We start from the raw sequence: 144,179 nt of genomic DNA, 5'->3' as shown, positions 1-144,179 counted from the left end.
TTGGAGCTGCTTTTGCTCCTAAGTAACAGCACCGTAATTGCATCTAAACCGGATCTCACACTTAGGACGGGACATTTAGACTAATATCAAGGTACTTCTATTCCCTATATGATAAACCCTGTTACGCTTGACAGGGGCTCACGTGCATATATATTTATATATGTATATATATATATATACCTAATATACATACCTACTATGTGTATTTTTGTCTCAGCCAACCTAGCTCTTGACAGAGGTACTAGAACCAGATTTACCCTGTCTCTGACAACCACCCATTGGACCTTAGGCCTTATTTCCCCAATCTTGGTAAATACATTCTTTTCGTTTTTCTACATATATGTCTACACCACTATATTCGGTCATTCCCCACAGACTATCTCTAGTCCATGTACCCTTTAACCGAACAATACAGCATTCCTGTGTTTTACTGTGAGTGTATGCTATAATAATAACGACATTTATACCTTCTTCCATATTTGTCTGCCACCCATGTATAGGGAAATACGACGCCTTCTTTAACCTTGAACTCAGTAGAATATCTTTATATCACATGACGGAATACAAAACAACCATTAAGGGTACGTTTATCCATCTCTTACCTCCTGTATCGTACCATTTCTAGTCTCTTTTTAGATTTATTCCCAATCCTCAGCGTACCATACCTTGTTCTACATTAGATTGCAGAACCTGTCAAATCTGTACTTGCTCGCTTATTGTCCACAGACATCTGACATGTTTTCTTCTTAAATGCTATAATGTATGTGATTCATACAGCATACTTTGTATATATTGTATATTTGAACATTGTATATATTTTGTATTTATACATTATTTTTTCTATCTTGTTACAGCACGCACTTTGTGATCAAGGCCACTGAGTGGCCGAAACGTTAAAATACTATTGCCCTGTTGTTTTCGTCTCTCATCTTGAATAAATCCTCACGTTAGCAAAAATCAACATGATGAGTGCGGTGATTTGACTTTTTTCTCTAGTACTAAGGGGGCTTTTGGCTCCGTTCACTAGCACCATCGAACTCCACCCTAGTCGAGTGCTAGCTCTTCGTCTCTTCCATTATACAGTATGGAGCATCATGTGTGGCTATTATACAGTACTAGATGGTAGCCCGATTCTAACGCATCGGGTATTCTAGAATATGTATGTAGTTTATTTATGAAGATTTTAGAATAATACATTGAATACACAGGATTCGGCCGGCCGGGCGCGACCAATTAGCGAAGCGTGGTTCAAATCCTGTGCCAATTCGCGGCCGGACTGCGTTTGTCGCTGATTGTTTGCGGCCGGCCACGTAGTATATAGCACAGCCACGTAGTATATTGCACAGCCACGCAGTGTATTGCACAGCCCACGTAGTATATTGCCCAGCCCACGTAGTATATTGCACAGCCACGTAGTATATTGCACAGCCACGTAGTATATTGCCCAGCCCACATAGTATATTGCCCAGCCCACGTAGTATATTGCCCAGCCCATGTAGTATATAGCACAGCCCATGTAGTATATTGCACAGCTCACGTAGTATATTGCACAGCCCACGTAGTGTATTGCACAGCCCATGTAGTATATTGCACAGCCCACATAGTTTGTTGCACAGCCACGTAGGATATAGCACAGCCACGTAGTATATTGCACAGCCACATAGTATATTGCCCAGCCCACGTAGTATATTGCACAGCCCACGTAGTATATTGCACAGCCCACGTAGTTTGTTGCACAGCCACGCAGTATATAGCACAGCCACGTAGTATATTGCACAGCCACGTAGTATATTGCACAGCCACGCAGTATATTGCACAGCCCACGTAGTATATAGCACAGCCCACATAATATATAGCAATGTGGGCATCATATCCCTGTTAAAAAAAATAATTAAAATAAAAAATAGTTCTATACTCACCCTCCGACGTCCCCCCCGGATTCAAGCGAGGCCTTTACTGATGCTCCTCGTGAGGCTCCGGTCCCAAGAGTGCATTGCGGTCTCGCGAGATGATGATGTAGTGGTCTCACGAGACCGCTACGTCATCATCTTGCAAGACTGCAATGCATGGACCGGTCACCGGAGCATCGCAAGGAGCGGGAAAGGCCTGTTCCTGATCCGGGGGGCCGACAGATGGTGAGTATATAACTATTTTTTATTTTTTTTATTATTTTTAACATTAGATCTTTTTACTATTGATGCTGCATTGGCGTTACACCGCAGCATAACGTGGTCCGTTAACACTGTCATTAACCTTGTGTGAGCGCTGACTGGAGGGGAGTATGGAGTGGGCACTGACTGCGGGGAGTAAGGAGCGGCCATTTTGCCGCCGGACTGTGCCCGTCGCTGATTGGTCATGGCTGTTTTGCTGCGACCAATCAGTGACTTGGGATTTCCGTGACAGACAGACAGAAGGACAGACAGAAAGACGGAAGAGACCCTTAGACAATTATATAGTAGATGGAGCACCATGTGAGGCCATTATACAGTATGGAGCATTATGTGGGCACATTATAGTTTGGAGCATCATGTGTGGCCATTAAACAGTATGGAGCACCATGTGAGGCCATTATAGAGTATGGAGCATTATGTGGGCACATTATACAGTTTTGACCACACTATGTGGGGCCATTATACAGTATCCTTTATATATTTACATTATGCCATTCGGCTATATGCTTTTTACTTCTCTTACATAACATATTATACTGTATTATTCCACTATAATTCCAAAAGTTAATCGCTTTATTTGATAAGTAAAAACTTCCTCAGTTGTAGACTTTTTTAAAACTATTATCAAGGTTGGCACGTGACTTTCTTCAAGCTTTTAACTTTGGACTTCTATGTATTTGAGTTTGACATCCCTGGCTTAAAGGGTTATTTTCATCATGATAAAGGGCTATGTTTGCAAAGAGGTATGTATATAAAATAAACAACTTTGCAATTTTACTTTTGATTTAAAATCCTCTCCATTCGCAAGAACAGTCCTCCACTGCAATCGGTGGCTAGTATATTAGGCTTGGAGTGCAGCGCGTACAAGCGCTTTGCTATAGACTGTATAGCGCGCTAATGTACAAGTTGTTTTTCTAATCTAAAAGACCTCAGTATTCAGGTTAAATTGCCGTGTTGGCACTTTGCAATAAATAAGTGGGTTTTGGATTGCAGTTTGGGCACTCGGTCTCTAAAAGGTTCTCCATCACTATTCTAGGGGATGACTGAAAAAAACATCCAGAAGCTCTCCTGCCCCCATAATTGTTTCACATATTGGCTCATCTGATCACCATAGTTAGGTTTAGAGCTGCTATAAATGGGTATTCTGATTCATTGAAGAACTTATCTCAGGTATTACACCTGCGGGGAGTTGGGGGACATTGTTTATTTCCATGTCCTGGTCCATATATGCTGCTATTAGGATACAATATATACTTTGAGCTCTATGTTTCAGTAAACTTTAAATCGGCTGCACATTGATATAAACCAATACTTATCCGAATCAGATCACAGAGCTATCCAGTGTTTGTTCTATTTGTTCCCATATGGTGATAATGGAATACCCCTTTAAGATCTATCCATAGAGCATCCATAGAGCAGACAGTGCATTATGCTGATGTCTTAGCTTTGCTCTGCTATAAGGTCCAGGTTACTATCAGACTCACAAACCACCTGGGTATTGTGCAGTAGATAAACTAGTGGTTATCATCACCCATACACATTTTCTATGCATTGTCTATTTATTTCCTCAGGTTGTCCTGACATCAGTCCCCAGCCGAAACATCTACATGGCTGTAAAGATGATCAAGAAAAGGGAGGTCAATGAAAACATGCTTATGAGAGAGCGGCGGATACTCCTGGTGGCCGAGACTGCCCATTCTTATGTCACCTCTATGCCGCACGCCAGTCTCAGAAGCGCGCTTATTTCATCACGGAGTATCTGTCCGGCAGCAGCCTGCAGGCTTTGATTGAGATGTGCGGCTACTTGAACATCGACAATGTAAGGTGAGGAAGAGGAAAATATACCAAAAAGTGAGAAGGGGGGTGGAAATAAAAGCAAAGATTGTTATGTAACGAAAAAAAGGGCTGACAGGGAATGTAGCCCAGGTGGGAAGTAGGTGCCAGTGATGGTGTTGATATTATACTCTGTTCTCTCTATCAGATTCTACACAGCAGAGATTGTATGTGGCCTCCAGTTCCTCCATGGACACAACATCGTCCACCGGTAAGCAGAACTTTCCTCCTTCTTTCTGTCCCCTTTACATACTAGAAATATTGCCCCCAACTATCCTGGCCTCCTGTCTGCCTATTCTATCGGATCTTGCTGTGACCCATTTTCTATCTGCTGTATCACTTAGATAGATATATTTCTTACTCTGTTGTTGTCACGCCCTATCGATGGATCTATCGGGTGGACCCACTGGACCGCAAATACAACGGTTGCTGATACCAGGAAGGGAGAGCCAGACTAGGAAAGCAGGTTCAAAACGATTTATTGTACAGAAATAGACATATACTAGGGAAGACACCCCAAAGGAAGGCCACAGGACCAAAACACCAGGGTGCCTCTAAGGAGTCCAAGGCTTGGAGTGACCCCTATACAGGGATTTCCCCTTGACCACCAATAGAGGGTCCGATGAGGCAGACATCTGTGTTAAACCGACCTAGGAGGTTGGAAGAAATGAAGAGACAAAAACAGGGCAGAATGTGGAACTTGGAAGCAGGAAGAAGACTGCAGGGAACCGCACTGGATCCGGGACTAAGGATGCTGAGAAGACCAGGCTCGAACCTAGGGAAAAAGGTACACAGAGTAAGGCTACGTTCACATTTGCGGTCAGCGCCGCAGCGTCGGGCGCCGCAGCGTCGCCGCATGCGTCATGCGCCCCTATATTTAACATGGGGGCGCATGGACATGCGTTGTGCTGCGTTTTGCGCCGCATGGCCGCAAGCGTTGGACGCAAGAAACGCTTCAAGTTGCATTTTTTTTGCGTCCAACTTTCGGCCAAAAAGGACGCATGCGGCGCAAAACGCAGCGTTTTAGCGTGCGTTTTGCCGCGTTTTTGTTTGCGTTGTGCGCTGCGGCGCCGACGCTGCGGCGCACAACGCAAATGTGAACGTAGCCTAAGACAGGGAAATTGGCCTGGAAAGACAAGCAAGACCAGACCTGGAGAAGCAACTTCAGGATAATAGAAGTTGCCCAGGCGGCATCCCGGAGTGACTGAGATCCTTTTATCCCTCCAGCATCCAGGTGATAGGCCGGGAGGAGGGGCGGTGAGTAGGGTCGGGCTGGCCCTTTAAGAAGCCAGAGAGCTCGCCTGCCCGCCCCCTATGCACTCCCTAGGAGAGGGAGAGGAAGGAGGAAGTGCAGCAGACAAGGGAGCAAGGACCCGGGCAGCATGTCTGCAGGGACGGACCCCGGAGCGCCGGCGGACGACCGGAGCGTGACCCTGCTGGCTCAGGACAGGACCGGAGGAGGTAAGAACAGGCAGGGAAGAGAACGTAGGCACCCCGGACCGCGAGGTGGTGACAGTTGTCTTATTTTATTGCAGAGATATTAAGCCGGAAAACATCATGTTGGATGCAGATGGCCACATCCGTATAATCGATCTGGGACTCGCCCAAGATGGCGTCACCTCCTCCAATAACATCTCTGGAGTGACGGGCACTTTCCATTTCATGGCCCCTGAGGTGCTTCGCAAAAAAGGGTATGGCACAGCAGTGGATTGATGGAGCCTGGGGATTGTGGTGTCCGAGATGGCAACAGGACGCTCCCCATTTTACACCGGCTCAGTCAGCAAAATGGCTTACAGAGCTATTACCAAAGGAAAGCCTGAAATTCCATCTTGGCTTGATACTGACGTGAAACATCTTATCAAGAAGCTGCTGTGCAAAAATCCTCAGCATCGATTGGGTGTGTGCGGGAACATTAGAGAGCATCCATTCTTTACCACCATCGGCTGGGAGGATCTGGGAAAAAGGGGAACACGGCCGCCATTCATACCTTTCAGGCCAGTTCTGGAGAACCATCCTTTGCAGTGGCCGGAGGAAAAGAAAGCCCTTCTCCCCATGGCCAGATTTAGTTACGTGTCACCAAGCTGGGCCCGGTAAGATCATCAATCTCTAAGTATAAATCCCATTAAATGTTCTCACCTTGTGGCCATCATCTTTATCTTCTCCCACTGTTTCTGCCAATGACTATGTCTCTATTATTCTTAGGTGGATGAGAATATCTGGGCTGTGAAAGAATCCACTATCATCTGGTGAGTGGCCGCTGTACACACAGGATACTGATCATTATATTTGCACAATATGTCTGATGTTACATAGAGGAATGTTTCATTATAATGACCATTCCTCTAAGATAAGATCTAGGAGATAGAAGTTGTTGAAATGTCTTCCTCTTATGTCTTGCAGGATGAACCCGTGCCAACTGCCCAGAACGTTTTGCCTCCTGACCCGTACCTCATGTCTCTGCTGTTGTTTGTCACCTCAGCTGCCCTAAAACATCATCTCTCTCCGTAACATCTTCATGCCAGACCACTGCCATCGTGTCGCTGTACCAGGCCCTTGACTTGGCATCTTCCAATCCTGGGCTGACGTTTGACATCACTCCAGCCCCAAGATCTTCTGCGCCCCTGGGAGTGGCCTGTGCTTATTGTCCATCTGGTGAGTTCAGGAACAATAGTCTAATATAGGCTATTATCCCTGAACTCACCTCAGCACAGGCCAGGTAAGTATTTCACCCATCACATCCACATCACTCACACTACGAGATAGGCACACACACATAGACACTTAGGCTACTTTCACACACAGCCTATTTGCTGCGTATTTTTACGCGCGCGTATTTTGCTGCTGCTTTACCTGCGTTTTTTTACGCAGGCAAAAAACGCAGCTGCTTTCACACACTGCGTTTTTTGCTGCGTTTTTTGCAGCTGCGTTTTTTTCAGCATTGTGTACTGAAACTAAAGTTTGTTTGAAAAAAAAAAAAAAGGGGGAAAAAAAAAAAAAAGGGGGAAAAAAAAAAGAGTCATTGAGGTCATTTCCTGTCTTTATGACTCAGAATACAATACACACTGGAGTTAACATCATGTCGATTCTGCCAGCTGCAATGGCCTTGAGCCAAAGACGCCTCAGCAAGCGGAACAGACATCAGCTGGGGATCATTATGATTGCTGAAGTCCTTCGCCGCAGACTGGTAGGTACCATGGATGTGACTACTAGCTGTTTCCGTGCGGTGTGTCTCGTCTCTGTCTCCCCCAGTGCATGTTTGGAAAGTATTCACCTCAGTTGTTTAATCACTATAAAGCGCCCGTCACACGGCACAATATCGCTGGTGACATCGCTAATAACTCCAGATGTTTTCATCGCTCATGTGACGTATGAGCGACGTTGGCCCGTGTGACAGGGCGCAGCAACCAGCGATTTGTTTTCTTGTTCGCTGATCGCTGGTTGATGATCATGAGCATTTCACTGGCAATAATTGAGTGTGGCAAAGTGTGCATCGCTGCGTGTGACAGGAGCTCAGCGATGTATTTTGTGCGATCTGCCATTCTGGAGATAGGGCTCGCTAGATCGCCCACAGCATCGCTGCTGCGTCGCATAGGAGTCCCTATGAGCGATATTGATAGGTGTGACGGGAAGCAAGCGATAATTTTACATCGCTCTATCGACTTCCCGTCAGCCTCTTCGCGCACAATATCGCAAGCAATATCGTGACGTGTGATGCCCGCTTATTAAGGTATAATTTTTTTTTAGGCACGTAAACAGCCAAAAAGGATTTGGGTGCATCCCATTCTGGAAGAACGTGACGAGAAGGGAACTTTTCAAAACCTATATCAGGACTTAAGAACGTAAGTTTGTACCCTGTTGGCCCCTAAAAATGTTTGGTCGGAAACATGCACCTTTTCTTCCAAAGCATGTTTTATTGCAACCTACTATCTTCCCCTTGCATCCCCCAATAGGGTATCCCTATAATCTCCTTCTTTGTAAGGGAACCTATAATATTATTTTTCCGGTACTCCACATTGTTTGCTGTACGTTATTCCTGACACTCCTGTGAGTTCTTCTACCATAGATATAGAGTGCCTTCTATTCAGCAGTTCCCCTCGTAGTATATCTGATTTCTAGGGGGTGTCCTCTATTCATGGCAAGTGGGTGTTATGTAATGTGTATTGTTTTTTTTTTTTTTTGTTTTCCATTATCAATGTACAAAATCAAAATAGATATGTACTTATCTACATCATTTTTGATCCAAAAATGTTTCCTACAGCTTTCCAGACCGATTCCAGCGGTTCACACGAATGAACATTCAGGATTTCGATCGCCTGCTGAATATAGTTTGTGAAGACTTGACTTTCCAGGATACGAGGATGCGGCAAGCGATCTCTGCGGAACAACGGCTGCTCATCACCTTGCGGTAAGTATAGTCATTAACGTAGAGTCGAACCTCAATCTGCGAGTTCCTCGCAGACCGAGTTTCTTGAAAGACGAGTTTACTATCTGGCCAAAATCTGCTTCGATCAGCAAGCAGACTTCGGTCAGCGAGCAAATCTCGCCTCCCAATGTGCCCGCCATCAGCGCTGATGGCGCGGCAGTATATGCCGCTCCTTCAGCTGCTGAGTGCGCCCCGGCAACAGAGCTGCTGAGCGCGGCTGGATATACCGCGCACGTCAGCTGCTGAGCGTGCCCGGGCGCTGACTGAAGATCTACTCACCTGTCTTCAGTCTCCCCCGGGTCCAGCGATGTCTTATCCGGAGCGCAGCGCTGAGTATAATAATCACATCGTACGGCTAGGACCAGTGGTGATGTCAGAGGACATGTGACTTGTCAGATGACCGATCACATGTCCCCTGACATCACCACAGGTCCTGGCCGTACGATGTGCTTATTAAACTCACCTCTGCGCTCCTGAGAAGACATCGCTGGACCCGTGGGAGACTGAAGACAGGTGAGATGCCCTTATACTCACCCCGCTGCGCTCTGCTGGATGAAGACAGGTGAGTATGAGCATCTGGGGGCAGGCATGTTGCAGAGCCGGCTGTGTCCCTGCCCCCAGATGAGGTGTAGAACCGATCGTCTGCGTTTCAATGATTTCTTATGGAAATCATTGACTGTCCTGGAACGGATTATGCTCGTAGACCGAGGTGCAACTATATTCATGTTCCTACAACTGCCATATTAGATCACTTTTTATAAAACCAGGCTTGAAGCACATGATGGCAGTGACATAGGTTTATTTTTTTAAAACTGTTGTGTGTAGCTGGTCAGCAGTGTCATGTTTTAGATAGAAAGGAAGATGTAGGTAGCTTCAATTAGAAAGGTAGCCCTTTTTTTTTTTTTTTTTTTTTTTTTTTTTTTTTTAAATTACAGGATGTGTTGGTATTTTTTGTATGACTTTTGGGTTTCAGATTCTAAATTGTGTTTAGAAATTTGTTTACTATATAGTGTCCTTTTTCTTTTTTAGATTTCTGGCCACAGGAGAGAGCTACACATCACTGCACTTTCAATTCCGGGTTGGTATATCCACCATCTCCGGAATTGTGAGGAGCACATGTGACGTGCTTTGGAAAAAATTGCAGCCCATCGTGATGCCTTCCCCAACCGAGGAGACTTGGCTACAGGTTGCAGCAGGCTTTCAAGCTGTAGCCAATTTCCCAAACTGTGTGGGAGCACTGGATGGCAAACATGTAAGGGTGCAGAAGCCACCAGGATCTGGATCAGTGTACTTCAATTATAAAAAGTACTGTTCCGTGGTCCTCATGGCAGTGGCTGATGCACATTACAAGTTTGTCTCCATTGATGTTGGTGCACCAGGCAGTTGTGGGGATTCGGGGGTATTTGGAAGATCAGAGCTTGGTCAGCAAATTTTTCAAAATCACGGAACGCTCCCAGCCCCACAACCTCTGCCGGGTTCCACAGATCCAGTACCCTTCGTGTTGGTATCGGATGAGGCTTTTCCTCTGAAGCCAAACCTGCTGCGCCCATACCCACGGAGGGGACTGAATACCCAGCAGAGCATATTTAACTATCGGCTGAGCCGGGCACGTAGATATGTGGAGTGCGCCTTCGGAATCCTGAGTAGTCAGTGGAGGGTGTTACACACAACTATCCAGTTGGAGGAGGAAACAGTTGGCAGTGTAATTAGAGCCTGCTGTGTTCTTCACAACTTTATGAGAGAACATGCATCCGAACCTGTAGATGAAACACAGCAGGCAGACCTTACTCCTTTCTTCTACATGTCAGCTGGTCGTCCATGCAACTCAGGTGTTAGTGTGAGGGAAACCTTCGCTAACTATTTTCAGAGTCCCGAAGGTGCCGTGCCCTGGCAATACTTCTGTGTTGGTGTTGAGCAGCTGGACCCGCAGAGAGCCCAAGGAGAAAGTCCCACACCAACTTCATAGGAATTCAAGTCCCAGCAGCGATGAACATGTTGGCGCCATTTTTTGCCATGGTCGACAAATCAAAGAAGCAGACTACATCATAGTTAAAAGTTCAAATATTTATTTGTAGTAACTGTCAAAATTGAAAAACTTTTCTAATAAAATTTAGAATAGAATGATTTGTTGTTTTTTTTTGTTATTAACAAAATTCCACACGGAAACACTGTAAACATCCCCAAAATGGGATTATAAACCTGTGGATGTCCAAGTCCACTCATTAATTGCCGCCAGGAGGGCATGCTTCCAGCTTTCATTAGTATTGCGCAAGGCCCTTTCCTCGTCACCACTGACGGTGAGTCATTCGGCACTTGCGCAACACTAATCAGAGCTGGAAACATGCCCTCTTGGCGGAAACTGAGGAGTGGACTTGGACATCATGGCGTTTTAAACATGAAAAGCAACATTATGCCTACTGGTCCTCATATAGGCTTTGTGAATATGAGTAGTAGCTCCAGTCTGGATAACATCCCCAAAATGGGATTATAAACCTGTGGATGTCCAAGTCCACTCATTAATTGCCGCCAGGAGGGCATGCTTCCAGCTTTCATTAGTATTGCGCAAGGCCCTTTCCTCGTCACCACTGACGGTGAGTCATTCGGCACTTGCGCAACACTAATCAGAGCTGGAAACATGCCCTCTTGGCGGAAACTGAGGAGTGGACTTGGACATCATGGCGTTTTAAACATGAAAAGCAACATTATGCCTACTGGTCCTCATATAGGCTTTGTGAATATGAGTAGTAGCTCCAGTCTGGATGGTGTTCTTCAGACTGGGCTACTACTCTGGATGTTGGTGCACCTGCAGCAGCACTTGGAGCAGATGGCAGAGGTTTATTGAATGCTGCTGCAGGTGCAAGAGGAGTCGGCGTCGGTGGATGCCAGATGGGGTTTAGTGAACAAACCATTTCTTCAAAGGTTGGATTTATATGCGGATACTTCTTAAAACATGTCACCGCCATTGAAAGATACGTCATGCAGGAGTCCTGGACCTCGGGGGACATAGTACGCATTCTGGAAGCTAGAGTGGTTCCATATGCTGAGAATTGATCCTCTTCAGGTTGGCGATCAATTAGAGAAATTGCCCTTGCCAAGGCAGCCGTCTCCTCATCCTCCTTTGAAGAGCCTCTTTTCCTCTTCCTCTGTGTTGAGGCTGGAGGTGGAGGTGGTGTTGGTGGCGGTGGTGGCGATGCCAATGAACTAGTCTCGGAGAGGGGCAGATCATCATTTTGGGTAGAAGGGTCAGGCCTTGGCTCATTTGGAAGAGAGCTGGTAGCAGGCTGTGAAGCATGTTCATACACTGGAGTTGTTGCTGTGGCCGGGATTTCGGTCATCGGCTGGACATTGCCTATAGTTCTGTAAAGAGAAACATCAAAACAATAGTTTTAATACATTTTATTTTCTATTCAAAATTAAAGACGTTACTGATACTTACGGTCGGTAATGTAGACTGCCGTTTAAAAATTGGAGTTCCTGTTCAAAACGCCCTTGAGAAGCAGGTGCCGCAGAGCCACTTGGTGCTTCTGACCGTGACCGTGTAAATCTGTCCCTCACCGACCTCCAGCGGGTTTTCAAGGCTGAAACTAAAAAGTGAAAAATTGAACCTATTAATATACTATTCAACTACATACAGACAAGAAATTCAAAAATACTCCTCCAAAATGGAAAATATTTACCAATTTCTTTTTGCCGCTCCTTTGTGTATGACTCGTACAGGGGATAGAGGGTGACACAGACCTTGTGCCAGGAAGCAGTTTTTGTATATTTGTTGGAAAACTCCCGGCACCCCTTATCCCAAAGACATGGGAAGTTTTGAACCTAAAAAAGGTAAAACATTAACTACTATTAGTTATACACACAAAATTTGACAAACCTGATAGAGGCAGAAAAAGTAACACAGGCTGCTGAGGAATGACAACCCCAACTGCTTGTTATTACCTTCACACGCATACGGGACACACACGCACAGGGGACACACACGCACAGGGGACAGAAAATCCAGTGAAGAGCGTTTTTTTTAATAAATATTTTGCTAGGTTTAAAAACTAAATTGGAAATAAATAGGGATTCTACGCTTACGCCTTTTTATTACAAAAAAAACACCCAAAAAAAACAAACAAATGGGCCTTCCCTGCAAGACTGCGGATTCCCCGCTTTCACTGTGTAATGAATACGAAAAAAAAAAATATTCAGAAAAGGGGGTATCCATGCAGGAGGTGGATTCCCTTCTTTCACAATTCACTGAATTTTTTTTTTTTTTTTTAAAGAACGGGGGTTTCCATGCAGGATGGGGTATTCCCCGCTTTCACAATTTTATAAAATTATTTTAATATATTTTACGTATTTAAGTGCCACGTGCCACGTATTTAAGTGCCACGTATTTAAGTGCCACGTATGTAAGTGCCACGTGCCACGTATGTAAGTGCCACATGCCACGTATGTAAGTGCCACGTATTTAAGTGCCACGTGCCACGTATTTAAGTGCCACGTATGTAAGTGCCACGTGCCACGTATGTAAGTGCCACGTATGTAAGTGCCACGTATGTAAGTGCCACGTATGTAAGTGCCACGTGCCACGTATGTAAGTGCCACGTATGTAAGTGCCACGTGCCACGTATATAAGTGCCACGTATGTAAGTGCCACGTGCCACGTATTTAAGGACAATGGCTCCTGCAGTGCATCACTGAGGTTACTATAGTTCACTGGTCTCACTTTATGGCAAAAAGCTGCGTGGGAACTTTCTCATACAGCATGCCATAAAGTGAAACTAGGGACTATTTTCTCACAGGGGCATAGGAATACATTGTGGGGAATACATTGTGGAAGGATACCTTCCTCCCCTCATTGTCTTCCTGGTGCCCCTGGAGAGTGGTTGCATCAGCAGATGCTCCTGTTCTCCACGGGAGATCGTCGTGGGACACTCGTTTTAATTGGATTTCTGCGGATCAGGGAGTATATTGGTTGTTTATTATTTTAATATTTTTTATGACACTGGCTTCGGGGATCAAAGTGACAAGTGATGGTGAGTATGTAATGTATGTTATATGTACTGTATGTCTGTATGTATGTATGCGCATGTCGTCGCATGGCGCCGCATGGCGCATGTCGTCGTACGCCGTCGCATGGCGCATGCAGTCGCATGCAGTCGCATGGCGCATGCCGTTGCGTGGCGCATGTCGTCGCATGGCGCATGTCGTCGCATGGCGCATGCCGTTGCGTGGCGCATGTCGGCGCATGTCGGCGCATGGCGCATGTCGTCGCATGGCGCATGTCGTCGTACGCCGTCGCATGGCGCATGCAGTCGCATGGCGCATGCCGTTGCGTGGCGTACGCCGTCGCATGGCGCATGCAGTCGCATGGCGCATGCCGTTGCGTGGCGCATGCCGTCACATGGCGCATGCCGTTGCGTGGCGCATGTCGGCGCATGGCGCATGTCGTCGCATGGCGCATGTCGTCGTACGCCGTCGCATGGCGCATGCAGTCGCGTGGCGCATGCAGTCGCGTGGCGCATGTCGGCGCATGTTCTGTATGTGTGTATGTACTGTATATGTGTGTTTTTTTTTGTTTTTTTTTGTTTTTTTACATTCAACACATTAGCCGGATGATGGGACTACTACTGTCCCATCATTGGCTACTGTGTCACTGACTGTCACTGTAGCAGGCAGAGCCCGATGGGACTTGTAGTCCCATCGGACAATGCCTGCACACAGAGACACACACACACACACCAAAGACCACCCCACCCCCCGCAGCAGACCCAGCACATACCCATACATACACACGGGGGGCGGGGGCGGGGGGGACACGGCACACACACAGGGCGCACACGGCACACACACAGTGGGGGGACACACGGGGGATACTTACCGTCTCGATCAGCAGCCCCACGTTTATGGTCATTCTGTTGAATGACTCCATGCTGCTTCACTGGGGGGGCGGGGGCTTCCCTCTTCCTGTCCGACGTCACGTCCGGTCCTGGGTGTCAACCCCTCCGTACAAAGACGCCGACACCCAGGACAAAGGCGCTGTGTGTGCACGTTAATATGGGGCCCTATGGGGATACGCAGACACGCCGCTGCGTAAAGAATTGACATGTCAATTCTTTTTACGCCGGCGTGTTTGCAGACAAAAGCGCCGCGTTTTTTTGCGGTGTGTCTGAACGGCAAAGTGAATTTCTCATTCACTTTGCCGGCAGACGAAAATGACATTGCGCATTTTTGAAAAGCGCCCGCAAAATAGCGCTCAAAAATGCGCTATGTGTGAAAGTAGCCTTAGCATGTAGATAGAGATTCTGGCTTTTGATCCTGGGATTTAATCTGATCGCCATATTTGGGGTCAGGAAGGAATTTTTCCCCTTGAGGATAATTGACCCGTTCCTCATAGGGGGTTTTCGCCTTCCTCTGGATCTACACGGCCTTAAATAGGTTTAGAAATATATCAATAAGTAAGATTCACACATAAGTAGTGCAAAAAAAATGTAAAAAAAAAAATTCAAAATAGTTTATTTTAAGCAAAACAAGAACATATATAACAATTAAAATATATATTTTTTTAAATCTCACTTTCACTACTTACAGGTTAGGTACAAGCCTTTGATCCTGGGATTCATCACGATCGCCATATTTGGGGTCAGGAAGGAATTTTTCCCCCCGTCACGAGAATAATTGGCACATTTCTCACGTGGGGTTTTCGCCTTCCTCTGGATCAACATGGCCTATAAATAGGTTTTGTAAAAAAAATTAAGTAGGTTAAGTATGAGAAAAAATATAAAAAAAATAATATTTTTTGGTTTAAAAAAAATAAAAAATAGTTAACATAAGTATAAATTAGTCCAAAAATAAAAAATAATTAAATATTTAATTAAAAAAATGTAATTTATGGATCACTCATTAGCTTGGAGTCCTTGATCCTGGGATTCATCCCGATCACAATATTTGGGATCAGGAAGGAATTTTTCACCTTCCTCTGGATCAACACGACCTTAAATAGATTTAATCTGATAGTTGTATAAGTAATTCACCTATTAATGATGTATTATAAATACTTTAAAAAAATAAAATATAGGCAGGTTTTCAGATAATTTATAGCTGACACACACATAATATACAGTAGATTAGTACAAAACTAAGAAAAAGATAAATAGTTTAATCCATTTTGAGAGGTGATTTCAATTCTACAGGTTTGGTATCAGCCCCTGATCCTGGGATTTATTCTGACCGCCATGTTTTATTTGGGGTCAGGAAGGAATTTTCCCCCCTGATATGAGGAGAATTGGCCTGTTCCTCACAGGGGGTTTTCGCCTTCCTCTGGATCAACACGGCCCATAAATAGGATTATTCTGAGAGATGAATGATTTACATATATATATATATATATATATATATATATATATATATATATATATATATATATATATATATATATATTAGTAAAATATATAATAACCCCCATCTATAAATGAAATCTCTTATACCCCCTACATCGGTGTTCTTGTCTTTATGTCATTGGATGTCCATGTAGTGAATGTGGGTTTAGCTGCTGAGTCTTATTCTCCAGCACTATGTACCTTGATGGGGTCGTCCAGTCCCACGGTTTCTCCATGTGGGTCAGAGGTAAAGCTCCAATATACTCTGAGAAAAGGCCAAATCGATCCGTTCTGCACAACCCTCCTGCTCTGTGTATAGAGAGATGCAGCTGTAACCGTGCTCCCCCCGCACTTACTGACATCGTACTGCTAAGCTGCTGTCAGTCAGTGTGTGAGGGTGTGGACTGTCTTATCCCGTTCCTACCCTGCAGACAACCGCCATATGCATATGTGTAATGTGAACAGTGTTATGCGTTTTATGCATTTAATCTGTACAATCACTATGTAATATGTTATGGTAATGGGTAGAATAGCGGGGCAAATGTGGAAACCTCATTATAGTGTATAAAGATAAGTCTTTTATAGATAAAAGGAAGCAAGGATTATTTGTCATATACTGCAGAGATAGGAAATAGATAAGGAATAGTTGATGTTAGGCACATGCCCACAGATGGGAGGGAAGTAGTGGTTATAAAAGGAGAGGTACTTCCTGGTTATGTTGGTTAGGAATAGTGTAAGTAAATCATAACAAAACACAAACACCGTGCTACAACCACTGTGAACAGACACTGATAAAGGGATAATCTTCCTGCTATGGTGCCTACACTGATACCTTCCTAGTCCTAGCTGCTGGGGTTGGTACCCTAGGGGGAGCATTGTGGCGCCCCCGCTCAACGATGGCTTACCCTAGGGTCCCTAGATATACCCTACAAAATAAATGGACCCCTCTACCCAAGATGCAAACTGAAAGATCCCCTGATAGCTAGAAAAAGATCACACCTATAACTAAGGAAAAACTGATCCCCCAATCATATTAAAAACAATGGAGAACATGTATCTTGGCAGAAGACGGCAATGCATATAGATTTTACACAATACTCGACTATGTTCATATGTACATGTAATGATACAGCACCAGTACATAAACTTCTGTGCCTCCAATTTTATCAGCACCTAGATATCATCAAGATGTGTACCAAAATTGCTTTCATGCTCCCAGGTAGCTGTCACAGATTAAACAGTGCTGGTCTGTATTTATATATACACAACACTGATATATAGACTTCTATGCCCCCAATTTTATCAGCACCTAGACATCATCAAGATGTATGCAAAAAAAAAATGCTGTTTTTATGACATGCTCCTCAATCGCTGTGATAAATTATCAGATACAATTTCACAAAAGCAAGGTAGGTACTCATCGTAAAAACATATGCCGTCTGCCTTCCATACTCCGCCTCAACGCTGGCTCATCAGGAGGCCTGATTTCATAACATGTGTCTCGATAGAGTGTGATATGTTTGCATTATATCCACTAACCTTGGTTTAAAAAGGCCCGCTCCGTTCTATGTGATACAGCCCCACTTCCTGTTAATTAGCAGGAAGAGCGCCTTACCAAATGCACCATGGGTGTAGGATATGTTTTGCGCATGTTCCACATGGAGCGCACCTCTATCCTCTGCGTTCCACTGAGATGCGGCTCGTATCTCATTAGCCATTAACTGCGCCTGCGCCAAAAGGAACGCAACTAGATCTTCCTTCTTTTTGCCCCGGAAGTGCGCTTCTGAATGAAAGTTACACTGGGCATGTTCCCCATGGAGTGGAACCAGCCCAGGAACAAGTTTGCATACGATGGCAAATACTACCACCAGCTCAAGGGCACTGCGATGGGGAGTCCCTGTGCCCCATCGTATGCAAACTTGTTCCTGGGCTGGCGGGAGGAAACCATTGTGTTTGGGGAGGGACAGAAGTGGTGTCATGAATCTGTGGCCATTTGGTATAGATTCATAGATGATATCTTTGTTATTTGGACAGGTGCAGAGGATGAGTTTAAATTGTTTATAGAGGAATTGAATGTCAACGATGTTGGTTTGGGATTTACCTCAGAGATCCACAAGGAAGAAATAGCATTCCTGGATGTTAAAATTAAAAAGGAACAATATGGGGGTTTAACAACCAGCATATATCGTAAACCTACCAGTACAAACAGTCTTCTGAACTGGAATAGCCATCACCCGACCCCTCTAAAAAGGGGGAACCCCAAGGGCGAGTTCCTAAGACTGAGAAGGAACTGTTCGGATACAAGGACCTTCCACAGTCAGGCTGGAAATATGTACAACGGATATGTAATCCGAACCTCGCACCTCCGTCTCCAAGACTTCTCTCGTGCTGCGCCAGCTCTCTGGAATGCACTTCCCCAGATGATCGGACTGATACCTAGCCTCGACCTTTTCAGGCGCGCTTTGAAAACCCATCTCTTCAAACAAGCCTACCACATCAACTACTCAGTAAACTAACTTTGCCCTGTTCCCTCCTTCCAAATATTATTCTGAATCTGCACCCTACTATTCATCTGTCTCCACACCCTCCATACACATGATAACTGCACTTGATACTTGACTATTGCACTTAAACACATGGGCTGATGACCGGATCATGCAGCTTTATATGAAAATCCGTATTTATTATAATTGCCATATCTGAAATAACAAGCACTTTTCACCTATTGTGTCCCCCCCATTTCCTTGTAGATTGTAAGCTTGCGAGCAGGGACCTCACTCCTAATGTCACTGTTTAAATTGTCTTAACTCGTACCGAATTTATTGTTTGTACATGTCCCCGCTTAATTGTAAAGTGCTGCGGAATATGTTGGCGCTATATAAATAAAAATTATTATTATTATTATTACAACAGATTTAGAGAGAAGGGCTATCCCGGATATGTCATAGACACAGCATATCAATTTGCAATGAATGAGGATAGACAAAATCTGTTGCACAAACAGGAGGTTCTAAGTGAAACCAAAAATGAGGTCGTTGGAATTATAGGGACGTTTGATAATCAACATCATAAGGTCAGAGAGATAATTAATAGACACTGGGACATCCTTAAAATGGACCCTGAATTAAGGGAAATTGTAGGTTCACTGTTATGAACTGGTGGTTTAGGAGCAACATGGGATGAGCTCTGGAGGAGGTGGTACCTGTACTAACCGCAGTTCCTGAGCTTATCACAACACTAGAAGTAGCCGTGGGATGTTCCTGTCACTCCCTAGACACCTCGTCACAGCCGGAGGACTAACTACCCCTAAAGATGGAAACAGGAAAGCTATCTTGCCCCAGAGAAAATCCCCAAAGGAAAGGCAGCCCCCCACAAATATTGACTGTAAGTGGAAAGGGAAATGACATACGCAGAATGAAATCAGAATGTAGCAAAGGAGGCCAGTCTAGCTAGATAGATAGAACAGGACAGAATACTGTGCGGTCAGTATAAAAAACACTAGAAAAATCCACCACAGAGTTTACAAAAATCTCCACACCTGACTAAAGGTGTGGAGGGTAAATCTGCTTCCCAGAGCTTCCAGCTTAACTGAACAAATCCATATTGACAAGCTGGACAAGAAAAAACATAGAAAGAGCTGAACGATTAAGTCCACAATATGTGGACAGCAAAAGAACAAGCAAGGACTTATCTTTGCTGAACTGGTCAGAATATCAGGGAAATCCAAGCAGAGATGTGAATCCAACCAGGAACCATTGACAACTGGCCCAGGCTGAAGGATAGAGCCAGGATAAATAGCCGAGCCAGAAAGACAATCAGTGGAAGCAGCTGCTGACTGCTAAATCCAAGGAGCAGCAATTCCACTCAAAACCACCGGAGGGAGCCCAAGAGCAGAACTCACAAAAGTGCCACTTACAACCACCGGAGGGAGCCCAAGAGCGGAATTCACAACAGTACCCCCCCCTTGAGGAGGGGTCACCGAACCCTCACCAGAGCCCCCAGGCTGATCAGGGCGAGCCAAGTGAAAGGCACGAACCAAATCGGCGGCATGGACATCGGAGGCAACAACCCATGAATTATCCTCCTGGCCATAACCCTTCCACTTGACAAGATACTGAAGCCTCCGCCTCGAAAAACAAGAATCCAAAATTTTCTCCACCACATATTCCAACTCCCCCTCAACCAACACCGGGGCAGGAGGATCAACCGAGGGAACAACGGGCACCACATATCTCCGCAACAAAGATCTATGGAAAACATTATGGATGGCAAAAGAGGCTGGAAGGGCCAAACGAAAAGACACCGGATTGATAATCTCAGAAATCTTATAAGGACCAATAAACCGAGGCTTGAACTTAGGGGAAGAAACCTTCATAGGAACATGACGAGAAGATAACCAGACTAAATCCCCCACCCGAAGCCGGGGACCAACACACCGACGGCGGTTAGCAAAACGTTGAGCCTTTTCCTGAGACAACGTCAAATTGTCTACCACATGAGTCCAAATCTGCTGTAACCTGTCCACCACAGAATCCACACCAGGACAATCAGAAGGCTCAACCTGCCCCGAAGAAAAACGAGGATGAAAACCAAAATTACAAAAGAAAGGCGAAACCAAAGTAGCCGAACTAGCCCGATTATTAAAGGGCAAACTCGGCCAACGGCAAGAAAGCCACCCAATCATCCTGATCAACAGACACAAAGCATCTCAAATAGGTTTCCAAGGTCTGATTAGTTCGCTCAGTTTGGCCATTTGTCTGAGGATGGAACGCCGAAGAAAAAGACAAATCAATGCCCATCCTAGCACAAAAGGCCCGCCAAAACCTAGAAACAAACTGGGAACCTCTGTCAGACACAATATTCTCCGGAATGCCATGCAAACGAACCACATGCTGAAAAAACAATGGAACCAAATCAGAGGAGGAAGGCAATTTAGGCAAAGGTACCAAATGGACCATTTTAGAGAACCGGTCACAAACCACCCAGATAACCGACATCTTCTGGGAAACAGGAAGATCCGAAATAAAATCCATGGAAATATACGTCCAGGGCCTCTCAGGGACCGGCAAAGGCAAAAGCAACCCACTAGCGCGGGAACAGCAAGGCTTGGCCCGGGCACAAGTCCCACAGGACTGCACAAAAGAACGCACATCCCGCGACAAGGAAGGCCACCAAAAGGACCTAGCAACCAAATCTCTGGTACCAAAAATCCCAGGATGACCAGCCAACACTGAAGAATGAACCTCAGAAATTACCTTACTAATCCATCTATCAGGAACAAACAGCTTCCCCACTGGACAGCGGTCAGGTTTATCAGCCTGAAATTCCTGAAGCACCCGCCACAAATCAGGGGAGATGGCAGAAAGAATCACCCCTTCCTTAAGAATGCCAACCGGCTCAAGGACTCCAGGAGAATCAGGCAAAAAACTCCTAGAAAGGGCATCAGCCTTAACATTCTTAGATCCCGGAAGATACGAGACCACAAAATCAAAACGGGAGAAAAACAGGGACCATCGAGCCTGTCTAGAGTTCAGCCGCTTGGCCGACTCGAGGTAAATCAGATTCTTATGATCGGTCAAGACCACAACACGGTGCTTGGCTCCCTCAAGCCAATGTCGCCACTCCTCAAATGCCCACTTCATAGCCAACATGTTGTGAAATTGGATTTTGGGCTCCCCCGGTGGCCACTGGTGGAATTGAACTTGTGTGCATCATCCCCTCTGTTCACCTGTTGTTGTGAATTTGCTTTTTGCTCCCTCTAGTGGTTACTAGTTTTTTGACTCTGGTTTTTCTGTCATTCCTTTTATCCGCACCTGGGTCGTTAGTTAGGGGTGTTGCTATTTAAGCTCCCTGGACCTTCAGTTCAATGCCTGGCAACGTAGTTATCAGAGCTAGTCTGCTGTGCTCTTGTCTACTGATCCTGGTTCCAGTTATATCAGCTAAGTCTGCCTTTTGCTTTTTGCTATTTGTTTTGGTTTTGTATTTTTGTCCAGCTTGTTCCAAAACTATATCCTGACCTTTGCTGGAAGCTCTAGGGGGGCTGGTGTTCTCCCCCCGGACCGTTAGACGGTTCGGGGGTTCTTGAATTTCCAGTGTGGATTTTGATAGGGTTTTTGTTGACCATATAAGTTACCTTTCTTTATTCTGCTATCAGTAAGCGGGCCTCTCTGTGCTAAACCTGGTTCATTTCTGTGTTTGTCATTTCCTCTTACCTCACCGTCATTATTTGTGGGGGGCTTCTATCCAGCTTTGGGGTCCCCTTCTCTGGAGGCAAGAAAGGTCTTTGTTTTCCTCTACTAGGGGTAGCTAGATTCTCCGGCTGGCGCGTGTCATCTAGAATCAACGTAGGAATGATCCCCGGCTACTTCTAGTGTTGGCGTTAGGAGTAGATATATGGTCAACCCAGTTACCACTGCCCTATGAGCTGGATTTTTGTATTCTGCAGACTTCCACGTTCCTCTGAGACCCTCGCCATTGGGGTCATAACAGTTTGCCAGGCCCGTATTAAATGTTTAATGCATTGCAGAAGAGGGATTATAAGAAAGAAGATTCTGAGTTTTTTTTTTTTTTTCTTCTTCCCCTTTACCTCAGAGTGGCTATGCTTGCTGCAGACATGAATGTCCAGACCTTGATTACAAGTGTGGACCAGCTGGCTACTCGTGTGCAGGGCATACAAGACTATGTTATCAGAAATCCTAGGTCAGAACCTAAAATACCGATTCCTGAACTGTTTTCCGGAGACAGGTTTAAGTTTAGGAATTTCGTGAATAATTGTAAATTGTTTTTGTCCCTGAGACCCTGTTCATCTGGAGATTCTGCTCAGCAAGTAAAAATTGTTATTTCGTTCTTACGGGGCGACCCTCAGGATTGGGCTTTTTCGCTGGCGCCAGGAGATCCGGCATTGGCTGATCTTGATGCGTTTTTTCTGGCGCTCGGATTACTTTATGAGGAATCCAATCTTGAGATTCAGGCAGAAAAGGCCTTGCTAGCTATGTCTCAGGGGCAGGACGAGGCTGAAGTGTATTGCCAAAAATTTCGGAAATGGTCCGTGCTGACACATTGGAACGAGTGTGCACTGGCCGCTAATTTTAGAAATGGCCTTTCTGAAGCCATTAAGAATGTTATGGTGGGTTTTCCCATTCCCACAGGTCTGAATGATACTATGGCACTGGCTATTCAAATTGACCGGCGGTTGCGGGAGCGCAAAACCGCAAATTCCCTCATGGTGTTGTCTGAACAGACACCTGATTTAATGCAATGTGATAGAATCCTGACTAGAAATGAGCGGAAAATTCATAGACGCCGGAATGGCTTGTGCTACTACTGTGGTGATTCTACACATGTTATCTCAGCATGCTCTAAACGTATAGCTAAGGTTGTTAGTCCTGTCACCGTTGGTAATTTGCAACCTAAATTTATTCTGTCTGTAACTTTGATTTGCTCACTGTCATCTTATCCTGTCATGGCGTTTGTAGATTCAGGTGCTGCCCTGAGTCTCATGGATCTCTCATTTGCTAAGCGCTGTGGTTTTACTCTTGAACCATTAGAAAATCCTATTCCTCTTAGGGGTATTGATGCTACACCATTGGCTGCAAATAAACCGCAGTATTGGACACAGGTTACCATGTGCATGACTCCTGAACACCGCGAGGTGATACGTTTCCTGGTTTTACATAAAATGCATGATTTGGTTGTTTTAGGGCTGCCATGGTTACAGACCCATAATCCAGTCCTGGACTGGAAGGCTATGTCAGTCTCAAGTTGGGGCTGTCGTGGTATTCATGGGGATTCCCTGCCTGTGTCTATTGCTTCTTCTACGCCTTCGGAAGTTCCGGAGTATTTGTCTGATTATCAGGATGTCTTCAGTGAGTCTGAGTCCAGTGCACTGCCTCCTCATAGGGACTGTGACTGTGCTATAGATTTGATCCCAGGCAGTAAATTTCCTAAGGGAAGACTGTTTAATCTGTCGGTACCTGAACATACCGCTATGCGTTCATATATCAAGGAGTCTCTGGAGAAAGGACATATTCGTCCGTCTTCTTCCCCTCTTGGTGCGGGATTCTTTTTTGTGGCAAAAAAGGACGGATCTTTGAGACCTTGTATTGATTATCGGCTTTTAAATAAGATCACTGTCAAATTTCAGTATCCTTTACCGCTGTTGTCTGACTTGTTTGCCCGGATTAAGGGTGCCAAGTGGTTCACCAAGATAGACCTTCGTGGTGCGTACAACCTTGTGCGCATTAAGCAAGGTGATGAATGGAAAACCGCATTCAATACGCCCGAAGGTCATTTTGAGTACTTGGTGATGCCTTTTGGTCTCTCCAATGCGCCTTCAGTTTTTCAGTCCTTTATGCATGACATTTTCCGGAAGTATCTGGATAAATTTTTGATTGTTTATCTGGATGATATTTTGGTTTTTTCTGATAATTGGGATTCGCATGTGGAGCAGGTCAGGTTGGTCTTTAAAATTTTGCGTGAAAATTCTTTGTTTGTCAAGGGCTCAAAGTGTCTCTTTGGTGTACAGAAGGTTCCCTTTTTGGGGTTCATTTTTTCCCCTTCTGCTGTGGAGATGGACCCAGTCAAGGTCCGAGCTATTCTTGATTGGACTCAGCCCTCGTCAGTTAAGAGTCTTCAGAAGTTCTTGGGCTTCGCTAACTTCTACCGTCGTTTTATCGCTAATTTTTCTAGCATTGTGAAACCTTTGACGGATATGACCAAGAAGGGCTCCGATGTAGCTAACTGGGCTCCTGCTGCCGTGGAGGCTTTCCAGGAGTTGAAACGCCGGTTTACTTCGGCGCCTGTTTTGTGCCAGCCTGACGTCTCACTTCCCTTTCAGGTTGAGGTGGATGCTTCGGAGATTGGGGCAGGGGCCGTTTTGTCGCAGAGAGGCCCTGGTTGCTCTGTTATGAAACCTTGTGCCTTTTTCTCTAGGAAGTTTTCGCCTGCCGAGCGAAATTATGATGTGGGCAATCGGGAGTTGTTGGCCATGAAATGGGCATTTGAGGAGTGGCGTCATTGGCTCGAGGGTGCTAAGCATCGTGTGGTGGTCTTGACTGATCACAAAAATCTGATGTATCTCGAGTCTGCTAAACGCCTTAATCCGAGACAGGCCCGCTGGTCATTGTTTTTCTCCCGCTTTGATTTTGTTGTCTCATATTTACCTGGTTCAAAGAATGTGAAGGCCGATGCTCTTTCTAGGAGCTTTGTGCCTGATGCTCCTGGAGTCGCTGATCCTGTTGGTATTCTTAAAGATGGAGTTATCTTGTCAGCTATTTCTCCGGATCTGCGACGTGTGTTGCAGAGATTTCAGGCTGATAGGCCTGAGTCTTGTCCACCTGACAGACTGTTTGTCCCGGATAAGTGGACCAGCAGAGTCATTTCCGAGGTTCATTCCTCGGTGTTGGCAGGTCACCCGGGAATTTTTGGCACCAGAGATCTGGTGGCCAGGTCCTTTTGGTGGCCTTCCTTGTCAAGGGATGTGCGGTCATTTGTGCAGTCCTGTGGGACTTGTGCTCGAGCTAAGCCTTGCTGTTCTCGTGCCAGCGGTTTGCTCTTGCCCTTGCCTGTCCCGAAGAGACCTTGGACACATATCTCCATGGATTTCATTTCTGATCTTCCGCTATCTCAGGGCATGTCCGTTATCTGGGTGATATGTGATCGCTTCTCCAAGATGGTCCATTTGGTTCCTTTGCCTAAGCTGCCTTCCTCTTCCGATCTGGTTCCTGTGTTTTTCCAGAACGTGGTTCGTTTGCACGGCATCCCTGAGAATATTGTGTCTGACAGAGGATCCCAGTTCGTTTCCAGGTTCTGGCGATCCTTTTGTAGTAGGATGGGCATTGATTTGTCGTTTTCGTCTGCTTTCCATCCTCAGACTAATGGACAGACGGAGCGAACCAATCAGACTTTGGAGGCTTATTTGAGGTGTTTTGTCTCTGCTGATCAGGACGATTGGGTGACATTCTTGCCGTTGGCTGAGTTTGCCCTTAATAATCGGGCTAGTTCCGCCACCTTGGTTTCACCTTTTTTCTGCAACTCTGGTTTCCATCCTCGCTTTTCTTCGGGTCATGTGGAGCCTTCTGACTGTCCTGGGGTGGATTCTGTGGTGGATAGGTTGCAGCAGATCTGGAATCATGTGGTGGACAACTTGAAGTTGTCACAGGAGAAGGCTCAGCGCTTTGCCAACCGCCGCCGCGGTGTGGGTCCCCGACTACGCGTTGGGGATTTGGTATGGCTTTCTTCCCGCTTTGTTCCTATGAAGGTCTCCTCTCCCAAATTTAAACCTCGTTTTATTGGGCCTTACAAGATATTGGAAATCCTTAATCCTGTATCTTTTCGTCTGGATCTTCCTGTGTCGTTTGCTATTCACAATGTATTTCATAGGTCCTTGTTGCGGCGGTACATTGTGCCTGTAGTTCCTTCTGCTGAGCCTCCTGCTCCGGTGTTGGTTGAGGGCGAGTTGGAGTACGTGGTGGAGAAGATCTTGGATTCTCGCCTCTCCAGGCGGAGGCTTCAGTACCTGGTCAAGTGGAAGGGCTATGGTCAGGAGGATAATTCCTGGGTGGTCGCCTCTGATGTTCATGCGGCCGATTTAGTTCGTGCCTTTCATGCCGCTCATCCTGATCGCCCTGGTGGTCGTGGTGAGGGTTCGGTGACCCCTCACTAAGGGGGGGGGTACTGTTGTGAATTTGCTTTTTGCTCCCTCTAGTGGTTACTAGTTTTTTGACTCTGGTTTTTCTGTCATTCCTTTTATCCGCACCTGGGTCGTTAGTTAGGGGTGTTGCTATTTAAGCTCCCTGGACCTTCAGTTCAATGCCTGGCAACGTAGTTATCAGAGCTAGTCTGCTGTGCTCTTGTCTACTGATCCTGGTTCCAGTTATATCAGCTAAGTCTGCCTTTTGCTTTTTGCTATTTGTTTTGGTTTTGTATTTTTGTCCAGCTTGTTCCAAAACTATATCCTGACCTTTGCTGGAAGCTCTAGGGGGGCTGGTGTTCTCCCCCCGGACCGTTAGACGGTTCGGGGGTTCTTGAATTTCCAGTGTGGATTTTGATAGGGTTTTTGTTGACCATATAAGTTACCTTTCTTTATTCTGCTATCAGTAAGCGGGCCTCTCTGTGCTAAACCTGGTTCATTTCTGTGTTTGTCATTTCCTCTTACCTCACCGTCATTATTTGTGGGGGGCTTCTATCCAGCTTTGGGGTCCCCTTCTCTGGAGGCAAGAAAGGTCTTTGTTTTCCTCTACTAGGGGTAGCTAGATTCTCCGGCTGGCGCGTGTCATCTAGAATCAACGTAGGAATGATCCCCGGCTACTTCTAGTGTTGGCGTTAGGAGTAGATATATGGTCAACCCAGTTACCACTGCCCTATGAGCTGGATTTTTGTATTCTGCAGACTTCCACGTTCCTCTGAGACCCTCGCCATTGGGGTCATAACACCTGTTCCCATCAGGATGTGGGAGTCGCTATTTAACCTTGCTCCTCTGTCACTTCCATGCCGGTCAACATTGTAATCAGAAGCCTTTCTGTGCATGTTCCTGCTACCAGACAACTTCCAGCTAAGTCGGACTTTTGTCCTTGTTTGTTTTTTGCATTTTGTTCCAGTTCACAGCTGCAGTTTCGTTTCTGTGTCTGGAAAGCTCTTGTGATCTGAAATTGCCACTCTGATGTTATGAGTTAATACTAGAGTCTTAAAGTAATTTCAGGATGGTGTATTGATAGGGTTTTCAGCTGACCATGAAAGTACCCTTTCTGTCTTCCTGCTATCTAGTAAGCGGACCTCGATTTTGCTAAACCTATTTTCATACTACGTTTGTCATTTTCATCTTAAATCACCGCCAATATATGTGGGGGCCTCTGTCTGCCTTTCGGGGAAATTTCTCTAGAGGTGAGCCAGGACTATATTTTCCTCTGCCAGGATTAGTTAGTCCTCCGGCCGGCGCTGGGCGTCTAGGGATAAAACGCAGGCTACGCTACCCGGCTACTGTTAGTTGTGCGGCAGGTTTAGTTCATGGTCAGTTTAAGTTTCCATCCTTCCAAGAGCTAGTTCCTATGTATGCTGGGCTATGTTCTCTTGCCATTGAGAACCATAACAGTTTGACCGGCCCACAAAGGGTTAAATTAATTGGCAGAGAAAGGAGAGAAAAAAGAAGTCTGCTGAAAATTTTTTTTTTTTTTTTTCCTTCAGTTCTGAGTGTGCTTTCAATTGAATCACTTGCAAGTCTGCCTATATTGCAGCCTTCCTCTCTTTCTCTCCTTCTAATCCTGGAATGGCTCTGTGTTCACCTGTTTAAAATGGATATTCAGAGTTTAGCTGCAGGTTTGAATAATCTCACCACGAAAGTTCAAAATTTACAAGATTTTGTTGTTCATGTTCCTATATCTGAACCTAGAATTCCTTTGCCTGAATTTTTCTCGGGGAATAGATCTTGCTTTCAAAATTTCAAAAATAATTGCAAGTTGTTTTTGTCCCTGAAATCTCGCTCTGCTGGAGATCCTGCTCAGCAGGTCAGGATTGTGATTTCCTTGCTCCGGGGCGACCCTCAAGATTGGGCTTTTGCATTGGCTCCAGGGGATCCTGCGTTGCTCAATGTGGATGCGTTTTTTCTGGCCTTGGGGTTGCTTTATGAGGAACCTCATTTAGAGCTTCAGGCGGAAAAAGCCTTGATGTCCCTATCTCAGGGGCAAGATGAAGTTGAAATATACTGCCAAAAATTCCGTAAATGGTCTGTGCTTACTCAGTGGAATGAGTGCGCCCTGGCGGCGAATTTCAGAGAGGGTCTCTCTGATGCCGTTAAGGATGTTATGGTGGGGTTCCCTGTGCCTGCGGGTCTGAATGAGTCCATGACAATGGCTATCCAGATCGATAGACTTCTGCGGGAGCGCAAACCTGTGCACCATTTGGCGGTGTCTACTGAGAAGACGCCAGAGAATATGCAATGTGATAGAATTCTGTCCAGAAGCGAACGGCAGAATTTTAGACGAAAAAATGGGTTGTGCTTTTATTGTGGTGATTCAACTCATGTTATATCAGCATGCTCTAAGCGTACTAAGAAGCTTGATAAGTCAGTTTCAATTGGCACTTTTCAGTCTAAGTTTATTCTATCTGTGACCCTGATTTGTTCTTTATCATCTATTACCGCGGATGCCTATGTCGACTCTGGCGCCGCTTTGAGTCTTATGGATTGGTCCTTTGCCAAACGCTGTGGGTATGATTTAGAGCCTCTTGAAACTCCTATACCTCTGAAGGGGATTGACTCCACCCCATTGGCTAGTAATAAACCACAATACTGGACACAAGTAACTATGCGAATTAATCCGGATCATCAGGAGATTATTCGCTTTCTTGTGCTGTATAATCTACATGATGTGTTGGTGCTTGGATTGCCATGGCTGCAATCTCATAACCCAGTCCTCGACTGGAACGCTATGTCTGTGTTAAGCTGGGGATGTAAGGGGATGCATGGGGACGTACCTTTGGTTTCCATTTCGTCATCTATTCCCTCTGAGATTCCTGAATTCTTGTCTGACTATCGTGACGTTTTTGAAGAACCTAAGCTTGGTTCATTACCTCCGCACCGGGAGTGCGATTGTGCCATAGATTTGATTCCGGGTAGTAAATACCCTAAGGGTCGTTTATTTAATCTGTCTGTGCCTGAACATGCTGCTATGCGAGAATATATAAAGGAGTCCTTGGAAAAGGGACATATTCGTCCTTCGTCATCTCCCTTAGGAGCCGGTTTTTTCTTTGTGTCTAAGAAAGATGGCTCTTTGAGGCCGTGTATTGATTATCGGCTTTTGAATAAAATCACGGTTAAATATCAATATCCGTTGCCACTGCTGACTGATTTGTTTGCTCGCATAAAGGGGGCCAAGTGGTTCTCTAAGATAGATCTCCGTGGGGCGTATAATTTGGTGCGAATTAAGCAGGGGGATGAGTGGAAAACCGCATTTAATACGCCCGAGGGCCACTTTGAGTATTTGGTGATGCCTTTTGGCCTTTCAAATGCCCCTTCAGTCTTTCAGTCCTTTATGCATGACATTTTCCGTGATTATTTGGATAAATTTATGATCGTGTATCTGGATGATATTCTGATTTTTTCGGATGACTGGGACTCTCATGTCCAGCAGGTCAGGAGGGTTTTTCAGGTTTTGCGGTCTAATTCCTTGTGTGTGAAGGGTTCTAAGTGCGTTTTTGGGGTTCAAAAGATTTCCTTCTTGGGATACATTTTTTCCCCCTCTTCCATCGAGATGGATCCTGTCAAGGTTCGGGCTATTTGTGATTGGACGCAACCCTCTTCTCTTAAGAGTCTTCAGAAATTTTTGGGCTTTGCTAACTTTTATCGTCGATTTATTGCTGGTTTTTCTGATGTTGTTAAACCATTGACTGATTTGACTAAGAAGGGTGCTGATGTTGCTGATTGGTCCCCTGCTGCTGTGGAGGCCTTTCGGGAGCTTAAGCGCCGCTTTTCTTCCGCCCCTGTGTTGCGTCAGCCTGATGTTGCTCTTCCTTTTCAGGTTGAGGTCGACGCTTCTGAAATCGGAGCTGGGGCGGTTTTGTCGCAAAGAAGTTCCGACTGCTCCGTGATGAAACCTTGTGCTTTTTTTTCTCGTAAATTTTCGCCCGCCGAGCGGAATTATGATATTGGGAATCGGGAGCTTTTGGCCATGAAGTGGGCTTTTGAGGAGTGGCGTCATTGGCTTGAGGGGGCTAGACATCAGGTGGTGGTATTGACCGACCACAAAAATTTAATTTATCTTGAGTCCGCCAGACGCCTGAATCCTAGACAGGCGCGCTGGTCGTTGTTTTTCTCTCGGTTTAATTTTGTGGTGTCATACCTACCGGGTTCTAAGAATGTTAAGGCGGATGCCCTTTCTAGGAGTTTTGAGCCTGACTCCCCTGGTAATTCTGAACCTACAGGTATCCTTAAGGATGGAGTGATATTGTCTGCCGTTTCTCCAGACCTGCGGCGGGCCTTGCAGGATTTTCAGGCGGATAGACCCGATCGTTGCCCACCTGGTAGACTGTTTGTTCCTGATGATTGGACCAGTAAAGTCATTTCTGAGGTTCATTCTTCTGCGTTGGCAGGTCATCCTGGAATCTTTGGTACCAGGGATTTGGTGGCAAGGTCCTTCTGGTGGCCTTCCCTGTCACGAGATGTACGAGGCTTTGTGCAGTCTTGTGACGTTTGTGCTCGGGCCAAGCCTTGTTGTTCTCGGGCTAGTGGATTGTTGTTGCCCTTGCCTATCCCGAAGAGGCCTTGGACGCACATCTCGATGGATTTTATTTCGGATCTTCCTGTTTCTCAGAAGATGTCTGTCATCTGGGTGGTGTGTGACCGTTTCTCTAAGATGGTCCATTTGGTTCCCCTGTCTAAGTTGCCTTCTTCTTCCGAGTTGGTTCCTCTGTTTTTTCAAAATGTGGTTCGTTTGCATGGTATTCCGGAGAATATCGTTTCTGACAGAGGAACCCAATTCGTGTCTAGATTTTGGCGGGCATTCTGTGCTAGGATGGGCATAGATTTGTCTTTCTCGTCTGCTTTCCATCCTCAGACTAATGGCCAGACCGAGCGGACGAATCAGACTTTGGAGACATATTTGAGGTGTTTTGTGTCTGCAGATCAGGATGATTGGGTTGCTTTTTTGCCTTTAGCGGAGTTTGCCCTCAATAATCGGGCCAGCTCTGCCACCTTGGTGTCTCCTTTTTTCTGTAATTCGGGGTTTCATCCTCGATTTTCCTCCGGTCAGGTGGAATCTTCGGATTGTCCTGGAGTGGATGCTGTGGTGGAGAGGTTGCATCAGATTTGGGGGCAGGTGGTGGACAATTTGAAGTTGTCCCAGGAGAAGACTCAGCTTTTTGCCAACCGCCGGCGTCGGGTTGGTCCTCGGCTTTGTGTCGGGGACTTGGTGTGGTTGTCTTCTCGTTTTGTCCCTATGAGGGTTTCTTCTCCTAAGTTTAAGCCTCGGTTCATCGGCCCGTACAAGATATTGGCGATTCTTAACCCTGTGTCCTTCCGTTTGGACCTCCCTGCATCTTTTTCTATTCATTATGTCTTTCATCGGTCATTGTTGCGCAGGTATGAGGTACCGGTTGTGCCTTCCGTTGAGCCTCCTGCTCCGGTGTTGGTTGAGGGCGAGTTGGAGTACGTTGTGGAAAAAATCTTGGACTCCCGTGTTTCCAGACGGAAACTCCAGTATCTGGTCAAATGGAAGGGATACGGTCAGGAGGATAATTCTTGGGTGACTGCCTCTGATGTTCCTGCCTCCGATCTGGTCCGTGCCTTTCATAGGGCTCATCCTGATCGCCCTGGTGGTTCTGGTGAGGGTTCGGTGCCCCCTCCTTGAGGGGGGGGTACTGTTGTGAAATTGGATTTTGGGCTCCCCCGGTGGCCACTGGTGGAATTGAACTTGTGTGCATCATCCCCTCTGTTCACCTGTTCCCATCAGGATGTGGGAGTCGCTATTTAACCTTGCTCCTCTGTCACTTCCATGCCGGTCAACATTGTAATCAGAAGCCTTTCTGTGCATGTTCCTGCTACCAGACAACTTCCAGCTAAGTCGGACTTTTGTCCTTGTTTGTTTTTTGCATTTTGTTCCAGTTCACAGCTGCAGTTTCGTTTCTGTGTCTGGAAAGCTCTTGTGATCTGAAATTGCCACTCTGATGTTATGAGTTAATACTAGAGTCTTAAAGTAATTTCAGGATGGTGTATTGATAGGGTTTTCAGCTGACCATGAAAGTACCCTTTCTGTCTTCCTGCTATCTAGTAAGCGGACCTCGATTTTGCTAAACCTATTTTCATACTACGTTTGTCATTTTCATCTTAAATCACCGCCAATATATGTGGGGGCCTCTGTCTGCCTTTCGGGGAAATTTCTCTAGAGGTGAGCCAGGACTATATTTTCCTCTGCCAGGATTAGTTAGTCCTCCGGCCGGCGCTGGGCGTCTAGGGATAAAACGCAGGCTACGCTACCCGGCTACTGTTAGTTGTGCGGCAGGTTTAGTTCATGGTCAGTTTAAGTTTCCATCCTTCCAAGAGCTAGTTCCTATGTATGCTGGGCTATGTTCTCTTGCCATTGAGAACCATAACACCAACAACTCCCGATTGCCAACGTCATAATTGCGCTCCGCAGGCGAAAACTTTCTGGAAAAAAAGGCACACGGTTTCATCAAAGAACCATCAGAATTCCTCTGAGACAAAACGGCCCCTGCCCCAATCTCAGAAGCGTCAACCTCAACCTGAAAAGGAAGAGAAACATCCGGCTGACGCAACACAGGGGCAGAAGTAAATCGGCGTTTAAGCTCCTGAAAGGCCTCAACCGCCGCAGAGGACCAATTCGTCACATCAGCGCCTTTCTTCGTCAAATCGGTCAGGGGCTTAACCACACTGGAAAAGTTGGCAATGAAACGGCGATAAAAATTAGCAAAGCCCAAAAATTTCTGAAGGCTCTTCACCGATGTGGGTTGAATCCAGTCATGAATGGCTTGGACCTTAACAGGATCCATTTCTATAGACGAGGGAGAAAAAATAAAACCCAAAAAAGAGACCTTCTGAACTCCAAATAGGCACTTAGACCCCTTCACAAACAAAGCATTATCACGAAGGATCTGGAATACCATCCTGACCTGCTTCACATGAGACTCCCAATCATCGGAAAAAAATCTAAATATCATCAAAATACACAATCATGAATTTATCAAGATAATTGCGGAAAATATCATGCATGAAGGACTGAAATACAGAAGGAGCATTAGAAAGCCCGAAAGGCATCACAAGGTATTCAAAATGGCCTTCGGGCGTATTAAATGCAGTTTTCCATTCGTCACCCTGTTTAATACGAACAAGATTATATGCCCCTCGAAGGTCAATCTTAGTAAACCAACTAGCCCCCTTAATCCGAGCAAACAAATCAGAAAGCAAAGGTAAAGGGTATTGGAATTTGACCGTGATCTTATTAAGAAGGCGATAATCAATACAGGGTCTCAAGGAGCCATCCTTCTTGGCAACAAAAAAGAATCCCGCTCCCAATGGTGACGAAGACGGCCGAATATGCCCCTTTTCCAAAGACTCCTTGACATAACTCCGCATGGCGGTATGCTCTGGCACAGACAGATTGAAAAGTCGGCCCTTAGGGAACTTACAGCCAGGAATCAAGTTAATAGCACAATCACAGTCCCTATGTGGAGGAAGGGAACTGGACTTGGGCTCATCAAATACATCCTGGAAATCCGACAAAAACTCAGGGACTTCAGAAGAGGGGGAAGAGGAAATTGACATCAAAGGAACGTCACAATGTACCCCTTGACAACCCCAACTAGTCACAGACATAGATTTCCAATCCAGCACCGGATTATGTTCCTGTAACCATGGAAAACCCAGTACAACAACATCATGCAAGTTATGCAACACCAGAAAACGGCAATCTTCCTGATGTGCTGGAGCCATGCACATGGTCAGCTGAGTCCAATACTGAGGTTTATTCTTGGCCAACGGTGTAGCATCAATGCCCCTCAAAGGAATAAGTCTCTGCAAAGGCTGCAAGGAAAAACCACTGCGCCTGGTGAATTCCAAGTCCATTAAGTTCAGGGCAGCGCCTGAATCCACAAATGCCATGACAGAAAAGGACGATAATGAGCAAATCAGGGTCACAGATAAGAGAAATTTAGGCTGTACAGTACTGATGGTAACAGACCTAGCGACCCTCTTAGTACGCTTAGGGCAATCAGAAATAACATGAGCAGAATCACCACAGTAAAAACACAGCTTATTCTGACGTCTGAATCCCTGCCGTTCTGCTCTAGTCAAAATCCTATCACATTGCATAGGCTCAGGACTCCGCTCAGAGGACACTGCCATATGGTGCACAACTTTGCACTCGCGCAGGCGCCGATCAATCTGAATGGCTAGAGACATAGATTCGCTCAAACCAGCGGGTGTGGGGAACCCCACCATAACATCTTTAAGGGCTTCAGAAAGACCCTTTCTGAAAATTGCTGCCAGAGCATCCTCATTCCATTTAGTGAGCACAGACTATTTTCTAAATTTCTGGCAGTATAACTCTGCCGCTTCCTGACCCTGACATAGGGCCAACAAGGTTTTTTCTGCATGATCCACAGAATTAGGTTCGTCATACAATAATCCGAGCGCTTAAAAAAAAAGGCGTCTACATTAAGCAATGCCGGATTCCCTGATTCAAGGGAGAATGCCCAGTCCTGAGGGTCACCACGCAGCAGAGAGATGATAATCTTAACCTGCTGAATGGGATCACCAGAGGAACGGGGTTTCAAAGCAAAAAACAATTTGCAGTTATTTTTAAAATTCAAAAACTTAGATCTGGCCCCAAAAAACAAATCAGGAGTAGGAATTTTAGGCTCTAAAGCCGGAGTCTGGACAACATAATCTTGGATACTCTGTACTCTTGCAGCAAGTTGATCCACACGAGAAAACAAACCCTGAACATCCATGCCAGCGCCAAAATCCTGAACCACCCAGAGATTAAGAGGAAAAAAAAGACAAAACAGACTGCAAAAAAAAAAAAGGCTCAGAACTTTTTTTTCCTTCTTTTGAGATGCATTTAATTCATTTTCGGCCAGTTGTACTGTTATGAACTGGTGGTTTAGGAGCAACATGGGACGAGCTCTGGAGGAGGTGGTACCTGTACTAACCGCAGTTCCTGAGCTTATCACAACACTAGCAGTAGCCGTGGGATGTTCCTGTCACTCCCTAGACACCTCGTCACAGCCGGAGGACTAACTACCCCTAAAGATGGAAACAGGAAAGCTATCTTGCCTCAGAGAAAATCCCCAAAGGAAAGGCAGCCCCCCACAAATATTGACTGTGAGTGGAGAGGGAAATGACAAACGCAGAATGAAATCAGAATGTAGCAAAGGAGGCCAGTCTAGCTAGATAGATAGAACAGGACAGAATACTGTGCGGTCAGTATAAAAAAAACTAGAAAAATCCACCACAGAGTTTACAAAAATCTCCACACCTGACTAAAGGTGTGGAGGGTAAATCTGCTTCCCAGAGCTTCCAGCTTAACTGAATAAATCCATATTGACAAGCTGGACAAGAAAAAACATAGAAAGAGCTGAACGATTAAGTCCACAATATGTGGACAGCAAAAGAACAAGCAAGGACTTATCTTTGCTGAACTGGTCAGAATATCAGGGAAATCCAAGCAGAGATGTGAATCCAACCAGGAACCATTGACAACTGGCCCAGGCTGAAGGATAGAGCCAGGATAAATAGCCGAGCCAGAAAGACGATCAGTGGAAGCAGCTGCTGACTGCTAAATCCAAGGAGCAGCAGTTCCACTCAAAACCACCGGAGGGAGCCCAAGAGCAGAACTCACAAAAGTGCCACTTACAACCACCGGAGGGAGCCCAAGAGCGGAATTCACAACAGTTCACGCCCAGACATTACCTTCAGGAAAGGGAAGTCACTTAAAGATTTGCTTGTGCATAGCCACTACATTAGACCAGCAAATAAAGGCACATGGCTGGACAGAAAACATTGTGGCTTCTATAGATGTGGCAATTGCCAGATGTGCAGGTGGATGAAACCAAACAAGTCGATCATAAGCTCTTCTACAGGGAAAGGTTTCTATCAGAGGCAGTGGCGTAACTACAAAGTTAGGGGCCCCGGTGCGAACTTCCAAATGGGCCCCCCCCCTGTTGTGAATTAGACTTTTTTGGCTCCCTCTTGTGGTCACTAGTGATATGACTCTGGGATTGTCTTTCCTCAGTTTGGCACCCACCTGGGTCGTTAGTCCAGGGGTGTTGCTATATAGACTTCCTGGATTTTCAGTCCTGTGCCTGGAATCGTTGTAATCAGTTCCTTTCTGTTTGCTCCTGTCTGCTGGTCCTGGATCTTGCAAAATTAAGCTAAGTCCTGCTTCCTTGTTTTTTGGTTATTTGCATTGCTCTCATTTTTTTGTCCAGCTTGTACTAAATGTGGTTCCTGATTTTGCTGGAAGCTCTAGGGGGCTGGTGTTCTCCCCCCGGGCCGTTAGACGGTTCGGGGGTTCTTGAATATCCAGCGTGGAAATTTTGATAGGGTTTTTGCTGACCGTATAAGTCATCTTACTATATTCTGCTATTAGTTAGTGGGCCTCTCTTTGCTAAATATCTAGTTCATTCTTACGTTTGTCTTTTCTCCTTACCTCACCGTTATTATTTGTTGGGGGCTTGTATCCAACTTTTGGGGTCTTTTCTCTGGAGGCAAGAAAGGTCTATCTTTTCCCTTCTAGGGTTAGTTAGTTCTCCGGCTGGCGCGAGACGTCTAGAACCAACGTAGGCACGTTCCCCGGCTGCTGCTATTTGTGGTGCTAGGATTAGATATATGGTCAGCCCAGTTACCACTGCCCTAAGAGCTGGTTTTTTGTGTTTGCAGACTTGGTATGTACTTTTGAGACCCTCTGCCATTGGGGTCATAACAGTATGCCAGGCCAAGGTTGAATGTTTAATGCATTGCAGAAGTGGGATTACAAGAAAGGAAAGTCTGAGTTTTTTTTTTTTTTTTTTTTTTCCCTCTCTTTTTTCCTCCCCTTTACCTCTGAGTGGCTTGTGCTTGCTGCAGACATGAATGTCCAGACTTTGATTACAAGTGTGGATCAGCTTGCTGCTCGTGTGCAGGGCATACAAGATTTTGTTACCAGTAGTCCAATGTCTGAACCTAAAATACCTATTCCTGAACTGTTCTCTGGAGACCGATTTAAGTTTAGGAATTTCAGGAATAATTGTAAATTGTTTCTATCTCTGAGACCCCGTTCATCTGGAGACTCAGCTCAGCAAGTAAAAATTGTTATCTCTTTCTTACGGGGCGACCCTCAGGATTGGGCCTTCTCGCTAGCGCCAGGAGATCCGGCATTGGCAAATATTGATGCGTTTTTTCTGGCGCTCGGATTGCTTTACGAGGAACCCAATCTTGAAATTCAGGCAGAAAAAGCCTTGCTGGCTATTTCTCAGGGTCAGGATGAAGCTGAAGTGTATTGCCAAAAATTTTGGAAATGGTCCGTGCTTACTCAGTGGAATGAGTGTGCTCTGGCCGCAAATTTCAGAAATGGCCTTTCTGAAGCCATTAAGAATGTGATGGTGGGTTTCTCCATTCCTACAGGTCTGAATGATTCCATGGCGCTGGCTATTCAAATTGACCGGCGTTTGCGGGAGCGCAAAGCCGCGAATCCTCTGGTGGTGTTGTCTGAACAAACACCTGATTTAATGCAATGTGGTAGAATTCAGACTAGAAATGAACGGAAAAATCATAGACGTCAGAATGGGTTGTGTTTTTACTGTGGTGATTCTACACATGTTATATCAGCATGCTCTAAACGCCTAACTAGGGTTGTTAGTCCTGTCGCCATTGGTAATTTGCAACCTAAATTTATTTTGTCTGTGACTTTAATTTGCTCATTGTCCTCCTACCCTGTTATGGCGTTTGTGGATTCAGGTGCTGCCCTGAGTCTTATGGATCTGTCGTTTGCCAAGCGCTGTGGTTTTGTTCTTGAGCCGTTGGTAAATCCTATCCCTCTTAGAGGTTTTGATGCTACGCCATTGGCGGAAAATAAACCGCAGTTTTGGACACAGGTAACCATGTGCATGACTCCTGAACATCGGGAGGTGATTCGTTTTCTTGTTCTGCATAAAATGCATGATTTGGTCGTTTTGGGTCTGCCATGGTTACAGACCCATAATCCAGTCTTGGATTGGAAGGCAATGTCTGTGTCAAGTTGGGGCTGTCAGGGAATTCATGGTGATTCCCCGCCGGTGTCTATTGCTTCCTCTACTCCTTCGGAAGTTCCTGAGTATTTGTCTGATTACCAGGATGTATTCAGCGAGTCCAGGTCCAGTGCTCTTCCTCCTCATAGGGACTGTGACTGCGCTATAGATTTGATTCCAGGTAGTAAATTTCCTAAGGGAAGATTATTTAATCTGTCTGTACCTGAGCATACCGCAATGCGTTCGTATATCAAGGAATCTCTGGAGAAGGGGCATATCCGTCCATCCTCTTCCCCTCTTGGTGCGGGATTCTTTTTTGTGGCCAAGAAGGACGGATCTTTGAGACCTTGTATTGACTATCGGCTTCTGAATAAAATCACTGTTAAATTTCAGTATCCTTTGCCTCTGTTGTCGGACTTGTTTGCCCGGATTAAAGGTGCCAAGTGGTTCACCAAGATAGATCTTCGTGGTGCGTACAACCTTGTGCGCATTAAGCAAGGAGATGAATGGAAAACTGCATTTAATACGCCCGAAGGTCATTTTGAGTACTTGGTGATGCCTTTCGGGCTCTCTAATGCTCCTTCTGTGTTTCAGTCCTTTATGCATGATATTTTCCGGAAGTATCTGGATAAATTTATGATTGTTTATCTGGATGATATTCTGTTTTTTTCTGATGATTGGGACTCGCATGTAGAGCAGGTCAGGATGGTGTTTCAGGTTTTGCGTGAGAATGCTTTGTTTGTTAAGGGCTCAAAGTGTCTCTTTGGAGTACAGAAGGTTCCCTTTTTGGGTTTTATTTTTTCCCCTTCTGCGGTGGAGATGGACCCAGTCAAGGTCCGAGCTATTCATGATTGGACTCAGCCCACGTCAGTTAAAAGTCTTCAGAAGTTCTTGGGTTTTGCTAACTTCTACCGTCGTTTTATCGCTAATTTTTCTAGCATTGTTAAACCTTTGACGGATATGACCAAGAAAGGTTCTGATGTTGCTAACTGGGCTCCTGCAGCCGTGGAAGCTTTTCAAGAGTTGAAGCGCTGGTTTACTTCGGCGCCTGTTTTGTGCCAGCCTGATGTCTCACTTTCCTTTCAGGTTGAAGTGGATGCTTCTGAGATTGGGGCAGGGGCCGTTTTGTCGCAGAGAGGCCCTGGTTGCTCTGTAATGAGACCATGTGCTTTTTTCTCTAGGAAGTTTTCGCCTGCTGAGCGGAATTATGATGTTGGCAATCGGGAGTTGTTAGCCATGAAGTGGGCATTTGAGGAGTGGCGTCATTGGCTCGAGGGTGCTAAGCATCGTGTGGTGGTCTTGACTGATCACAAAAATCTGATGTATCTCGAGTCTGCTAAACGCCTGAATCCTAGACAGGCCCGCTGGTCATTGTTTTTCTCCCGTTTTGACTTTGTGGTCTCGTATTTACCAGGTTCAAAGAATGTGAAGGCTGATGCTCTTTCAAGGAGCTTTGTGCCTGACTCTCCTGGAGTCGCAGAACCAGTTGGTATTCTCAAAGAGGGAGTTATCCTGTCAGCCATTTCTCCGGATTTGCGACGTGTGTTGCAGAGATTTCAGGCTGGTAGACCTGACTCTTGTCCACCTGACAGACTGTTTGTTCCTGATAAGTGGACCAGCAGAGTCATTTCCGAGGTTCATTCCTCGGTGTTGGCAGGGCATCCGGGAATTTTTGGCACCAGAGATCTGGTGGCTAGGTCCTTTTGGTGGCCTTCCTTGTCACGGGATGTGCGGTCATTTGTGCAGTCCTGTGGGACTTGTGCTCGAGCTAAGCCTTGCTGTTCTTGTGCCAGCGGGTTGCTCTTGCCCTTGCCTGTCCCGAAGAGGCCTTGGACACACATTTCCATGGATTTCATTTCAGATCTTCCGGTGTCTCAGGGCATGTCTGTCATCTGGGTGGTATGTGATCGCTTTTCCAAGATGGTCCATTTGGTATCTTTGCCTAAGCTGCCTTCCTCTTCCGATCTGGTTCCTTTGTTCTTTCAGAATGTGGTTCGTTTACACGGCATTCCTGAGAATATTGTGTCTGACAGAGGATCCCAGTTTGTTTCCAGGTTCTGGCGATCCTTTTGTGCTAAGATGGGCATTGATTTGTCGTTTTCGTCTGCCTTTCATCCTCAGACTAATGGACAAACGGAGCGAACTAATCAGACTCTGGAGGCTTATTTGAGGTGTTTTGTTTCTGCAGATCAGGATGATTGGGTGACCTTCTTGCCGATGGCTGAGTTTGCCCTTAATAATCGGGCTAGTTCCGCTACTTTGGTTTCGCCATTTTTTTGCAACTCTGGTTTCCATCCTCGTTTTTCCTCGGGACATGTGGAGCCTTCTGACTGTCCTGGGGTAGATTCCGTGGTGGATAGGTTGCAGCAGATCTGGAATCATGTGGTGGACAAATTAAAGTTGTCACAGGAGAAGGCTCAGCGTTTTGCCAACCGCCGCCGCGGTGTGGGTCCCCGACTTCGTGTTGGGGATTTGGTATGGCTGTCTTCTCGATTTGTTCCTATGAAGGTCTCCTCTCCTAAATTTAAGCCTCGCTTCATCGGTCCTTACAAGATATTGGAAATCCTTAATCCTGTGTCCTTTCGCTTGGATCTTCCGGTGTCGTTTGCAATTCACAACGTGTTCCATAGGTCTTTGTTGCGGCGGTACGTTGTACCTGTGGTTCCTTCTGTTGAGCCTCCTGCTCCGGTGTTGGTTGAGGGCGAGTTGGAGTACGTGGTGGAGAAGATCTTGGATTCTCGTCTCTCCAGGCGGAGGCTTCAGTATCTAGTCAAGTGGAAGGGCTATGGTCAGGAGGATAATTCCTGGGTGGTTGCCTCTGATGTACATGCGGCCGATTTAGTTTGTGCCTTTCACGCTGCTCATCCTGATCGCCCTGGTGGTCTTGGTGAGGGTTCGGTGACCCCTCCTTAAAGGGGGGGTACTGTTGTGAATTAGACTTTTTTGGCTCCCTCTTGTGGTCACTAGTGATATGACTCTGGGATTGTCTTTCCTCAGTTTGGCACCCACCTGGGTCGTTAGTCCAGGGGTGTTGCTATATAGACTTCCTGGATTTTCAGTCCTGTGCCTGGCATCGTTGTAATCAGTTCCTTTCTGTTTGCTCCTGTCTGCTGGTCCTGGATCTTGCAAAATTAAGCTAAGTCCTGCTTCCTTGTTTTTTGGTTATTTGCATTGCTCTCATTTTTTTGTCCAGCTTGTACTAAATGTGGTTCCTGATTTTGCTGGAAGCTCTAGGGGGCTGGTGTTCTCCCCCCGGGCCGTTAGACGGTTCGGGGGTTCTTGAATATCCAGCGTGGAAATTTTGATAGGGTTTTTGCTGACCGTATAAGTCATCTTACTATATTCTGCTATTAGTTAGTGGGCCTCTCTTTGCTAAATATCTAGTTCATTCTTACGTTTGTCTTTTCTCCTTACCTCACCGTTATTATTTGTTGGGGGCTTGTATCCAACTTTTGGGGTCTTTTCTCTGGAGGCAAGAAAGGTCTATCTTTTCCCTTCTAGGGTTAGTTAGTTCTCCGGCTGGCGCGAGACGTCTAGAACCAACGTAGGCACGTTCCCCGGCTGCTGCTATTTGTGGTGCTAGGATTAGATATATGGTCAGCCCAGTTACCACTGCCCTAAGAGCTGGTTTTTTGTGTTTGCAGACTTGGTATGTACTTTTGAGACCCTCTGCCATTGGGGTCATAACACCCCCCCCTGCAGCCCTGCCATACAACTCAATGTAACCCCTATAGAATTTAATGCAGCCCCTCCATACAGGGGCAGTGAGAAAGACACGAGCAAATGGTGACGAGGGGGCAGGGGAGAGGGCACAAGGGGGCTAGGGGAGACAGGCACAAGGGTAACATAGGGGGGCTAGGGAGCAAGGAAGACAGGCACAACGGGACACATGGGGGCTAGGAGGCAGGGGAGAAGGTTACAAGGGGACTAGTGGGCAAGGGAGACTGACACAAGGGGACAAGGGAGACGGACACAAGGGGACAAGGGAGACTGACACAAGGGGACAAGGGAGACTGACACAAGGGGACTAGTGGGCAAGGGAGCCTGACACAAGGGGCACACGGGCACAAGTGGGCAAGGGAGACTGACACAAGGGGCACATGGGGACTAGTGGACAAGGGATACAAGCACAAGGGGACACAGGGACAAGTGGGAAAGGGAGACTGACACACAGGGACTAGTGGGCAAGGGAGACTGACACAAGCACAAGGGGACAAAGGAGACAGGCACATGGGGACACACAGGGACTAATGGGCAAGGGAGACTGGCACAAGGGGACAAGGGACACAAGCATCAGGGGACAAGGGAGACAGGCTCAAGGGGACACACGGGCCCCTGACCTGCCAGAGCCGCTTGCAGCGGCGACCGCTGCGACTGTGGTAATTACGCCCCTGCCTCACACACACACACACACACACACACTACAGATATCACACATACACACACACTACGATATCACACACACACTACAGATATCACACACACACACACACACACACACACACACTACGATATCACACACACACACATACTACAGATATCACACACACACTACAGATATCACACACACACACACACACACACACACACCAGCTCATATACACAACTCACAATCTCCTCTCTGGTACAGGGGTGGCTGATGTAAATCGGCTGCAGCTCCTCAGCTTCTCCTGACTAAAGCGGCTCTGTCCGGCACCTCCCCCCTGCTCTCGCCTTCTGTCCCGGGGCTGCAGAGCAGAAGCTGACAGTCTCACCATGATGACTGGAGCTGCTTCCTGTCTCTCACGTGCCCCGGCTGCCCCCTCCCCCTAGATACGCCTCGGACTGTTGCCGTGCAGGAGGAATCTCCTGCACTGCAACATGGTGTTGGGTGGCTCTGACCTGCCGGGCCCGGGCCCCTGACCTGCCGGGCCCGGTCGCACTGGCGACCGCTGCGACCGCGGTAGTTACACCCCTGATCAGAGGGATTTCTCTAACTGTAAAACAATGGGGGTTGTTTACATGGCAACGTGTCCCTGCCCGAAGGGTTATATTGGGTAAACGAAGAGAGAATTCTGTAGATGGGTAGGTGAGCATATGGGGGATATTAGGAACAACAGGGACACCCACATAGCTATACATATGCGGACAAAACATCAGGATGACATGGACAACATAAAATTCACGGTTACTGAAGTAGTAAAATCAAATCCTAGAGGTGGAAATCTAGATGGGGCAATCCTACAAAGAGAGTGTGAATGGACATTTCGGATGGATACAATGACCCTGAGGGGTATCAATGAACAAATGTCATTTGCATGCTTTTTATAGCTCATGTAGATAGGTTTTAACTCTTCCTTCACCCATTTCTTGTTGTTTTTTTGTTTATAAAGGGACTATGATTAATGATGAATCTGGCGGTGCTTTACTCTAGTGAAATTCCCTTTGGATAGAGGGATGCACAGACTACTGTGAAAAAATTTTTCTGATAAAAAATAATCCTTGGTCTATGGACCCGCTGTTCGTTTAGGTAGCTTAATTGAATTGCATATGTATATATCTTTGGATCAGTTGAGAAATAGGTGCCCCGTAACAGTATAATGTCTATAAATATATATATGTGAGGGGCCTTTTGATATTGTAGAAATCTGTTGGAGTAGCAATGATCCTTATTGGAGTACAAAAGTGAGAGACACACACGATTTAATGTTGAGTGCAATAAGCGAGTATTACCCAAAGATCGCCAAGGGATATGGTTTATGATGAGTAACGCAATAGTATGAGTGGGGCCCCATTGGGAGTGTGCGCAATGATCACCTACTAACTATTTATTAATTATTTATTAGGAGACACACTCCCACAGAGGGATTTGGAAGGTAGAGATGATAGAGTTAATTTCCACCTAACGCATGCGCAGTAAGAGGAAAGGAACCTATGAGTAGCCCCTGTTTGGAACGCAGTGGATATGACTGCGCTCCATGGGGAACATGCGTAGTGTAACTTTCATCCAGTGCGCACTCCCGGGGCAAAAAGAAGGAAGCTCTAGTTGCATTCCTTTTGGCGCAGGCGCAGTTAATGGCTAATGCGATTCGAGCCACATCTCAGTGGAACGCAGAGGATAGAGGTGCGCTCCATGTGGAACATGCGCAAAACATATCCTGCACCCATGGTGCATTTGGTAAGGCGTTCTTCCTGCTAATTAACAGGAAGTGGGGCAGTATCACATAAAACGGAGCGGGCCTTTTTAAACCAAGGTTAGTGGATATAATGCAAACATATCACACTCTATCGAGGCACATGTTATGAAATCGGGCCTCCTGATGAGCCAGAGGGGCGAAACGCGTTGAGGCGGAGTATGGAAGGCAGACGACATATGTTTTTACGATGAGTACCTTGCTTTTGTGAAATTGTATCTGATAATTTATCACAGCGATTGAGGAGCATGTCATAAAAAGAGCATTTTTTTGCATACATCTTGATGATGTCTAGGTGCTGATAAAATTGGGGGCATAGAAGTCTATATATCGGTGTCCTGTATATATAAACACAAACCAGCACTGTTTAATCTGTGACAGCTACCTGGGAGCATGAAAGCAATTTTGGTACACATCTTGATGATATCTAGGTGCTGATAAAATTGGAGGCACAGAAGTTTATGCACTGGTGCTGTATCATTACATGTACATATGAACACAGTCGAGTATTGTGTAAAATCTATATGCATTGCCGTCTTCTGCCAAGATACATGCTCTCCGTTGTTTTTAATATGATTGGGGGATCAGTTTTTCCTTAGTTATAGGTGTGATCTTTGTCTAGATATCAGGGGATCCTTCAGTTTGCATCTTGGGTAGAGGGGTCCACTTATTTTGTAGGGTATGTCTAGGGACCCTAGGGTAAGCCATCGTTGAGCGGGGGCGCCACAACGCTCCCCCTAGGTTGCCAACCCCTGCAGCTAGGAAGGTATCAGTGTAGGCACCATAGCAGGAAAGATTATCCCTTTATCAGTCTTCAAAGTAAAAGGAACAGCATCCAGTCCAGGTGATAAAAGAATCCAATATCTTTATTCTGCCATTCTGCAAAAAACAGATGCAAAAACGGAGATACCCCTAGTCCTTAAGGGGTAAATATCCCTCTGTGTCTGTACTTTTACACATACTGGTTGGTGACCGGTTCATGCAGCATTACATGAACACCCTATTCTTACACTATGGCTGGTCAGAACAATGAAAGCAATTGTTACCATCCACCTCTCGTGTCTCCCCTATTTCCTATAGTTTGTAAGCTTGCGAGCAGGGCCCTCATTCCTCCTGGTATCTGTTGATTTATGTAATTATAGTTATGCTGTAAAGTCTATTGTCTGTACAAGTCCCCTCTAAAATGTAATATGTTGCTGAATATGTTGGTGCTATAGAAATAAAATTATTATTATTTAACCTCTGAAAACATCAGTTATTTATTCAAATTTGGGATAATTGGCTATTTGCCCACTTTGATGTCATTTCTGATGCCCAGAACCCACTTAAGCCAGGCTGGAGTGACCTGAATTAGATGTGGAGCATCACTAGCTGTAGATACAGATGCTTCTCACAAAATTAGATTATCATCAAAAAGTTAATTTCAGTTCTTCAATACAAAAAGTGAACTCATATATATTAAACCAGAGAAAATGGCTAAATAAATGATATAGCTCTATCACACCAAAACTGGAATATTACCCAAAACAAAAAAGGATGACTCTCAGAGCAAAATTTCATTAAATATACTCATTTTAATAATATATAGTTCAAAAGACAATGATCATAGAATACATACAACAAAATGATGGCAAGGTTAATGATGCCTGGCGAGGTAGATATGTAATTACTGCAAAAATAACAAAAATGTCCCTCTAATATTATTCAAAATATTCATTTTCAAAACAATATAGGGGCTGTACAAGTTAATGAGAAGTTAAAAAGGGGCTCACAGACACATGCATGTGCAATGTAGACTAAACAGATTCTTAAAGTCAATACAATGTGACATAAGGAGCCACAGTTAACTCAATCAGATCCTATACAGGATCCACCACCTCACATTTACACCCTTCAACATGAAGGTATGTATGTAGCATGAAAAGTTAAAAAAAAGAGGGCATTAAGTGGGTAGAGAGAATGAACGTACCCGGCGCCTGCGCTGTAAGTTTTTTTTCGGGCATGCGTAGTTTGCGCTGCCTTTCGAATACAGCGCAGGCGCCGGGGACGTTCAGGATGGAAATGGAGGCCGCGCCCGGAGGCCCTGAGTGACGGCTGGGAGGCGTTTGTGTTGGGGGGAAAGACATGCCCCCCTGACAAATTCAGGTATAAGGGGCACATTATAAAAGCGATTTGCAGGGACCCGAACTAAAGGAGCCACCTTGTCAGACTGCATTAGTGCTGCACAAGGTGGCTCTTTTAGTTAAAAACGACTGGGGGGGGGGGGGGGTGACAGGTTCCCTTTAATTTTTTGCACCTGTATGTCTGCCTTGTAAGATCAGTGGCCCAAAGTCGTTTAACCCTTTCAATAATGCCCTTTGATGCCTATTTTTGTGCCAGTTTTGCAGCTGTTTTTAAGTGTAGTCAAATCAGGGCTCCTCGCTGTATTGTGTTCTATCATTGTCATTTTTTTGTTAAAAAAAAATCTGAAAAAAAAATGGCCGAAACCAACGTCAGCATTGTGTGATCACTGGGGTGACCGCGGGGCTCTGAACCCCTGTCCTGACTGTACGGGAGGTGCACATTACTTGGCTGCCGCTCCTTGCATTGTCTAGGAGTCTGCTAATAAAATCCCAATGCACGCAGAGCTTTAAAAAAAAAACAAAACCTGTTGTTTATTGATATTGGTTGTCTGACTCCAACATAGTGCACAGCGCTGTACAGAGATCTTCCCTCCCTCACATTAGTCCCTGTCTCCAGGTCTCCCAATAACGAACTCCTGATGACGATTCCCTGTCATTCCTGCAGAACCCTCTCCACATCACAGAGAACTAGTGACAAATACACTGACATGAGTGGGGATCGCTGTCCGCCATGAGGCAGAGCAGGAGCCACACGGGCCAGTGACAGCCCTGTGACTGACTGCGGAACAGGCCACGGCTGCCTCTCTATCCCCCTGTCAGATCCACACGTCACCGTGTACTACACTTCCCATCATCCTCTGCTCTTCCGGAGCGCATGATCTCTCTTTTTACGCCTGCGCTGTGCTTGCCGGCCAACATGGCGACCTTCGTGGAGATACTGAGGAGCGAGTTTCCGCAGCTGGATGCCGAGCTTTTGCAATATGTGACCGGTAAGTGGGGCGGGCTGTGCCGGAGACCTCGGGAGAGGAGGCGCCCGGCTGGAAATGAAGGGGACACACATGTGCCTGCTGGGCACTGATTTCTATTCCTCTGTATGAGGCACTGTGATAAGATGGCATCACGCCAAAGGCTCCTGTACTACTGATCACAAGTACAGAGGGGAAGGCGGCCACTACTGAGGGGAAGGCGGCCACTACTGAGGGGAAGGAGGCCACTACAGAGGGGAAGGACTGGCCACTACAGGGGGGAAGGCGGCCACTACTGAGGGGAAGGCGGCCACTACTGAGGGGAAGGAGGCCACTACAGGGGGGAAGGAGGCCACTACAGAGGGGAAGGAGGCCACTACAGGGGGGAAGGAGGCCACTACAGAGGGGAAGGACTGGCCACTACAGGGGGGAAGGCGGCCACTACTGAGGGGAAGGAGGCCACTACAGAGGGGAAGGCGGTCACTACTGAGGGGAAGGAGGCCACTACAGAGGGGAAGGCGGCCACTACTGAGGGGAAGGCGGCCACTACAGAGGGGAAGGCGGCCACTACAGAGGGGAAGGCGGTCACTACAGAGGGGAAGGAGGCCACTACAGAGGGGAAGGCGGCCACTACTGAGGGGAAGGCGGCCACTACTGAGGGGAAGGAGGCCACTACAGAGGGGAAGGACTGGCCACTACAGGGGGGAAGGCGGCCACTACTGAGGGGAAGGCGGTCACTACTGAGGGGAAGGAGGCCACTACAGAGGGGAAGGCGGCCACTACTGAGGGGAAGGCGGCCACTACAGGGGGGAAGGCGGCCACTACTGAGGGGAAGGCGGCCACTGCAGAGGGGAAGGCGGTCACTGCAGGGGGGAAGGCGGCCACTACTGAGGGGAAGGAGGCCACTGCGGAGGGGAAGGAGGCCACTGCGGAGGGGAAGGCGGTCACTGCAGGGGGGAAGGCGGCCACTACTGAGGGGAAGGCGGCCACTGCAGGGGAGAAGGCGGCCACTGCAGGGGAGAAGGCGGCCACTACTGAGGGGAAGGAGGCCACTACAGAGGGGAAGGCGGCCACTACTGAGGGGAAGGCGGCCACTGCGGAGGGGAAGGCGGTCACTGCAGGGGGGAAGGCGGCCACTACTGAGGGGAAGGCGGCCACTACTGAGGGGAAGGAGGCCACTGCGGAGGGGAAGGCGGCCACTGCAGGGGGGAAGGCGGCCACTGCAGGGGGGAAGGCGGCCACTGCAGGGGGGAAGGCGGCCACTGCAGGGGGGAAGGCGGCCACTGCAGGGGGGAAGGCGGCCACTACTGAGGGGAAGGAGGCCACTACTGAGGGGAAGGCGACCACTCCAGAGGGGAAGGCGGCCACTACAGGGGGGAAGGCGGCCACTACAGGGGGGAAGGCGACCACTACAGGGGGGAAGACGGCCACTCCAGAGGGGAAGGCGACCACTCCAGAGGGGAAGGCGGCCACTACAGGGGGGAAGGCGGCCACTACAGAGGGGAAGGCGGCCACTGCAGAGGGGAAGGCGGCCACTAGCTGTCAGATACATTAGGACACCCCTTCCTCCTATGTCCTCTTGTCACAGCCATCCATCTGCAGACCATAGATCACTGCTTCCAGCAGCCTGTACTCTGCAGATATCAGATTCCTGCTGTACAGTAAGCAGTACACTAGGGGTCCGCTATCGATGCTGGTCCTTGACATTGTGGTGCAGGGATGTACGGATGATGTCTTCTTCTGGGCTATGCTTTTGCTGACGTACGTGTGACCGGCTCATGAAGGGTCTCATGGTGTCAATCTGCTCATTGCCAGCCTCTGAACATTGTCTCCTTTGGGGACTCCATACAGCTGCGAGCCATGATGTTTGGGTTCAGGTCTATGCATTACATTTTTCTTTTTCTGTATATTTTCTGACATATTAACCAGACTCCTCTATAACCTATTGGTATCACTGCTCATCATCTGCCACAAGTGGGTACATCATGGAAGGCTTGCGATGTATATGATTACCAGATACCAGTCAGGGGGTCTGGTCCATGACCTGATCAGATAAGTGCAATAGTGTACCGAGTGCGCCTTGTGAACACTGTGTATGTCAATTCACATCTGCATCACTGCTGTAAAGAATATACTTCTGCATCCTGGTTCTTGGCACGCCAGTTTGTGCCCACTAGCCACGACAAGACTGACCTCATTGTAGATGGGAACCTACAATATCAAAACTATCTGCCCTGGACTAAGGACTACAAATGTAAAAGGCATGTACGATTTTGCTCTAAAATCAGCCTTAGGTCGGGTTTAGATGGACATACTTTACGGTCTGTATACGGACCAGGATGACCGCCGGGCTTGATTCCCAGACTTCCAACCTTATTGCCACACCTGCGGACCGTCTAGGCCTCGCAGTTTGCAGATGGACCATGTACTGCCATAAACGGGATCATATAATGTACAACCTACTAACCCAGTTGTCTGTAATGGGGCCCACTAGACTTCTGTCAGGGTCCTTTTTTTTTTCTTTGAGTAAAACAAATGCAGATAAATGATTCCATACTGTTGTTATTGACTCTTTCGGTCACTTGTATAGTTTTATTGAAATCCACCGCACTCCCTGTGTGGAATATCTTAGAAACAAAAGGATTTTTTGAAACTTGCTAATTTATTCAAGTGAAAAACAGAAAATCAAATGTGACTGAGTATGACCTTGCTGAGGAATAGCAGCAGTGTATCAGCGTCTTGCTGCTGTTTGCATATGCGATTCAAATAGAAAGTTGGTATGTCACTGGAGACAACCTGGAATGTATAATTGCAATGGTAAGGGGCGATAACTATATATGTTAGTGGTGTCCAGAGGTTGCTAGAGGGGAGAAAATACCTTTTTTGCAGGTGGCAATTTATCAGCCTTAAATTGCTGGTAAGTTGTATGTGGTTTAATGGATTTGCCAGTTCTGGATAAAGCCTTGTAGAGGGGTAACAGCGGCGCATCTGCGTCTTGCTGGTGGACATGTAGGCTTAATACCCTTAGTGGATGGGGGATAGCGCTCCTGCGTCCTGTGGGAAGGCTGATACATTGGCACCTGCAAAAAAGGTTGTCTCCAGTGACATACCAACTTTCTATTTGAATCACATATGCAAACAGCAGCAAGACGCTGATACACTGCTGCTATTCCTCAGCAAGGTCATACTCAGAGAAAAATCAACTATTAGGCCATACTTGGTATCAAAAAGACTGTACCTGCCCCTTGACACTACAGGGATAACATCCTCGTTACCATAAGAGCCACTCATAAATCCTGGATTAAGTGCGACTTTAGAGTAAGACCCGGGAGGGTCGAAACGTGAAATCACTGAGTCGCTTGTACTGCCTACTATTTGACCTGTCACATTTGATTTTCTGTTTTTCACTTGAATAAATTAGCAAGTTTCAAAAAATCCTTTTGTTTCTAAGATATTCCACACAGGGAGTGCGGTGGATTTCAATAATACTGATACTAGACCTTACGGTCTGTCTCACCAGCACCCCGATCTAAATTTAGAGTGCAGGCCAAATTATATTTATATTTATACTTGTATAGTTTGGTCACCTATTACAACAATATAGAAATAAGCATATAGTGCAGATCTGTCCAAAGCTATGGAATATATATGAGATTACATATATGCATAGGTTTTAAAAACTCGCACAGTGCCTGTCATTTTACCATACAAAATAGTGCGACAGAGACTTAAAGCGGAAGATGTGAGCGTAGACTGACCAGGAGGCCAAAAGGACAATCTTCTGGCCTCCATCTAATAGACCCCGAAGAGCACATCTTATGTCAGACGCTTTGTAATCGGGCTCTTTCTCTGTTACCTTGAGGCCCCATGCAGACATGTTTTTTTCACATTTGAGGAAAAAAAACCTATTTCTTTCAGCATTTGTAAATTGAGACATTTTTACCATAAGTGTTTTTAATATTATGCTTAAAAATAAAATAATAATCGCCAAGTTTCTCCTACACTTTGTTAAAAAACTGACAGCAAATGGATGCCATCCATTCACAGACTCAGACATTTATGACTGATTTTGATCCGTGACTCAGAATAAAAATGGACATGTGGCCTTTTCTTTTTTTACAGACTCTCGGTCCACAAAAAAAAACAGACATCTGAACAGTATCATAGATTATCATGGGTACGTGTTCTCTCTATTAAAACCAATCATAGAACACGCTCATAAAAACCAGATGTCTGAATGCGGCCTAACGTCTTAATATCCACGGTGTAATATGTGCAGTGTCTCACAAGTAGTGCAGCCCACGTCTGTGCATTGGATCACCTCCAGTGTACACTTCACGGAATTCCTCCTGTGGGTTTGAGGTTGAGGAAAAGCCGCCGCCGAGCCAAAACATTAGCATCTCCTACTTCACGTGAGGACTGATTTTCAGTGAATGCTGCCATTGACAGTCCTGTTCTAATATGCAGCGTTTCTTCATCCCTCTAGATGTCCTGGACAGCGGGCAATCTGACTTTGAATCAGAGAATGACCTGTTTGAGGCAGTGGGGGAGCTTCTGCAGGACGTGTCTGGAGATACCAAAGGTGACGACGACATCCGCGACATCTGTCAGAGGATGTACAGATCGATGCGTATGTGAGTATGTCCTGCCAGCACGTCTCACACCAGTGATCCTTGTACAGGCATTAATGTAGGTATGTGTTCTGTGCCGCTACGGAGAGGTGGAACGAATCTGAGCCAGGTAGGAGCTGTGTAGTGATGAGCGAACGTACTCGGATAAGGTGTTATCTCAGCATGCTCCGGTGCTAACCGAGGGTCTTCCACATGCTGAAATAATATGTTCGCAAGTACCCTCACCTGCATGTCTCGTGACTGTTCAACAGCCGCAACACATGCAGGGACTTTCTAACAAACAGGCAATCCCTGCATGTGTTGTGGCTGTCGAACAGTCACAATATATGCAGCCGCAGGGGCTCGAACATATTATTTGAGCACGCCGTTAGCACCCAAGCATGCTCGGATAATACCTTATCTGAGCACGTTCTCTCATCACTAGAGCTGACATATGAGGCCTCTTGTTTCCTTTAATAGCACATTACCCAGGGCATTTCAGGGTTTTTTTTTTTTTTTAATAGAACTGAATTCTTATTGCAGTTTCATAAAATATTACAATAAGAAAAAAAAAAAACCCAATCCAAAAGCATATAGGTTAAAGCAATTACAATATATACTTCCCCTATTAATCAAGACAATTATCATCTATAAGGATTGGACTCAACACATTGAGTCTGTATTTGAACATATTACACACATGTCAAACCCTGCCCACAGGGTGATTATATTTGTCCCACGTCGCCATTTGTGATTGTGCTATTCTACGATTTATTCATTAAAATGTACTCTGTTCGTGAGACAATCCCTTTTAAGTTTGTTTCCATATGAAAAGGTTTGCAGTTATATTTGATTATAAGGAAAAACTTCCTCAATTGTAGACTTTTTTTTTTCAATAAATATCAAGATTGGCCCACAATTTTGTCCAAGTTTTTAATTTTTTCCCTCTATGTATTGAGTTTGACATCCCTGATATTACATAAAGTTCAGTGACGACATTGACGCATTTAGGTTGGTGGGGAGAAGGTGGAAAAATATCCAAGTTTATTCAACTTCCCAGACCTTACAGGTGCTTCTCCCAAAATTAGAATATCATCAAAGTTAATTTATTTCAGTTCTTCAATACAAAAAAGTGAAACTCACATATTACAGTGCCTTGCAAAAGTATTCAGCCCCCTGGAATTTTTCAACCTTTTCCCACATATCATGCTTCAAACATAAAGATACCAAATATAAATTTTTGGTGATGAATCAACAACAAGTGGAACACAATTGTGAAGTTGAATTAAATTTATTGGTTATTATAAATTTTTGTGGAAATTCAAAAACTGAAAAGTGGGGCGTGCAATATTATTCGGCCCCTTTACTTTCAGTGCAGCAAACTCACTCCAGAAGTTCATTGTGGATCTCTGAATGAACCAATGTTGTCCTAAATGCCTAATGATGATAAATATAATCCACCTGTGTGTAATCAAGTCTCCATATAAATGCACCTTCCCTGTGACAGTCACAGGGTTCTTTTTGAAGCACAGAGAGCATCATGAAGACCAAGGAACACAACAGGCAGGTCCGTGATACTGTTGTGGAGAAGTTTAAAGCTGGATTTGGATACAAAATGATTTCCAAAACTTTATACATCCGAAGGAGCACTGTGTAAGCGATCATATTGAAATGGAAGGAGTATCATACCACTGCAAATCTACCAAGACCCGGCCGTCCCTCTAAACTTTCATCTCAAACAAGGAAACGACTGATCACAGATGCAGCCAAGAGGCCCATGATCACTCTGGATGAACTGCAGAGATCTACAGCTGAGGTGGGACAGTCTGTCCATAGGACAACAATCAGTCGTACACTGCACAAATCTGGCCTTTATGGAAGAGTGGCAAGATGAAAGCCATTTCTCAAAGATATCCATAAAAAGTGTTGTTTAAAGTTTGCAACAAGCCACCTGGGAGACACACCATACATGTGGAAGAAGGTGCTCTGGTCAGATGAAATCAAAATCGAACTTTTTGGCAACAATGCCAAACGATATGTTTGGCGTAAAGGCAACACAGCTCATTACCCCTAAACACACCATCCCCACTGTCAAACGTGGTGGCAGCATCATGGATTGGGCCTGCTTTTCTTCAGCAGGGACAGGGAAGATGGTTAAAATTGATGGGAAGATGGATGGAGCCAAATACAGCACCATTCTTGAAGAAAACCTGTTGGAGTCTGCAAAAGACCTGAGACTGGGACTGAGATTTGTCTTCCAACAAGACAATGATCCCAAACATAAAGCAAAATCTACAATGGAATGGTTCACAAATAAACGTATCCAGGTGTTAGAATGGCCAAGTCAAAGTCCAGATCTCAATCCAATCGAGAATCTGTGGAAAGAGCTGAAAACTGCTGTTCACAAACGATCTCCATCAAACCTGACTGAGCTCGAGCTGTTTGCCAAGGGCAAGAATTTCAGTCTCTCGATGTACAAAACTGATAGAGACATACCCCAAGCGACTTGCAGCTGTAATCGCAGCAAAAGGTGGCGCAACAAAGTATTAAGATAAAGGGGCCGAATAATATTGCACGCCCCACTTTTCAGTTTTTGAATTTCCACAAAAATGTAAAATAACCAATACATTTAATTCAACTGCACAATTGTGTTCTACTTGTTGTTGATTCTTCACCAAAAAATTTACATTTGGTATCTTTGTTTGAAGCATGATATGTGGGAAAAGGTTGAAAAGTTCCAGGGAGCCGAATACTTTCGCAAGGCACTGTATATAGAGTCATTACAAACAGAGTGATCTATTTCAAGTGTTTATTTCTGTTAATGTTGATGATTATGGCTTACAGCCAATGAAAACCCAAAAGTCATTATGTCAGTAAATTAGAATACTTAACAAAAAACACCTGCAATGGCTTCCTAAGCATTTAAAAAACGTCCCTTAGTCTGTTTCAGTATTTTCCACAATCATGGGGAAGACTGCTGACTTGACAAGTGTCCAGAAGGCAGTCATTGGCACACTTCACAAGAGGGTAAGCCACAAAAGATCATTGCTGAAGAAGCTGGCTGTTCAGAGTGCTGTATCCAAGCATATTAATGGAAAGTTGAGTGGAAGGAAAAAAGCGTGGTAGAAAAAGGTGCACAAGCAACCAAGATAACCTCAGCCTTGAAAGGATTGTTAAGAAAAGGCCATTTAAAAATGTTGTGGGAGATTCACAATGAGTGGACTGCTTTTGGGTCATTGCTTCAAGAGCCACCACACACAGACGAATCCAGGACATGGGCTACAAGTGTCGCATTCCTTGTGTCAAGCCACTCATGACCAATAGACAATGCCAGAAGTGTCTTACCTGGGCCAAGGAGAAAAGAACTGGACTGTTGCTCAGTAGTCCAAGGTGTTGTTCTCAGATGAATGCAGGGTGGATAAAAATCAATGTTTTTTTAAAAAAATTAAAAAAAATCGGATTTTTTTGATTTAAATCGGATTTTTTTGATTTAAATCGGATTTTTTTCAATAAACTGCTTTTTGAGGAAAATATTTTACCATCCAAAGGTTCTTCCATCATGAGATAAAGCTGAGTTGTTTAACTCAGTAGAATAAAGGCTGTATATGTGTAACATTCACAATGCCATGCTCTTCCAGAGGTTTCTGTAGGATGCTGACTATCCAACAAGTTTGGGCATGTCAACTGAATGGAAAAAGAAACTAAACCAAAAGTGAAACCAAGCTAGAAGTGTGGAATTAAAGGGGCAGTATGAACAAAATGTGGAGGCTATTAATAGTTTATACAATTAAGACATGCTGCTTTTAAACACCTACCTATTGCCATATAGTAAAACAAAAAAGATTTTTACTTACTTTGGGGTCCCCCCCTCACCCTGGCGTTAGATCGTTGCCCCTAGTTTTGTCCGTGTAACTATGGGCGCACATGCGCACTGCTCTCACTTCTCATTTTAATCGTGATTTATATTAAAAAAAACCTTTTGATTTAAATCAGTGATTTAAATCATGATTAAAATCATGATTTAAATCGATCCGATTTAAATAGAAAAAAATCTTTTGATTTAAATCGTGATTTAAATCATGATTTAAATCGGCGTGATTTAAATCAATCCACCCTGGATGAATGTACATCTTGCATTTCATTTGGAAATCAAGGTCCCAGAGTCTGGAGGAAGAGTGGAGAGGCACATAATCCAAGCTGCTTGAGGTCTAGTGTGAAGTTTCCACAATCAGTCATGGTTTGGGGAGCCATGCCATCTGCTGGTGTAGGTTAACTGTGTGCTATCAAGACCAAAGTTAGCTCAGCCGTTTACCAGGAAATTTTAGAGCACTTCATGCTTCCCTCTGAAGACAATCGTTTTGGAGAAGGAAATTTAATTCTCCAGCAGGACTTGGCACCTGTCCACACTGCCAAAAGTACCAATACCAGGTTTAAAAACAACAGTATCACTGTGCTTGATTGCTCAGCAAACTCGCCTGACCTTATCCCCATAGAGAATCTATGGGGTATTGTAAAGAGAAAGATGAGATACACCAGATCCAACAATGCAGATGAGCTGAAGGCTGCTATCAAAGCAACCTGGGCTTCCATAACACCTCAGCAGTGCCAAAGGCTAATCGCCTCCATGCCCTGCCACATTGATGCAGTAAGGCTAGTTTCACATATGCGGACAAGGGCTTTGCGGAGGGCTGCATAGTTCCTCCGTTAAGCCTCGCCCACTACCGCCTCTTCTTTCAGCTCCACCTACGTCAGCATCCATCCTGCGTACTCTATCTTTAACATTGGGTACGCAGGCCATGTGGATGTATGCGGATGCCTCCGCATGTGTCGTTCTGACGCTGTGCTGACCTGTGTCGAACGCAACATGTTGCAATCTGTTGCGGTCGGCACAACGTCAAAACGACGCATGCGGAGGCATCCGCATACATCGGCATGGCCTGCATACCCAATGTTAAAAATTGAGTGCGCAGGACGGATGCCGACATAGGTGGAGCTGAAGGAAGAAGCACCGCAGTGGGCGGGGCTTAATGGAGGAACTACTCAGCACTCCGCAAAGCCCTTGTCCACAAATGTGAAACTAGCCTAATTGATGCAAAAGGAGCCCCGACCATGTATTGAGAGCATTTATTGAACATGCATTTCAGTAGGCCAACATTTTGGATTTTGAAATAATTTTTCAAGCTGGTGTATGTTATAAAGTCTTTGCTTCCGCCCTTGACGTGATGGCGGGCCGCTGATGGGTTGTCATGACAGCCGGGGGTCAGCTGATTAGTCTGGCAGAGCTACAACGGAGACTGTGATTTCTGCTTTAGCATCGCTGCATATAGCACAAGCAATTGGATTATTATCTCTTCAAGCCCCCTAAGAGGGCTAACAAAATTATTGAAAAGTAAAAAATCTGAAAAAAATAAACTCCATTTGAAATCAATTACCGTATATACGCGAGTATAATCTGACCTGAGTATAAGCCGAGACCCCTAATTTTGCCACAAGAAAACTGGGAAAACTTAATGACTCGAGTATGGGTGGGAAATGCACGAGCTACTGGTAAATTTCAAAAATAAAAATAGATACCAATAAAAGTAAAATTGATTGAGACATCAGTAGATTAACCCCTTTATCCCATATAACGTACAATCCCATTGAGGTGACTTGGGACTTAATTCCCAGTGACGGGATAGTACGTCATATGCGATCGGCCGCGCTCCCTGGGGGAACGTGGCCGATCGCGGTCCGGTGTCAGCTGACTATCGCAGCGGACATCCGGCACTATGTGCCTGGAGCGTTCCGGCGACACAGGGAAGCATCGCGCAGGGAGGGGGCTCCCTGCGTTCTTTCCTGAGACCCTCAGAGCAACGCGATGTGATTGCGTTGCTCCGAGGGTCTCCTACATCCTCCTCCCTGCAGGCCCCGGATCCAAAATGCCCCCGGGGGGCCTTCCGGGTCCTGCATGGAGGTGGCTTTTTTTGCGCCTGCTCAGAGCAGACGCCGGGGAGCCTCCCTGCACTGCCTGTCAGAGCATTGCAAAGTGTCAGATCAGCGATCTGATAATATAGTGATGTCGTCTCCCCCCCCCCCCCCCTGCGGCAATGTAAAAAAATATATATTTACGTGTGTGTGTGTGTGTGTGTGTGTGTGTGTGTGTATATATGTATATATAATATATATATTTTTTTTAATTTTTTTTTTATTCCAATAAATACATTTCTTTAAATAAAAAAACAATAAAAGTACACACATTTAGTAGTTTAGTATCGCCGCGTCCGTAGCGACCCGACCTATAAAACTGTCCCACTAGTTAACCCCTTCAGTTAACACCGTAAAATAAAAGATGCAAAAAACTATCTACTATAACTATTGTTATCATACCGCTGAACAAAAAGTGGAATAACACGCGATCAAAAAGACGGATATAAATAACCATGGTACCGCTGAAAACGTCACGTTGTCCCGCTAGAAAACCAGCCGCCATACAGTGTCATCAACGAAAAAATAAGTTATAGTCCTCAAAATAAAGCGATGCAAAAAATAATTATTTTTTATCTAAAATAGTTTTTATCGTATAAAAGCGCCAAAACATAAAAAATGATATAAATGACGTATTGCTGTAGTCGTTCTGACCCGAGGGATAACACTGCTTTACCAATATTATCAAACGTGGAACGGTATGAGCGCCCCCCCAAAAGAAATTCATGAATAGCTGGTTTTTGTTCATTCTACCTCACAAAAATCGGAATAAAAAGCGATCAAAAAATGTCACGTACCCGAAAATGGTACCAATAAAAACGGCAACTCGTCCCGCAAAAAACAAGGCCTCACATGACTCTGTGGACTAAAATATGGAAAAATTATAGCTCTCAAAATGTTGAGACGCAAAAACTATTTTTTGCAATAAAAAGGTATTTTAGTGTGTGACGGCTGCCAATCATAAAAATCCGCTAAAATATCCGCTATAAAAGTAAATCAACCCCCTCTTCACCCCTTAGTTAGGGAAAAAAATAATAAAATTTTAAAAAATGTATTTATTTCCATTTCCCCCTTAGGGTAGGGGCTACAGTTAGGGTTAGGACTACAGTTAGGATTGGGGCTAAAGTTAGGGTTTGGATTACATTTACGGTTGGGATTAGGGTTAGGGGTGTGTTTGGGTTAGGGTTTCAGGTAGAATTGGGGGGTTTCCACTGTTTCGGCACATCAGGGGCTCTCCAAACGCGACATGGCGTCCGATCTCAATTCCAGCCAATTCTGCGTTGAAAAGCTAAAACAGTGCTCCTTCCCTTCCGAGCTCTCCCGTGCGCCCAAACAGGGGTTTACCCCAACATATGGGGTATCAGCGTACTCAGGACAAATTGGACAACAACTTTTGGGGTCCAATTTCTCCTGTTACCCTTGGGAAAATACAAAACCGCTCGCATAAAATAATTTTTGTGGAAAAAAAAAAAGATTTTTTATTTTCACGGCTCTGTGTTATAAACTGTAGTGAAACACTTGGGGTTCAAAGTTCTTACCACACATCTAAATAAGTTCCTTCGGGGTCTAGTTTCCAATATGGGGTCACCTGTGGGGGGTTTCTACTGTTTAGGTACATCAGGGGCTCTGCAAACGCAACGTGACGCCTGCAGACCATTCTATCTAAGTCTGCATTCCAAACGGAGGTCCTTACCTTCCGAGCTCTGCCATGCGCCCAAACGGTGATTCCCCCCCCCCACATATGGGGTATCTGCGTACTCAAAACAAATTGGACAACAACTTTTGTTGTCCATTTTCTCCTGTTACCCTTGGGAAAATAGAAAACTGGGGGCTAAAAAATAATTTTTGTGGAAAAAAAAATAATTTTTATTTTTACTTCTTTACATTATAAACTTATGTGAAGCACTCGGTGGGTTAAAGTGCTCACCACACATCTAGATAACTTCCTTAGGGGGTCTAATTTCCAAAATGGTGTCACTTGTAGGGGGGGTTTCAATGTTTAGGCACATCAGGGGCTCTCCAAACTCGACATGGCGTCCCATCTCAATTCCAGTCAATTTTGCATTGAAAAGTCAAACGGCGCTCCTTCCCTTCCAAGCTCTGCCATGCACCCAAACAGTGGTTTACCCCCACATATGGGGTATCAGCGTACTCAGGACAAATTGCACAACAACTTTTGGGGTCCAATTTCTCCTGTTACCTTTGGTAAAATAAAACAAATTGGAGCTGAAGTAAATTTTTTGTGAAAAAGTTAAATGTTCATTTTTTTTCAAAACATTCCAAAAATTCCTGTGAAACACCTGAAGGGTTAATCAACTTCTTGAATGTGGTTTTGAGCACCTTTGAGATGTGCAGTTTTTAGAATGGTGTCACACTTGGGTATTTTCTATCACATAGACCCCTCAAAGTGACTTCAAATGTGATGTAGTCCCTAAAAAAAAAATGATGTTGTAAAAATGAGAAATTGCTGGTCAACTTTTAACCCCCTAACAAAAAAACATTTTGGTTCCAAAATTGTGCTGATGTAAAGTAAGCATGTGGGAAATGTTACTTATTAAGTATTTTGTGTGACCTATCTCTGTGATTTAAGGGCATAAAGATTCAAAGTTGGAAAATTGCAACATTTTCTCCAGATTTCCTTTTTTTTCCACAAATAAACGCAGGTAATATCAAAGAAATTTTACCACTATCATGAAGTACAATATGTCACGAGAAAACAATGTGAGAATCATCAGGATGAGTTGAAGCGTTCCAGAGTTGTAACCTCATAAAGGGACAGTGGTCAGAATTTTAAAAATTGGCTCGGTCATTAACGTGCAAACCACCCTTGGGGTTTAAGGGGTTAAGTGTTTTTGAATATCCATATTGAATCAGGAGCCCCATATAATGCTCCATACAGTTCATGATGGGCCCCATAAGATGCTCCATATTAAAATATGCCCCATATAATGCCGCATAAAAGGTTAATGATGGCCCCATAAGATGCTCCATAGATTATGCCCCATATAATGCTGCACAAAGGTTGATGGCCCCATAAGGTGCTCCATAGATTATGCCCCATATAATGCTGCACAAAGGTTGATGGCCCCATAAGATGCTCCATAGATTATGCCCCATATAATGCTGCACAAAGGTTGATGGCCCCATAAGATGCTCCATAGCATATTATGTCCCATATGCTGCTGCGATAAAAAAAAAAAAATGACATACTCGCCTCTCGTCGCTAAGGCCCCCGGCACTTGTGATATTCACCTGTCCCCGTTCCGCCGCTGTGTCTTCTGGCTCTCTGCAGTGACTGTTTAGGCAGAGGGCACTCACTAAACACGTCATCACGCCCTCTGACCTGAATGTCACAGCCAGAGGATGCGGAAGATGGAGCCCGGCGGTGGAACAGGGACAGGTGAATATCGCATGGCTCACCCTTCTCCGTCATACTCACCCCCTCCTGGCGTCCTTGCTTCTCCGATGCGATGGTCTCTGGCGCTGGCAGCTTGTTCCTGTGTTCAGCGGTCACGTGGTACCGCTCATTAACTTACTGAATATGCGCTCCACCCCTATGGGAGTGGAGTCTCGTGCATATTCATTGCTTTAATGAGCGGTACCACATGACCGCTGAACACAGGAACAAGCTGCCGACATCAGAGACAATCTGAGAAGCAGGGACCGTGCCGGGAGCAGGTGAGTATGATGTGACAGCCACCGGTCCCCCTCCCCCGGAGACCCCCTGGGACAAGGACTCGAGTATAAGCCTAGAAGGGCACTTTTAGCCTAAAAAAATGGGCTGAAAATCTTGGTTTATACGGTATTTCCTCCCAGTGAACATAAAGATATAAAAAAAAAATAAAGATAAAACCAATTATGGTAAACCCCATAAACGGAAAAAATTTAAGAACGCCAAAATGACATTTTTTATTTTTTTTGTCGCTCAATTCCACAAAAAATGCTATAAGCGATCAAAGAGTCACATCTGTCCCAAAATGGTACTAATAAAAATGTTGTCTCACCCTACAAGAAATAAGCTAACACACAGCTGCATCGGACCAAAAATAAATATATATATATATGTTTTTTTCAAATTTCAGATTTTATTTTCACTAGTAAAATAATAAAACTGGACATGTTGGGTATCGCCATAATCGGATTGATGAGGAGAATCATATTGCATGGTCATTTTTACCACAAAATGTACACCATGAAAACAATTCCAAAAAAGAAAGTTAAAATTGCAGGGGTTTTTTTTCACAATATCACCAGGCTTGGAATTTTTTTTCCTGTTTTTGAGTACACAGTATGGTACAATGAATAATGTCATTCAAAAGTACAACTTGTCCCTCAAAAAACAAGCCCTCGTATGTCTATGTGAACAGAAAAAAAAGAGCTATGGCTCTGGGAAGAAGGGGAGTAGAAAACGAAAATGGGCTCCAGTGTGAAAGGGGATAATAAAGCTGTAAAGTATTCCATACTAAATTCAAGAGTATTTTATTTCCCCTTCACTCTCATTGATCATAAGATGGGGAACCATTTAGTTAGTGCAGATCCAGCAACTACCATCCTTTGCTTTATAGATGTGGAGTCTTTGAAGTGACACGTACATTCTGTAGTGTTTGAAGATTCTCAAGGTCCAACTTTGTCCCTGTCCTCTGTGAGCTATCACACTCTTTTTCTCTGAGGTCATATTCACACATTTGAGTATTTTGTCAGTATTTTACCTCCGTATTTGTAAGCCAAAACCAGGAGAAGGAACAATCAGAGAAAAAGTATAATCGAAATACGTCACCACTTCTCTATTTATCACTCACTTCTGATTCTGGCTTACACATACTGAGGTAAAATACTGCCCAAATACTGAACGTGTGCACGTGGCTTTAGTCTTTGGAAAAAAGCACAACGAACAGCTAATTCTGCCGCTATATTTTCTTGTACTATGGCTGGAATTGTAGTAAACATGGGTCTCAGTGACCCATATATACAATATTTGCGTATTGTGATGCAGTGACCCCTGTTACAGATAGGGGGCGCTGCATGGTCTCCCCAGAATACACACCGAGGCGTATTGAGGCCATAGGAATGCATGGCAGTCGCAGGCATAACTATGGTGATGAGACAAAATCCGGCATTATTGTGATTGGGCCGGTATGTGTCGCAGAGGAAGATACTCTGCGCTGCAAGCCTGAAGTAAGGATGCTCTGGGCCCTGTAGTCCCACACGTAATTGTGTTGTTTTAGAGGGAGGCTGGCAGGGCTAGTTCTGAGAGCTGGGTGGGACGAACTAGACACACACACACACACACCACACACCTATGGGAGTGGTTACTAGTATGTAATGTGACCAGGGTGTGGGTCAAATGGTTCCTGTGTATGGACCTGAATGGTTCTTAGCTAGAAGGTCCTGTGAGAGGAGGTCTGGGTGTTGGGAGGTCCAGAGTGTGGACCGGATCCCTGAAGAGCATTGGGTGAGGCCGTGATCCTGAGTGGCCTCTGTGTTTGGAGGTCCTGTGTGTTGACCGATCCCTGAAGAGCACGAGGTGAGGCCAGGGATCTGCAGAGCCGGTGACGGCTACTGTGTGGGGGAAGCTAACGTCCTTCGGTGGGTCTGGAACTGACTGTGTGCCTGCAGGTAATCCAGACTGTGTGTGTTGGGCTCCAGAGTGAGCCTGAATATTGGACTCTACCTAGAGTGTATGGGTACAGTCCTGATCGCCAGAGCCATGCTATGAACACTGTTACTTTGTTTTGCCATACTACGAAGGCTGTTACTTTGTGTTTTGTGCCACTGGGGTTTATGGAGTAAATAAACCCAGTTGAACTTGTGAGGAAAACCGTGCCTGTCTGCGTTTATCCCGTGCTAAGCGAGTGTCCCCCAGCACATGCAGTGAGCGTTATCTCACACTATGATGCTGTAAATTCGGCTCATGAGATCCGTGATGAGGCCTAGATGGTGGCTGTAATACAAACACGAAAATATAGCTGCAATACAATCGTGTGACCCATCGCTTACTGGGACAATGCTGTGTAAATGAGATGTCAAATAGTCCTATTAGACTTCTGGTTATTGTGGTCATTTACACAAGACAGGACTGCATTTTATCGCAAGAAAACAAGATGCCTGCTATTGTGGGGTCTTCCAAATGCTTATATTAAAGCCCTAGTAGTGGACAAACTCTTCTTGATCTAAATGTTTGACCCCCGATGTGGAAGAGATAGAGGTAATATGATACACATATGGTGGGATTGCAGTAGAAATAGGCCATTTTGGGGAAAGGCTTTTTTCAAATTTCTCTTTGGTTACTGGTAGGAGTTTGAAGTTCAGCCCTAAGATTGCTCTTCTTTTTATTTTTCCCTCTTCAAGTTGGTTCTCAAAAGAAAGATAGTCTCTGATTTTATTTAACTGCAGCACGTTCAGTGATTCCAAGACATTGGAAAGCAACCCACACTACCCTAATGTCGGAATGGTTTGCCGAGATTGTTAATAATTTATAGGATGGAAGCACTCACAGCCGAAAGCTCTGGACGCGGTGATAGTTTTAGGAAATTGTGGAGTGACTGGATCCTGTTTTCAGGACTCAGTGGATTTTTATAAATTATTCCAGTAGATGGGTCATTCTCTCATCAAGTGTATCTGGATTGGTGCTGTGTGCTTACCTCAAGATTGTCGCCTCACTTCCTTCATCTTCCCCTCATTCCCTTTTTCCATATCCCTTCTCCCTGTCATTCCCCCTCCCCTTCTTTCATCCCTCTTCTCCCTTCTAATCCTCTCACCCTCACTAAAAAAATTTATTTATTTATTTTATTTTTCTCCATCGCCACATTGGGGGACACAGGACCATGGGTGTTATGCTGCTGTCACTAGGAGGCTGACACTAAGCTGAGACAAAAAAAGGTTAGCTCCTCCCCTGCAGTATACACCCTCGTGCTGGCTTCCAGAGACCCAGTTCAAGCTTAGTGTCCGTAGGAGGCACACTGGATTTAAACCTTTTTAATCCGGACGAAGGGGGCGACGGATTCTTTCATGTTCCGATCTCCCCCAAACCAACAACAGGCGAGCACGGGAGTTTCACCTCTCCGTATCCTCTCCTGCGACGTGGGATGCCGCTGCCTGAGCTGATTCTAGGAGCGTCGGGCCCCTTCAAGGGACCGATCTCCCCCCTATTTTACAGACGAGCACTGGAGTGTCACCTCCAGTCCCCTCTTCTGCAGCCAGGCCTTATTGCCGGACATCTGCCCTGACCACCAGGTCTCACCCTCGGCTGTTCAGAGGCACCTTATGTTGTGGCGTCCGTGCAGCCCCCACTGCATCACCACTGAATACGCGGTTGATGGATGGTGGCGGACGGTTCCTCTCCACCCCCCTTTCAGGGGATGGTGGTTGGAGGCTCCCCAATCCCTGCACCGTCCTAATCGCCCCGGGCACAGCTCACCAGGATTCTGTGTGCTGCAGTCTCTGCGCTCCACCCTCTATCGGGGTAAGTGCCTCGGGGGGAAGGGGGGGGTCGCCTGCTGCGGTCCGGAGGGCTCCTTAGCAGCGGCACTTTTTTTTCCGGGCCCCATAGCCTCCGGCGTTCAGCCGCTGCGCGCTGGGCCGAAGCCGCAAATTTAGCCCCCGGCTTTGGCCTAGCTCAGGCCGTTCTCCCGATAGGCTCCGCCCCTTTTTTCGCATCATTCGGCAGCGCCGCCCCCCGGTCCCGGCGCTTCTTGCTCCTCTGCGAGACTTCCTCTCTTCTAATCTTGGCGGCCATCTTGGATTTTCCCCTGCACGCCGCAGCTCCAGCTCTCCCAGCTGCAGCTTCTCCCACTTGCAGCGCTGTGAACGCCGGCTGTCGCCAGCACCACCGCTCTCTCTCTCTCCCTCTGCGGGACACAGGACCTCGGGTAAGGAGACCACGTCAGGTTCTCCCCTGCAGCGCCGCCCTCGCTTCCTTATTATAGACCCTGCAGTCTATCTTACATTAGGGTACACCATGTCCCAGACAAGATCTAAAACCTCCTCAAAGGTGCATACTACCTTTTTTCTGCGTGTACCACCTGCCAGGCTCCACTTCCTCGGCCTCAGATTTCCCCCCTCTGCTCAGCCTGCGATGCCCCAAGTGCCCAGGAGCCCTCCACCGCCACCGACCCCGGCGTATCTAGTCCCCCTGCGTGGGTCGCTTCACTGTCTCAGTCCGTGGACTTTTTAGCCAATGCTATCAAATCCATTCAGAACCCCCTGGGGAGCGGGGCAATCCCTTTCTCGGGTTAAGAGATCCCTCCATTACAGGGGAATCATCGGCCAGCAGGGGCCGCTCTCTCCGGAAAGAGGCGCGGTCATCCAGAAAACGGATCCGCTCTACCTCTCCTGAGCACTCACCACGCCACTCAGCTTCTGGCGGCTCCACCTCTCGCTCACCCTCTTTAGGGGTTCGTAGCGTTCACGACTCTGAATATGAGTCTGATGTATCCTTAGACCCGGATGCTCCGGAGTTTAGATCTACAGTTGACTCCCTCATTGAGGCAGTCAATCACGCCCTTAAAGTGGACGATAACCCTAATCCTGCTCCGGACCACTCAGTCTCCTTTACTAGAGCCAAGCGTTCCCATAAGACGTTCGCCTCTCACCCAGATTTCCTGGATATAGTCAGGCGACACAGGGAGCGTCCGGATAAGCGTTTCTCGGGCAAAAAGGCCCTGGAATCGAAGTATCCCTTTTCCGCAGATCTTGTTAAAGACTGGACGGAATCCCCATTAGTAGATCCTCCGGTTTCGCGCCTAGCTTCCAAAACTCTTATCCGTTCCAGATGGCGCTTCAATTAAGAATCCCACAGAGCGCCAGCTAGATTCCCTAGCTCGCTCAGTGTACGAAGCCTCAGGTTCTTCTCTTTCTCCTTCCTTCGCCGTGGCTTGGGTGGCCAAGGCAATGGTTTCCTGGCCAGATGCCCTTCCAAAATCCATTCAGGAACAGGAACTTCCGTCTGAGGTGGCGGACCTTGCCAAACAGATTGCCATGGCCTGTGATTACGTGATGTACGCATCTCTCGATGCAGCGAACTGTGCAGCATCGGCGGCTTCTAACGCCATCACCATCAGAAAAGCTATTTGGCTCAGAGAGTGGCGCGCAGATTCCTCCTCTAAAAAGTCTCTGATTTCTCTCCCTTTTCAGAGCGGGCGTCTTTTTGGAGAAAAGCTAGACCAGCTTATCTCCGACGCTACAAGGGGAAAGAGCAAGTTCCTTCCCCAACAGAGGCCCAAGACTGCCTTCCAGTGCCAACCACATTTTCGCTTTCGGCCCTTTCGTAGCAGTCCAGCCTGGTCCAATCCTGCCGCCCCTTCCAGATCGGACCGATCCGCTCGCTCAGACAGAGATGTTCGTCCCTCTTTTAGGCCGAATCAGTCCTGGCGAGGAAAGCCTAGGAAACCCAGAACCAGAGGGTCCAGGCCTGCCAGATTCCCTTCGCAATAACTCGGGAACTGTTCCAGTCGATACCACCAAAGTAGGCGGACGTCTACTTCTTTTTCAGCAAGTCTGGCTCTCCGTCATCCACGAAGAATGGGTCAGGGATCTGGTGTCGTCTGGCTACAAAATAGAGTTCTCTGCCTCCCCTCCAGCTCGTTTTTTTCCCTCTCGTGTCCCCAGTTCAGGGGCTCAGTCTCGCGCCCTTCTTTGCGCCATTCATTCCCTCCGCCAGTGCGGGGTCATTGTTCCGGTTCCGGAACACGAGAGGTTCAGAGGTTATTGCTCAAACCTCTTCGTCGTGCCAAAAAAGGACGGGACAGTGCGCCCCATTTTGGACCTGAAGCTCCTGAACAAGTGCGTAAAGGTACGGCACTTCAGGATGGAATCGCTCCGGTCTGTCATCTCGATGGAGAGAGGGGAATACCTGGCATCAATAGACATCAAGGATGCCTATCTTCATATCCCAATATTCCCGTTACATCAAAGGTTCCTCCGCTTTGCCATCCTAGAGGACCATTTCCAATTCACGGTATTACCCTTCGGTCTTGCCACGGCGCCCAGGGTATTCACGAAGGTCACGGCGGCCGTCATGGCCATTCTTCACTCTCGCGGAGTGGTCGTGTTGCCTTACTTAAGACGGACCTTTTATGAGGAGGTCGTCTATCAGGCCTGCGAGGCAAGCGTCCATATTACCTTGGATTCTCTTTCGCGCCTAGGCTGGTTGATCAACTGGGACAAGTCCTCCCCCGTTCCTGCCCGTCGGATATCCTTTCTGGGAATGATCCTGGACACCTCAAGGGGACTGGTCTTGCTCCCTCGGTCCAAGGCCCGAGAGCTTCAGCTTGGAGCTCGGACGCTCTGCCATCCTCGTCCGTGACCCATTCGGTTCGCCATGAAGATCCTGGGCAAAATGGTAGCCGCAATGGAAGCGGTTCCTTTTGCTCAACTCCATCTCCGCCCCTTGCAACAGGCTCTGCTGGACAACTGGGACATCCCTCGATCGTCCATGCCCTTTGTCTCCGCGGATCAGACAATCCCTGTTATGGTGGACCCTGGGTCCATCTCTCCTCCAGGGGAAGCCTTTTCTCCCGATCCGCTGGTTAGTGGTAACTACCGACGCCAGTCTTCTCGGCTGGGGTGCGGTGTTACTTCACCACTCTACCCAGGGTCGTTGGACTCTTCGGGAGTCGAGGCTCCCTATAAACATCCTGGAGATTCGGGCGATCAGACTCGCCCTGAGACGTTTTCACGCCCTGCTCGCGGGTCACCCAATCCGAGTCCAATCGGACAATGTCACAGCGGTGGCATACATAAACCACCAGGGGGGTTGCCGCAGCAGGGTGGCGATGCTGGAAGTCTCCCACATTCTTCGTTGGGCCGAAGCCAACCATTCCACCATTTCCGCGGTGCACATTCCGGGCGTCGAAAACTGGGCGGCGGACTTTCTAAGCTGTCAGGGCCTTGCCTCGGGGGAGTGGGAACTCCATCCGGAGGTTTTTGGAACAGATCTGCCTTCGCTGGGGGACCCCGGACGTGGATCTGATGGCGTCCAGATTTAACGCCAAGGTTCACAATTTCATTGCACGTTCTCGGGATCCCCAGGCTATCGGAGTGGACGCGCTGATATCCCCGTGGCGTCAGTTCCAACTCCCGTTCGTGTTTCCTCCACTTCCCTTACTGCCGAAGGTGATCCGGAAGATCAAGACGGAGGGGGTTCCGGTCATTCTGGTCGCGCCGGATTGGCCACGTCGCGCTTGGTACGCGGAGCTCGTTCAGCTCGTAGCCGACGTCCCCTGGCAGTTACCAGACCGCCCAGATCTGCTTCGTCAAGGGCCGATCTGCCACCAGAGCTCAGGGGCCCTACGTTTAACGGTGTGGCTGTTGAAACCTGGATTCTAACTCGAGCTGGTTTCTCTCAGCAGGTCATTCCCACCATGATAAGCGCTCGCAAGTCGTCTTCCGCTTCTATCTACCACCGCACCTGGAAAACCTTCTTCTCGTGGTGCAGGCTCCGAGGTCGCCCTCTGCTCGTTTTCCCTATTCCTTGCATTTTGGATTTCCTTCAGTCCGGTTTGGACTCCGGCTTGGCGCTGAGTTCCCTCAAAGGTCAGATCTCAGCGTTATCCGTGTTATTCCAACGTAGGATCGCTGCCAACCTTCAAGTCAAGACTTTCATTCAGGGGGTCTCCCATGTGGTACCCCCCTACAGGATGCCGTTAGAGACCTGGGATCTCAACTTGGTTCTGGGGGCTCTTCAGGAACCTCCTTTTGAGCCTCTTCAGGACATTCCGCTTACGGTCCTCTCCTGGAAGGTTGCCTTCCTTGTGGCCGTAACATCTATCAGACGGGTCTCAGAATTGGCCGCTTTATCCTGCCGAGCTCCTTTTCTTGCCTTCCACCAGGACAAGGTAGTCCTTCGTCCATCTCCGGATTTTCTCCCTAAGGTGGTGTCCTCTTTTCACCTTAACGAGGACATCATTCTTCCCTCTTTTTGCCCGCAGCCAAAACACAGGGTTGAAAAAGCCCTTCATACCCTGGATGTGGTACGGGCCCTTAGGAGGTACATTTCCAGAACGGCTCATTTCAGAAAATCAGACTCCCTTTTCGTTCTCCCGGAGGGTCACAGAAAGGGTTTGGCTGCGTCTAAAGCCACGATAGCCAGATGGATTCAATCTTCTATCCAGGAATCCTATCGGGTCAGGGGCAGATCTTTCCCGGCGGGGATTAGAGCACACTCCACTCGGTCGATGGGTGCTTCCTGGGCCATCCGGCACCAGGCAACGGCGGAGCAGGTTTGCAAGGCCGCAACGTGGTCCAGCCTGCATACTTTCACAAAGCACTACAATGTCCACATTCATTCCTCTGCGGACGCGGCCCTTGGCAGACGTGTTCTGCAAGCGGCCGTCGCGCATTTGTAAGTCAAATGGTACACGGAGTTATTTGGTTGTATTGTTTCCCTCCCAGGGACTGCTTTGGGACGTCCCATGGTCCTGTGTCCCCCAATGTGGCGATGGAGAAATAGGGATTTTTGTGTGTACTCACCGTAAAATCCTTTTCTCCGAGCCACTCATTGGGGGACACAGTACCCACCCTGTTAGCCTGTTCGGCTCTTTACCTTTTTCGGTTTTTTTTAACTTTCTTTGACATGTTGTACTCTACTGTTACATGATATGTTGTTATTCTCCTACTGCTTTTTGCACTGAACTGGGTCTCTGGAAGCCAGCACGAGGGTGTATACTGCAGGGGAGGAGCTAACCTTTTTTTGTCTCAGCTTAGTGTCAGCCTCCTAGTGACAGCAGCATAACACCCATGGTCCTGTGTCCCCCAATGAGTGGCTCGGAGAAAAGGATTTTACGGTGAGTACACACAAAAATCCCTATTTTTCTCTTCTCTTTCTCTTTCTAACCTCTATGTTGGAATTTTCAGATTAGTTTTTCATTTGCTGATATTAAAATTTAGGTAGTTTCTTTCTTGCAGCTGCAATGTTGAGTGACCTGTTTATATTTCCGCATGAATATTATCATTACAATTTTTAAGTCCTGCGTGACTTACCTGATCATAATATATTTGTTCGTATGTTATTTTTTTTAGTATTTTCAAAATTGATTAATACAAACAAATTGAACATAAATGTTTGATTCTGATATAATATAAAAGTCTATACTCGCCTCCCATGTTGGTACCATTCCTGCGGTGTTGGCATTCGCTGTCGCCGGGGCTCCCATGCAGTACTTGTGACGCGTGACCCCGGCGCTGGCATCACTATCCCCGCCTTCGGACAAATTGAGCATGATGAGGAAGTCCGGGCTGCAGATGATCTGAATTTTTCTTCATGTTCAATTCGTATGAAGACGGAAACAGTGATGCCAGCGCTGATTGGGCGGCGGGGGTCATGTGTCACAACAGCAGCATGGGACCCCCGGAGAGAGTGAGTGCCAACACCGTGGGAACAGCACCGGCACGGGAGGTGAGTATAAGCTTTATTATTTTATTGGGACCAAGCGTGGGATATGAGAAGGGGTTGTCCAAGTAGTGTATAGCTTCTGTAGCATATGAATACCGGTGGTTTTCCATACATGCAAAGGCAACACAAAACTCTGAAATGAAAAATAGACAAATTTGTATCAGTTTTGTGCTTAGAGCTGTTGATTTTCAAAGACCCTGGAGAAGACTCCTCTGAAACCCGCACTAAAGTGTTGCATGTTGTGACTTTCTATGAACGGACTACCAGTCTGTAGAGAAAATCACACGTGGGAATCGGCCGGTTGACTTTAAAGGGAACCTGTCACCCCCAAAATCGAAGATGAGCTAAGCCCACCGGCATCAGGGGCTTATCTACAGCATTCTGTAATGCTGTAGATAAGCCCCTGATGTAACCTGAAAGATGAGAAAAAGAGGTTAGATTATACTCACCCAGGGGCGGTCCGAACCGATGGGCGTCGCGGTCCGGGACCTCCAATCTTCTTACGATGACGTCCTCTTCCTGTCTTCACACTGCAGCGTACGCCGGAGCCGCAGCGTGAAGACAGGAAGAGGACGTCATCGTAAGAAGATTGGAGGTCCCGGACCGCGACGCCCATCGGATCGGACCGCCCCTGGGTGAGTATAATCTAACCTCTTTTTCTCATATTTCAGGATGCATCGGGGGCTTATCTAGAGCATTACAGAATGCTGTAGATAAGCCCCTGATGCCGGTGGGCGTAGCTCATCTTCGATTTTGGGGGTGACAGGTTCCCTTTAATGAGCCAGTGTGCAGTGCAGTCCTGTGTACATTTGTGTGAATATGCCCTAGATAGAGGACTGAAGTGAAGTCCTGCACGGGTTTCCTTTTCTTATAACAGTATTGCATTGCTCCCGTGTACTCTAGGAATCACCAGGTCCCGTCACAAGCACAGGTTCTTTTGGATGCTCCTATCCAGCTTTCCCAAATTACAGATTATGGTAAGAACACGAGAGCTGTGTGTTTACCCTCACTCACATATGTTTATTCCTTATGCCTGGCTCCAATTACTTGGTGTCCTATTGCAGGTTACTGAGAGAAGATCTGTTTTTTTGCATACAACTTTTTTGATTAAAAGAATTGGGTCTCAGCAGAAGTAAAACCTTATATCTTCTAAGGGCTTCTGCAGACGTCCTTGGCTCTTGGATCACAATACATGGACTGGCTATGGGTCTCCTGACTTCATATATTTCTATGTACAGTCCGTGTATTTGACAGAGTTCCATGGACGCATTCATGAGCTCTAAGGAGATGTTTATCTTTTTCAATATGCAGATCTGATCCTTCTGATCAAGAGCACATAAAACATGGAACGTTTGTGGTCCATATCCGCCCTGCCAGCTTGTGAAGAAACGCCGGACGCCAGAAGTATTATAAAATATCTGTTTCTATTATTTTTCTACGCGTTTTCAAAGTGTAACCCACTTCTTCAGAAGAACTATTTATATACAGTATTTGTTTTATTTCCTGAAGAAGTCGGTTACACTGTGAAACGCGTAGAAAAATAGAAGAAACTGTTATTTTATAATACTTCTGGCATCCAGCGTTTCTTGACAAGCTGGCAGCGCGGATATGGACCACAAACTTTCCATGTTTTATTTGCTCTTCTGGTGAAATCGTCCGTGGATCGGCAGCAGCTTTTCAACTCTGGATCAGGTCAGCATGTATTGATACAATTTCTGATAGTTATCAACCAGATAAGACACTATTATTGCGCTATTTTTTTCTCCAGCTATTTATTGCACTTGCTGATCAAGAAAAATATACAAGATAGTAGAAATGTGGACCAGGCTTAAAGGGGGTTATCAAGGATTATATTAGTTTTTTGGCTCATAGTAAAAGATTTAAGACAGGTAGTTGCCAATTGCCTGCCTGTTCTACCCAGCACCGGCTGAAAGCAGTCACCTACCACAACATGGGAAGTGGACCTCTGATCAGAGAGAGCCAGTTAATACACTTTTATTCTGAGTTTTGTTTCAGAAGGTTCTGTTCTTTTACTTATTGTTCTTAGACTTACCTATAATCCAGAATATTCTAAAATTGATTTTTAATTAGCTAATTAAATATTTGTAGTTACAAGACTGTCATATGGCAATGTAATGTCTCTTCCTTGGATTGATGATAAACTGATAAACTCCAATAAAGAAATAGCTTTCACTGGTAAGTCTCTACATGTTTTACAGGTGCTTCTCACAAAATTGGAATATCATCAAAAAGTGAATTTATTTCCGTTTTTCAATACATAAAGTGAAACTCATATTATATACACCGTGTTCCAAATTATTATGCAAATTGGATTTGAGTGTCATAAAGATTTGTTTTGTTTTTCAAATAAACTCATGGATGGTATTGTGTCTCAGGGCTCAATGGATCACTGAAATCAATCTTAAACACATGATAATTAGTTTTCCAGGTGATTCTAATTAAAGGAAAACTACTTAAAAATGGTGTTCCACAATATTAAGCAGGCCACAGGTTTCAAGCAATATGGGAAATTAAAAGGATCTCTCTGCTGCTGAAAAGCGTTAAATAGTGCAATGCCTTGGACAAGGTATGAAAACATTAGATATTTCACGAAAACTTAAGAGTGATCATCATACTGTGAAGAGATTTCTGACTGAAACAGAGCACAGACAGAGTTCATGCAGATAAAGGCATAATGAGGAAGGTTTCTGCCAGACAAATTCATTGGATTAAGAGAGGAGCTGCCAAAATACCATTGCAAAGCAGCAAACAGTTATTTGAAGCTGCTGGTGCCTCTGGAATCGCTTGAACCTCAAGGTGTAGGATCCTTCAAAGGCTTGCTGTGGTGCATAAACCTACTATTCGGCCACCCCTAAACAGTGTTCACAAGCAGAAACGGTAGCAGTGGCTCAGACATACATGAAGACTAATTTTCAAACAGTCTTGTTTACTGATGAGTGTCGAGCAACCCTGGATGGTCCAGATGGATGGAGTAGTGGATGGTTGGTGGATGACCACCATGTCCCTACAATGCTGCAACATCAGCAGGTGGAGGAGTCATGTTGTGGGCCAGAATCACAGGGAAACAGCTTTTAGGGCCCTTTAAGGTTCCTGAAGGTGTGAAAATGACCTCTGCAAAGTATATAGCGTTTCTGACTGACCACTTTCTTCCATGGAGCAAAATCATCTTCATGCATGACAGTGCACCATCTCATGCTGCAAAGAATACCTCTGAGTCATTGGCTGCTATGGGCATAAAAGGAGATAAACTCATGGTGTAGCCACCATTATCCCCTGACCTTAACCCTATAGAGAACCTTTGGAGTATCATCAAGCAAAATATCTATGAGGGTGGGAGACAGTTCACATCAAAACAGCAGCTCTGGGAGGCTATTCTGACTTCATGCAAAGAAATACAAACAGAAGCAGAAACTCTTCAAAAACTCGCAAGTTCAATTGATGCAAGAATTGTGAAGGTGATATCAAAAAAGGGTTCCTATGTTAACATGTAATTGGGCCTGTTAGGATGTTTTGGAGTTAAATAGCTTTTTTTGTTCAGTGAATGTGACCTCCTAATGCTGCAAATTCCACAAATGAGCATTTTCAGTTCTTTAAAACATATCAAATGTTTAGAAATTCTACTGTGCCTAATAGTTTGGAACAGTGCATTTTGAGTTTTTATTTATTTTGGAGATTATACTGTTATCATTGGGAGGTTTCTTCAGTAAAATTCAATGTATACTCTAACGGGTGATGACTTTTATTAGACTGACTGTCATTTGCACCGACCATTTAGAAAAATCCAAGAAAAATATAATTTGCATAATAATTTGAAACACGGCGTAGAGTCACTACAAACAGTGATCTATTTCAAGTGTTTATTTCTGTTAATGTTGATGATTATGGCTTCCAATGAAAACCCAAAAGTTATCTCAGTAAATTAGAATGATTAACAAAAAAACACCTGCAAAGGCTTTCTAAGCATTTTAAAAGGTCCCTTAGTCTGTTTCAGTAGGCTCCACAATCATGGGGAAGACTGCTTACTTGACAGATGTCCAGAAGGCAGTCACTGACACACTCCGCAAAGGAGGGTAACCCACAAAAGGTCATTTCTGGCTGTTCAGAGTGCTGTATCCAAGCATATTAATGGATAGTTGAGTGGAAGGAAAAGGTGTGGTAGAAAAAGGTGCACAAGCAACCAGGATAACCGCAGTCTTGAAAGGATTAAGAAAAGGCCATTCAAAATTTGGGGGGAGATTTACTAGGAGTGGACTGCTGCTGGAGTTATTGCTTCATGAGCCAACACACACACACACACACCCAGGACATGGGCTACAAGTGTCACATTCCTTGTGTCAAGCCACTCATGACCAATAGACAACGCCAGAAGCGTCTTACCTGGGCCAAGGAGAAAGCGAACTGGACTGTTGCTCAGTGGTCCAAGGTGCTGTTTTCAGATGAAAGTAAATTTTCATTTCATTTGGAAATCAAGGTCCCAGAGTCTGGAGGAAGAGAGTAGAGGCACACAATCCCAGCTGCTTGAGGTCTAGTGTGAAGTTTCTACAATCAGTGATGGTTTGGGGAGCCATGTCATCTGCTGGTGTAGGTCCACTGTGTTTTATCAAGACCAAAGTCAGCGCAACCGTCTACCAGGATATTTTCGAGCACTTCATGCTTTCCTCTGCCGACAAGCTTTTTGGAGATGGAAATTTCATTCTCTAGCAACACTAGCACCTGTCCACACTGCCACAAGTACCAATACCTGGTTTACAAACAACAGTAGCACTGTGCTTGATTAGCCATCAAACTCGCCTGATCTATTGGGTATTGTCAAGAGCAGAGGTGTCAAACTGCATTCCTCGAGGGCCGCAAACCATGAGTGTTTTCAAGATTTCCTTAGCATTACACAAGGTGCTGGAATCATTCTGTGCAGGTGATTAAATTATCACCTGTGCAATACAAGGAAATCCTGAAAACATGACCTGTTTGCGGCCCTCGAGGAATGCAGTTTGACACCTCTGGTCAAGAGGAAGATGAGACACCAGACCCAACAATGCAGACAAGCTGAAGGCTTCTATCAAAGCAACCTGGGCTTCCATAACACCTCAGCAGTACCACAGGCTAATTGCCTCCTTGCCACGCCTCATTGATGGAGTAATTGGTCAGGGATCCCTTTTCATCAAGTATTGAGTGCATTTACTGAACATACATTTCAGTAGGCCAACATTTCAGATTTTAAAATCATTTTTCAAACTGGTGTTATAAAGTATTCTAATTTACTGAGATAATGACTTTTGGGTTTTCATTGGCTGTAAGCCATAATCATCAGCATTAACAGAAATAAACACTTGAAATACATCACTCTGTAATGACTCTGTATAATATGAGTTTCACTTTTTGTATTGAAGAACTGAAATAAAATAACTTTTTGATGATATTCTAATTTTGTGAGAAGCACCTGTATATCACATATGGATTCACATTAACACTGCTTTTTTTTCTCCCTCCCTTTCAGAAGTTGACCCTCAGGTCTTGAGTGTCTTATTAATGAAAAAGGACCAATCTTCAGTAAGATATTTTTTTATCTCTCAAAATGTTAAGGGTGCGTAGTGTGTAGAGTTATAAGACCGAATCAGCGTCATATTATCTATGTCACAGAGGCTCTCCAGGACCATCTAAGACATGATTGCATAATTGTGTGGTAGATGCAGTTCCTACCCACTTGGACCAACATCTACATTGAAAACTGGGATGCTTCAGGAATTGGCTTTCTTTATTTGAAAATTGTGCACTTCCTCTGCAGTTTTTGTTCACGTGCAGCCAACGCCTGTGACAGCACTGTGAGGCCTGCAACTGTTGGCCATTTATATCTGTTGTGCACATACCATAGTTATTGTGGATGGCAATAACCCTCCTAGCAGCTTTGCGGCTCAGTCATTGTGCTAATTGGCAGGAGTTCTAGTGATCATATCCGCATCAATCAATCATTAATGACCAAAGCCCGTGATTAGGGTTGAGCGACCTTAGCTTTTTTAGGATCGAGGTGGGTTTTGTGAAACCCGACCTTCTCGGATGTCGGATCGTATGGAATCGGCCGATTGTACTGTAAAGTCCGGTTCCGGACCCGGAACACGAAACCCAATGTATGTCAATGAAATTATATTTTTTTTATTTATTATTATTTCTTTCTTTCTCTCTCTCTCTCTCTCTCTCTCTCTCTCTCTCTCTCTCTCTCTCTCTCTCTCTCTCTCTCTCTCTCTCTCTCTCTCTCTCTCTCTCTCTCTCTCTCTCTCTCTCTCTCTCTCTCTCTCTCTCTCTCTCCCCCCCTCTCTCTCTCCCTCTCTCTCTCTCTCTCTCTCTCTCCCCCTCTCTCTCTCTCTCTCTCTCTCTCTCTCCCTCTCTCTCTCCCTCTCCCTCTCCCTCTCCCTCTCCCTCTCCCTCTCCCTCTCCCTCTCCCTCTCCCTCTCCCTCTCCCTCTCCCTCTCCCTCTCCCTCTCCCTCTCCCTCTCCCTCTCCCTCTCCCTCTCCCTCTCTCTCTCTCTCTCTCTCTCTCTCTCTCAAAAGTCGGCGACTTATGAAAATGAACGACCCGTTTCGCTCAACCCTACCCGTGATTGATAAAGTCCTCTGTAAGCCACATCTTTTGATTCATTTTTCTGGTCTAGATGGTCTGTTTAAAGTTGTTACACAGCTATCTTGATTTATTTATTTTTCTAAGTCTATCTGTTGCCTTACTTGCGTGACCAGTAGGTATCACACGCCTGTCCTAATGCGGAAGTGAATGAAGAAAGCCCGCGTCCATATATAAGTAAGAATGGCTCCCATTCCGACAATTTTTACCCATCCATATATTACATTGAAAGAAAAAAAGTATGACCGAGCCTAACGTCCCATGGAGAAAGGGATGCTAAGACTTATACCCATATGGTTGTCTTTAGAGAAGGGGTTGTCTTCATAAGACATGCAATTGAAACAAGTCCCTAAGGAATACATTAGTATTAAGAAATTCCATGTTATGTTATTTTGTACTTGACCATTTATTGAGGTTTGCAGTTAGATGCACATCTTTATGTTCATTTCTAAAATCAGTAAAAACTTTGGTGCTTTAAAAAAAAATAAAAAATGGAGTCCTCTGGATTTGTAGGCGTTCTACGCCAGACTTCAAATTGGCAGCAATGTGTATCATCTGTGTCCCATATGAAAGCGTCTCTTAGAGCCACATGTGAAGGTTTTCTCTTTGAACTCTGTTTCGCATCAGATGCACTCCTGTTACTCCTGATGGGGTCTCCAGCTTTCCCAGTAGTGATTTGCCATTGGAGCACAGTAAATCATTGTTGGAAAGTTGGAATTTTGCTTTAGAGCCCGCGTATGATTTATGAATACATGAGTGTGTCCTTTTTTCCTAATAAGTTATTTTGTCCCCAGACTGTTGATGTAAGGAAGTTGGAAAAAGCAGAAGCCAAATTAAAAGCAAAACAGGAAAAGCGGTCCGAGCGGGAAACGCAGAAAATCGGTGGCAATGTGTAAGTGTAAAGATGTGATTGGCTCCTGTGACTGTTATGTCCGTGTACAGCAGGATTTTTGTAACTATTTAAAAAGCTGAATTTATAAATGCAGCTTAAAGGGTTTTTCTTCTTAAAGAAAACTTTCTGCTATAAATTTCGGTAGTTTGGAAAAAAAAACAAAAGAAAACGCAATTATTTCTTATCTTCCCAGATCCAGCACCAGCTCTCCGCTGCTGCATCGGTCTTTGTAGATTGTTTTCAATGCTGACGCTGTGTTTACAGTGCTGCAGCCAATCATTGAGCTCAGAAGCTCATGACATTTACACTGGCGCAGAGTAGCTGAGCTCCGTAATCGGCTTTGTCAATCAGACGTCAGCGTTGCAGTCAGAGATCGGGGTAGGAACGTAGAGGAAGTGCTGGACCAGACAAAGCTAAAGTGATACTGTTTTGTGTTATTTTTTTTGTTTGTTTTTTTGTGTGTGTTTTTTTCCGTTGCTGTGGCTATAACAAGTTTTCTGAAGTGGGAACGCATCCTTGATACAAGCGATACGTGTTTTTTTTTTATCTTAATATATGCAGTGTAATGGAAGAAGCTTCTGCAAGTCAAGCTGCCAGCAAGAAGGAGAATAGAATAGAATCCAGTGGCAAGAACAAGTCATATGACATCAGGATTGACAACTTTGACGTGTCATTTGGAGAGAGGCAAGTCTGCAAAAATTCTTGTGTTTCTGATTGCCCTGAGGTGAGGTAGTATGCAACTCCAAGGTTTCCATAGCTCTTATCCTACTTATTGGAGATAGTCACCTTTACACAGAGCTAGGGACTGGGTACCAAACTTCTCAAAATGGGAAAAGAAGCTTGAGAAAGTTGAATTACCTGTTCTGGTCAATTTTTTTGCATTATATTTATGCGATATAAAATATTTCTGCAGTTAGTTTACTTTTGACTTTTTTTCCTATCACTTGTTTGTTTTACAATACACTGCAAGCTGCTTGGTTCCTTTCAGTCTTGAACCTGACAACTGCCAGTCTGGGCAGCATGCAGCATCCGAACAGCGATCTCGGCTCAATCTGCTAAACAAGATTTGAGCTTAGATGAGCATTCAAGAGAAGAGAAACAGGGGGCTCACAATTCTTACGACGCGTTAAATGCATAGCCTTTAACCCTTTAAATGAAAAGGACATATCTCAAACTTCCTTAGAGAATGGCCACTCAGTAGCTGAGATTGCATGAGATACGTCTTTGCTCCTAATCGCTATATCTCAGCCTGAATCGCAGCTACATTAGTGATCAATGAATCGTTTATATCAGGGGTCATATATATCTAGGTAAATGGGACCATTTTTTTTCTCTTGTGTCATCAGTATTTCTTCCCTTTTTTCAACTTTTAATTTTTATTTCTGAAATGACCGTATATACTCGAATATAAGCCGACCCGAGTATAAGCTGAGACCCCTAATTTTGCCACAAAAAACTGGGAAAACGTATTGACTCGAGTATAAGCCTAGGGTGGAAAATGCAGCAGCTACCGGTAAATGTCAAAAATAAAAATAGATACCAATAAAAGTAAAATTAATTGAGACATCAGTAGGTTAAGTGTTTTTGACTATCCATATTGAATCAGGAGCCCCATATAATGCTCCAAACAGTTCATGATGGGCCCCATAAGATGCTCCATATTAAAATATGCCCCATATAATGCTGAACAAATGTTGATTATGACCCAATAAGATGCTCCATAGAGACATTTGCCCCATACAATGCTGCACAAATGCTGATTATGGCCCCATAAGATGCTCCATACTTTATGATAATGGTAAATTTAGGTCGATATGTTTTGTTTACAAATTTAAAACAAATTAGCAATTTTCAAGCGTTGAATGATTATCCCATTAATCCAGATAGTTATACCACAGAAAAACATTAATAAATAACATTTCTCTCATGTCTGCTTTACATCAGCACCATTTGTAAAATGTTATTTTATTTTGTTACATTTTTAAACCTCCTAAAATGCTATCAGTAATTTTTCATTTTTTCAAGGACATTTACAAAATGTTTTTGTTTAGCGACCTATCCAGGTTTGAAGTGACTTTCCTATATATTGGAAACCCCCCAAAGTGATACCATTTTAAAAACAGTACCCCTCTACATATTGAAAACTGCTATCAGGTAGTTTATTAACCCTTCAGGTGATTTTCAGGAATTAATGTAAAGTGGCATGACAGAAATGAAAATTTTTATTTTTACCACCTAAATGTCGCTAACTTCTGAATAGGTCTCTACAGGCGGCAGACTCTAAGGCCGTTATTTGGCTGTGAATTGCCATGGCAGACATCAGGACTACACAATCATACTCTCAGGGTGCCGATGGGGTTAAATAGGAAGCCCCCACACTCTGTTAACCATTTATATGATGTAATCACTTTTGACAGCAGCATCTAAGGGGTTAAATAGATATAGTTGGTGCCAATACTAATCATGGCTAATGCATCAAGTTGTCAGCTATAGCGTACAGCCGACAGCAGCTGGATTGTCACCTGTGTGGGGACGCTATTCTCTTATCTCAGGTCAGTAAAAAGACGTATTGGCGGGCATTAAGTGGTTAATTTACACTGTCAGACCGGGTTGCGTGGTACACCGACCAATCACAGCCATGACATTACTTGACATGGCTGTAATGGGGCCGGATGTACCCACAACCTTAAAGCTTGTTGATTGGTTGCACTGTAGTCTTTCAGTAAGCTTTTTTTAGGCTGCATAGCCCAAACAGTAACATGGACGTACATTACGAAATCAGTTTTCTGGGTTCGGTACCGGACACTTGGTGTCTAGTATGAACCCCAAACTTTTGAGTTCAGATTCGCTCATAGAAAATCTTTCACTAGAAATGTTTTAATTTAAAGGAAACCTGTCACCTCGTTTTGCTGCTATAAGATGCGGCCACTGCCTTTCGGGGCTTATCTACAGCATTCTGTAATGCTGTAGATAATCCCCTGGTCCAACCTGAAAGAGAAGAAAAACAAGTTTTGTTATACTCACCCAGGGGGCTGTCCAGTCCGATGGTTGTCTCGGGTCCCATCTTCATGCGATGTCGTCATCCTGCTTGCTTCGTTCCGCGCTCCGGTGCAGGCCTACTGATTTGCCCTGTTGAGGGCAGAGGAAAGTACTGCAGTGCGCAGGAGCCGGGAAAGGTCAGAGAGTCCCAGCGCCTGCGCACTGCAGTACTTTCCCCTGCCCTCAACAGGGCAAATCAGTACTCCTGCGCAGGAGTGCGGCACGAAGCAAGCAGGATGACGATATCGCATGAAGATGGGAGGACCCAGACCTGCGATACCCATCGGATCGGACCGTCCCCCCGGGTGAGTATAATAAAACTTGTTTTTCTTCTCTTGCAGGTCGGACCGGTGGCTTATCTACTGCATTATAGAATGCTGTAGATAAGCTCTGAAAGGCAGTGGCCGCATCTTATAGCAGCAAAACGAGGTGACAGGTTCAATTTAAATTAAAACATTTCTAGTGAAAGATTTTCTATGAGCGAATCTGAACTCAAAAGTTTGGGGTTCATACTAGACACCAAGTAGGTGTAACAACAATAATGATTTGACGTAAAAAAAACTTTTGTAATAAAATGGAGAAAAACTTCTGATGGCTGAAGTGTATCCCTCAAATGAACCAACTTCAGCAGAAATCTCCACCAGGGAAATTCCCAAGCTCCACTGCTCTGCTGACATCATTTTCTCATGTTGTATTGCATCAAGGTAAAGTAAGATATAGATGCAGAGCAGAATCTCTGGGCTCCTGTAATACAATGGTAACTATTTGTGCTAGGAGTCAGCAATAACCCAGCGTTCCTGCTCTGCATCTGCTGGGAAGGCACAATCTACCATGATCAGCAGGCAGCTCTCTGTGCCGATCACCTGCACAGCAGCTGTCCAACGGTCTTCCGTAATCATGAGGTAGTAAGTTGCTGTTCTGCCTCTGCTCTTCAATCTCCCTCCATCTTCTAGCTCCCTCCATCTTCTGGATTTTTGGTCTCTCCATTTCTGATGATTTTAGAAAGATATACGGTCTATAAAACGTAGACAGAGGCCGAAGTGGTATGCATGGATTCTGCACATGATAAATGTCTATTTGAAGGAAGTGTGGTGTATCTAACTTACTCTGTCGCCTCATTGGGGGACACAGGACCATGGGTGTTATGCTGCTGTCCACTAGGAGGCGACACTATGCATAATCTGAAAAAGATTAACCGAGGCTCCTCCTCTGCAGTATACACACCTGGACGGCGTCAGCCTTCTCCAGTTTTTGCTTAGTGTCGCATAGGAGGCACACCTAAGATTTTTTACTCCGTTTTTTTTCGACGGATTACAGATGAAGAAAAGTGGGTCTCCTGTGAGACTCCCGGCATGGCTCCTTCCTCGGCCCCCCTCTTACGGGGTGCCCGGTTGAAGTAGAGATGGCTATTCCCCATGCCGCTCCTTCCCCAGTCCCTCGGGTGCTGGTTCGAAGTCGAGACTCCCCCCTCCTTCCCCAATTCCTTTTGGTTTCTGGGTTGAGGTCGAGGCGAGGATAAAGCCCCCTGAAGGTGACAACAGCACCCTCCCTAATCCCCCTCTGGGGGTATTAGGTTGAGACGCCTCAGGTAGGGCCTGTACAGGCCGCATTCTTCAGCTCCCAGCAATGGGCCAGCACACTGCTCCTGCATCCAGGGACCCCAGCCCAGCTGCGGGCTCCTGTCGGGGCCGGGGGGAGTGCAGGCAGGCATGGCACATACAGACACAGGGCTCCCTGCGCCCCTGTCTCTGCGGCAGCACCAGCACTATACTGCCTCAGGGGGACCCCTCACAGGGCCCCCCTCCCGCTTACAGCCCCACCGCCATCCTGCCTTTAAATCCGGGGGGGGGGGGGTCCGGTTCAGATCCGAGAAACCCCCCCCCCCCCCGGACTTCCACGCCGGCCTGGAGCCTTTCTGGGCATCAGGCATCTAATTTAGGCCCCGGCTTCGGCCTAGCTGTGGCCGCCACCTCCTCTCCGCCCCCCAGATGACAAATATGACACTCTACAGTGTCATAAAGGGGGTGGATCGAGACAGAAAGGGCGCGTTTTTACACAGCTTTGCCGCTTTTTTCTCAGCTCTCCGCCCCCTTCTCCCCCGCCTCTTCTCCTCGGTGGCCATTTCTACTGCAGCAAGGATTAACCCTGCATCTCCCAGTCAGCAGGACCAGGCCAGCTAGCACAAGACTGTGGATCTTCGGCGCTGGACCTAGGGGCATACTGGTGGGGTAAGATCACAGCTGGGTTGTTTTACTCGGCTGTAAGTCCATATTACCTATACACCACCACCGCAGACGCCAGTCACTCTCTAGCTACAGCCCCTAACGGGACTCCTGCACCTCTCCAGGGATATGTGCCCTCTGCTCGGTATCTACTATTATAAGTAAGGTTTGAGAAAGACTCTGTGGGTCGAAACGTTACCTTGAAACACTGCGGTGATACCTTTATTTTGGTGTTTGTTCACAATAAAGAAACCACGTTTTTTGACTAACAAAATTCAGAAGAACTCTCCTTATTGAGTGCGACTGTTGTTACATAGGACTATATTCTGGAGTATCCCTCCAAGTTCAGTCTGCACCAACACTAGCGAGAGTGCACGTCTTGTCCTGTACTACCATATTACCTATAAGGCTCCCCTATAGGTTTCTCTACCCCTGTAAGGTCCTTTGCATAGCAGCCCCTCTGCAATCTGTGCACTATGCCGGGCTCAAGGTCCAAGAGAACCAGGCAGGACTGCTATTATGCATTCTGTACAGCCTGCTGGACCGCTCTCCCCAGTGGCAACACGTAAAGCGCTGCCAGGACTGCATCCAGACTACTGCGTCAGAGCCCCAAGAAGCCCCTGCCAATGCCTTGGTGTCTAATGCCACGCCGGAATGGGTCACTCAGAGGTCACAATCTATGACGCAGTCTATAGATAACCAAACCTCCACATTGCTTCAGGCTCTGCAGAGTCATGCCTCGGCTATGACCGCTACCCAGCAAAGGGAGAGCTTGACTCAGGAACAGAACGACCTGGCACATCCACGTCTAGGTCAGGACGCAAGCGGACCCATAGGTCAAGTCCATCTGCGTCATCCCATAGCACACGGTCATCCCCTTCTAGGGAGAGACGAGACACCGTAGTTCCAAGTCATCTAGACCGTCCCCTTCCAGGGGTAGACAATGCAGATCTCCACAGTCCCCGACCAGAGAAGGCCTCCTCCCCAGCTCACCACAGCAGGGGACGCCTCAGTGATACACAGGATTCGGAAGGCATCTGTGACTCCTACTCAGACAGGGAAACGGAGGGGTCCCTGATCCCAATCCCCCCTAGCAATACAGCGCTAGTCGAGGACATAATCTCTTCCATCCATCGGGTGCTGGACATTTCTAATCTGCCACCAGAGGTTTTCCTTTGAAGGACCTCTGAAGCCGCCTAAGGTTTTCTCTAACCACCCAGAGTTTAAAGCGATCCTTATAGAGCAGCTCTTACAACCTGAGAAAAAATTCGCTAATCGCAAATATCTGGAGGCAAGGTACCCTTTCCCACAGAAGGACACCAAGGAATGGACAGATCCACCCGAAGTGGACCCCCAGTCTCTAGACTAGCAGCACAGACTCTCCTTTCACTGCCAGATAGCTCAACCCTCAGGGACGCAGCAGACCGGCAGTTAGAACGCATGGCTCGTTCAATTTTCGAGGCGGCAGGGGCCTCCCTGGCTTCCGCGTTCACTTCAGTTTGGGCTGCCAAGGCCATACTGTATTGGGCCAAAAATTTACAAGCTGGCCTCCAAGCATCTGCTCCTGACCTGTCGGACCAAGCGGTTCAAATAGCAGTTGTAGCAGATTACATGCTTCATGCAGCTTTGTATTCAGCAAGGGGCGTAGCGGGGATAGCATCAAACACCATCACGATTCGGCGTATCCTCTGGCTGCGGAATGGAAAGCGGACGCAGCCTCAAAGAAGTCCCTCACGCACCTCCCGTATCTCAGTGGGTGACCTTTCGGTCAAAAGTTGGACACAATGATATCCAACGCCAGCGGGGGGGGAGAGTACCTCTCTCCCTCAACTGAAACCTATACGCACTTACAAGAAGTGTAACAAAACAGATTCCGATCCTTTCGGAATTCCTCGGGCTGGTCAGTCTCGTGTCCAGCACAAAATCGTAACCGTTCCCCACACAGGGACAACTCATGGTCGACGCATAGGTCGGGCAAGACATGGCAGTTAAAAGCAGGCCAGTCAAAGCCCAAAGGAGGTAAACCTCAGATTTTTTTTCCTCCTCATGACTCACAGATCCCGGAAGACATCCCACCCGTAGGCGGCCGACTTTGCTCTTCCAGCAAGTCTGGATGCCTACTACAGAAGACAGGTGGGTCAGGGAACTAGTGTCTTCCGGATACAAGATAGTGTTCAACCTCCAACCCACCGAACCGAGTCTTCCTCTCTGTTCCCCCAAAACCGCCAGCCAAGGCTTGTGCCTTCCACCAAGCGGTTCCCTTGCTTTTTCAAGCAGGAGTCATAGTACCGGTTCCCACGGCCGGGCGTTTCCGAGGGTTCTACTCCAATCTATTGGTAGTCCCCAAGAAAGGAGGCAGCGTACGGCCTATATTGGACCTAAAACAACTCAACAAATATGTACGGGTTCGTCACTTCCGCTGGAGTCCTCTTCGGTCCATCATTGCGTCCATGGAGAAGGGAGAATATCTCTCCTTCATAGAAATACAAGACGCATACCTGCATATACCAATTGTACCTGCTCGTCAGAGTTTTCTCAGGTTCGCAATCGGCCAGGACCACTACCAGTTCGTGGCTCTTCCGTTCGGACTCGCCACGGCTCCCAGAGTTTACCAGGGTCATGGCAGCCACCATGGACGTCCTGCACTCCAGAGGCATAGCAGTCGTTCCATACCTGGACGATCTACTCATCAAGGCTCCTACCTTCAAGGACTGCAAGCTCAGCGTCTCAATCACAATCGACACTGAGTCGCATGGGCTGGTTAGTCAACCTACAAAGGTCATCACCAATCCTGAGTCTGTCTCTGACCTTCCTGGGAATGCTATACAACACCTCCAGGGGTCTAGTGCTCTTTCCCAGGCACAAGGCACTGGCTCTCCGCCTAGGAGTTAGCATCCTCTTCCGCAAACCCCCTCGATCTCCGGTTTGCCATGAGTCCTCGGCAGGATGGGGGCAGCAATAGAAGCGGTCCCAATTTTGCCAAGTTTCACCTCAGGCCTCTCCAACTAGCCATTCTCATGTCCTGGGACAGGAATCCCTTTCTCTCTCGACAGGGAGTTCCGGCCAACGTCCAAGCACTGGTGGCTCAAGCCAACCTCGCTAGCAAAGGGGAAATCCTTTCTCACAGGTCAGTGGAAGGTTCTGACCTCCGATGCGAGCCTGATGGGTTGGGGTGCAGTGCACCTACAACACAGGGCACAGGGCAAGTGGTCCCCAGTGGAAGTGACCATGCCCATCAACATCCTGGGAATTCGTGCCATCCTCCTGGCATTCAGGGCCTTCCATCACTTACTGGCAGCCTCTCACATCAGAATACAATCGGACAATGCCACCACTGTGGCATATGTGAATCACCAAGGGGGGACCCGCAGTACCCAGGCGATGCGAGAAGTGTCACACATCCTCCACTGGGTGGAGGACACAGGCTCGGTTCTCTCGGCGGTCCACATTCCGGGTGTGGACAACTGGGAAGCAGACTTCCTCAGACGACAAGGAATAGATTCGGGAGAGTGGTCTCTCCATCCCGAAATTTTTCGTCAGATCTGCCATCGCTGGGGGACCCCAGATGTGGACCTAATGGCATCCCACTTCAATGCCAAGGTCTCCAACTTCATGGCCAGAACACACGATCCGCCGTCGCTCGGAGCAGACGCTCTGGTTCAGGACTGGACCCAGTTCCAGCCTCTGTACATTTTTCCACTTCTCCCCCTGTTATCCAGAGTGGTGAGGAAGATCAAGCAAGATGGAGTTCCAACCATCTTAATCGCATCTTTCTGGCTCAGACGTACATGGTACGCCGACGTTGTACAACTTTCACCAGACGCCCCCTGGCGCCTCCCCGACCGCCCAGATCTTCTATCACAAGGCCCGTTCTACCACCAGAACTCAGGGGCTCTCAATTTGACCGCATGGCCCTTGAAACCTGGGTTCTAACCCAGGCAGGGCTCTTGGCGGACGTCATTAGGACCATGATCAGGGCACGGAAGCCAGCCTCTGCCAAGATCTATGACCGTACCTGGAAAGTTCTCTTTACCTGGTGCGAATCTCGCGGCCAGACCGCATTCCCTTCTTCCCTCCCCGAACTACCTGTTTTTTTTCTCCAATCGGGTCTGGAGGCCAGGCTGCCCCTGGGCTCGCCTAAGAGCCAGGTGTCAGCCCTCTCAGTGCTTTTTTTCAAAGGCGCATTGCTACCAAGCTGCGAGTAAGGACTTTTCTTCAGGGGGTTTCCCGATTGGTTCCCCCCTACAGATGACCACTAGAAACGTGGGACCTCAACCTGGTCCTGACAGCATTGCAGGAACCACCCTTCGAACCCCTTAAGGAGGTCCCGCTCTGCCTTCTCTCCCAGAAGGTGTTTTTTTTTCCTGGTGGCAATCGCCTCGCTACGCAGGGTGTCTGAACTGACCGCACTCTCCTGCAAACGGCCCTTGCTGGTTTTTCACCAGGACAAGGTAGTTTTCCGTACGGTCCCATCCTTCTTTCCGAAGGTTGTGTCCAACTTCCACCTCAATGAGGAAATTTCTCTGCCTTCCCTTTGTCTGGTCCCGGTTCATAGAGTGGAGAAGGCTCTGCATGCGCTTGACCTTGTCAGGGCATTGCATATATATGTGTCTAGGACTGCGTCCTTCCGGAGGTCTGATCCTTTTTCCTTCTTCCGAAAGACGGCCGCAAGGGTCTCCCAGCTTCTAAAGCTACCCTTGCCAGGAAGATCACATCCACCATACAAGAGGCCTACCGCCTTAAGAATTCTCCTCTTCCAGCTGGTATTACGGCACACTCTACACGGGCGGTAGGGGCCTCCTGGGCCATTCGGCTCCAGGCTTCGGCACAACAAGTGTGTAAGGCGGCCACTTGGACTAGCCCACACTCGTTTACTAAACACTACAGGGTTCATACCCAGTCCTCAGCGGAAGCGAGCCTGGGTAGATGTGTTCTGCAGGCAGCGGTGCCCCAAGTATAGGGGCCTGTCTGCACAATATTCGTCCATTGCTTCCCACCCAGGGACTGCTTTAGGACGTCCCATTGTCCTGTGTCCCCCAATGAGGCGACAGAGTAAAGGAGATTTTTGTGTACTCACCGTAAAATCTCTTTCTCTTAGCCTCTAATTGGGGGACACAGCTCCCACCCTGTTGCCCTTTTCGGGCCGTTGTTACTGTTGAGTTCTCATATTGTTCTTTGAGCTCGTACATAGTGGCCTTCTTATAGGCATGTCTATGTCATTCATGTTACGTTCCTCCTACTGCTTTTGCACAAAACTGGAGAAGGCTGACGCCGTCCAGGGGTGTATACTGCAGAGGAGGAGCCACGGTTAATCTTTTTCAGATTATGCATAGTGTCGCCTCCTAGTGGACAGCAGCATAACACCCATGGTCCTGTGTCCCCCAATTAGAGAGAGAGAGATTTTACGGTGAGTACACAAAAATCTCCTTTTATTTTTGGGTCACACCTTGTATCCTCAAAGATCAATTTTTTTTTATTTATTTATCAAAAATGTTGTTTGATTCAAAATTTCTTGAAGGTGCTTGTGTGTATGAAGTGCTGAAGGGCATTTTGCCAATGTGCCAGGTATCTACTTTCAGAAATATATAGATATTGCTGGTTAATGTAATTTTATTATTTCCTAATTTCGACTTTATTTGTATATATCAAAAGCGCAAAAATTGCCCTGAATACCACAGCAGCAAAATGGGGAGAAACCTCCTGGCGGTGAAAGTGTTAAATAACTGCATATGAGCGTTAAAGAATTGCAAATGGATTCATAGTTCGCTTTATTTGTATTCTGCTCCTATAACGCGTGGTACATTGGACATTGATTGGATCCTATAAGCTTATATATTGTATGCTCATTCATTCTCTCCCTTCCTTATCTCAGGGTCTTATTAACAGGCGCTGAGTTGCATTTGGCAGCAGGTCGGCGCTATGGTTTAGTAGGCAGAAATGGTTTGGGTAAGACAACGTTGCTGAAGATGCTTGCAAGTCGCAGTCTTCGAGTTCCCTCACACCTCAGCATCCTACATGTGGAGCAAGAGGTGGCAGGCGATGATACCCTGGCCTTACAAAGCGTCCTAGAGTGTGACACATTACGGGAGAATCTTCTGAAAGAGGAGAAAGAACTTAATGCCCGAATCAGTGCTGGAAAGTAAGTGAACATCAACGTTAACGAGGGCAGTTTTAAAGGATCGTTTTGGCTTTGATTCCCAAAACTTCTGCTACGTATACTGACCAGTGTATTGTCAAATAACAGGACTAAAGTGGTGCTCACCCGACCAGCGGCTTTTTAAAATACTGGACTTCTAATAACGAGTTTTAGTCTGGCATGAAGTATAGTACAGTGACGGCCGTTTTACACACTATTTATTCCCTTTTGGACATCGTCCCTTCTTTTTATACCCGTTCATCGTCTGATGCAAAAATCATACAACAGAGACATACAAATCACGTGCTAATAGTGCAGAGGATCTATATGAATAGGGCTAGAGCCAATTCTAATACATTGTAACATGCATCATGGCAATATAGCTAGACATGAAGAACACTAATAACAGATCAGAGAAAAGCGCTTGGGTCATTGCAAAAGATTTTGGTGTTCTTGACTTAATAAATGTCTGCCCCTTGTCTTGCGATTATAGAAATAATTTCCCATGTGGAAAGAAAACAAAGTACATATACTTGTGTATAAGCCGAGTTTTTCAGCACATTTTTCTTGTGACGGGGGAGCCATGCATACAAGGACAGGGATGGGGGAGCCATGCATACAGGGATGGGGAGCCATGCATACAGGGATGGGGAGCCATGCATACAATGACGGGGACGCCATGCATACAATGATGGGGACGGGAGAGCCATGCATACAAGGACAGGGACGGGGGAGCCATGCATACAGGGACGGGGGAACCATGCATGCAATGATGGAGACGCCATGCATATAATGAAGGGAACGGGGGAGCCATGCATACCAGGACAGGACGGGAGTTACCATGCATACAATGACTGGCAGGGATAGGGGACCCATGCATACAATGACGGGGACGCCATGCATACAATGAAGGGGACGGGGGAGCCATGCATACAATGAAGGGGACCGGGGAGCCATGCATACACTAGGACAGGACGGGGGGGAGCCATGCATACAATGACAGGCAGGGATAGGGGAGCCATACATACAATGACAGGGATAAGGAGCCATGCATACAATGACAGGGACGGAGGAGCCATGCATACAATGACAGCGACGGGGGAGCCATGCATACAATGACTGGGATGCCATGCATACAATGACAGGGACGGGGGAGCTATGCATACAAGGACAGGGACAGAGGAGCCATGCATACAATGACTGGGATGCCATGCATACAATGACAGGGACGGGGGAGCCATGCATACAAGGACAGGGACTGGGGAGCCATGCATACAAGGACAGGGACGGGGGAGCCATGCATACAATGACAGGGATGCCATGCATACAATGAAGGGGACGGGGGTGCCATGCATACTAGGAAAGGACGGGGGGAGCCAGGCATACAATGACAGGGATGGGGAGCCATGCATACAAGGACAGGGACGGGGGAGCCATGCATACAATGACAGGGATGCCATGCATACAATGAAGGGGACGGGGGTGCCATGCATACTAGGAAAGGACGGGGGGAGCCATGCATACAAGGACAGGGACTGGGGAGCCATGCATACAAGGACAGGGACGGGGGAGCCATGCATACAATGACAGGGATGCCATGCATACAATGAAGGGGACGGGGGTGCCATGCATACTAGGAAAGGACGGGGGGAGCCAGGCATACAATGACAGGCAGGGATAGGGGAGCCATGCATACAATGACAGGGATGGGGAGCCATGCATACAATGACAGGGACGGAGGAGCCATGCAAACAATGACAGCGACGGGGGAGCCATGCATACTAGGACAGGGACGTGGGAGCCATGCATACAGTGATTTGGGATGCCATGCATACAATGACGGGGACGGGGGAGCCATGCATACTAGGACAGGACGGGGGGAGCCATGCATACAATGACAGGCAGGGATAGGGGAGCCATGCATACAATGACAGGGATGGGGAGCCATGCATACAATGACGGGGACGGAGGGGCCATGCATACAATGAAGGGGACGGGGGAGCCATGCATACAATGACAGGCAGGGATAGGAGAGCCATGCATACAATGACAGGGACGGGGGAGCCATGAATACAATGAAGGGGACGGGGGAGCCATGCATACAATGACAGGCAGGGATAGGAGAGCCATGCATACAATGACAGGGACGGGGGAGCCATGAATACAATTAAGGGGACGGGGAAGCCATGCATACAATGACAGGCAGGGATAGGGGAGCCATATAATGACAGGGACGGGGAGCCATGCATACCAGGACAAGGGATGAGGGGATAGCGCATACCTTGCTTATACTCGAGTCAATAAGCTTACTCAGTTTTTCGTGACAAAATTAGATGCCTCGGCTTACACTCGAGTATATACTGTATACAATGAGGTTTCTTGTTTCCTTAGTGAGAAGTTGGAAGAATTACAGGGACCACATTAGAAATCCCCTTAAGATTTCTCTATCCAATTCTTTTTCTGAAGCTACACCAGCCTATTTATCATTATTTTTTAAATTTGTCAAAAAATTTTTTTTTTTTTTGCTTCCTATGTGTCAAAATTTTGCTGTAAGTTGCAAAGTCCTTTCCTACAACAGTTTGGATACACAAAGATTAAACCAATGTCTGACTTTGGGAAGAAGGCAATAATCAAGGCCGTCTGTAGTGAAATGTGTAGATATGTATAATGTAAATTTAATGCCTGTATATTATTATTTGTTTCTTGTTGTCCACAGAGGAGACGGTTCAGAGAGCGTTCGCCTATCCGAGATCTACGGAAAACTGGAAGAAATAGAGGCAGACAAAGCACCTGCTAAGTACATCGTCTTAGTTGCTACATTTTATTTTCCCCTCAAAGTTTTGTTTTCTTGATATTTAATATTTTTTCCCTTCCTCAGAGCTTCTGTGATCCTTGCTGGATTGGGATTTAAGCACAATATGCAACAGCAGATGACCAAGTGAGTGGCACTAACCCTCTAATGCCTAATATTTGTTCTGGAATATTTTGTTTTCATTAGCAAGAAAGAGGGATTTTTGGTACTTACCGTAAAATCTCTTTCTTGGAGACTTCATTGGGGGACACAGGACAACCGTGGGTGTACGCTGCTGCTGCTGCTAGGAGGCTGACACTATGCAAAAAAAAAAAAAAAGGCGTAGCTCCTCCCTGGCAGTATACACCCACCGACAGGCACTAAGCACCTCAGTTAGTGCAAAAAGCAGTAGGAGAAGCGACAGAACTCATAATAGTAAAAGTACCAACTCAACTAGGGCCTCCAGGCCCCAAACACGGTACCAGAACAAACAAGTAGGGAGGGTGCTGTCCCCCAATGAAGGCTTCAAGAAAGAGATTTTACGGTAAGTACCAAAAATCCCTCTTTATCGCTTCATTGGGGGACACAGGACAACCGTGGGACGTCCAAAGCAGTCCCGGAAAAGGGTGGGTAGAAAGGAAAAGAGAAAAGGTCTCAGGTCGGCCGGTGTGCGACCGCCGCCTGCAGTACCTTCCTACCAAGACCTGCATCGGACGAGGCTTGGGTATGAACTCGATAGAACCTCGTAAACGTGTGCAAAGACGACCAGGTTGCGGCCTTGCAAACTTGCAAGGCGGAAGACTGGTGGCGAACAGCCCATGAAGCTCCGACAGCTCTGGTGGAGTGAGCTCGCACCCCCGGAGGAGGACGTGCCTCATGAACACGGTACGATTCTGAAATTGCCGAGCGAATCCAGCGCGAAATAGTGAATTTAGACGCTTGAAAACCCTTCCGACGACCCTCGGAAACGACAAGGAGAGAATCGGATTGACGGAAAGGAGCGGTTCTAGAAAGATAGACCCAAATGGCCCTGACCACGTCAAGCTTGTGAAGGGACTTCTCCAAAGGATGAGCCGGAGAAGGGCAAAATGATGGAAGGACAATATCCTCGTTGATGTGGAAAGCCGAGACCACCTTGGGAAGGAATTCGGGAACCGGTCTAAGAACGACCTTATCCTGATGAAGAATCAGGAAGGGGGAACGGCATGACAAGGCTGCCAACTCGGAGACCCTCCTGATGGATGTAATGGCAATGAGGAAGGCGACCTTCCAAGAGAGAAGGGAAAAGGGCACGTCATGAAGAGGCTCAAAGGGAGCAGCCTGAAGAGCACCAAGGACCAGGTTAAGGTCCCAAGGTTCCAAGGGAGGATGGAAAGGAGGGGCGATATGCGCAACTCCCTGTAGAAAAGTCCGAACCTGGTGAATGGAGGAAAGGTCACTCTGGAAGAGGATCGACAGAGCGGACACTTGTCCCTTGAGTGTGCTGAGGGATAAGCCCGCATCGAGACCAGACTGGAGGAAACCGAGAAGCTCCGGAAGAGAAAAAGACATTGGAAAAACCTCATTAGTTTCACACCACCGGAAGAATGCTTTCCAGTACCTATGGTAGATACGGGAAGACGCCGGTTTTCTGGCTCTGATCATGGTCTGTATGACCTGGGAAGAGAGACCCGAGTTCTTCAAGACTGTGGCCACAACAGCCATGCCATTAAACTCAGCGACTGAGAACACTGGTGGTAGAGAGGTCCCTGCGAGAGGAGGTCTGGGCGATCCGGGATTCTCCAAGGAGTGTCCGCGAGCATGTTTACGAGCTCGGCGTACCACGGCCGCTTTGGCCAGTCCGGCGCTATCAGTATGACTGGAATCCCTTCCAACTTGATCTTCTTTACCACCCTTGGAATCAAGGGGAGGGGTGGAAACATGTAGGGAAACTGAAACTGTAACCATGGAATTACCAGAGCGTCGTGGCCGAAGGCGAGAGGGTCCCGGGACCTGGCGACAAACTGAGGGACCTTGTGGTTCATCCGGGACGCCATAAGGTCGACGTCTGGCGTACCCCAGAGGAGGCAAATTTGATTGAAGACTGCGGGGTGGAGAGACCACTCGCCCGCTGCTAGCCCCTGGCGACTGAGAAAGTCGGCTGCCCAGTTTTCGACCCCGGGGATATGAACGGCTGATATGGCCGGAACGTGGCGTTCCGCCCACCGAAGAATCTTTGCCACTTCTGCCATTACTTGGCCGCTGCGAGTCCCGCCCTGGTGGTTTAAGTACGCCACGGCCGTGGCGTCCGACTGGATGCGAACGGGAAGATTCGTCAGAAGAGACTGCCAGTGGATTAACGCAAGGCAGATTGCCCTGATCTCCAAAAGGTTGATGGGAAGGAGAGCTTCCTGGGTGGTCCAACGGCCCTGAGCCATGTGCTGTCGGAAGACTGCTCCCCACCCGAGAAGGCTGGCATCGGTGGTGATGACCTGCCACTGAATGGGAAGAAATGATCTTCCTCTCAGGAGAGAGGAGGACAGCGTCCACCAGGTTAGGGACTGACGGACCTGGAGAGGAAGGTGGACGGGACGGTCCAGGGAGTCCAATGACCTGTTCCAGGTGGATAGGAGGAATAGCTGGAAGGGGGCGGGTGTGGAACTGGGCGAAAGGAACAGCCTCCATGGAGGCCACCATCTTTCCCAGGACTCCCATGCAGAAACAAAGTGACTGGGGAGCTGGGCGTTTGAGAAGGCGGACCGCCTTGAGGAGTACTGAGAACTTGTCCTCTGGAAGGAAGACCCGAGCTAAGTTCGTGTCGAACACCATGCCCAGGAAGGACAGTCGTTGGGACGGAATCAGAGAGGACTTGGTCCGTTGATAATCCAGCCGAGACGGGTCAGGGTGTCCAGGGAGACCTGGAGACTGTGGGCACAGTCTAGACGAGAGGACCCCTTGATCAACAGATCGTCCAGGTAGGGGATAACGAGGCTCCCCCTGGAACGAAGGAGAGCCATGACCGCCGCCATGATTTTGGTGAAGACCCTGGGAGCAGACGCTAAACCGAAGCGGAGAGCCGTGAATTGGTAGCGATTGTCCTCGATTGCAAACCGAAGGAATCTCTGATGCCGTACGCAGATGGGAACATGAAGATACGCATCTTGAATGTCGACCGAGCAGAGGAACTCCCCGGGTTCCATGGTGGCGATCACTGACCGAAGGGATTCCATTCTGAAGTGGCGAGGTCGGACTTGGCGGTTCAGAAGCTTCAAATCCAGGATAGGGCGAAGAGACCCGTCCTTTGGGACTGCAAAAAGGTTTGAGTAGAACCCGGAAAAACGTTCGTCGGAAGGAACGGGAACTACGACTCCGGCGGCAACCAGAGACGTTACGGCTTGACGCAACCCGAGTAAATGGGACGGTTGCTTTGGGGGACGAGAGAGAAAGAAGCGATTTTTCCGGGAGGGTACAAAATTCGATCTTGTACCCGGAGGTAATAATCTCTCTGACCCAGGCGTCGCTGATCACTGACAGCCAGGTGTCTTTGAAGAGAAGAAGCCTGCCTCCCACCCTGGAAAGACTCCCAGGTGGGGGCGACCCGTCACTTGGAACGGTATCTGTTGGAACGAGGACCGGAAGGCCTGGGAGGTGGAGCCCTGGGTCTCCACATGGGAGCTGGCTTGTAAGAGGGTTTTCTACGTTCACCCGTGGTAGCGGGTCGCTCTTGTTGCGATGAGGAATCTGAGGCTGCAAAGGGACGAAATGTTCGAGGAGCCTTTGGGTTAAAGAAGCGTTTTGGCTTGGACTGGGGGAGAGAGGTACTCTTGCCCCCAGTCGCGTCTGAGATAATTTGGTCCAGACGAGCACCAAAAAGCCTGGAACCTTGAAACGCCAAGTTGGTGAGAGACTTTTTGGAAGTAGCATCTGCATTCCATGCTTTCAGCCAAAGAATGCAGCGAATAGCGACAATGTTGCTGCTTGCCCTGGCCGAACAGGCTGCTGCATCTAGGGAGGCAGTGAGAAGGTATTTCCCTGCGTGGTTAATCTGGTCTGCGAGGTCAGCCAGCTCGGTAGGGGAGGCAGTAGCCAAAATGCCCCGACGGAGGATCTTGGCCCAGGCAGAGATGGCCTTAGCCACCCAGGTGGAAGCGAAGCTGGGACAGAGGGAAGCACCCGTTGCCTCGAAAGCGGACTTGGCCAGTGCCTCAATTTGTCTGTCCGATGCGTCCTTAAGCGACACGCCATCTGGTAAGGAGAGAACCATCTTAGAAGAAAGACGGGAGATCGGCAGATCGATCTTGGGAGACTCAGCCCACTTAGACAGAAGATCGGCACTAAAGGGATAGAGCACGTCCAGATGTTTTCTACCCGAAAAACACTTTTCAGGATGTTCCCAGTGTTTAGACAGGGTAGACTCAAACTCATCATGGGCAGGAAAGGAGCGAGAGGGACGCTTCACCCGCTTAAAAGAGACAGAGGAATCCTGGGAGGGAGCCTCGTCTTGTTTTAGTTTGAGGGTTTGCGAGATAGCCGAAATAAGACTATCCTACGACAGCCTGCATGCTAGAAGTCTGGTCTGAATCGGAGTCAGAACCTGCCTGGGAATCCACATCGGACCCAATGTCCTCGTCTGAAGAGGGGAATTGGGAGGAGGAGAGCAGTTTGAGCGCTACGGAGGGATCCGGAGAACTAGACGAAGAGCCAGAAAGAGTCCTCTTTCTAGTGCGGCTGGCTGATTTGTCTCCCTGTGGTTCAGGGTCTGGTGCAACCGACTCGCCATGGGAGACGGTCAGAGCAATGGTGGCTGTAGGAAGCTGTGGAAGACGTTCAAGCGCCTGGACCAGGGACTGAGAAACCTTAGTCAAATCAGAGACCGACTGCGAGATGGCAACGGCCCACTCAGGGGGAGGGGGAGCTCCCCCATCCCGAGAGTCAGAAGCTTTCTGCGGGGTAGACATGGCAGGAAGACTGCAGGACTGGCAGAAAGGCGACGATTGGCCTACTGACCACTTTATCTTACAACGAGCACAGGCGTAGTGAGTTATGGTAGGTTTGGTAAGGAAGGCTCCAGAAGAGTTTCTGCAGTACTATATCCATAAGGAGATTCTGCAGTACTATACTGCGCAAAAGACTAAGGGGCCTACAGTGGTATGAATAATACCAAGGGAGGGGCCAATAGAGCGTCGCAATCCTACCGCAGAGCAGAGTTATCTGTGTCCCCCAACGCACGATGTCTCCTGTGCACGGAGCTGCAGAGGCAGGAAGTGCCAGCGGTGAAGAAGGGGCGGAGCTGTGAGGAATAAGCCAAGGCTCCTGATAGGGCCGCACCAAAAGGGAAGGGCGTGCCCGAGATGTAAAAGCCATCCTGAGTGGAGGAGGAAAAGAGCGCCGAAAAAGCGCGCCCGAGGAGGGGGCGTGGCCTATCAGGGGGGAGGGGGGCCGGTCGCAGCGGTGAAAATGAAAGTAAAAATGCCGGGCTCTGTGTCATGAGAGCGCTGCACATCTGCCGCTGAAGCGCTGTACCTGCATGTCCGGTTCCACAGGTAGTGGAAGAGAGGATCGTCCAGGGGCCTGTTGAGAGAGGGGTCACTGGATACGGAATCCTTCGTCCAGAAGACGGCCTCGACCCCAAGACAAGGGGGAGGGTCACCGCTGGTGACCACCGTCTTCCTCTCAGCCCTCTCCGAGGAGAGGGGTGAGGGGGGACTGTTTTGGCAAGGACCGCCATCATAAAGACCCTGGAGCACCTGGGAGAGTGACAGGGGATAATGTCCTGCCGGCGGTCTGAGAGCTGCGATGCGGACGACACCACACTTCTCGCTCAGCTGCCCTCCTGGGGAGGCAGGGTGGGAGATTGCACCCTGAATGCTGTATCTGAAAAAGAAAGCCAAAATCGTTAATAAAAACAACAAAACCTGTAAAGGAAATCAAGGTTAGCAGCGGATCTGAAGATCCAGGTCCGCCTCCTACAGACACTAAGTAAGCACAAACTGAGGTGCTTGGTGCCTGTCGGTGGGTGTATACTGCCAGGGAGGAGCTACGCCTTTTCCTTTTTTTGCATAGTGTCAGCCTCCTAGCAGCAGCAGCATACACCCACGGTTGTCCTGTGTCCCCCAATGAAGCGATAAAGAAAGTTTTTCTTCTTCCATTCTTCCCTGGTGGTCACTTTTTTGTTTCTTGGGGGTTGGGTGAGGGGGAAAGCAGAGTTAATAGGCTCTTCTAGCATACAGTAGCTCATTTTATACATATATGAAACAGAATATATATATATATATATATATATATATATATATATATATATATATATATATATATATATATATATATATATTCTTAGTTTTTATTCTTCATTGTATATCTTATAGCGATAATTGAATGTCATATATATCTTTTTAAGTGATTTTATAGTCCTCATTGGAACTTGTACCAATGTTTTTCTCTGTCAGAGAGTTTTCTGGTGGATGGCGTATGAGATTGGCATTGGCCCGGGCTCTGTTTGGCAGGTGCGGTATTACATATTTATTATGAAGTGATTACAAAAGGGTTAGTCCCTTTTCTGTACTTGTATTATAAATTAACCCTTTCACATTTCTGATCTTCTCGGTCACTACAAACACTCACCATGTTTTATTATCGGGATCCAATTGCAAATTCCAGTTTCTTTCCTGTATTTAGACCATTGTAGAGAAAACTATGACATTGCAGTGACTAGTTGGTGAGAAAGAGGATGCCATGAGACTGATTTGTTACAGATCACTGCTTATAAGGATCTAGTGATCATCAGCCATTAAATCCCTATTATGTGTGAAATGAAAATTTAAATGGGACAGTTATTAGCAATGCCTTTGTGTAAATGATTTTTTTCTCTGTATTTAGGCCTGACCTGCTTCTGCTTGATGGTAAATATTCTGCTAATTTAATTTCATTTTAATTGTTTAATTTTATGTATTTATTTTATAATTTTTTAACTTTTGTGTTACTTTTCTCCAGAACCTACCAACATGTTAGATGTGCGAGCCATCCTGTGGCTGGAAAACTATCTGCAGGTTAATAAGAATCGTGTGCTTTCCGTTCGACCTTAAATGTAGAGCACAGAATGGAAGTACCGTAATATAACGTTTTTCTTGCAGACCTGGCCTTCCACAATTCTAGTTGTCTCCCATGACCGTAATTTTCTGAATACAGTTGCGACTGATATTTTGCACTTGCATAGTCAACGCTTGGAGGCCTACCGTGGCAACTTTGAGAGCTTTTTGAAGACGAAGGAAGAGCGGCTAAAGAATCAACAGAGAGAGTATGAAGCACAGCAGCAGTATCGGGAACATATACAGGTGATCATATGAATTCTTTCTGGAGAAATCAATGAGTAGAAATTTATAGGATGTGTGTAATCGTTCCATGCGTTTAGTGTGCATTTGTACATTTACACATTTTACTTTCTAGGTGTTTATTGATCGATTTCGATATAATGCCAACCGGGCTTCTCAAGTGCAGAGTAAGATTAAACTTCTGGAAAAACTGTAAGTTTTCCCCTTGTGGAGGGTGGGTGGTGATCCGATGGGAAGCCACAGTTACCAATTTGAGTGCTTTGTTACCTCTTGTAGGCCAGAACTGAAGCCAGTAGACAAGGATTCTGAAGTGATATTAAGGTGGGCATCTGTCCATTACCATTCTTCTCAAATTAGTCAGCCAGGTTTTGGGGGCTGATGAATAAAATAATTACCGTACTCTTTTTTTTTTTTACAGGTTTCCTGATGGCTTTGAAAAGTTTTCTCCGCCAATTTTGCAGTTGGATGAGGTTGATTTTTGGTATTCTTCAAGTCAGCCAGTCTTCAAGAATCTGTCTGTCTCTGCAGATCTGGAGTCTCGAATCTGCGTGGTAAGAGACGATCTACCATATATATAAAACTGTGTGTGCGTGTATATATTTTTGTATATGTGTGTGTATATTTTTGTATATGTGTGTGTATATATATATATATATATATATATATATATATATATATATATATATATATATATATATATATATATATATATATATACACTCACTGGCCACTTTATTAGGTACACCATGCTAGTAACGGGTTGGACCCCTTTTGCCTTCAGAACTGCCTCAATTCTTCGTGGCATAGATTCAACAAGGTGCTGGAAGCATTCCTCAGAGATTTTGGTCCATATTGACATGATGGCATCACACAGTTGCCGCAGATTTGTCGGCTGCACATCCCTGATGCGAATCTCCTGTTCCACCACATCCCAAAGATTTCATGTTGTTTACACCAAATTCTGACCCTACCATCCGAATGTCGCAGCAGAAATCGAGACTCATCAGACCAAGCAACGTTTTTCCAATCTTCTACTGTCCAATTTCGATGAGCTTGTGCAAATTGTAGCCTCAGTTTCCTGTTCTTAGCTGAAAGGAGTGGTACCCGGTGTGGTCTTCTGCTGCTGTAGCCCATCTGCCTCAAAGTTCGACGCACTGTGCGTTCAGAGATGCTCTTAGGCCTACCTTGGTTGTAACGGGTGGCGATTTGAGTCACTGTTGCCTTTCTATCAGCTCGAACCAGTCTGCCCATTCTCCTCTGACCTCTGGCATCAACAAGGCATTTCCGCCCACAGAACTGCCGCTCACTGGATTTTTTTTCTTTTTCGGACCATTCTCTGTAAACCCTAGAGATGGTTGTGCGTGAAAATCCCAGTAGATCAGCAGTTTCTGAAATACTCAGACCAGCCCTTCTGGCACCAACAACCATGCCACGTTCAAAGGCACTCAAATCACCTTTCTTCCCCATACTGATGCTCGGTTTGAACTGCAGGAGATTGTCTTGACCATGTCTACATGCCTAAATGCACTGAGTTGCCGCCATGTGATTGGCTGAATAGAAATTAAGTGTTAACAAGAAGTTGGACAGGTGTACCTAATAATGTGGCCAGTGAGTGTGTGTGTATATATATATATATATATATATATATATATATATATATATATATATATATATATATATATATATATATATATATATATATATACATACATACATACATACATACATACATACATACATACATACATACATACATACATACATACATACATACATACATACATACAATATCTATAGTGCAGACCAAAAGTTTGGACACACCTTCACATTTGAAGATTTTTCTGTATTTTCATGACTATGGAAATTGTACATTCACACATATTCTAGGTTCTTCAAAGTAGCCACCTTTTGCTTTGATGACTGCTTTGCACACTCTTGGCATTCTTTTGATGATCTTCAAGAGGTAGTCACCGGGAATGCTCTTCTAACAATCTTGAAGGAGTTCCCACAGATGCTTAGCACTTGTTGGCCCTTTTGCCTTCACTTTGCTCACCCCAAACCATCTCGATTGGGTTCAGGTCTGGTGTCTGTGGAGGCCAGGTCATCTGTGCGTCGCACCTCATCACTCTCCTCCTTGGTCAAATAGCACTTACACAGCCTAGAGGTGTGTTTGGGGTCATTGTCCTGTTGAAAAATAAATGATGGTCAAACTAAACGCAAACCGGATGGAATAGCATGCCGCTGCAAGATGCTGTGGTAGCCATACTGGTTCAGTGTGCCTTCAGTTTTTAATAAATCCTCAACAGTGTCACCAGCAAAGCACCGCCACACCATCACACCTCCTCCATGGTTCATGGTGGGAACCAGGCATGTAGAGCCCATCTGTTCACCTTTTCTGCGTCGCACAAAGGCACTGTGGTTGGAACCAAAGATCTCAAATTTGGACTCATCAGACCAAAGCACAGATTTCCACTGGTCTAATGTCCATTCCTTGTGTTCTTTAGCCCAAACAAGTCTCTTCTGCTTGTTGCCTGTCCTTAGCAGTGTTTTCCTAGCAGCTATTTTATCATGAAGGCCTGCCTCTTAACAGTTGTTGTAGAGATGTGTCTGCTGCTAGAACTCTGTGTGGCATTGACCTGGTCTCTAATCTGAGCTGCTGTTAACCTGTGATTTCTGAGGCTGGTGACTCAGATTAACTTATCCTCAGAAGCAGAGGTGACTCTTGGTCTTCCTTTCCTGGGGCGGTCCTCACGTGAGCCAGATTCTTTGTAGTGCTTGATGGTTTTTGCCCTTGCACTTGGGGACACTTTCAAAGTTTTCCCAATTTTTCAGACTGACTGACCTTCATTTCTTAAAGTAATGATGGCCACTCGTTTTTCTTTACTTAGCTGCTTTTTTCTTGCCATAATACAAATTCTAACAGTCTATTCAGTAGGACTATCAGCTGTGTATCCACCAGACTTCTGCACAACACAACTGATGGTCCCAACCCCATTTATAAGGCAAGAAATCCCACTTAGTAAACCTGACAGGGCACACATGTGAAGTGAAAACCATTCTCGGTGACTACCACTTGAAGCTCATCAAGAGAATGCCCAGAGTGTGCAAAGCAGTCATCAAAGCAAAAGGTGGCTACTTTGAAGAACCTAGAATATAAGACACATTTTCAGTTGTTTCACACTTTTTTGTTAAGTATATAATTCCACATGTGTTAATTCACAGTTTTGATGCCTTCAGTGTGAATGTCCAATTTTCATAGTCATGGAAATACAGAAAAATCTTTAAATGAGAAGGTGTGTCCAAACTTTTGGTCTGTACTGTGTGTGTGTGTGTGTGTGTGTGTGTGTGTGTGTATATATGTGTATATATATATATATCATCACTGTATTATCTTATTAGACAAAAAGAAATCTGTTTCCTGAAATTTTGTTCACCATGATGTGTGAATCTATTCCATTGCCATCCTATTTACCCCCATATATAAAAGGAAATGGCTCTGTTAAAATAATTTTGAAGAAATATCTTATTCATTCTAAAAATCCACATTTCTCTATCGCCTTTCATTGGGGGACACAGGAACCATGGGTGTATGCTGCTGACACTGTGCAAATAAAAAAGTTAGCTCCTCCTCTGCAGTGTACACCCCACCGACAGGAAGTAGGATATTCAGTTTAGCTTAGTGTCAGTAGGAGGTGGACACGGGTCTTTCATTAGACCCTTATCTACCTCAATGTTCAGTAATCGCTTCCATGGAGGTTCAGGAATTTCGGTTTCAGGCTCCTGAAAGTCTATCCATCTTCCCCGACACTCTAGCTGTTGCGGGTGGCTCGTCAACAGGAAGAAGTCCCGTCTTGTTCTTTCTCAGCGCCTCGCATTTCTGGGCATGTTCTTCGACACTTGTCGGACCAGAGTCTTCCTTCCCGAAGACAAGATATCCCTCCTTTGTCGGGAAGTTCGCTTGCTCCAGGGTTCTCGGCTCCCCTCCTTTCCGATGGGCCATAAAGGTCCTAAGGAGGTTGGTTGCAACATCGGAAGCGATTTTCCCTTCGCCTGTTTCATTCAAGACTTCTTCAGCAGGCTATTCTATCACAGGGGGACAGGCCTGTCTTCTCCCTGCATCATCCGATCCGGCTTTCTCCCAGGTCAAACGGTTCCTCGACTGGTGGCCGAGGTCACTTCTCTTATCCCAGAGCAGATCCTTCACAGCATACCCTTCCTTCCAGTTTCCTGGCAGGTGGTGACGACGGACGACAGCCTGCTCGGCTGAGGCGCGGGGCTTTGTCACCTGTTTTTTTCAGGGTTGTTGGTCGGCGCAGGAGTCCTCTCTGCCGATCAATGTCCTCGAGTTCCGGATCATCTTTCTGTCTTTCCTTCACTGGGTATGGATTCTCAGGAGCCTGCCAATTCGAATCCAGACAGACAATGCCACAGCAGTGGCATATGTCAACCACCAGGGGTGGACTCGGAGTTCTCGGCCGAGGTTCCAGGATCCTCCTTTGGACAGAGGCAACGGTCCTGGTGAGATCCGCAGTGCATGTCCCCGGCGTGGACATTTAGGCCGCCGACTTCCTCAGCCGCGAGGGTCTCGCTGCAGGGGAATGGTCCTTACTTCAGGAGGTCTCCTATCGGATTGCTCTTTGATGGAGGACTCCGGAGGTGGACCTCACGTCGTCCCGATTGGACAGGAAGGTCCCTCGGGTCGTCCCAAGGTCCCGCGATCCTCGCAGTGGTGTTGAGACTCTGGCCATTCCTTGGTCGCAGTTCGTGCTCCCCTATCGGTTCCCACCCCTTCCCTTGCTTTCCAAGCTGTCGAAAAAGATCAAGGCGGAAGGGGTGCTGGTCATTCTGATCGTCCCGGATTGGCCCAGGAGTTCTTGGTTTGCGGAGATCGTCAATATTCTCGCGGATGCCCCCTGGCGCCTTCCAGACAGACCTGATCTGCTGTCTCAGGGTCCGATCTGCCACCCGAATTATATCGGTCACTCAGTTTAACGGCGGCACGGCTGTGGACTCCACAGTTCTAAGAGCGTCCGGCCTTTCGGCCCAGATGAGTCACACTATAATCCAGGCTAGGAAGCCTTCGTCTTCCAGGATCTACTATCGTACCTGGAAGGCTTACTTTCGTTCGTGCGAGTCCAACCGCTTTTCACCTATGTCCTTCTCCCTGCCTTTCATTTGGTTTTCCTTCAGGCAGGACTGGATTCGGGCTTCGCTCTAGTGCCCTAAAGGGCCAGGTTTCTGCGCTCTTCTTCCCTTTCAGAAGACGTTATCTTCTCAGCCACAGGTTAAGACCTTCCTTCAAGGAGTAGCCCACGCTGTCCCTTCGTACAGGGCCTCTGTGGATTCATGGGCTTTAAAGGTTGTGTTGGACGTTCTTGGGGGTTCCCCCCCTTTTGAGCCTCTCAGGGAGTTTTTCCTGTCAGTTCTATCTCGGAAGGTGGCTTTTCTCATGTCCATCACTTCGATCCGCCACGTTTCCGAGTTGGCGGCCATTTCTTGCCGACCTCCTTTCTTGATTTTCCACCAGGAGAAGGTGGTCCCAGGCCTCCGCCTTCCTTCCTTCCCGAGGTGGTTTTCACCTTTCCACCTCAACGAGGACATGGTTCTACCTTCCTTTTGTCCAGCTCCGACTCATCCTCTGGAGCGATCGTTGAACAGGCTGGACCTCTTCAGGGCAGTGAGGATCTCCCTGGCTAGCACGGCCGCTTTCTGAAAGATGGATTCTCTTTTCACCATCCCTGATGGCGCGCGTAGAGGCCTGCCGGCTTCCAAGGCGACTATTGCTCGCTGGATCAGAGCGGCAATTTTGGAAGCTTACCGGGTCAAGAACAGAGTGCCCCTACTGAGATAAAGGTTCACTCTACCCGGGCAGTCGGCGTTTCCTGTGCGGTACGTCACAGGGCTTTCGCCCGACGGCTTTAGAAAGCGGCAACCTGGTCTTCCATCCACACGTTTTGCCGAACTTTACAAGGTCCATACCTATGCTTCGGCGGACGCCAGCCTGGGCAGAAGGATCCTGCAGGCGGCAGTGGTGAGTCCTCGGACCTGATGGAAGTCTGTTTTTCCCACCCCAGGGACTTCTTTGGGACGTCCCATGGTTCCTGTGTCCCCCAATGAAAGGCGATAGAGAAAACAGGATTTTTGGTTGCTTACCGTAAAATCTGTTTCTCGGAGCCTTCATTGGGGGACACAGCACCCTCCCAAGTTGAACAGCTCTGTTTACGGTTTACGTTTGGGTTCTTTGAACACTCTTTTAGTGTTTGAAACTGTTAATCTGTGGAGCGCCGTGGAATTTGTTGGCGCTATATATAGTTTATTATTATATTATTCTTTCTCTTTTACACGTTACTTCTCATACTGCTTTCTCACTAACTGAATATCCTACTTCCTGTCGGTGGGGTGTACACTGCAGAGGAGGAGCTAACTTTTTTATTTGCATAGTGTCAGTCTCCTAGTGGCAGCAGCATACACCCATGGGTCCTGTGTCCCCCAATGAAGGCTCCGAGAAACAGATTTTACGGTAAGCAACCAAAAATCCTGTTTTCTATGTTATCTAAGAATGTCAGGAGTAAGACTAATTGCATTTTCCTAAAGATGTATAGTAATTGATATGCAAATTGCCTCTTCAAAGAGGAAGAGGTCTTGAACGCTAGCGCCAACTATTGGAAGTAGGAATCCTAAAAGTCAATATGGACCCTTGCTATATGACTTGGGATACGAGCCAAATCAGAATCTCAATTTGCAGACACTGTTTCCCCCTCATCAGTGCAAAGCATGATACCTTATTTGGCTGTATGAGAGACCTCTGGCTGGGGCGTAAGGGGTAACATTTCTGCTTGTGGAGAATGACATGCCTGAGTAAGGGGGCGTATAAGCTGTGCAATGTTCATCTGGGAAATTAAATATGTAAATTGTGTAGTAATTATTTCAATATTAATATAAAACATTGTGTGGGGATGGCCAATTAAGGAAAACTGTAAACATGTACAACTGGTGGAACAAAAGAGAAATGAGAGAACAGTGGTCGCTGATAAAACTGTTGCTTAAAGGGAACCTCTCAGCAGATTTTGCCGCTATAAGATGCGGCCACCGCCTTTCAGGGCTTATCTACAGCATTCTATAAGGGAAAGGTCAGAGAGGCCCGGCGCCTGCGCACTGCAGTACTTTACTCTGCCCTCAACAGGGCATAAAGTTCTCCTGCACAGGAGCGCATTGCCGGGGAGCGATAAAGAAGCAGGAGGGCGGCATCACAAGTAGATGGGAGACGCCGGACACGGACCTGTGACACCCATCGGACCGGACCGCACTCCCTCCCCGGGTGAATATAATAAAACTTGCAGGTCAGACCAGGGGCTTATCTGCGCATTATTGAATGCTGTATATAAGCCCAAAAAGGTGGTGGCCCTATCTAATAGCGGCAAAATCTGCTGACAGGTTCCCTTTTAATGACTGCTGTAACCTAGCTGGCATGTGGACCCAGCTATAGGTTTAGGAGCCGGTAAGGAATGCAGCTGCTGACCAGGGAGGACAAGAACAACATGCGTTGAATTTACAGGTCTGCTAAATAGTGCTGATTTTCAGTCGGAACATGCTTCATTTTATAGGTGGGAGAGAATGGAGCAGGAAAATCCACAATGTTGAAGTTGTTACTGGGAGAATTGTCTCCAGTGCAGGGGATTCGACACGCACACAGGTTAGTGACAATCTGCGTTGTTTTGTATGAGATTGCCAAAAACTGTGTAGTAAGGAGCATTAGAAGGTTATTAGTTGTGGCTAGACATTCATTATCAAGTTTTTTTTTTAATTTTCTTAGGAAATAAAGGCTTTCTTCATCGCTTCTCTTCATTACCATTTTGATATTGTCAGTCCAATGTTCATAAAGATTTGTCTTTCATACAATCTGGACTCTAAACGTGCTGCTATACTACAGTAAATGTCTTTTCATTTTTCTAAACCACCAGGAATCTTAAGATCGGTTACTTCAGTCAGCATCATGTGGATCAGCTGGATCTGAACGTCAACTCAGTGGAGCTACTTGCAAAACGGTTCCCAGGTAAACCGGACATTCACTTCTAAGATGCTTCAAAATTCAACAGATCCTTATATGTTCTTCTCCAGTAAATAGGAAAAATGTTAGCACATGAACACCTAAAATTCTCATAGCATTTTAAAAGGAATAGTTTATGTGTTAAAAAGTAAAACTTGGATTGTACTTATTAAAATCCCTAGTGTTTGTATGAATGAGTCCAGTGGGCGGTCCTTCTGTGAATGCCAACTATTTTTGCATTCACATTCATACATGAAAGGCTGTCAATCATTGAATAGGACCACCCACTGGACTTGAATGCATACAAACACTAGGGAATCTTTTCCAACAATCTTATATTTCATTCTGTTCAGCTTCTTATTCTCTATACTATGCTGTCCACAGATTAGACTGCATGTACAATGTGACAGGTTCCCTTTACTTGGCGACTGCTCAGTTTCTAAATAAAATGTCATGGCAGTCTGCATATGACTCTGCAAGGACGTTTTAGAATGTCTTCACAGAGCCTGGAGGAGAAGGCAGAGAAGGTTTATTACAGCCTCTGCCTTCCTGATCTGTGCATACAGTTCATGTAACAGGAAAAATCTGCAATAACATAAATTTATGGTATGGGTGGCACAATATGTAAAATGAAGAAATAAAGCTATCTGTAGTTTGTAGCCTTACCCCAATTATAACTATTTATCCCATATAGAAAAATAAATGTAATGGGAAGGGACAAATAATAATAATAATTGGCACTTCACACTATTAAAGGGGTTTTTCCATCTTCTTTCTTCAGTAGCATACCGCTAATTTGCCACTTGGCTTCTTGCTTGCTGTAGGCAGTGCGCTCCTGAGGATTGACAGTCCAGTCCAGTGGCATGGTTGCGCCTCTTATCTGAACGGTGCACTTTCCATGCTACAAGCTGAGACAGCTGTGCCTCTGACGCATCGGGGGCGCACACAGGGATAATGAAGCTGGCGGATTAAAAGCCAACGCTCCAGTGATCCTTGCAGCACTTGCAAGTTCTATAGCAAAGAACTTGTAGCAACATCTCTGAAGAGGCAATTTGCATATTAGCATTTATGTGGCACCCAAGTCTGAATTGCAGGTACCACCCTGATGTCCTAGAGTCAGTATATGAACGGATTCTGTTCCTTATTCTGCTGCATTGTTTCCATCTTTTCCAGGTAAAGTAGAGGAGGAGTATCGCCATCAGCTTGGCAGTTATGGGATATCTGGTGAACTTGCAGTACGGCCTGTAGCTAGTTTGTCCGGAGGCCAAAAGAGTCGTGTGGCGTTTGCACAAATGACAATGCTTTAGTAAGTTACCGTGACTACTGCTTCTTTTTATAGTGGACATTCTATCTTTCTATAGAGGGGAAAATGGTTATTACATTTTCTTTTTTCTTTTTTTTTTTTCCATCAGTCCAAACTTTTACATTCTGGATGAGCCGACCAATCACCTTGATATGGAGACGATTGAAGCTTTGGGAAGAGCACTGAATAAATTCCGGGTTCGTTCTTTTACCCTTTCCTCCTACTTTCTGCATATGATAAGACTTACTTATAAATGTGTTTAAAATATGATGTTGTGTCACAGACACAAGTATGACACCCGTATTGGTGATACTAGACACCTGGATGATGGGGCTCTACATTAATGTCCATTCTAACAGTTCATATGTTCTGATGTGTCAGAAAGTAGAACATTTGCTGCAGAGCGGTATTCCTGGTGTACATTCATTTTTCACAGTATATACCAGTCAATTGTGTGTGTATGTATGTATATGTGTGTGTATATGTATATGTATATATATATATATATATATATATATATATATGTATATGTGTATATATATATATATATATATATTACAGACCAAAAGTTTGGACACACCTTCTCATTTGAAGATTTTTCTGTATTTTCTTGACTATGAAAATTGTAAATTCCCACTGAAGACATCAAAAGTATGAATTAACACATGTGGAATTATATACTTAACAAAAAAAGTGTGAAACAACTGAAATTATCTTATATTCTAGATTCTTAAAAGTAGCCACCTTTTGCTTTGATGACTGCTTTGCACACTCTTGGCATTCTCTTGATTAAGTATATAATTCCACATGTGTTAATTCATAGTTTTGATGCCTTCAGTGTGAATGTGTGAATGTACAATTTTTATAGTCCTAAAAATACAGAAAAATCTATAAATGAGGTGTGTCCAAACTTTTGGTCTGTACTGTGTGTGTGTGTGTGTATGTATGTATATATATATATATATATATATATATATATATATATATATTCTGTTTTATATATGTATAAAATTAGCTACTGTATGCTAGAGGAGCCCATTAACTCTGCTTTCCCCCTCCCCAAAAAAACTAAAAAGTGACCACCAGGGAAGGATGAAAAAAGAAAACTTTCTTGCGAATGAAAACAAAATATTCCAGAACAAATATTAGGCATTAGAGAGTTAGTGCCACTCACTTGGTCATCTGCTGTGGAGACCTGCCAGGCATATCGCATATCGGAGTGAAGAAACCTATAACCCCTTACCGACGTCGGGCTTAATAATATGCTGATGTCGATATCCCTCCCTTTGATGTAGCCTCCGGCGGTGAGCCCACATCTTTCCCGGAACATGTCAGCTGTTTTGAACAGCTGACATGTGCCCGCAATAGCCCCGGGTGGAATTGCGATCCACCCATGGCTATTAACTAATTACCCGTATATACTCGAGTATAAGCCGACCCCCCTAATTTTGCCGCAAAAAAACTGGGAAAACTTAATGACTCGAGTATAAGCCTAGGGTGGAAAATGCAGCAGCTACTGGTAAATGTAAAATATAAAAATAGATACCAATAAAAGTAAAATTAATTGAGACATCAGTAGGTTAAGAGTTTTTGAGTATTCATATTGAATCAGGAGCCCCATATAATGCTCCATACAGTTCATGATGGGCCCCATAAGATGCTCCATACAAAATACGCCCCATATAATGCTCCATACAGTTTATGATGGGCTCCATAAGATGCTCCATATTAAAATATGCCCCATATAATGCTGCGCAAATGTTGATTATGGCGCCATAAGATGCTCCATACAGACATTTGCCCCATACAATGCTGCGCAAATGCTGATTATGGCCCCATAAGATGCTCCATAGACACATTTGCCCCATATAATGATCCACAAATGCACATTATGGCCCATAAGATGCTCCATACAGATATTTGCCCCAAATTACATACTCACCTCTCAGGCCCCCGACACTTGCTATATTCACCTGCTCCCCGCTCGACCGCCGCTGTGTCTCTCTCTCTCTCCTCTCCCCCCCTCTCTCTCTCTCTCCTCTCCCCCCCCCCCCCCCCCCCCCCCGAGGAGATCTCATGAGTCTTACCATTCAGTTGCAAAAACTAGGATGCCATTAATTTAAGAAAGTATAAAGCTGTGACTTTTTGTAGCATTACTGATTGATTTTAACTATTAAGTGGCAGCTACAGTCAGTCCGATTGTATATGACTTAATGTATTCCTTTGGACTGCAGCTCTCGCAAAATAGCTAAAATCTATCAGTAGTGCTGCAGAAGATTGCAGTGTATCTCAGGCCTTAGAAGTACATTTTGCTTTCTATTTCATTGCTTTGTGTGTTTAGCCTAGTATTCAGGTTCCATTTGTTATATCCTTTCTCTAGGGAGGAGTAATCCTGGTTTCCCACGATGAGCGATTCATCCGCCTTGTTTGTCACGAGCTATGGGTCTGTGAGAATGGTGGCGTGACTCGAATCGAGGGAGGTTTTGATGAATACCGGGACATCTTGCACGAGCAGTTCCGCAAGGAGGGTTTCCTATAGCGAACTCTACCGGAGTTTTCCGATGCTCTTGGTGTCCTGTACATACTGATGGTCTCACCTTGGAGCAAAGCAGATGTTCTACAAAGATGGGCCCTAGGACACTACAGCCAATGAGACTTTCTAGCCGTGGGAAGATATTTATTACTCCACCAGTAAAGACTAGGCAGAGATGGCAGTTTATGTTGTTGCATGCTCTGCTGCACATTGCCATGTAATTCCTGTGCCTAACCCACTTTTCTACTGTCCCCTTGTCTTACAGCAGGTTCGAGCTCGCATACGATTCTCTGCCATTATTTATTTCAAGTGTATATCAAAGGTCTGATTCTCATCATGTAACACTGCAGACGTACAATGATTTTTCTTGTATTGCAGAAATGTTTGTATTTTAAAGTCATAACTTCTTGTTCCTGGAGTATGCGGTCATCCCCCATTAGTCATGTATTGATATATGGTGTAATATAATGGTGGGAGTATATGATGTGTAAGACTCTGGTGCTTGTTAAGTTGTAGGAACGTCTTCATCTCACAGTATACTGATCTTAAGACAGCAGCCAAGGATTATGTTCCTGTGAGTCAGTTACCGATATTGCCTGTTCTCTGTATTGACAGAATGGTCTCCTCCCCGAGTACTTGCTACGAGTTTTTATTCTTCTCCCCATCTGCAGTAGCCCTGTTTTATCCTGATGTCATGACACAGTTGATGGGCACCTCTTGCTCCATAGTAGTGTGCAGTCAGCATGTTGCTCAATGTAAACCACCATCTCTTGCTTCCTGTTAAGTTATTAGCGGTGCCAAGAGATGGAGACTAACCGGATGTAAATAAAGAGCAGAATATTACTTCTTGTGTCTTGTTACCTAACTTTTATTGCTTGGAGCTACTTACTTTCCACCAGAGAATAGTCCCGAAGGTGAATAAATTGCATTTATTACTCTAATTACTAATAGCACTGTGCCTCCCCCTCACATTCCCTCTTTAGGCAGAATAGGTCTCATGCTTAATACCTGATGCTTAATACCTGACGGGTGCCTTGGTGACTTTCCAGTCCAGCGTGCAGCATTGTTTGTCAATGCCCAATGCAGGTATGAAAGATGCTGCACAACCCTTTTATAGATAATCTGTCACCCGGTCTGTGTAATCTGAAAGCAGCATGAGGTAGGGGCAGATAAACTGATTTTATTGACCCCCGCAGCCCAATAAGTGACACATTGCTAGAATCAGGCTATCAGCTAGATGCTATCACTGCAGGACTAGGAGTGTCATACTTCCTAGTCAACTGATCTGTGTAACCCGCCGCCATCAGCTTTCTATCAATGCACAGTATACACAGAAAGCTAGAAATAGGTGGTTTGAGCTCAGCATGCAGAGAACTGGTAGATCTGCACAAGATAAAATTGTGATTGCATCAAAATAACAGCAGTATGTGACACATTGCTGGAATCAGGGTCTCTGTCCCTACATCATGTTGCTGTCATATTACATAGCAAAAGCCTGGGACAGATTCCCTTCGTTACGGAGCCACAGATGAATACCCCTGCTCAGCAGGGCCAGGTAGGTACAGGTGTTCAGAGATGAAGTAAACAGGACAAGAATGTTCTCATTCACTGGCAGCAAGCAAGGAAAGAAACATTAAAAATAAATTCAAACATTTCCAAACTTTTTATTATACAGTACTTAAAACCAGAAAACACCTTTAGGCCTCATTAACATCTGTGTTTAAACCCTTCATGACATGGACAATTTCCGTGTGTTTTTTTTTTTTTATCTAAAGGGATGGATTGAGGGTTTTCCCACATATCCTTGCACCCCGGCAGCTTCTCCGGGTAAGTGTCGGGGCTGGAGGGCTCCTTTCAGGTTGTCTGAGGCGGCTCGGGTTAAGGGAGACCCATGTTGGCTGCGGGGACACGCATTCGGCCCCTTCCTGCATCGGCGCTGCAAATTAAGTCCCCGGCTTTGGCCCTGTACTAGGCCGCAACCCCTATGCCCGCCCATGCAATGATCCAAGCAGAGGCCCCGCCAACCAGTCGTAGCGCTTCTCGCACAGCACGAGAAGCGCCTCTGAGATCTCGGGGGGGCCATCGTTCTACCCCCCAAACTGCCTCAGGACACATTAGCTGACAGGAGGACCAGCAGCAAATGTTCTCAGCGCAGGGGCCACGCAGTTGGAGAAACACAGGAGGAGCGGGGACACAGACCTGGGTAAGGAGCGCTCCCTTATACATTCTCCTCCCTGCTGTCACCCCCTTTTCTCAGCAGTATCCTTTCTCTGCAGCCCCTAATATTATAGGACCACATAGAAGGGTATACCATGTCCTAGCCTAAGGCATCCAAAAAATCTAACAAGACTATGGCTATATTCTTTACCTCATGCTTCTCCTGCCAATCTGCGTTTCCTAAGGCTCAGAGTTCGCTGCTCTACAATGCCAGTGACCCCAACTGCGTTCAGGAGCCCTCCACCGAGCCCAGTGTACTTAGTCTCCCTGAGTGGGCTTCGTCACTGTTTCAATCCATGGCTTTGCTGGCCAAAGCGATTGAATCCCTCTGTGATCCTCCGAGGACTGGCACGTTTGCGGGACTGATGTAGTCGAATCCTCCCCAAGTCGGAAGCAGTCGGTTGGCAGGGGGCGAAAGCACCCTAGAAGCCGTTAGGCACCTAGAAAACGGATCCATAGCACGTCTCCTGAGCAGACACGTGCCTTGTCACCTCACAGCTCTGTTTCTCACTCTATCTCTCTCCAGAGTGCAGTAGCGAACACGAATCTTACTGCAAATTTGATGGCTCTTTAGATCCGGATTCGCCATACTTTCAGAAGACTGTGGATTCGCTCATTGAGGCAGTCAACCAGGCTTTAAAGGTTGGGGAAGATTTCGGCTCCGCTCTGGATCAGTCTTTCATTAGACCCTTATCTACCTCAATGTGCGTCGTTTTCTTACAGGTTTTCCAGAGGAATACAGGGTGAACAGTCACACCTGTAATCCCACAATACGGGCTATGAGTACGGCGTGTACTGCCAACCCGTATCCTCATAGATCCCTCAGCAGGACCAAGATCCTAGCACACAAGCGTGCTCCGAAGTCCGGTCCTAGCTCCGTCCCCCACCCACTAGCCCACCAGAGCCTGTCAGTTGCGGAGACGAGGAAGTCCATTACAGCTTCCTGGACGTCTCATTCCTCTTCAGGTTAGTAACGACGTGGGATGTTTAAGGTGAGTATTTTCCCCATCCCATCCCAGATCTTCAAAGGGGGTGCTTTATTGAGGGGATCTCAGATGCCTGGTCGTTACCCGTTGCATGCGGGCAGCTGCACGCAGATGTAAGGGCCTTTTTCAGCTGCACGGGCTGGGATCGCTTTGGCGCTCGGCGGCCACGCTTCTTTCTGTCTGCCGTGCTGCTTCCGTGGCTGCGGCCACTCTGCCTCCTGTTCCGGTGCGGCGGCCTTTGCAGGCTACCGTGCTGCTTCTTGCTGCTTTGGCCGCTCTCAGCGGCTGCGATGCCATTTGTTCCAGAGCGGCGGCCTAGGCTTCCTACCTGCGGCGCACTGCTCCGGCGCCGCGGTCTTGCACTGGCGGTCGCCGGCCTCTAATTTAGGCCCCGGCTTCTGCCCGGGCCTACTTCTGTCTTTCATCAGGCGGGCTTTTCCCTCGTCCGACAATCTCACAGCGGTCACCACCTTTTTTTCCACCCTCCGGCGCCATCTTGGGACTCCTGAGCGCACGAGTCCTCTCCACTCTGTACCGCCCATTGGAGCGATAAATCAAACCTGTGGCATCAAGGTTTCCTCTACGGCAGAGGTGTCAAACTGCATTCCTCGAGGGCCGCCAACAGGTCATGTTTTCAGGATTTCCTTGTATTGCACAGGTGATAATTTAATCACCTGCACAGAATGATTCCAGCACCTTGTGGAATGCTAAGGAAATCCTGAAAACATGGCCTGTTGGCGGCCCTCGAGGAATGCAGTTTGACACCTCTGCTCTACGGAACCCGCAGATCAGGCGGTTTCGTTTAGACGGGCTAAACCACCTTCCAAGTTTTTCGCTCCTCACCCTGAATTCGAGGAGATCATGAACAGAGAAAGAGAGAATCCGACCAGATGTTTTCAGAGGGGAAAACGCCTTGGCGTTTTATATCCGTTTTCTCCAGAACTTACTGCTAATTGGACTGTTTCTCCCTCAGTGGATCCCCCAGTTTCCAGGCTGTCCACCAACACGGTGCTTCCACTGTCCGGTGGAGCCTCTCTGAAGGATTCTAATGATAGAGTATCCCTTTCGGAGACAGCAACAAATCAGTTTCCGTTTGTTTCATTCCACTCCAAGCTGGGCCACTACTACTTTGTCCGGTTCAGGACGTTCTCCACAAAGAGATGGAGGAACTCAGGTCTCGTACAGGCCTAACCAGCATTGGAAGTCCCGACTCAAACAGTTGAGGCCTAAAGTGTGAGGGTGATCTCTTAAAGTGAGATCAATATGATTGCTCGTACCTGACCAAATATAAGCTGAGTGCGCGCTTAGAGGCTCAGAATGTATCAGATTCACAGAGACGATACACACACTCCTCTCTCAGTGATGGCTCACTCACAACTGCTTTATTCTGAACAAAGGATAATATTAAAAACAGAAAATGGGGGAGGTCGCACAACTTCAGAATAGTTAGTCACTTTGTAATTGGTTAATTCCAAGCTTCATTTCCAAATATGGTGTATTCCAGTGCCTTCACTCCTGCATTCCAAAGATTCCTTCCAGGACCGTTTCAAGGATCTTCAAGACAGTTTCAAAGACACAATCGCCATCTTGTTACACCATCTCTGAACTGACTTATATAAGGTTTAATAATTGATTTCATAAGACATTTTCTCCTTCACAGTCCCCCCCTAAATCAATTATTAACCTGATGTCACAAGATAATATGACCCAATAGCTGGTCAGTCCATGAATGCACAACACACACAGAAAGGGATGGAAAATGGGGAAAGGAAGGCCTTACCAATAGGGAAATTTGGAATGGTCACCACCTGAATTTAACCTGAGCCTGTCCCTGCACTGCCCTAACGCCCTAAGTGGGTCCTTCCCCCCCCCCACCGCCGCCAGGAACCTCGTCCCTCACTGATACCTAACTCTGACCTAACTAGTGCACTGGCTGGCAAGGACGCTAGCCTCACCACTGCAGATAATACACACAGGGGACAGTGACAAACAAAAAACTAAGAGAAAACACAGTATATGGATTGTGACATCTGTTCTGTCCATTAGACGGGCAGTATTGAACTTTTACCCCCCTTGGTGCAATCTTTATTCATGTAGAAGTCAGATTTATTTATTCCCAACTAATAAATCGAATTGGTCTTTAAGGGTTTTATAGTAGAATCATGGCCATCATCATCTTCTTGGAAAGCCAGGGTAGGGGTTAGGCTGTCCACGCTCTTGTTGACCATCTGTTTAACAAAAGGAAATATACAACAAGAAACTACAGACATGAAAATAAGAATTACCATAATAATTGTACCAATCTGTGCCAACCATTTCTGCCATCCCGTCATCCACCCAAACCAAGGATCATCAAATCCTGAATTTTTCTTAAGTTCCTCAGATAGGGATTCAAGCTTTTTTATAGCTAAGGTAACCTTTCCATTCGGACCTGTGTTATCGGGAATAAAGGTACAACAAGTTTCTCCAATCATTTTACATACCCTTCCTTTCTCTGCTAGTAACATATCCAAAGCCATCCGGTTTTGGAAAGCCATAGTGGATGTAGCTTCCAACTGTTCAGCTATCCCCTTTAACGCATCCTTAGTATAATTTATGAATCTTTGTTGGTTATAATATATATAGTTAATCCAATCTACGTTTTTATTGACAGTTACAATAGGGATTATAGACTCAAATCCTGCTTTTACCTGGTCCCTTGCTTTAAACTCATCAGGGACCCCCCTTGGTACTCCTATAGCATCAATATACACATGAGGGTCAAAGCTTTCTTTGGGGGCAATTCCCCTTTTCATACGTTGGAGCTGTTTCTGATTAGTCAAAGGCGAACCTTCAGGGATAAGATGGAAAGGTATGATGCCCTTGGCCAAAGTACACTGTCCCGTCCAATTACCCTCTAACTTAGACCTTATCTTCATATCCCCACATATCCAGAATATGTCCGCTACTGAGGAGACCTGCAGTGTTAACTTCTCAGGGGTTGCTGAGGAATAATTATGGCAAAAACCCTTACTAAAATTCCCCAAGAAACGTCCCTCTCCTTGTACTTGCATACAGATGTAATTACCAGGATAGATAGTAATACTTCGACCAAGAGACGGAGTTTTATCCAACACAGGATATTTATCCCTCCATCTCCCACATTGTGTGTAATTAGTGGAGGTGTTGGTAAAGAGGGCAAGGACACACTCCTCCAATTCAGGGATTAATAGGGGAACAGATCCCAAATGGGGCCTGGCTGCTGCACACACATAACAATTGGTTCTATTTTGTTGTTGTGCAGTGTACCTCATCCACTCAACCCAGGCGTTAACATCTGTATATCCAGTCTCTATAGCAAGTGTATGCTCATAAGTGGGGTTCTGGATTGCAGTTATGCCCCTAAAAACACGAACATGTTGAAGAAGTGGAATCCATGGTATTCCAGAGTTGTCACTTTCACCCTGCACATTTGCCCATTCCTGAGACTTCAACATATCTTTAAGTTGGAAATTGCCTGTTGGGGTCTTTCCCCCCTGACTATAATATGCACCCAAAGTATACTCTCCTGCATCATTAGGTGATGGATCCTCAATAGTGAGTATCAAAGGATGACACTTTGTCCTACATTGGTCAATAGAGTCAGATTTGAATAAAGTCATCCGTGTAAGTAAGGACTTTCTTTTACTACTCTTTTGTTTGAGGGCAGGGGTCGGTTTATATCCCCACCCTTTATCACTTGTATCCCACCCTACAGATGTCCAGGAGCCAGTTTTTTTTCCATCCTTCCCAATTACCACAAATAAAGAATACAAACTGTTCTGTCTTTCCCGAGAGTCGTGACGCTGCTGACTCCCCACACCCACTTCCCTGTATTATGTCACAAGCATCAAACCTATATGTTGTCACCACTGTACTTGAGGAATTGTACCAGAAAGTAATAATTCCCTTTTCTTTAGTTACAGCTACCTGTTGCCCAGTTTCTATACATAACAGCAATAGGTAGCAGATGGCAAGGATATGTATTACTCGGGTGGTTGGTCCACTTTTTTGCAATGTGAGGCGTGGATCCATGTTGATCTCCCTTCGAGTTTCACTGAGGTAGGCGTTGTCAGGAGAACTTGGTACGGACCCTCGTATCTGGTCTCAAGGCGATTTTCTAGTGAACCTTTTAACCAGGACGTAGTCCCTGGGTTGCAAACTGGGTAGACTCGTCTTGGTCAGGATCTGGAATGGAAGACAAAACCTTTGCATGTGTTACTGACAATTCTTTAGTTAGTGCAATAACAAAATTAACCAATCCATCGTGCCCTGCACTAAGCTGCTGAGGAAAATAGCATCCTAACCTGGGTGGGCCACCGAAAAGAATCTCATAGGGTGTCAGTCTGTGTACCCCCCTAGGAGTGTTTCGGACAGAGTATAGGGTAATTGGGAGAATATCTGGCCAGGGTAAGGACACTTCCTGACTGATTTTGAGAATTTTGTTTTTGAGGGTGCCATTGAGTCGCTCAACCTTACCACTACTTTGTGGGTGATATGGTGTGTGTAAGCCCAGTCCCGCCCCAACCATGTCCCAAAGTTCTTTTGTGATTGCTGCTGTGAAGGCCGGACCTTGGTCACTCTCCACAACTTCTGGGATTCCATATCTGCAGACCACTTCTGTCATAAGTCTTTTTGCCGTGGTCCTGGCTGTCATATTGGCCACTGGGTAGGCCTCTGGCCATCCTGAGAACATGTCCACCACCACCAAAGCATATTCATATCTTCCAGCCTTAGGCATCTGGATGTGGTCAACTTGAATCCTTTGAAAGGGATATAGGGGCTTTGCCAAATGTTTCTGGGGTGTTTTTGCTGTCCTCCCTGTATTGCAAGAGGCACAGACCAAACAGGACTTGGTGAAGGCTTGTATTGGCGTAGTTATGCCCGGTGCCACATAGTACTTGTTGATAGTGTCATGCATCTGGTTCTTTCCTCTGTGGGCCACTCCATGGGCCCATGCTATTACTGGGGAGTATAGGCTTCGGGGAAGGCATAATTTTGTACCTATTCGCCATAATCCATCTTGACCTTTCAGTGCCTTCTTGCTGATCCATTGGTCTATTTCCTCAGGCTCCATTTGGTCCTGATGTATCTTTAGTTTGGTCACAGGAGGTAGCTGTGGTTCTTCATTTTTCTGCATAGCTTTGTTTTTACTCCTTGTCACCACATACACCCCTACTTCCTCTTTCCTTGGTTCCCACAGCGCTGCCTGTTTTGCCATCTGATCTGCAAAGTAGTTTCCTTTTGCTTCTGTAGAGCCCAACTTGCCATGAGCCTTGGTCTTAACAACTGCTACTGTCTTCGGGAGCGTCAGAGCCTCCATTAGCTGGCGAATTGCTTCGGCATTCTTCACAGGGGTCCCAACTGAGGTTTGGAACCCTCTAGTGGCCCACAGTCGTCCAAAATCATGGGCAATTCCGAAAACATATCTGGAGTCTGTGTAGATGTTAACCACCTTCCCCTCTGCAATCTTGCAGGCTTCAGTTGCAGCTTTGAGTTCGGCTTCCTGTGCTGACATTGAAGGTGGCAAGGATCCAGCTGAAATAAGTTCTTCTTGGGTCACTACAGCCCATCCGGTGTGAAATCGTCCAGTATCATCAGCATATCTGGATCCATCTGTATACACCACAAAGTCGGCTCTTGGTAGCAGTGTTTCCGATACCCTAGGTCAGTGATGGCGAACCTATGACACGCGTGTCAGTGCTGACACGCGTAGTCATTTTCAGTGACACGCCGGCCGCGGCCCCATAGAAATTGCTTCTTTCCCAGGGTCTGAAGGAGAGGAATGTGACCGCACGCAACCAATCACAACGCCGGAACGTAATTTTAAAATCCTGAAGGACCTAAAATTACGTCACGGCTTGCTGTGATTGGTCGCGTCTCGGTCACATGGGCGGCACGCAACCAATCACAAGCCGGGACTTCAAGTAAGGAAGGAAAACCGCGATTTTTAAGCAAACAACGCTGCCGGTTCCCTCGCGGACGTCCAGGCTGCGTCGGAGAGGTGAGTATAGCAATATTTTTTATTTTAATTCTTTAATTTACACACATTAATGTTGTTTCGATACCGATACCCGATACCACAAAAGTATCGGATCTCGGTATCGGAATTCCGATACAGCAAATATCGGCCGATACCCGATACTTGCGGTATCGGAATGCTAAACAATGGCATCCGATCCGATTTTTTATCGGATCGGATGCCATGCAGGAGGTCTGTGGGTCCAAACAACAGAGCTCCGGTGCAGAGCGTCTAGGCCTGGGACTTCCGGTAGGCCAGGCGCAGCTCCCGGAAGTCCCAGGCCTCTGCGTCGGATCTGTGTTGTTTGGGCGACATTGCGCTGCTCCCTGCTGCGCCGACCAGAAGTCCCAGGCTGCACCGACCAGAAGTCCCAGGCTGCACTTCTGAGGCCTGAGGAGATAGCTGTCTGGAGGCCCTGTGATAGCTGTCTGGAGGCCCTGTGATAGCTGTCTGGACTCAGGCCCTGTGATAGCTGTCTGGACTCAGGCCCTGTGATAGCTGTCTGGACTCAGGCCCTGTGATTGCTGTCTGGACTCAGGCCCTGTGATTGCTGTCTGGACTCAGGCCCTGTGATAGCTGTCTGGACTCAGGCCCTGTGATTGCTGTCTGGACTCAGGCCCTGTGATTGCTGTCTGGACTCAGGCCCTGTGATTGCTGTCTGGACTCAGGCCCTGTGATTGCTGTCTGGACTCAGGCCCTGTGATTGCTGTCTGGACTCAGGCCCTGTGATTGCTGTCTGGACTCAGGCCCTGTGATTGCTGTCTGGACTCAGGCCCTGTGATTGCTGTCTGGACTCAGGCCCTGTGATTGCTGTCTGGACTCAGGCCCTGTGATTGCTGTCTGGACTCAGGCCCTGTGATTGCTGTCTGGACTCAGGCCCTGTGATTGCTGTCTGGACTCAGGCCCTGTGATTGCTGTCTGGACTCAGGCCCTGTGATTGCTGTCTGGACTCAGGCCCTGTGATTGCTGTCTGGACTCAGGCCCTGTGATTGCTGTCTGGACTCAGGCCCTGTGATTGCTGTCTGGACTCAGGCCCTGTGATTGCTGTCTGGACTCAGGCCCTGTGATTGCTGTCTGGACTCAGGCCCTGTGATTGCTGTCTGGACTCAGGCCCTGTGATTGCTGTCTGGACTCAGGCCCTGTGATTGCTGTCTGGACTCAGGCCCTGTGATTGCTGTCTGGACTCAGGCCCTGTGATTGCTGTCTGGACTCAGGCCCTGTGATTGCTGTCTGGACTCAGGCCCTGTGATTGCTGTCTGGACTCAGGCCCTGTGATTGCTGTCTGGACTCAGGCCCTGTGATTGCTGTCTGGACTCAGGCCCTGTGATTGCTGTCTGGACTCAGGCCCTGTGATTGCTGTCTGGACTCAGGCCCTGTGATTGCTGTCTGGACTCAGGCCCTGTGATTGCTGTCTGGACTCAGGCCCTGTGATTGCTGTCTGGACTCAGGCCCTGTGATTGCTGTCTGGACTCAGGCCCTGTGATTGCTGTCTGGACTCAGGCCCTGTGATTGCTGTCTGGACTCAGGCCCTGTGATTGCTGTCTGGACTCAGGCCCTGTGATTGCTGTCTGGACTCAGGCCCTGTGATTGCTGTCTGGACTCAGGCCCTGTGATTGCTGTCTGGACTCAGGCCCTGTGATAGCTGTCTGGACTCAGGCCCTGTGATTGCTGTCTGGAGGCCCTGTGACTACTACAGCAACCATCATCCAGTGAACTGTGGGGTGTCATTGGCCATTACTGAGATAAGTGAGAGGGAGGCATCAGTGATGGCGAACCTGTGGCAGTCCAGCTGTTGCAAAACTACAATTCCCATCATGGCTGGCCATTCAAAGCAAAGGCTTTGGCTGTGAAGACATGATGGGAATTGTAGTTTTGCAACAGCTGGAGTGCCACAGGTTCGCCATCACTGGAAGAATTCCCCCTCCCCCTCACTTATCTTAGTTCACGGCACCCCACACAAGTTAAATAATAGCAAGACCAACAAAAGAAACCAACTGACAGATGAACAAAGAAGTCACTAAGCAGGTAAGTTAATTCTAATTATACATATTTGTTATTTAAACTATACATGTCGCAAAATTATGTTTTTTTATCAAGGTGACACACCACCCAAGTTATGCTCGGTTTTTTGGCGAATTTTGACACACCGAGCTCAAAAGGTTGCCCATCACTGCCCTAGGTAAATGTTGAGTCTCTGATAGCATGTGCTCAAGACAGTCATGATTGAAGGGACCTAGTTCATCTGGTAAGGTCATTTGGAGGGTTGGTGGTTTCTGGCCATGGGTGGTCGAGGTCCACTGAATCCCCCCTAGAAAGAGGAAGTAGGGTGGATGGATTCAGCACAGTACATCTCTTCAGTGTTACATTCGTTGGAAGGAGAAGAGAACATTGGAGCCTGAGGTGTCGCTGAGTAGACAGATGCTGAGGCTGCCTCTGGGAAAGGATGGCTTGTATATCATGAGGAGCGTAGAGAACAATTTGGTGTCCCAGAGTTATATCTGCTGTCTTATCCAAGAGAATGTGAGCTGCATGGACAGCTCTGAGACAGGACGGAGAAGCAAGGGCGACTGGGTCTAGTTTTGCGGAATAGTATCCAAGAGGACGCATTTTTCCTCCATGCCTCTGGCATAAAACTCCAGCTGCGTAGCCGTCAGTTTCACTGATGAAGAGAGTAAAAGGCAAATCATAATTTGGTATACCAAGCGCTGGTGCTGACATGATAGCTTCTTTCAGAGCATCAATATTGCATTCGGAGCTGGGAGAAAGTCTAAAGCAGGAACCACTGACTGCACCTGACTTAAGATCCTCATACAGTGGTGCCAGAAGTTGTGATGCATGTGGGATCCACTGGCGGCAGTAGGTAACAAGTCCGAGAAAAGATTGAAGTTGCTTGAAACCCCTTGGTATGGGTATCCCATATATAGCTTCCTTTCTCTCAGTGGTTAGATGTTTGAGTCCTTGGGAGATGCAGTGCCCGAGAAAAATAACTTTACTCTGGCACCATTGTACCTTGGCTAGTGAAACCTTGCAGTTCTGTGAGGAAAGGAACAAGAGAAGAGCCAGACTGGACGTCATGCAGGATTCCTCATCTGGGGCACACAGAAGGAGGTCATCAACGTACTGCAGGAGAATGACCTGAGGATGAGTGTCCTTCCAAGGTTGAAGGCAGATCTGGAGAGCCTGAGAGAACTGGTTAGGAGAGTTCTGGGCCCCTTGAGGCAAAACAGTCCATGTATACTGGGACCCCTGTTAGGTAAAGGCAAACAGATATTGGCAGTCTGGGTGTAGAGGAATGCTGAAAAAGGCATTAGCTAGATCGATGACAGTAAATGTCGCTGCTGTTGGTGGAATTTCTGATAGAAGAGTATGAGGGTTGGGAACCACTGGAGTGTCGAGAACTGTGGCGGCATTGACGGCTCTCAGGTCTTGAACCATCCGGAACTTTTCTGGTTCCCCTTTTAAAGTTCTTTTCTTGATGGGAAAAAGAGGCGTATTGCACGGGGAGATACATCTGATAAGGGCTCAGTTGGCCAATAAGGCGGCTATCTGTTCACCCAAAGATACTTCCTGGGACCGCTTTAGAGGGTACTGTGGTTTCCTCGGGAGCTGGGCGCCTTCTTTAAGGTATACTCTCACAGGCGGTACCTTGAGTTTTCCAATATCTTCAGGGCCTGTAGCCCAAAGACTGGATGGTATTTGTGCCAGAATATGGTCTGGTATGGGTGTGAAGCCAACTGCGAGATTCAAAAGGAGAGGTGAAGCAACAAGGGTGCATTCTTCTTCCATGGTAAGGGGATCTCGTAGAGTAAGTGACATACCGTCTTCCGAGTAGGAGATGGTAGCTTTAAGTTTTGACAGAAGATCTGCTCCAAGAAAATAAACTGGGCTTGTAGGAGAGATTACCAACTGAGCAACTGTTTCTTGATATGGTCCAATCTGTATAGGTTTCGTTAGATATGATTTCCTTGGGGCGCCATCCACGCCAATACAGGTAATGAAGTCTTCAGTTGCGAGAGAGGAGAATGGGAGGTCTTGCTGGCGTATAACCGTTCTGGCTGCGCCCGTGTCTACAAGGAAGGGGATTCGCTTAGTTCCAACATTGAGGGTTACTTTAGCCATGGGACCAGAAGGAACAGAGGCCAGCAGAGACACGGGTTTGCCCATTTCCTAGCGTTGATATGCATGTTGTTTGACTTGGGTTGGCATGGACTGTTGAACTTGGTTGGGGACTGGAGGAGACGTCTCATAGGGACTCCGAGGTCTGAAAGGTTGAAGACAAAGGTGTTGTGGAGTTCGGCAGGTCATGCTGAAGTGACCTTCTCGACCGCACCTGAAGCAGGTCCTAAAGCGTTGACGCATACCATCTTGAGTTCAAGGCGGTCTGTAAGCCAAGCTAGGGACAGAGTAATACTGTGGTGCCCTGTTTTGCAGTTGGGTCGTCTGCATCAGCGGGGCGGCGGTCATCTGCATTAGTGGGGTAGCTGGTGCCTCCTTCTTAGACGCTGACAACTTCTCATACCCTTTAGCAATCAACAAAACTGTCCTGAGGTCAAGGTTGCTGTACTCCGGACGGTGGGTGGTGAACATGGTTCTTATGTCTTCCTGCAACCCTTACACGAAGGAGGACACAAGGAGTTGAAGTTGGTTCTTGATATCCTGTCAGAACCCCAGATCCTGAAATAATTGTACAATACGAGCATGATACTTTTCAACGCTTTCTCCAGACTCTTGATGTACATCTGTCAAGGAAATGGATTGGTCTGTCAATTTATCTTGGGCCCAGGCCTTCAGTTGGTCACAAAATTCTAACCCTGACTCCCACGTGGTGTCACTCACTAGTCTAGAGTTGTTCAGGGAAGCTTCTATCACAGGCCAATAGATGTCGCCTGCTTTTACTGATGCAAGGGCCTGAAGATCTTGCCAGGTGGCTGAATATAATTTTTGTATTTGAACGATGCGTCTGTAGAATGGCATGGGTTGGAGTTCTGGATCTGGTAAAGTGGACACGAGGGTAGCAGCTTGCTGAGGAGTGAACTTAACATACATCACAGGTTCAGGTACTCGAAGGACCGCAGTTTTGGTGTTGTGGGGTGGTGGTGGTGGTTGTGGCGGAGATAGCCCAGGGAGCAGTTCCACATCTTCCTCATCTTTAAGTAATGGAGCAGGGATATGTGGCAGGGGTAGCTGTACTGGGGATCGGGCGGTAGGTGCCACCCATGCTTGGCAGGCATGTTTCAGGGCTTGGGCCGTTATGTCTTCCTCAGTAACAATACATAACCAAAATCCAAAAGTGGACTTGCCACCTCCAAATATACTTATCGTACCAAAAAACACCCTAATGATAAAAGGTGAAAAAGAGGCATAAGCAAATATATTTAAAACATGATACTTTTATTAGACAAAAAACATTTTTTTAAAAAACACAAGACAAGGAAATAAAAAAAAAATACTGATGGAAAAAACACAAAAAAGGAAAAGGACAAAACTGCATAACACTATAGCACCTTCCAAATATTTAATTATATTTATGGGAACCAGCCCTATAACAATAAATATAAAGTGGCCCGTGCACGCAAGATCTATAACTAAAAAAAAACGCATCTCTATATTAGAAGTAATACCCAGAGACTACTTTGTAGACAAACCTATATCATGTGTACATATTGCTCAAACAGGCATATATATATTTGCCTCTATATTTCAATCTACAAAGTGCCTAATGCTAAAGTATTGCGGTAATCAGAAAGTCATTTCCATAATAGTTTGAATTCTCACAAGACAAAGTGCCAATGTGCCTGCACCACCTAAAGTAAGCTGAAGGTGCCTAGTGCAAAAGGTAACTCGCAAATGTAATAATAAGCAGTAGCAGCAGAGAACCTATTTTACTCACATATATGTGTGTCCTTTCCTGTGTGTCCATCAGTGACCCCGACAACGCCGTTTCGCCATAATGGCTTCTTCAAATAGGGGCATGTATGTGCGCTGCATCGCCCCGTATATTTATACCCCCACTCGCAGCTGCAAACAATGTCGGCATACCCGGCTTGTTACTGCGCATGCGCCAACAAAGGAAACTCCCTCATAGAAAATGAAGTCTTCCTGGACACAGTGTACCAAGGAAAGAAGAAATGGGGGCACCACAGTCAATGGGACTCAAACCAAGACCTGAAAAAACGCCAAATATATGTAGAAAGAGACAGGTAGGCCTTATAGAAGGGAGTCACCACCAATATAAATGCAAAACATGGCTTTATTAAACATGGAAATGAGAGACAGAACACACTAAAAACATTTAAAACCACAAAGGGATACAAAATACCCCCATGATTGCAAACAAGCCCAAAATAAGGCAAAAAAAGCCGCACCTCCCCAGTCAGAGTATAATATACATGCCCAATAATTATAGCCTCAATGACCACATGATGTAATTACAAATAAGGCCCGACCTGTCCCATAAGATCCTAGCAGGCACCTTGTGAAGAAAGAAACATGTATGCCGCAATAGTGCACATGTAACAATAATGTATACGATATAGGACCAATCAAAAAGGTGGTAAAGATAATACACAACCGGCTGAAATGGAGGTGAGTATACTGACCAGTTTCAATGTCCACCATATATACAGCCGAACACCTAGAGGCACATGAGCCAAAGATGGAGACTAAAGATTGGCATAACCTGTGGGTGCCACTATAGGGCAGAGTCAGGCAAAATCAGGCAACATCAGTAGGACATGAATACCCTGAATGGAGTGGAGGTGCGGACAGCAGGCACCCAACGCGTGTCGCCACACACTGGTGCCTTATTTTGGGCTTGTTTGCAATCATGGGGGTATTTTGTATCCCTTTGTGGTTTTAAATGTTTTTAGTGTGTTCTGTCTCTCATTTCCATGTTTAATAAAGCCATGTTTTGCATTTATATTGGTGGTGACTCCCTTCTATAAGGCCTACCTGTCTCTTTCTACATATATTTGTCTTTCTGGACACCACGCCTGGGACGCAAGCGTGAGACGCTCTACGTCACCAATTGTGAGCGGAACAGAAAGGCATTGGGGAGCTCTTGTCTGCACATGCGCCCTCCAGGTGCCGAAACAGAGCAGCGGTTTGGCAGATACTTAAAGGATCAGCAGTCTGGCATTGCAACTGACACCGCATTCAATATAAGATTGTGAGCTTAAATAAACCGCGCCGTATGTAGACAGGTGACTATGCGCCTATACTGTGAAAAATGTATAAACATATGTGATGAAACATATGAAGTGCTAAAAATGTGAAGATACAATATCAAATACTATATTATAAAAAATATAAACATATATAGTGATATTATGCTGATAATGAGTGAACATACAAATTAATATCAAATTCAATAATATATTATAACCAGTGGATAGTTATTATTTAAAACACTCTTAATATAATTCATATTAAAATAAAAAATGCGTCAGAATAAACAAATAAATATATAAGTGTATATAATACCCATAAATAAATACTAATAATAAGAATAACAGTACAATTACTATGGACTATAATAATCATTAAAATGTCCAGAATATTCAAAGCCGAAAACCTGCTGCGCCACCAACACTATAACACGAAATAAATATAAAAATACAAAATTGGAAAAAAGGAAAGGGAAAAATACAGAACTATTATGGAAATGACTTTCTGATTACCGCAATACTTTAGCATTAGGCACTTTGTAGATTGAAATATAGAGACAAAAATATATATATGCATGTTTGAGCAATATGTACACATGATATAGGTTTGTCTACAAAGTAGTCTCTGGGTATTACTTCTAATATAGAGATGCGTTTTTTTTAGTTATAGATCTTGCGTGCACGGGCCACTTTATATTTATTTTTATAGGGCTGGTTCCCATAAATATAATTAAATATTTGGAAGGTGCTATAGTGTTATGCAGTTTTGTTCTTTTCCTTTTTTGTGTTTTTTCCATCAGTATTTTTTTTGAATTTCCTTGTCTTGTGTTTTTAAAAAAAAAAAATTTGTCTGATAAAAGTATCATGTTTTAAATATATTTGCTTATGCCTCTTTTTCACCTTTTATCATTAGGGTGTTTTTTGGTACGATAAGTATATTTGGAAGTGGCAAGTCCACTTTTGGATTTTGGTTATGTATAAGACTTTTGTTCTGTTTTCTAACAGATTATCCAAAGTATTTATGATGGACCTGAGAGCCAGGGAAACTACTTGGCAGTCCAAGGTTTCAGACTTATTCAAGCTAAGATCTTCATCAGTATCACTTACGGTGGAAAATAGAGACCTCTCTTTGCAGTACAGGAATGCCATACACAGAAAGACTAAACTATGGTGGAATAAGGCCACATTAGAGAATTATTTGGCACAAAATATTGTCCCTAGGGGCCTGAGAGTACATGTATACCCCTCTTTTGAGCTAGAAGACCCAGAACTGATCCAGAGATGGAAAAAAGCAGCAATTACATGCTCTCTGGAATTCATTAAAATTATAGTAGATAAAAATGCGGCTAGTATTGGTGTCTTGGATGCCAATATTGAAGAGCTACATAAAAATATTAAAAAATACTTGGCTGTTGATAAAATGGAGAGCTTTATAAACTCTATGGAGAAAGATATTGACAAATGGGAGAATGAGATAAGTGAGCTTAATTTAAAAAAATTTCAAAGGGATATGACTGATTTTGAAACTGAAAAAATTTTCAGATGGCAGCTTCCAAAGAAAAAACTTAAAGAGGGTGGAGGAAACTACAACAGTTCAGGACGGGATCAGGCATCTTTTGCTGAAAGCAGCACCTCATGCAGTGAAGCGGAGAGCTCAAATGAATACCAGATGCGCACAAGGGCCAATAATCGGGAAAACCGTGAAAGGAAAAAATACCCAGATATTTTCAATCATAGGAAAATGAACAAACGGCAAAATGATAAATCCAAGGTACCGTATATACTCGAGTATAAGCCGACCCGAGTATAAGCCAACCCCCCTAAATTTTGCCACAAAAAACTGGGAAAACTTATTGACTCGAGTATAAGCCTAGGGTGGAAAATGCAGCAGCTACTGGTGAATTTCAAAAATAAAAATAGATGCTCCATACCGTTCATTATTGCCCCAAAGGAGGTTCCACATAAAGCTGTGCCATATAGAATGCTCCATACCGTTGATTATTGCCCCATAGATGCTCCATATATAGCTGTGCCATATAGAATGCTCTGCACCGTTCATTATGGCCCCATAGATGCTCCTTATAAAGCTGTGCCATATATAATGCTCTGCACCATTCATTATGGCCCCAAAGATGCCCCATATACAATGCTCTGCACTGTTCATTATGGCCCCATAGATGCTCCATATAAAGCAGTGCCATATATGCTCTGCACTGTTCATTGTTGCCCCATAGATGTGCCATATAAATCTGTGCCATATAAATCTGTGCCATATATAGTGCTCTGCACCGTGGCCCCATAGATGTGCCATATAAATCTGTGCCATATATAGTGCTCTGCACCGTTGCCCCATAGATATGCCATATAAATCTGTGCCATATTTAATGCTCTGCACCGTTGTCCCATAGATGTGCCATATAAATCTGTGCCATATATAGTGCTCTGCACCGTGGCCCCATAGATGTGCCATATAAATCTGTGCCATATATAGTGCTCTGCACCGTGGCCCCATAGATGTGCCATATAAATCTGTGCCATATATAGTGCTCTGCACCGTTGCCCCATACATACTCCACATAAATCTGTGCCATATATAACGCTGCTGCTGCAATAAAAAAAAAACAACACATACTCACCTCTCTTGCTTGCAGCTCCTCAGCGTCCCGGCGTCTCTCCGCACTGACTGATCAGGCAGAGGGCGGCGCGCACACTATATGCGTCATCGCGCCCTCTGACCTGCACAGTCAGAACAAGAGGACGCGAAGACAGAGCGGCGCCCGGCGGGTGGAACGTGGACAGGTGAATATAAAATACTCACCTAGTCCCGGTGCTCCTGACGCTCCCCCTGCCTGTCACACTGTCTTCGGATGCCGCAGCTCTTCCTCTGTCAGCGGTCACCGGCACCACTGATTAGAGAAATGAATATGCGGCTCCACCCCTATGGGAGTGGAGTCCATAATCATTTCTCTAATGAGCGGTCCCACGTGACCGCTGAACAGAGAAAGAGCTGCGGCACCCGAAGACAGTGTGACAGGCAGGGGGAGCGTCAGGATCGCCGGGACTAGGTAAGTATGCCTCAGCGCCCTCTCCCCCTCACCCGCCGACCCCACTGCCGACCGTGACTCGAGTATAAGCCGAGAGGAGCACTTTCAGCCCAAAAATTTGGGCTGAAAATCTCGGCTTATACTCGAGTATATACGGTAATTAACATGTCAAATCATGTTTTGAGTGAGTCGCAACTAAAATTGCTAGAAAAGGGTTTGACTTTTTCTCCCTCCTCACATCTAGACCAATTTGAAGTAGTAAAAGATGTGCATTTATTTGCACGCAAAATTATTCTACAGAAGTTACATCAAAGAAGTGACTTGTGTGGTACTGACTGTGACAAAGTTGAAATGGAAGCTCTAAAGGATTTGGAGGAACTTTTGCAAGAGAATGAAGAATATGGAGAGGGTAAGTTTCCATCTTATCTTATGGGTAAATCCAAAACTTTTCCAAGTTTGAGCACATGCTCAGCTGTAGAAGTATTCACAAGGTTAGTTACTAAAGAGGTAGAAAATCTGCCATATATCCCTAGTTGGTTTTCTAATATGAGTGTTGAAGATAAAAAAGCTTTGAGGGAGTTGCAGTCTTTGGAGAATGTAGTAGTAAAAAAAGCTGATAAGGGTGGTAACACAATTATATGGCCCAATACTTTATATGAGAAACAAGTAATTAAGATCTTAAATAAAAAAGGATGTTATAAGAAATTGGATTCTAATCCTCTGACGCAATTCCAACAGGAATTAGTGGGGATTTTAGAAACAGCGTATGAGGATGGAATTATCCCTAAAAAATGTGTTGAAGTGATCAGTAAATTGCAACCCAAAATGGCTACTTTTTATATCCTGCCAAAACTGCACAAAGACCCAGTGGACCCACCTGGAAGGCCCATAGTGTCGGGTATAGGGGGGTTATGTGAAACAGTATGTGCAGTTATAGATCACTACTTGCAACCATTCGTGTTGGCTTTGCCTTTGTATTTAAAAGATACAACAATGATGTTGCAGAGGTTAGATTCTTTGCAACTGGAGGAAGGTGCAATTTTTGTCACAGCGGACGTGGAAGCATTGTATTCCTCAATCAGGCACTCTGATGGTTTGAATGCAGTTTCACACTATCTGTATGAAAGCAATTTGGACCCACCCCTAATTGAATTGATTTTGACACTGTTAAAATTTATATTAGAACACAATGTCTTTATTTTCAATAAAGATATATACATACAAATGCAAGGGACAGCCATGGGGGCCAAATGTGCCCCCGCATATGCAAATTTATTTATGGGGTTTTGGGAGCGCATGATTTTCCAGGACGACGGAATTTTGGGCAACGAAGCAATTCATGGGTGGAGTCGAAACATAGATGACGTCCTTTTCATTTGGGAGGACTCTATTGAAAATCTATGTATTTTGATGGAAAGACTGAACCAAAACAACTTAAATATCAAATTAACCTACAATTATGGTAGAAAGGTAGAATTTTTAGACTTGAAGATAGAGGCCCTCCCTGATGGAAGGGTTGTCACAGATGTATTCAGAAAGCCTACAGCTACAAACACCCTTTTATGTGCCTCTTCTGCCCACCACAGGTCTACTTTAAATGGTATCCCTACGGGACAGTTTCTGAGGATAAAAAGGATTTGCACTACAGAAGAAGATTTTAAATGTCAAGCGGAGGACCTCACCCGAAGACTAAAAGATCGAGGATATAACAATAGACAAATAAAGACAGGGTTTAAAATGGCATCAAGATGCTCTAGAGAAGATCTTTTGTATACCCAAAGGAAAAAAGGGAAAGCAGAGACAAATAATCAGGTAAGGTTTATCACCGAATACAACAAACAATGGCCGGAACTGGTGTCTATTATGCGAAAGCATTGGGGGGTCTTATTATCGGACCCAATTTTGAAAAAAATTTTACCTAGTCATCCTTTAATGACACCCAAACGGTCGAATAATTTGGGTGATCTTTTGGTGCATAGCCATTACTCAGAAATTCCTGCAAAAAAGACAAGGGTAGAACTAAATGGCTTTTTCCCTTGCAATTCCTGTAAGGCTTGCAATATTCATTTTAAAAGTACCTCTTTTGATAATTATGATGGAACTAAGGTCTACAAGATATGGAAGACCCTGACATGTACATCAAAAGGAGTAGTATATCATGCCCGCTGTCCGTGTAATAAAATCTACATAGGCTTAACAACACGAGAGCTGAGGGTGAGGACAAGGGAACATATAAGGGATATTGAAAAATCAGTCATATGTAAAGACATCAGTACCCTTAAAATGCTGCCAAGGCATTTTAAATTATATCATAAATGTGATCCATCAGGCCTTAAAATTCAGGCTATAGACCAAGTATATCTGGGGTCTAGGGGAGGTAACATTGGTAAAATTCTAGCGCAGAGAGAAAGTAGGTGGATTTCCTACTGGGGACTATGGCTCCCCAAGGCCTCAATGAAAGTTTAGGCTTTAATGCCTTTCTGTGATGTGCATTCTTGTAAATTGAGGTCTCTATAGATATATTATAGTGATATTTCCTGTTTATCCTGTTTTTAATAATTGTTTTTGTTTGTGTGTTGCCTTTGTTATTTTTAATCATGGTATTTTTATCTTAGTCTATTAAGGATCTGTTATGGGATGTGTCCTTGTTCCTATCTGCATTTGAAGAAAAGAGAATTATGAACTTTGAAGATTATGAGCGTCTTGGGATTCTTGGGATTGAAAGCTCTCGTCATTAGCAATATATTGAATATGGGACCATTCCCTTCAAAACTGTTTTTCGTTCTGTATTTTTCCCTTTCCTTTTTTTTTTTCCAATTTTGTATTTTTATATTTATTTTGTGTTATAGTGTTGGTGGCGCAGCAGGTTTTTGGCTTTGAATATTCTGGACATTTTAATGATTATTATAGTCCATAGTAATTGTACTGTTATTCTTATTATTAGTATTTATTTATGGGTATTATATACACTTATATATTTATTTGTTTATTCTGACGCATTTTTTATTTTAATATGAATTATATTAAGAGTGTTTTAAATAATAACTATCCACTGGTTATAATATATTATTGAATTTGATATTAATTTGTATGTTTACTCATTATCAGCATAATATCACTATATATGTTTATATTTTTTATAATATAGTATTTGATATTGTATCTTCACATTTTTAGCACTTCATATATTTCATCACATATGTTTATACATTTTTCACAGTATAGGCGCATAGTCACCTGTCTACATACGGTGCGATTTATTTAAGCTCACAATCTTATATTGAATGCGGTGTAATTTGCAATGCCAGACTGCTGATCCTTTAGGTATCTGCCAAACCGCTGCTCTGTTTCGGCACCTGGAGGGCGCATGCGCAGACAAGAGCTCCCCAATGCCTTTCTGTTCCGCTCACAATTGGTGACGTAGAGCGTCTCACGCTTGCGTCCCAGGCGTGGTGTCCAGGAAGACTTCATGTTCTATGAGGGAGTTTCCTTTGTTGGCGCATGCGCAGTAACAAGCCGGGTATGCCGACATTGTTTGCAGCTGCGAGTGGAGGTATAAATATACGGGGCGATGCAGCGCACATACATGCCCCTATTTGAAGAAGCCATTATGGCGAAACGGCGCTGTCGGGGTCACTGATGGACACACAGGAAAGGACACACATATATGTGAGTAAAATAGGTTCTCTGCTGCTACTGCTTATTATTACATTTGCGAGTTACCTTTTGCACTAGACACTTTCAGCTTACTTTAGGTGGTGCAGGCACATTGGCACTTTGTCTTGTGAGAATTCAAACTATTATGGAAATGACTTTCTGATTACCGCAATACTTTAGCATTAGGCACTTTGTAGATTGAAATATAGAGGCAAATATATATATGCCTGTTTGAGCAATATGTACACATGATATAGGTTTGTCTACAAAGTAGTCTCTGGGTATTACTTCTAATATAGAGATGCGTTTTTTTTAGTTATAGATCTTGCGTGCACGGGCCACTTTATATTTATTTTTATAGGGCTGGTTCCCATAAATATAATTAAATATTTGGAAGGTGCTATAGTGTTATGCAGTTTTGTCCTTTTCCTTTTTTGTGTTTTTTTCCATCAGTATTTTTTTTTAATTTCCTTGTCTTGTGTTTTTAAAAAAAATGTTTTTTTGTCTAATAAAAGTATCATGTTTTAAATATATTTGCTTATGCCTCTTTTTCACCATTCCTCAGTGACAAGCCTGATTTCAGAGAGTGAGCGTGAGACTGTGCAGTAGGTACGAATTGCGTCAACCATCTCTTTAGTACAAGCTAGGAGCGGGAACCCAAAGATGCCGGCACTAATAGCGGGTAGGGCTATTGTCTCCACATTCTGATTCCTGTGAGCATAGTCCAAAGCAGCCAGCACTGCTTGTCTGAGGATTGCTGCACTTCCATTTGGATCGGCAGGGTTATAGATTGGTCCAACAGCATGTATGATGAATGTTGTAGGTAATTTACCGGAATTAGTGACAACAATGTGGCCTGGGTGGATAGGACCTTGCTGGCGTATAATGGTGTCACACTCACGCTGGATGTCTTCACCTTCCTGCTAAAGTTATTGTCTTTGCCAGCCCTGCCGTATGTCTAAGGTTAGTATTTGCAGAATTCACTATGGCGTCCACCCGCTGTGTAACTATGTCACCAAGGCCCACCGTTAAGAGTGGGCCTAAGGGAAGGTGTTGTTCAAAGAGAGGTGTCCATTGTTCAGGGGGTGGGCCTGTCATGGTTGAGGCCTCATCCATTCAGCACTTGAGGGTATTGGGTTCTGGTATGAGGGAGCTCCGGGGAGACTGGGTGCCCCTCCCGGCTCACCCGGATTGTAAGGAGGTGGTGCATGTACCTGAGCAGATACAGCGGCCAGATACCCAGAACTCTGGTTGCCATAAGCATGGGAGACAGACGGACGACGGCTTAGTACTGGGGGTGACTGAATGTAAGGAAATAGGTGTGACATTGCGGATGTAGGCACTAATGGATCAGGTAGTGGAGTGTAATATTGACCATTAAGAGTGAGGACAAGGTAGGCTGCTGCAGGCACTGGTGTTGTTTCAGTCAGGGCCTTCTCAGGGTGTGATTCGGGTGTACCAAGATGGCCGACAGTGGAAGCTGGGGGCTGGATGGGGTGCGGTTTGGGTGCACCAAGATGGCCGACAGTGGAAGCTGGGGGCTGGATGGGGTGTGGTTTGGGTGCACCAAGATGGCCGACAGTGGAAGCTGGGGGCTGGATGCCCGGACACACCAACTGTGTAACCAGAGCTGGGACAGGTGGGGGTGGGACAAATGCATTGTCTGGATTTGAATGGGGTGCACCACAGGCAGAACATGTAACATAAAAATCAGGATTCTGTTGACCACAATTTCTACAAGTCCAACCCCCCTGACCACCATAATTGGGTGTTGGCTGGTCAGCAATGGCTTTGTAATACACATAATACATTACATTGCCTTTCCCATCTTTCTTCTCCTCTTCCACCCAGCTTTCCTTTGATAGATTTTCTGCTGTCCTGTACCAGGCTAAGGCTGCCTGCAACAAACCCTCATCCTCCAGCTTCCCTTTCTTTTCTTTAATAACTCCGCGCCATTCTAACGGCTGCAATCTACCTTTCTCGTGGAATCCACATATTTTCATTAATCGCCTCATATTCTGTATGTGCTTCTTTCCCTCTCTGGTAGATACTATCATACTGCAATCTAATCTGCCATCCTCACATGTCGTCCCTCTCTTACAGAACTGCAAAAACGTCTCCATTTTTTTTTTTTCTTCTCTTGCTGGCTATAGACAAACAAAAGACTGAGCGTTTTCCAGTCACCAGAAGTCTCAGCCCAAATCTATGAACCGCACAAAAAAAGAAAGAGTTGTGTTTGCTGTATTAACGCTGTGTCTCTCCTCGGACCGTGCCGAGTTACCTGGTACCACACAGAATTTGCGCACACCCCAGCGCTAACACTAATCTCGTATATCTCACGTGCGGTCACAGATAGGACGGCTAATTCTGGAAGAGGGGCAACACTCTCAGACACACATAACCAGACGGACGGACAAACACAAAACTGACCGTCCTCTGTAACTGGGATTTCTATCTCAAACCTTGTGCACAATGCTAGGGTTCAAAGAGGTTTCTACCATTTTTTGCACTACGTGGTTCGACCACCCGTGATTCTATCACGCCATGCTCCGCACCCGAGACTTCTAGGAGCAACTTTGCGCTCACCGTATCATAGACAACCTCCTATCCCCCAGCCTGCTACACACAGGCAGCAGACTCAATACCCCAGAACAGTGCTGGCACATTCAAGACAAAACATGCAACAGGTTAGAAGCAATCAATCACGGTTTGTGCTCCTCACAGCCAGTAGCCGTGGGTTCTTTTAAGGCCACCAGGTATACGTAGCACACACCCTACCGTGTCAGGGCGGCACAGACACTCTGCAAACACGAGTACGTAACTACAAGAATGGCTCGAGTAACACAAGCAAGTACTACAGATTCATAAAGAAATCAGCAGACTTACCGTGTTTTTATGGAGGTGATCAGTCTCCTAGTCGAGCCAGCCTGGACGTTCTTCCTCGATCCAAGCAGAGTGTCGATGCCTGGCGTGCGTATCCCTTAGCAGCACACTTTGTGGCCCCAAAAATGTGAGGGTGATCTCTTAAAGTGAGATCAATATGATTGCTTGTACCTGACCAAATATAAGCTGAGTGCGTGTTTAGAGGCTCAGAATGTATCAGATTCACAGAGACGATACACTCCTCTCTCAGTGATGGCTCACTCACAACTGCTTTATTCTGAACAAAGGATAATACTAAAAACAGAAAATGGGGGAGGTCGCACAACTTCAGAATAGTTAGTCACTTTGTAATTGGTTCATTCCAAGCTTCATTTCCAAATATGGTGTATTCCAGTGCCTTCACTCCTGCATTCCAAAGATTCCTTCCAGGACCGTTTCAAGGATCTTCAAGACAGTTTCAAAGACACAATCGCCATCTTGTTACACCATCTCTGATCTGACTTATATAAGGTTTAATAATTGATTTCATTAGACATTTTCTCCTTCACAAAACGACCTAGGTCCCAGAGATTTTCCTCACGCTATCAGCGCTATCCGGTCGACATCGGCAGGGTAGGTGGCTGCCTACTTCTCTTTCGTCAGGTCTGGCTTTCCCTCGTCTCCGACGAGTGGGTCAGAGATCTGGTGTCGTCCGGATACAAAATTGCCTTTGCTACACGCCCCCCTTCACCTTTCTTTCCCTCCTGTCCTCCCTCTTCAGAGGCAAGGGCAAACGTGTTCTCCCTGGCCATAGACGCATTGCATCACAATGGCATCATTGTCCCTGTTCCAGAAAGCAAAAGGTTTCAGGGTTTCTATTGAAACCTTTTCGTCGTCCCAAAGAAGGACGGAAAGGTGAAACCAAAATAGACCTCAAACTTCTAAACAAGTTTGTCAAGGTCCGTCATTTCTGCTTGGAATCTCTGCGTTCAGTTATCACTTCCTTGGAAGAAGGGGAATTTTTGGCCTCAATCGACATCCGAGATGCTTACTTGCACATTCCAATCTTCCCCCCTCACCAGAGATTCCTGAGCTTCGCCATTCACGAACAGCATTTCCAATTCACGGCCCTGCCCTTCGGCCTTGCTACTGCCCCCAGAGTGTTCACAAAGGTCATGACGGCCGTTATGTCCATCCTGCACTCTCGGGGCATGATCATTCTGCCCTATCTGGACAACCTGTTGATCAAAAGTCCGTCCTTCCACGACTGCGTGGAGCCATTCACATTACTTGCGATACCCTTTTTCGCCTGGCCTGGCTGATAAACTTAAGCAAATCATTGTCCCGGTCCCGGTAAACGAAGGGCTCAAGAGGTTCTACCTGTTTGCAGTTCAGTCATTACTTTGGCTGCACGGGGTCCTAGGATCAAGATAACCACCATGGTGCTATCGGACCTGTAGCACCCATAGGCAACAGTCCTGGGTAAGTGCTCTGACTCTGAGTCCCCATTACTTTTCCCTGCAAAGGACACATGGGATTAACGTGTCATGAGGTATTCGGTGGTTCAGCCTCATTTTGCAGGGACTGGGATCTAAAGTGCACTATACCCCCCCGAGTGGGTTTTGTCACTGTCGCAGCCCGTAGCGTCACTGGTCACAGCGATACAGTCCCTTCCTCTATCGGTCAGGGTCTTTGCTAGCTTGCCTCTAATGATTCCTCCGTCTCTAACGCAGCATGTTGATTCAGTGGTTAGCACTGCAGCCTTGCAGCGCTGGAATCTTCAGTTCAGATCCCACCACGGATCATGCAAACTCGTCGATAAGAGGGGTGTTTGTAGCCCTTCTCTAGACATTTCTGTGCTTCACCATTCCCTAATAGCATTTTTCAGTTCACGGCCTTGCTACCGTTCCCACAGTGCTCTCGAAGGTCATGACAGCCGTCATGTCAATCTTGCACTCTCGGAACGTGATCGTTCTGCCCTACTCAGATGACATAATCAGGGATCCATCCTTCCAGGACTGCGTGAAGCGCCGGCCGGAAAGCAGAGCACAGCGGTGACATCACCGGAATGTAAGTATGTAGTGTTTGGTTTTTTTTACGTTTACGCTGGTAACCAGGGTAAACATCGGGTTACTAAGCGCGGCCCTGCGCTTAGTAACCCGATGTTTACCCTGGTTACCAGGGGACTTCGCATAGTTGGTCGCTGGAGAGCTGTCTGTGTGACAGCTCTCCAGCGACCACACAGCGACGCTGCAGCGATTGGGATCGTTGTCTAGATCGCTGCTGCGTCGCTAAATGTGACGGTACCTTTAGTGTCAGCCTCCTAGTGGCAGCAGCATACATCCATGGTCTGTGTCCCCCAATGATTGGCTCACAGAAAAGGATTTTACTGTGAAAACTCACAAAAATCCCCATTTTCGTGATCTGGAGCTGGGTGATGGCTTATTTTTTTGCATGCCGAGCTGACATTTTTATTAATACCATTTTGGAGCAGGTGCGATCTTTTGATCGCCCATTATTGCATTTTAAGGGTTTTGACTTTTTTCCTCGTTATTCCGTTTAGCCACCGATCGATGACAACCACAGGGGTCTGCTGCAGACCTCAGGTTGTCATTCCAACCCATTGGCGACCCATGGTTATGTGACACAAGCCCTGATGGGCGAGACTAGTGATGCGCTTCCGGTAAGGACGAGTTAAATGCTGCTGTCAAATTTAACATCCGCAGGTGGATTGCGATTCCACTCATGGCTGTTGCGGGCACTATCAGCTGTACATGTCTGCTGTGATGTGCGCGGAACCCGTACTAAATGGGGAATCCATTATCGGTTTTCTGTACTGTTAAACTGTTTTTTCCTTCACTTATTAATGTATTACTTAGTCCCCTTTGGGGACTTGAACCTGCCATTATCTGACCACTTGAACTATACACAGCACTGCTACAGCACTACTATTTATAGCGAAAAACCACGGTCTCCTATGACTGCCAGCTACATGCTGCCTTTCACAAGAGTACCAAAATGACCGGCACAGGGATCTTCAGCAGAGCCCTGGCTGTCATGGCAACCCATTGGCGTCCCATGATCTTGGTATGACTACATACAATGACGCCCTGCCCTGCCAGCACATGTTAAATACCGCTGTCATTGATTGACAACAGTGTTTAACAGGTTAATAGCTCTACCTTCCCTGCTGCTGTTAGAGGCAGATTGATGGCTGAATAATTCAGCCATCATTTGTTGGGAAAAAACGCGGGCTCAGCTAGCGAGCCTGCATCAAAGTCAGGGACCTAACCTATGACACAACTATATGTCAGGAAGGGGTTAAACACGTACGTGAAAAATGGTACTGATGTCATCAGTGTACAGTCCACATGTCCAATTTTGCCACCAGTGAGATATCGGTGTTTGTCACTAATGAACAAATAAATTACAAAGCTTCTTCTATACATTTTAATGTTAATTGTGAACAGCACACGGAGCCCATCCATGTGCTGTACACATGGACCCATAGACTTTTACTGGCACTTTATATCTGTGATACCGGAGAAAACTGATGTGTCTGAGTTTTGCAAGGACACAAGATCCTTGATCCGGACATGTGAATGGCACAAAGATAATGGATAAAAAAAATGAATATAGGAATATAGGAAGTACGTGCAACATGGACGTCTGAATGAGACTTCGAAGGAAGTCTGTCAGTCTGAAATGAGAGCATAAACAAAGCACAAAACTTTGTAGGGAACATAAGTTCTAACTGTGACTTAGATGGGGACTGTTTCCACACAAGTTGTTTTTTTTCAGCAATTGTCCACACCAAAATATACAAAAGCTAGCTGCTCTGAGGTTTTTCTTAATTTTTTGTTCTTTTGCATATTTTTAGTCCATATTTGAAGCAGCATTTTTTAATGTGTTTCTTTAGTGCAGATAGGCTGGGATTTTGCAATTATTATTATTTAAAGAGCAGTTGCTACTATGCTACGTGGTAAAAAAAAAAAAAGTATACAAACATAAATCACCAAAACCCATTCTAAAAGGACAATCTTTCTTTATACTTTGGGTCAGAGGGACGCTATAGACAAATTCGGCATAATTTGCATCGGTAGTGGAAAATGGCTACAAATGCTTAGAGGAGACAATGCTCATACAGTAACTAATCATACTATTGGACTGTGCTATGTTGTCTAATGGATAAATCTTCTCAATATTATGGTAACATGGGTTATACCATTGTAACGTATATGAGGAGCCTCCTGCATGTTCTCTGATGGCAGATGGGTGAAATAGTGGAACTTAAAGGGAATTTGTCAACAGGGTTTTGATACCTCATCTGAGAGCAGTATGATGTAGGCAAAGAGACCCTGAATCCAACGATGTATCACTGTTCTGACACAATCAGAGTTTTTAGATTTAGCAATGCAGCAGAGCTGAGAAAGCTGACCCTGCCCACACAATGCTCCCTATATACATTGTCTATATACAGTGAGCTACCTATCACAGGAGGGAAGGAACCAAACACCTAGAGCAGGGACAGCAGTCCCAGAAAAAGGAAACCAGAGCGGGATATATGTATTAATATATATAAATCTTTATTAGTGGTAATGATACATAAAGTTAAAAAGTGCACATGTTGGATAAAATAGTTAAAATAATATTTCCAGACAAATATACATAAGCCAATAGGCCTACGGTGTGCCAAAAGAGATTGGGCAATAGAATAGTAATTATATGTATATGTCTCCCCAATATGTAAAAAAATGAAAACGTGAAACTTTTATAAAAAGTAACCCAAAAAAACAGGGTTAGAAGGGAAAGTGCCAATTGTGCAAAGGTGCAATCGTGCGTTTTGTTGGATACGGTGTCGCCACAAGGTATATGTCCTCCTTATTTTCATATAGTTTTCTTTATTGTCTTTTGTGTGCAAGGCACTTTATAGCTTTTTTGAGTGATTTACACTAATTTATATTGCACGATTGCACCTTTGCACAATTGGCACTTTCCCTTCTAACCCTGTTTTTTTTGGTTACTTTTTATAAAAGTTTCACGTTTTCATTTTTTTACATATTGGGGAGACATATACATATAATTACTATTCTATTGCTCAATCTCTTTTGGCACACCGTAGGCCTATTGGCTTATGTATATTTGTCTGGAAATATTATTTTAACTATTTTATCCAACATGTGCACTTTTTAACTTTATGTATCATTACCACTAATAAAGATTTATATATATTAATACATATATCCCGCTCTGGTTTCCTTTTTCTGGGACTGCTGTCCCTGCTCTAGGTGTTTGGTTCCTTTCATGGTAAGAGTGGTTTCCACTCACGTTTATTGTTATCACTGGGGTTATTATAAAATATTACTATTATTAATATTATTTTTATTATTTTTACCCATTTTTGTGGTTTCAATCTCTATCACAGGAGGGAGTAAAGTTGGACCAGGGGGGACAGGCTTCTGTAGTCCAAGCAATAATTACAAAGTAATAAAACCTTCACTGTAAGTATGATGGCTGGGATGAGTATCTATGTGCTATTCTAGTAATCTTTAAAAAGTGCAATGTCTCTTTTCT

At 45.9% G+C, this 144,179-nt stretch overlaps 1 protein-coding gene and 1 long non-coding RNA gene across 2 annotated transcripts in view; both read left to right on the top strand.

Annotated features, from left to right (window-relative positions):
- Nucleotides 1–4,204, top strand: part of LOC143809959 (uncharacterized) — a 15,190-nt gene extending 10,986 nt beyond the window's left edge. The window contains exons 2-3 of the long non-coding RNA XR_013222558.1: nt 3,743–3,995; nt 4,153–4,204. This is a non-coding gene — a long non-coding RNA (uncharacterized LOC143809959). The remainder of the gene's footprint in view (nt 1–3,742; nt 3,996–4,152) is intronic.
- A 43,319-nt stretch (nt 4,205–47,523) lies between these two features.
- On the top strand, nt 47,524–113,476 carry ABCF3 (ATP binding cassette subfamily F member 3). Its single transcript, XM_077290135.1, has 21 exons — nt 47,524–47,789; nt 52,252–52,399; nt 72,636–72,709; nt 77,248–77,300; nt 79,158–79,255; nt 79,817–79,939; nt 90,389–90,655; nt 93,369–93,449; nt 93,531–93,590; nt 99,869–99,925; nt 100,299–100,321; nt 100,413–100,468; nt 100,553–100,753; nt 100,866–100,942; nt 101,027–101,071; nt 101,169–101,301; nt 108,355–108,443; nt 108,712–108,803; nt 109,971–110,103; nt 110,210–110,297; nt 112,481–113,476. The coding sequence occupies exons 1-21, from the start codon at nt 47,675–47,677 to the stop codon at nt 112,637–112,639; spliced, it is 2,172 nt and encodes a 723-aa protein (XP_077146250.1). The 5' UTR covers nt 47,524–47,674; the 3' UTR covers nt 112,640–113,476.
- The last annotated feature ends 30,703 nt before the right edge of the window (nt 113,477–144,179 follow it).

The sequence above is a fragment of the Ranitomeya variabilis genome, chromosome 2, assembly GCF_051348905.1.
Source record: "Ranitomeya variabilis isolate aRanVar5 chromosome 2, aRanVar5.hap1, whole genome shotgun sequence".
Taxonomy (NCBI): domain Eukaryota; kingdom Metazoa; phylum Chordata; class Amphibia; order Anura; family Dendrobatidae; genus Ranitomeya; species Ranitomeya variabilis.
Note: the sequence above shows the minus strand (reverse complement) of the source record. Positions and strands in the feature narration are given on the sequence as shown.

Bases quoted from the DNA above. Each gene is read 5' to 3' on its own strand.
- ABCF3 (XM_077290135.1), top strand. From the start codon at position 47,675: ATGATCTCTCTTTTTACGCCTGCGCTGTGCTTGCCGGCCAACATGGCG. The intron at 79,940-90,388 runs GCAAGTCTGCAA...TCCTTATCTCAG, and splicing joins GACGTGTCATTTGGAGAGAG to GGTCTTATTAACAGGCGCTG. The intron at 93,591-99,868 runs GTGAGTGGCACT...TTTCTCTGTCAG, and splicing joins ATGCAACAGCAGATGACCAA to AGAGTTTTCTGGTGGATGGC.